This window comes from Pinus tabuliformis, chromosome X (assembly GCF_031772625.1).
Source record: "Pinus tabuliformis cultivar Carrire ecotype Pingquan chromosome X, CPIR1, whole genome shotgun sequence".
In the NCBI taxonomy this organism is placed as follows: domain Eukaryota; kingdom Viridiplantae; phylum Streptophyta; class Pinopsida; order Pinales; family Pinaceae; genus Pinus; species Pinus tabuliformis.
Window position 1 is genome coordinate 332,443,289 of NC_142308.1, and position 144,179 is coordinate 332,587,467.

The 144,179-nt window shown below is 38.7% G+C and overlaps 2 protein-coding genes across 2 annotated transcripts; one reads left to right on the forward strand and one right to left on the reverse strand.

Moving 5' to 3' along the window:
- Positions 1–5,593: 5,593 nt before the first annotated feature.
- On the forward strand, positions 5,594–6,697 carry LOC149139801 (uncharacterized). The gene has a single exon (XM_089450824.1). The coding sequence runs from the start codon at positions 5,594–5,596 to the stop codon at positions 6,695–6,697; it is 1,104 nt and encodes a 367-aa protein (XP_089306950.1).
- A 16,478-nt stretch (positions 6,698–23,175) lies between these two features.
- Positions 23,176–99,072, reverse strand: LOC149139802 (serine/threonine-protein kinase RUNKEL-like). The gene is made up of 10 exons (XM_089449246.1): positions 98,860–99,072; positions 98,642–98,731; positions 60,057–60,109; positions 59,683–59,758; positions 27,971–28,032; positions 27,807–27,885; positions 27,597–27,656; positions 25,675–27,426; positions 24,636–25,505; positions 23,176–24,525 (listed from the first exon to the last, which is right to left on the reverse strand). The coding sequence occupies exons 1-10, from the start codon at positions 98,905–98,907 to the stop codon at positions 23,383–23,385; spliced, it is 4,233 nt and encodes a 1,410-aa protein (XP_089305372.1). The 5' UTR covers positions 98,908–99,072; the 3' UTR covers positions 23,176–23,382.
- Between the last annotated feature and the right edge of the window lie 45,107 nt (positions 99,073–144,179).

The window sequence follows — 144,179 nt, forward strand, 5'->3', positions numbered from 1 at the left end:
AAGCAACATTAATCGAGTTTCTCATCTGAAAAATGCTGATATTTATGTTTCCAATATTATGTTTTTGGCATATTTTTAAAGGGAAAGTTTTAAGGATGGAAATTTACATTAAAGATTACAAATCTTGGCGAATTTTACTAATCCATAATATGCAAATTAGAAATTTGTCTACTTATGTGCCAAGTTTCAAAATGGCCCTCCGTGACAACTTTTTTGATGTGTAAACTTAGTCCGTCCATAGCAAGAATAAATAAAAGGGGAAAGAGTGAGTATCCTTGTCTCAGTCCTTTACCCGCTCCGAAAAAATGGGATGGATATCCATTTACAACTACAACGTCCCTGACATTTGTAACACATGCCATAATCCATTCTGCACCACTGGTCTGTATCCCAATCTTGTGAAGGACCATCCGGAGATATCCCCAGTCTAGGCAGTCATATGCCTTTTTAAGATCGACCTTCATAACCACTGCATTCATTTTTTTAACATGTATGGAGTGTAGACTTTCTTGTGCAATAGCCACAACATTGTGTATTTGTCTGTTCTGTAGAAAACCACACTGTTCTGGGGAAATGTTCGTGTATCGCACAGGTTTTTTGTTGATGATATACTGATCATGGCTATGATTCATAGATTTAAATGGCTCGCATTATTTCAAATATTTAACAAATTTGGTCGAGCCACAGGCCTCATTATGAATGTTCTTAAATCTACAATTTTATATGGCACATGTAATATAAGTGACATTGCATATATATAGAGAATATTTGGGGTGGGTGCAGATCCTCTAGATGTGGGCATGAAATATCTGGGATATCACATAAAGCCTTGTAAATACCGGAACATCGACTGGATGTGGTTGGTTGATCGTTTTCACAAGAAAATCCGGGGGTGGGAATTCAAGTGCCTCTCTTTGGGGGGACACATTACTCTCACTCAGTCAGTGCTCACCCAGATGGGGGTCTATTGGGCCCATCTATATCAACTTCCACAACTCATCATCAACTCATTGAACCGTATTATGGCACATTATATATGGTCTAGGGCTGCACAAAATTTTAAATACCACCTAGTCAAATTGGAACATATTTCTAGACCAAAAAAGCTGGGAGGATGGGGTGTTATAAATCTTCGGCGATTTGGATGGGCGTTACTGTTGAAGTCACTATGGCGCGGGTTATTCGGAGAGGGCATATGGAGTAAAGTGATAAGATTCAAATATCTCAAGGACAAAGACTTTGTATTCTGGATGTGCCTCGAGGATCCATCGGCTGCAATACGGGGTCGACAATATGGCTTAGCTTTAACAAGATTAAAAATATTTTTCTCCAAAATCTATGTTGGCAATTTAATACTGGGCACCAGATTTTGATTGGAGGGGACCAGATCCTTGGTATGTGCAGGAATACAAACATTTCTATTGACCTATTACATATTCTCAATTGTAGAGGTTTTTTTTTCCGGAACCAAGTCATCTGGGAATGGCTTGGCTGCATACCTATTTGGAAGAGGGCAAATGAACTGGGATTGACTGACCATTTGGCTCTTGAATGGGAACACATCTGAATCATGATGAAATCACTTGGTATTTGCAGAGATGGTTGAGGAGACCAGGTCACATGAGCTGGTAAGAAGAAGATCGGTGAGATAGAGGTCGCGACCACCTATTTCTACCTCTGCACACAAGAGCTACAACACAATGTGATAAGTTGGTTCTACAGTTTTTGGCGCACGCAATTTCCCACTAAGATCATCTTGTTCCTATGGCTGGCCTGGAATAACAAAAACCTTACCTGGGACAACCTACAAAAGAGGAAGCGACAAAGACCAGGGATCTTTTATCTATGCTGGAATGCAAGAGAAGATAACAATCATCTTTTTTTACATTGTCCATGCACGGTTCGCATATGGAGACACTTTTATGTTAATATGGGCTTTCCATATCTACATCATGTTAGTATTTCTGACTGTTTAAATTGGTGGAGCTCACAACGGTCCACATGGAGGATGATCCCACTGGCTATTTTCTGGGAAATATGGAAGTGGTGCAACCAAATAATTTTTGAAAATGTCAAAGTAAAAGAAGATAAGGTTCTGGCTCGCATTACCCAATGGATCAACGTTGATAGTGATAATAACAATGTGCCCAAGGAGAACACTATTATGGGGGCTGGTCCATGCACTGCATCCCCCCGCGGGGTTTTTTGATGAGGCATCTCAAGGAGGAATGTGTGGATGTGGTTTTTGGATCAAGTTTTCAGAAATACAAGAGTATTGGGTACATTGGAGTGCGGGAAGAGGCATGGACATGAAAGCTAAAGCCATGGCTATATGGGGCTTACTGTTTTTCGCAAATTACATGGACATACCTCACATGCACTTTTTTGGGATTTCCATACCATTATTGATCATATACTGGGAAAAAACTAGATTCTACAGAGCACTCTTCAAGGTTGGCTAGGTCTGATTGAAAAGCAATGGGCCACTTTTCAAGATTCCACTATACAACATATTGGACGGGACCATAACCATAATGCAGATCAAATGTCCAAAAAGGGTCCACTCCGGACAGAATGTACATCGAGATAAAGATGGATTCACTCACCATAGATGTTGGATGCCTCCTCATACCAGGGTAGTGATCATATCTTACAGGCTCAAAACAAAGATGGATGCTGCCAGTTAAGATAAGTATTCATCTATATGTTTTCTTTTTACATTTCCTTTTTTGTATATGACACATATAAATGGAGGTATATAGTGCTTCAGTACATGTAGATAAGTTGGATACTCTCTATTTTTTGTTTACACATTAGTGCCATTGATGAATACAAATTGTATGATGATAATGGAGTTTTTTGCTTGTATGCTAAATATAGATGATGGATACACACAAAAGGTGGCCACAGATGCCCAATATTCTGAATTATGTACTGTTTTTATATAATATAAAACAGATGTTTTTTTCTTGCTGAAAATATATATATATATATATATATATATATGCAAACTATAAAATGCTTGGTGATATTTTAGTAAAAATATTCAAATTTTTAATGATTTTATATAATCTCTATAAAATTTTGGCAATTTTTACGGTAAAATATTTTTTTTCTTATAAAATTTGGGCAAATCATTTGTAGGAAAAAATTGGAATTGAAGAATTTTCTTTTTGGAAAAAGCATGGAAAATTAGGCCATTTGCGCATATTAACCCCCTAAAATTTTCCAAAACTTGTACAAAAAAAATCCATCCCAGAATGACATTATTCTTGTTTGACACTAACACAAAATTAATGTATGGGATTTATAAAGCTACATCACCGGGTGGCAATGAGGTAGAACAAAATTCCTTCTGAGGATCCAACTGGTCATTTCCTGCTCAGTAAATACTTTTTTGTCCTCCTCTCTTTCACCTAATTTGTGAATCAAGTGCACATGTTGAGAACCATTTGCTTCATATTAGGCTCCATCATTACTTTTGAGTACTTTCCTTTATGGAAGTAGAAGTGTTGTCATTCCATGAAGCTGTAAGCATAGTCAACTGGGTTATGATATGAAATTCCGAATTCTTGCGACAAATTGAGTACATAGTATTTCTTGCAACAAATTGAGAAAATAAATCACATGGCTTGGATTTTGGTTGTTATGCGTTTTTAAATGGCAAATCTATTTGAGTGCATCTAATTATACTCGTTTAATTTTTTGTGTACATTGATCTCCTCGGGAATGCTAGAGCTCCAAGATCGAATGTGCAAATTGTAGGAATTTACAGGGTAAGTTCCTAAGAAAGAACACCAAAAGGACACCGCTCACAACTAGATCACAGATCAATACACCAGTATTTTTGACGTGGTTAAAACCCTCAAAGAGGGAAACAGTCCACGCCCTGCACCAACGTGGCTACTACAGGCAATTTATTAATCAAAGAATGAAAATTTACATAAGCTTCTCTCATGCACGGATTACCCGAACAATGACCCTCCATGCGCTTTAAATAGAACTCATGGACCAATCGGGTGTCAAGCCACGGATCAAGTGTCGGTAATACCGAGGAGAGAGTGAACCGTCGGATTGTAAGTTACAAAATGTACAACGGTAAAGAAACACACTTTACCTAACTCTATACTAGACCAAGTTGAACTTAACTATTTCCTATGTGTTGGAATATCCTAACATCCCCCCTTAAGAACAACTTGGGATAGGATTGAAGGATTTACAAATATGACACAATAGGAGAAGGAAGGAGGCACTAGAGCCTATCCCCCCTTAGTGACAACTTCCTGAACTCCAAGCATATATCGAAGTTTAGTGAACTTCGCCTCTGTGAGAGCCTTTGTGAAGATGTCTGCAACCTGATCATCTGTTGAACAATATTGCACTTCAAGAACATGGTCATGAATGAGCTTTCTGATGAAGTGCATGTGTAGTTCAATGTGTTTGCTGCGCTGATGCTGGACTGGATCTTTGCATAGCTGAATGGCACTTTGATTATCACACCAAAGTGTAGTCGGATGCTGCTGCTGAAAGCCAAACTCTGACAGGATCTGACGAAGCCACAAGGCTTCCTTACTAGCTTCTACGGCACCACGATACTCTGCTTCTGCTGATGAAAGAGAAATGGCAGCTTGTTTCTTACAAGCCCATGTAATAGGTCCTGAACCAAGAGTGAACACATAACCGGCAGTAGACTTCCGATCATTAGGGTCACCAGCCCAATCAGAATCAGTGAAACCAACCAATAGAGGAGCTGCTTCGGCACTGTAATGAATCCCAAACTGAACTGTACCTCGAACATAACGAAGTATTCTTTTGGCTGCTTTCCAATGACTTTCACGGGGGTTTTGCATAAAACGAGCAACAAGGCCAACAACAAAGGAAAGGTCAGGACGAGTATGGGTTAAATACAAGAGTTTTCCTACAAGTTGACGGTATAAGGTAGCATCAACTTCAGGAGAAGTACAAGAGACTGAAAGTTTGACTCCAGACTGAAAGGGAGAAGGGGCTGGCTTACAGTCTTCCATGTGAAAATGACGAAGAATATCACAAGCATACTTGGACTGGGAAAGGGAAATACCCTCCTTGGATTGCAAGACTTGAAGACCGAGAAAATAGTGTAAGTGTCCTAAGTCTATCATTTCAAATTTCTTTTTAAGGCTGGACTTCACATGGTTTATAAGGTTGGGATCACTACCAGTAAGAATAAGATCATCAACATAAAGAACAAGGATGATAAGAGAGTTGCCCACTTTCTTGGTGTAGACAGTATTGTCAGAATAACACCTAGAAAAGCCAGATTCTAAAAGAAAGCTATCCATTTTGGCATACCAAGCCCGAGGAGCTTGCTTGAGACCATAAAGAGATTTCTTAAGTCGACATACAAGGCTGGAGTCTGTTTGGATGAAGCCAATGGGTTGTTCCATATAGATTTCTTCATGCAAGTCCCCATGCAAGAAGGCAGATTTAATGTCCATCTGATGGACTTCCCATTTTAAAGAGGCAGTAAGGGAAAGAACAAGGCGGATAGAGTTCATTTTGGCAACAGGGGAAGGTATCTATAGCATTATTTAGGAGAATGTTCCCTTCTTGGTTTATGGTTGCCACTGAGGCAAATGGCCAGTCAGGAGGCCTAGCGGTCCTGTGGGATCCCGCTTGGATAAAGGCAAAGGCCTTCAGATGCTGTGCGGGAATTTTAATTTCGGCCTCTGTCAGGGGTCATGCCTTAGTCATCAACATTCTTAATGTCTACACTCCTTATAAGAATAGACTCTCCTTTTGGGAAGGGTTGTTTGCCTCGGAAATTCTTGATATTGACTCGCTGATGATAGCAGGAGATTTAAATGTGACTCTAAGCTCTGATGAATGCTGGGGTAAATGCAGGTCAAAAGACCCTCTAGCAGACAGGCTCAGGAAGGAATTTTTGAACAGGAACCTGGTGGATATTGTGCCCAATAAAATGAAGCCTACTTGGGATAACAGCAGGACTGGGCAGGCTTATATAGCCAAGAGGATTGATCGTTTCATTATTCATGCAAGCATCATTGGAAAACTGGGAATGCCAGTTTCGTCTATAGGAAGCGACTTCACTTCCGACCATAGACCTATTTACCTCGAATGGCGTGGTAAGGATTACAGGCTCGGCTATTCATTTAAATTCAACAGAATCCATTTAGAAGATCTATCATTTAATGAAGTCATCTCAAACAAATGGAAGGAATTACTGGATTCTGAAATGGCTCCTTTCATGACATTTCGGGAAAAGATTGCAAGCTTGAGGACTGTGGCAAAGGACTGGCAAATTAGAAAGAAAAGGAAGGATAAACAAGAACTGAATGACATCCAAAAGGAGTTGGATACCCTATTAAATACAGCAAATCCGAATAGTCTGTCTATTGGCCTCAAAGGCCTAATAAGAAATTTGGAGAAAAGAAAACAATTGCTTTTGCTAAAGGAGGAGTTTACATGGAGGCTTAAGAGCAGAGCCATCTGGCTCAAGGAGGGAGATAGGAACACGAGATTTTTTCACAATTTTGCAAATGCTAGAAGAGAGAAAAATTCTATTTGGAGGATCAGAAATGATAAGGGAGCCTTTCTCTACTCTCAGCACGATATCTCGATAGAAGCAACGAGATTTTTTCAAAATCAATACAGAAGAAACGAGGTTAACATCCAAGATACTCTCTGGGAATCGAACTAGTTCCGGAAATGTTTGATGAGGCAGCAAATGAAAGTTTCCTTAAGCCGATTTCTGAAGAGGAACTTCTAAGTGTTATTAAAGCTTTCAAAAGGGATAAAAGTCCTGGGCCGAATGGATGGCCCATCGAATTTTTCTCTCACTTCTGTGACCTTTTTAAAGAGGATCTGCTGCGGATGGTGGAGGCTTCCTGGATGACAGGAAGTTTTCATAGTGCTATTTATTCTACTCTGATAGCTCTAATTCCTAAAAAGGCAAGGTCAGACTCATTTCAAGATTTTAGGCCTATATCGCTCTGCAATATCATGTTTAAAATTATTTCAAAAATCATAGCTGAGAGGCTGAAGCCCACCTTGAATTCCTTCATCTCAAGGGACCAACATGCGTTCTTAAAAGGCCGTATCATTTTGGATGCAGTAGCCATGACTCAGGAAAGTTTGTTCTCAATGATGTCAAACAAAATGGATGCAGCTATTCTTAAGATAGATCTGCAAAAAGCCTACGATTGCGTAGACTGGGGCTTCTTAAGAATTCTGTTGGCAAAAATTGGGCTGAAATCACAAGGCATCAACTAGGTAATGTCTTGTGTCGAGAATGTCAGATATTAAGTTATCATAAATGGAATTCCCTCGTCTTTCTTCTTAGCGGAGGGAGGTCTTCGACAAGGTTGTCCCCTCTCCCCTCTGCTTTTTATCCTGGTAATGAACTCTCTCAGCCTACAAATTAACAAGGCTGTTGAGGAAAAGAGATGTCGCCCGGTCAAGATATGCAAGAACATTTCCTTATCTCACAACCTCTTCGTTGATGATGTCCTCATTTTCGCTATGCTCTGTAGAGCTTCCTGGTCTTGCCTAAACGAAATCCTTGAAAATTTTCAGAAAGCAACTGGTCTGGTTATTAATAAGGCTAAATCTTCTTTGTTTCACACTAACACAAACATGGAAATCATTTTATGGATCTCTGAGTTGATGGGCATTGCTCTGATTTCCATCAAGGAAGGGATTAAATATTTGAGATTCAACTTAAAGGCTAAGGGAAATTCCAAAGGGGACTGGCAATGGTTATTGGACAGATTCTATAGAAAGATATCAGGCTGGGAGTTTAAGTTTCTTTCTTTAGCTGGCAGGTTCATTTTAGTGCAGGCAGTCCTATCTCAACTGGCAGTCTATTGGGCTCATATATTCTTTCTCCCTGCTAGTATCATTGACAAAATGACCAGCCTTGTAGCCAATTTCCTCTGGGGAGGCCAATCAATTCAGAGCAAGATTCACTTAGTTAAGATGGCTTCAATTTCAAAACCTAGGAAGGCTGGTGGTTGGGGCCTTTTAGACATGCGCTCTTTCGGAAATGCGCTCCTTTGTAAGTCTCTTTACAGAGGCATTTTTGGAGATGGACCATGGAGCAAGGTTATAAGGATGAAATACTTGAAAGGCAGGAACCTAGAATACTGGTACAGAAGAAGATCCATTGGTGTAAGAAAGGGTTCGACAATTTGGCTAAGTCTCAGGAAAGTTCACCTTTTCTTCTTGGAAAATCTAAGATGGAACCTATTCTCGGGATCCAGCATGCTAATTGGCTTTGACTCTATTTTAAATGGACAGGATTTCTCTTTTCCTCCTCCGTTGGTATGCTTCCTTCATAGAACGGGATGCTTTTCTTGGGACAAATTGATCAAATCATGGTCAGACTCTATCCCAGTATGGAAGGATGGGGAGGACCTGAACCTGCCGCAAACGCTGCTCCCACTCTGGATCTCTGTAAAAGAGCGGCTTAACAGTCTGGGGATTTTTCGATCGGGATCCAGGGATCTTTTGATCTGGTCTCTTCCAAAAGCTAAACTGCCAGTGCGTGTAAAGGATATTTATGCAACAATGATCTTTGTCCATGCTCCAAGTTCTGGTCTGCTTTTCCCTCCTTGCCTCTGGAAGGCAGGATGTCCTCTTAAAATGATTATTTTTTCATGGTTGGTATTCAGAAACAGGAATCTAACATGGGAAGTCCTCCAAAGGAAAAACTGGCAGGGCCCAAGCAGATGTGTCATGTGCCATAACGCAGAGGAATCGAACCTGCATATGTTTTTCCAATGTGCCTCGTCTCTCCATATCTGGTATGATCTATCTTTGTCTTTTGGTTTTCATTACCTTATCTTTCCTTCTGTACAGGATGGTTTTAAATGGTGGAGCGAGCAAAGTCTATCCTGGAGATCTTTGTTTATCATAACCTGTTGGTTTTTGTGGAAATGGAGAAACGCTCAAATCTTTCAAGAATCAAAGGAGCCTCTCAATTCAATCCTACAGCGCATTATGGCATGCTACGACTCTTTTCAACGGGGCGATGTACAGTCAAAAAAAGTTTGTAAAAAGATGCAGGATATCTATCCCTTTCAGGCTCCTGCTGCTTTCTTTGATGGAGCTGAACGAAACAATAGCTGCGGTTGCGGAGTCTTCATTGTAATAGATGACAACCTACAATATTCACTATCTTGGCATGGGGGATACGGCTCTAACACTATGGCCGAGGCTCGGGCACTCTCAAGGTTGCTCGCCTTTTGTGTCTTTTTAGGCATCCAGTTTATTTCAATCTTTGGTGACTCGAAATCGCTCATTGATCATGTAAATGGAATGGGCCTCATTAACAGTCCTCACCTCCTTGGATGGCTAAGCTGAATCATGTTTTTTCGGAGCTCAATGAACCAGATATCTTTTCAGCATATCCCCCGTTCCAGGAACGTCCAGGCTGATCTCCTCTCTAAGGATGGTCTTGGCATGCCGCCAGGTCTATGCTCTTTATCAGTCATGCATGATGGAATCTCCTTTCTTATTCAGGATTTCAGTATCAACGGAATGTGACTCCTCTCCATAGTAAGGCAAGCGAGTTCTCTGAGCTTCAGTTCTATACGAATGTGACTTATCAAGTTTTCCTTAGTGTCTTTTTACTTCTGCTGCTGAATGTACTGAATCTAATCTGTTAAGAAGATATGGGTAAGGTTTTGCTTCAGGGTTCCGTGAATTGGATAAATCTGTTCCACTATATAGTATCTGGTTTTGGGCATCTCATAGCCCCCAAAAAATGTAATGTATTGCAGATCTTTATATTTCCTTAATATAAATCGATGATGTTTTTTTTCTCTGAAAAAATGGTTATTTAATTTAGCAAACAAATGTTATTTAATGGGCAAAATAATAGATGGACAGATGTCAAATGGAGATGAAAGAGGTACATAATATCTAGTCTGACCAATTTAAAAAAGGGACACTTTCAGTGTAAATATATATATATATATATATATATATATATATATATATATATATTTTTTAAATACAAATATTAAAAATGGAGTTCTTTCATTTACTTAGTTATTTGTTTTTGAATTGATAACAAATTTAATTTATTATTAATACTTTTTAACTGATTTATTATTGATATTAGACGAAATAGCCTTTCATGTAATACAATTTCAAGGAAAATTGTGCTTTTTTGCTGTTGTTTAAAATATATTTTTGAATGCATAAATGGATTTAACACCCTCAAAAACCTTTGGGGCACTCAAATTCTATAAATTAAACAAACTAAACTCAAATTTTATAAAATCTTTGTTGGAAAAAAATGGATAAGAACAAGCGTTACAAAGGTAGGGTAGTCCCTCCCATAACACTTGAAATTATGCTTTCAGAAAAATTGCAAATTGATATATGAAATTGGAAAATTAATTGCCTACTAAGGGCAAACACTTCATAAATTTTGGTATGCTTTCACAAAAATTGCAAATTGATATATGAAATTGGAAAATTAATTACCTACTAAGGGCAAAGACTTGCATAAATTTTTATGTTACTTATTAAAGTGTTGAAGAAAACAAGAATAATGGCCGGCATTAACAACCCTTGGTAAGTGTATTTATTTACATCTTGTTCCTATTCATTTTATATGCAAATACTTGCTTAAATTAAGGTGGGTAGTAATTGATGGTAAATATGTTATTTTTTTGTGGTTTTTTATGAAGCTTAACAATGAAAAATCTAAAAGTATCTAAAAATGGTGGCATAAATATTGCAACTCCATGGAAAAATTATCCACATGTCATTATGTTGTGCAAAGGTTGTGATAACAATCATTACATAATAAGACTTGAACCAATCATATTGCAAATAAGATGGATCTAGGTTGGTTCAATTTACTCTTTTAAATACGCTATATTCCACATGAATAACATGGCTTCTCAATACTATGGGTCATTTTTATTTTTAATATTATTTTATTTTTATAAGTTTTTATTTCTTATTTTTTTGGATTTAAAAGGTTTACATTACATTAAATTATTTATTTATTAATTTTTATGTAATTTGACTTAGTCAAAATGTTAAACATTATGTTACGTCTCTACTAGACTAGAGAGGGCCTTTAGGCACAATTGGTAAAAAATAATAAAATTCAATCCATAATGTTAAACTATGGAAAAACTGCAAAAAAAAATAGTCAAAAACAAAGTAATACCGAGTCAAAGGAAAATCCAAATGTGTAATACCATGCTTGGGCAAGTATAATAAGAATTTTGTATAAATTAGAGGGATAATTTTATGTATAGTGGAACAATGTTTTTAGGGATTTTACCTAATTCTTAATAGAATAAAAAATTCAAAAAGTTGATGAGAGTTTTAGAATAATAAAGACATTCATTTATTTTGTCATCAAATTTCTTTGAATCACTAATCAAGTAATCATAGCCATCCATTCCTAGTAAGACAATTTTTTCTTTTATCATCAAATTTCTTTGAATTACTAATCAAGTAGCCATAGTCATCAATTCCTAGTAAGACAAATTTTGACTTGAATATATTGGTTTAAAGGCAATTGTAATCTAGATGTACAAATTGCAACCCAAGCACAAAATTTTTGTTTAGAATACAAAATTCTCATCTCTCATACACATACAAATATATCTGAATTATGGCTAATCAAAAAAGTAAATTGTTCAATATAACTTATATATGACAAGAATGGGGATTTATTTTGAGCCTTCACAGAATTTCTAAACTTACATATTCTTAGAGTTTGGGTATATCAACAAATATTCACGTTGAAGCATATTCTCTGTTGAAGCATATGCTCTATTGCAAGGCGTAAAGATCACAATAGGTAATTGGCATCCAAATATTGTGTGATAGGTTATTAAAACATCATTTGACACTTGATCTTATATACCAATCCAAGCAATATTTTTAACCTCATTATTGGAATGGATAAACGAAAAAGTTAAATTTAAAAAATACAAGTATTTCCATGTTTTACGAGAGCACAATGCCCTTGAAAATAATTGTGCCAATGAAGCCATGCTATTAGAAATAAGATAAATCATGGTTAATGGCAACCTTAGCCACCAACCAATGGTTAATGGCAACCTTAGCCACCAACCAATTACATGAAGGATAGGGCACATCACTTCCATCTAATTACACACAGCACAATAAAAGGACTAGTCATCATTCAATGGAATGTCTAATTTGAAGTGATTGTCTCACTCGACTCACATGAAGCAACATTCATTTTAACTACCATTGAATCCATGGGAGGTTTACTTTAGCGTCATTGTAGGATAATGGTAGGAAAGATGATTATTTGAAGTGAAGTTACAAAAGGGCAAGCTCAATCTTCGATGTAGTAAGATTGGCCCCTTGAATTGATTAAGATGCTTGGTCTTAATTCTACTCTTGAGCATTTATAAGTTGATCCAACTATTATTCTCCTTTTCAGTGCAAACAAACAATTGGTGTACTAAGGTTTCATTCTAGGTCTTTGTTTCCAGCAGGGTTGTAATTTGATTTTTTAAATGCCTCTAAATTTTGCAATGCTATATTTCTTTATTGAACACTTTTTATTCAGTTTCTGGTTTTGGTTTCAACTAGGTAGGGCTATTATGGTTCCAAAAGGCTTGATTCTCCCTTGTTTTGCACAAGGTGTCTTCATTGGTGTCTCTGGATGAGGGATTTCTCTTTCCCCTTATTATCAACATGGCTCCTAGAGTTCAAGCTCTAAGTTCCCTCCTATTGAATTCTTGGTCTTAGAAATTTTTGTAGCAAAGTGGAACTATGTTATGAGAGTTCCAATTTCGCAATTGATCATGCACAATATTTCTCTTTCCCCTTATTATCAAATTGAGTCCTAGAGTTCAAGTTCTAAGTTTCCTCTAATTGAATTATTGGTCTTAGATATTTTTATAACAAAGCGGAACTATGTTATGAGAGTTCCAATTTCGCAAATGGCCTTGCACAATATTTGTCATCAGATGGATGATAGAGAATTGCCAAAAATCAATTGGGCATTGAGAAGCCATACTGATAGTGTTAATTTTAGGCAACAATGGTATGTTCTATGCTTTAGAGCAATTTTACTTCAATTTCTTTATTAGCCCAATATCAATATCCAGTGTCGCAATCACATCAACATGATAGTAAAATGTAGATAGAACATAAACATAAATAGTAGAAGACAAGCCAAGACAAGAGGACCCATTATGTGGCACCAACGAGGGACAAACCCTTGATCAAGTTTTCTTTAGTCTTCAATGATTCAGCAGAGAAAGAGATAGTAAAATTTACAAATTTGATAATTTATAACAGCAGCAAAAGAACCCTAACCAGAAAAGTCGTCGTTGGTCAACAGGGAAGATTTGACCCTCAACAAATCGATCAACTTCAGTGAACTTCGGCATCCAAACAACAAGATAATTAGCCCTCAAAACAGTATGAAGTCAACCCAGTCAAAATCTGGTCAAACAATCAACTGCGATCAACCCTAGTTGCAGTCAAGGCTAGTCAAAGTCAACGGATTGCCTCGATTTTGTGCCCAAAAATGTGGCCTGCTGGGACAGAGTTCCTCCACCAAAAATCACAGTCAAAGATGGTCAATGAAGCCCAAAAAGAGCCTCTGAAATTCGGTCAAACTTGGTCAACGCTGAAACAGAAAATTTGCCCTTCTTTCCTTGCACATGTGGAGAGAAATGTTGCCCAGAAGTGCGTACCCAATCAGATAAGGAGAGAGAGAGAGATGTGTGAAGTGTGAATGTGTCCAAATGAGGATGAGGCATCATGTATTTATAGCAAACGTTGAGGATGAATAGACGTGATTGTTGGGCTTCTGAGCCTACATGAGTTTGATGGCCGACCTTGACAATTTGTCCATAATCAAAATAAATTCATAACTTCATTTGTACATGTCAGAATCAGATGATCTCTAGATCAATCCTACACCTCTCACAGAGAGGAATCCAAGAAAAATATCAATTGTCATAAATAAGATGACCCATGTGGAGTTTGGCCCTAGTTTTCAATTTTAACACTCCCTCTCAACTAGGGAGAACTCCATCTGCTAATCCATCTACCAATCTATACTATCTCTGCCATCAATGCACTGCTTTGTTGAACTATGAAGAAGAAGAAGTAATCGAGAATGTATCATACCATTCCCTACTGACCTGAAGTCAGTCCCAATCAAAAGAGAGTGTCTCATACCACTCTTAGTTAACGGAAGTCAGTTCCAATCAGAAGAGACTCATACCACTCTTATAGACCTGATGTCAGTTCCCATTGATCCTAGATCAATATCATTCATCCTAGCATAAGGAGCGTGGTAGTACATGATGCGTCCATTGGTAGTACTATGGTCCCTATCCTCATTTCCCTACTCATTGGCCAGATGAGAGGTGCTTCCCATGAGTCCCACACTGCATGGGTAGGATGTCTCAGCAGGAGAAGGATGAACCACTCATCCTGCCTACATGTTGCCAAGGGGTATCGCAGGGGAAGGCTGAACCACTCACCCTGTACACATCAAACCACTAGGGGCAAGGTTGAACCACTCACCTTATGGTTACTCACCGCTCCAAGAAGTACCCCAAGACCCTCGAAGCTCCCAGCGCTCAATGTACATCTCATACAGAACCCTCATAAGAGGGTCTCTCCACGACTCCAAGTCATTCTCGAAAGGCCAAGAACTTGACCTTCCCCGGGGGCTTTGTCAGAATATTGGCGACCTGCTCATCAGTCCCAATGTGATGGAGCCTTAATGCTCCTCGTTGTACCATGTCCCGGATAAAGTGGTACCTGATATCTATATGCCTGGAGAGATCATGAAACACGAGATTCTTTGATAATCAGATCCCACTCTGGCTGTCGGAGAGGATCACGGTGGTATCCAGCACATGTCCAAACAACTAACTAAAGAGCTTCTGCAACTAGACAACTTCACAAGAGGCCATACTAGCATCTATGTATTCGACCTCAGCAATGCTCAAGGCAACTAATTTTTGCTTCCTGCTCATTAAGGATATCGAAGCAGAACCCAAAGAAAAACAACATCCATAAGTGCTCTTGCGATCCACCACACTGCCAGCCCAATCAGCATCAGTATAACCAAGCAGCCTCACATTTCCGGCAGTGTATCTCAGTCCATGAGTGATTGTGCCCCGAAAATATCTCATAAGATTCTTGGCAACATCCAATGTATATGATGAGGCTCAACCATGTATTGGCTCAATGTGCTAACTGCAAAACATATGTCTGGGCGAGAGTTCACCAAGAACATCAGTGCTCCTATGAACTGACAATACTTAGAAGCGTTTCCCAATTCAAGTCCAGCAGCACTACCACATAACCTCTTAAAGTTAAGTTCCATCGGAGTAGTCACAAGCTTGCAGTCCACCATCCCAAATCTTTCCAATATCTTCACCACATATTTCCTTGAGAGAGGAAAATTTCGCCTGCCTTTTGCCAAACCTCCAACCCTAGGAAATAGTGCATCGGTCCTAGGTCCATCTCAAATTCAAAAGCCAACTCCCTCTTACATTTGTGAATGAGAGGGCCTTCACTTATCAGAAAGAGGTCGTCCACATAAAGTACCAAAATGAGAGGTTTATCATTTTCAACCTTAAAGTAAAGGTTCAGATCGGCTTCACTTCTAGTGAATCTCAACTTCATCAGATAGTTATCGGTCCTATCATACCAAAACCGGGGTGCTTGCTTCAATCCATATAGAGCTTTCTTCAACCCGCATACATGAGATTCCTGGTCATGAACCTCAAGCCCCTCGGTTTGTTCCACATAGAATTCCTCTTTCATCGAACCATGCAAGAAAGCAGTGTTGACATCCATCTCATGTAGGTTCCATCCTTGCGAGGCAGCAAGGGCTATGATCAAGCGGATGGTGGTGTATTGGGCAACAGGTGCAAATATCTCATCGTAATCTACACCTTCCTTTTGAGAGAAGCCTCGAGCAACAAAGTGAGTCTTGAACTTTTTTGCAGTTCCATCAGCGCCATACTTGATTTTGTAGAGCCACTTAGAGGTGACAACCGATTTGTCCTAGGGTTTAGGGACCACATCCCAGACATCATTATTCATAATTGACTTTTATTATTCATTCATAGCATCCTTCCATACTTGATGCTTCACGACTTCTTCGAATGATGAAGGCTCATTTTGAATGAGAGTGCTCATGGCGGTCAAATATCCTTGATACATGTTCAGCTTCTTGCTTTCACAGAAAGTCCCCCTTTGTGCAATGTATCTCTCAACATCTTCGAGAGTCTCCCTAAGCCATGAGGGTCCCCTTTTAGAGAAGGAGGGTTCATGAGGAGGAGGATCAATAGGATCCATACGTTCATCAAACATCAAGCATCGTTTCGTCCTCTTTTTCACCATGATTTCCTGTGTCAGCTTCTTTGTCCTTCCTTAGGATAGGAAGGTTGTTGATCTTCCTAAGGGCCATATCTTCATCGAAGGTGACATCGTGACTTATCTCAACTTCCTTTTGACTAGCCACATAAATTCTATATCCCTTAGAAATTTCACTATAGCCCACAAAGATTCATTTTTTCCCAGATGCACCCAATTTGCTTCTTTTCTCTTTCGGCACATGAAAATATACAAGACTTCCAAAAATTCTAAAATGAGAGACATCGGGTTTCTTACCAATGAACATTTCTTCGGGAGTCTTGGAGTCCAATGCTTGATAAGGGCATCGGTTTTGAACATACACGACGTATTTGCAGCTTCAGCCCATAGAAACTTCGGAAGGCCTTGATTATGAAGCATGGCATGAACAGCTTCTACAATAGAGCGATTCTTTCTTTCAACCACACCATTCTGCTCAGGAGTGTATGGTGTTGTTATAGTCTCCCTCTTAATGCTAACTTCTTTGCAATAATCTTGGAATTCATTGGATTCGTATGCGTTCCCATTATCACTCCTCAATATCTTGATTTTCTTCTCGGGTTGGTTTTCGATAAGGCTTTGAAGTGTCAAAACCAAGTGAACACTTCATCCTTCTTCTTCAAGAAGTAGATCCAGTCTTATGAGAATAATCATCCATAAAGGTAAGATAATATAAGTATGCTCCCAAAGATTTTACGAACATCATACTAGATATGTCGAAGTGGATCAATTGCAATATATTTGTGGTCTTGCTATTACTTGAGGGGAATGGTCCCCTTGTAAGTTTCTTTCGACACATCTCGGACATACACCTTCATGCTCTACTTTGAACTCGAGCATACTTGTCACCATTTGTCTCACATCGGGTAGGGCCTTATAATGAAGATGGACAAACCTTTGGTGCCATAGTTCAGATTGTAGAGATGTGTCGCCAAACATGGCTCCCAATGGACTTCCTCCAACTTGATACAAAGTGTCAACCCTAAAACCAAGAGTAAAAGCATCTTTAAAATTTCTTTTCCAAACACGTACCTTTCCATCGATGAATGCCACCTTGAATCCTTTGTCCTCCTTCGCTGAAATGGACCCCAGGTTCTTTTTGAGATCAGGTACATATAGTACTTCTTGCAAATGAATAGTGTTACCTTAATTCAATTTAAGGGTAACATTCCCTACTCCCTTCATGGGATAGGTGGCATTGTCTCCAAGGATGATCTACAAGTTTGTCTCCATTTCTATCAAATTAGAGAGGGTTTCCTTATATCCGGTGAAATGCCTTGAGGCACCACTATCAATTAGCCAATTTCCCAAAGTGTCTGGGGGAGAGGTAGTGGAGAGTGCTGATATAGGATAGTACTCTTTTTGCTTATTGTTAACATTGGATTCTTCATGCTTTGAGTTCCTTGATTTCTTGGAGGGTCGACCATTTCCTTGATGTCTTGCATTCCTTTTTCCTTTGCCATTGGACCTGCCATTCCTTTGATTGTTGTTGTTGAAGTTGCCCCTAGAGTTGTTATGATAGTCATCATCTCGAGTTGTGTCCCTTCTATTAGGACAATCCCTTGGATAGTGCCCAAACTTAATGCAAACAAAGCATCTTCCCTTTCTTCCATTTTTGAATCTCGGTCTTCCTTGACTTTGCTTCTTTGAACCTGCATTGTTCTTCCTCTTAGCATGAGCGAAGAATGCAGTGGGGTTGCTTCTATTAGAAGGCATTTGTTGCTTCACCATTCTTGTTTCTTCTTGAATGTATTTCAACATCAATTCTTCATAGCTTGAAATTTGATCATTGTTGAGTATAGTGGTTCTAAATGTATACCACTCAGGTGGGAGTCCTACAAGGGTGGCGAGAGTAAACTCCCTGTCAGGAATGACTTCTCCAAACGAAAGTAGATCATTCTTGATCTCAGTAATCTTCAAGAAATAGGATTGAATGTCCTCGTCCTTACCCTTCTTAATATCCTTCAACTTATTTTTAAGATATAGAATTTGATTAGCATTACTAACCTTGAACATGTCAACCAACCTGTCGTAGATCTCCTTGGAAGTCTTCAATTCAAAGATGTAGGCCACCAGATGCTTGTCAATGGAATCCCTCATGATCTTTTTTGCTTTGACTTCAGCCCTATTGTACTTGGTCTTTGCAGCGACCGATGCATTTGAAGGAGGTTTAGGGATTTTACCCTGCACATAATCCATCACTTATTTTCCTTCCAAGGTCAAATCAATATACATCTTCCATCCATGACAGTCAGATTTATCATGGAGCTTGTCTTCAGCCGGGAAGTAAGATGAGGAACCCATTGAGTCTTTTGTCCTTGTCCATCTGTCTTTGATGATTGCTCTTTCACTCTTGCTTGGGCTTTGTCTTCACCTCAACTCTGATACCATGTTACTTTTAGGCAACAATGGTATGTTCTATGCTTTAGAGCAATTTTACTTCAATTTCTTTATTAGCCCAATATCAATATCCAGTTTAGCAATCACATCAACATGATAGTAAAATACAGATAAAGCATAAACATAAACAGTAGAAGATAAGAGGACACAAGATGTGGCACCAGCAAAGGACAAACCCCAATATGGGGAAACCCTTGATCAATTATTCTTTAGTCTTCAATAGTTTCAGCAAAGATAGAGATAATACAATTTACAAATCTGATAATTTATAACAACAATAAAGCCCTAACTAGAAAAGTCAACGCTGGTCAACAGGGCACATTTGACCCTCAACAAATCCATCAATTCCAATTGCGAGGCCACAAGGAAAGACAAAAATATTCTCTAACTAGATGGAGTGGTCAACAAACATGCTTTTTATTAAGATTGTATGTTTTTTAAAGCAGTTAGTTTTTAGGCCTTTTTTCTACTGCAAGCAATGATTATTGGCTTTGTTTAACTATAGCTATAGGATAGTAATTTGTTCTAATCTAAAATATTATTTAAAACTTCCTAAAATAGACTTGATGTATATTTGTTGTGACCCTCGCTACAACGTTTTACTTAATATAAACATCTTGTATTTGTGGTTTTTTTAAAATGAATTGTTAAAAATTATATCCAACTCAAACAAAAACAAATTAATTGCATTCCAATAAGATTATTAAATTAAGAAAAACATATTTATCATATTGTAATTATAAACAATTCAAAATATTAAAAATTTGAAATCCATATGAATGAAGGTGGAAATCACTTAACCTTCAAAAGATATTGAAAATTGAGAAAGCCATTTCTAGTGTATATATATATATATATATATTCTAACTTATAGACTAAATAGTCTTTTTCACCAGAATCCGACAATATAATTTCAACGTAGAATGTGTTTTTGTTGTTGTTTAAAATACATTTTTGAATGCATAAATAGATACAAAACCCTAAAAAACCTCTAGGAGTTTCGAATTCAACATATTAAACAGCTTAAACTAATTTCTTTTAAATAGATTTTGATTAAACTTAACCAGAAAAAATGTCGTGAAACAAGTCATTTCATCTATAAAAAGAAGTTAATTAATCATTTTTTTGTAAAGTTTTGGATCACTAAAGCAAAACCTCCCAAGAATAAATCTCTTAGAGTATAATTCAAACTTCTTTTAGATTTAAAAATCTTACCAAACATGAAAGTCATTTAAGTGGCTCTTATGCAACATTTGTAGATTAGGCACAATTTAGGCATTCCCCAATCTTTGCAACATTATTTAAGGTAAGGGATTCACTTTCCCTTAAAATCATGGCAACACCCAATGCTCGTGCTTTTGCTATTTATCATGCCTTTTTCTCAAAGACCTTTTCTTTTTCACAACAAGTAGTGAAGATGGTTTTAATGAATTCTTATGTTGCATAGGAACCTATCTCCCTTAAAAAAAACCATGTACCCTATGTTCCTTTGTTTCAGGGACTTGAGGACCATTTGAAGACATTCCCAAACGGCAAGGGGCTTCACTAGGACTCAAAGACTTGTTAGCCATCCCCGAGACATTTTTAGCAAATTTCAAGGACATTCCAAATAAATTTGAGGAATTTTCTAGAAAATTTTCAAGGATTTCTTGTACAAATTTTAGAAATATTCCAAACAATATATACTTTGAATTTCGACAATTATGGACATTGATGATTAAACAATATGACCATTTTTCTCATCAATTATTTTTGTATTGCATTGAATCTAAATCTATTGTACAAGTTACAAATCAAATCATTGGTTTTCTACAATGGATTTCAATTTAGATTTCTGGTGATTAAACATTGTATTTTCAGGGACAACATTACAACAAAAACAACCTCCATGTTAAAAAAACATGAAGTGCAACATTTAAACGAGTTGATCCTTGTGGTGGTTATTGCTCTTGTTCTTCATTTTTTGGATCATCTCAACATTTACATATTGTACATGGGTTTCCATGACAAGGTTACTTGGGAGTGGAAGCGAAAACGAGGAGCGAGAGCAACATTTTCAAAAGCTCCCAATTTGGGAGCAATTCCAAGAGCATTTTTTATACAATATATATATTTTTATATTTTTAATATTTTGATGCATATATGTTAACAAAAGCATGTAGAATGATGAATTAGATAAAAAAACATAAATTGAATCATATAACAACAATCATCTAAAAGTTATAATCTTCATCAACCATGTCCACAAGTTAGTAACATAGTAACATACAACATATTAAGTCTCGTGATTCATCAATCTTAAAGTTTCAAGCTTTCAAAATTCAATATATAACATTTATCATCATTGATCACCAAAGTTGTACTTGTAAGCTAAGTGTAATCATTACAACAAATAATATCTAACATGAAATGAAATGAAATAACTTTCAACTTTCATGAAGCATCATATTCATAATTCATTATTAATGAGTTATAATTGCCAACTTCAAACTTCAAACTTAAATCGTCATATATTGTTTACAAAAAATATCATAATAAATATGAAAGAGTCAATAGTTATAAAAACTACTAGAAACTAGAAAAGACAAGTAAACCTATTATCTATTGCTAATGCTTGGGCCTCTTGAGTCTTGCACCACGAGAAATGTCTAATTTTTTAGTCTTGTTGGAAAATCAGGATCTTTGTCATTAATATCCAGAGGTATCTTTGTCATTACCTCTAGATATGTATAGGGTTCTTTGTCATTAATATCACCCTCTAAGCGTTAACATAAGATAGAAAAAGCATAGCATGTCAAGTTAAGATTTTGTTTGAGTGATGCGTACATTTTTAGGAAGGTTGTGATAAAGGAGTTTGACAATCAATGTCACTAATATCAAGGTACATAGAGGGATTGGTGCTCTTGATTAAATACAAGTTCCATACCCTAAAACATGACAAAATCCAATGAAAACATTGCAATCTCCCCAATCCTGAAAAATTGCTAAGTCGGCTGGATTTTAAATGAAATCTAAAATTCTACTTTCTCCATATGAAATCCAATGAGGTCGGAACCACTCTCAAACATCCTTAGCCATTTCATAGTAATGTTACAAATTTAAGTAAATGGATGAAAATGAAAATTAAAGAGAATGTCACTTTTACCTTAAGAGTTTAATATTACCATGAATCGCATATCAATACTAGAGTCATAGGTTTGATCATCAGGCTGCCCCACTCAAAACTTATTTGTTTCTTTGAAAAAAAATGCATTTGGAATATTATTGCAAAAAAAGACTAAACACTCCCGAAAAAGCAAGGAGCATTTTTTTTTTAGGGTGTGCAGATTGGGAGCCGGAACAAGAGCGAGAGGGGGGCCCCCATGTAACCATGTTCCAAGAGTCATTTCAGTCCAATGCTTCCACCATCCCAACCTCAAACATTGTGAAAGCAATCAAATAGTAATAATTTGAATTAGTTACTAGATGTTTTAATAAATTCTTAATCAATCACCCTTATCTACAATAAGAATATCATCTCTTTAAAGAACTTTAATAGTGGTTTTCAACACAGCTATAAGGTTATACACTGAGAAGAGAATGCCCTTTCCCTTTTAACATAATCATCATTAACAGTAAATTTGAGGATGAAAACGTGCAACAGAGACGGTTCTCTACATTATTGCAAATTAAAAATCTTTAAAAGTTTTCTTAAAGCTACACTGTATATTGGTCATATATAGCGGGTAATAATGAAGTGTCACTTGGCCAATTTTTAAATTACTCAAATTTCAGAATGGGCAAATGTAACAGCTGTGCATAATCCAAATGTAACATAACTTATTATCCCTACAAAATGAGGCAGGTAAAAATGTTTATAATAAAATCTAATATTTATATATATCCTCTGAAAACTTTGGGGTGCCTCTAGCCGTCCAGGGAACGGTACCCCCGTCCGGAAAGCCAATGCAACATAGGTGAATTCCAATTGAAGGGACCAGATTTTTCAGGTTCGCAGCCCCATTCTGGAAATTATGGGGAGCAGCGCATAGGCATAATGACGTCAAATACTGCATTTAAAGTAGCCTCGGCAACTCAAAGGTCCTCAAGATTCCAATCAGTTTTACATTTGTCATCTAAAAACGAAGTATTATTAATTCAATTTCAAGACTTCCGTGCGTGCCATTAATATATATTTCCTGTATGACCTCTTAGTTTACCATAATTATCGTATAGCGGTCAATGCTATCCAAAATAACTTAGCGATACAACTTATTACTTTCTTAATATAAATTGACCCATTAATCTAACTAAGATAGCTAACTACTTTCTAGATGCGTAGCGTATACTTGTTCCATTATTCTAACCAATATTTAAAATAAGGCTGCAAAATCTCAACACAGTATAGACTCGGTGAGTGCCAGACAAGCACAAGCTGATTTGCATACAGAAGCCTTTTATGACTTCAATTTCTAGAATTTAGGAAGAATATTCAATGGTACAGAAAGAAAGCCAACGCCTAAGTTGATAAGAATCCAAAACTAGTACAGGACCCCATACCTTCTAATGTATCTTTTTCATATACTATACATCCCTTTGATGTTATGTCCCGTGATGCAGTAACTGTAATTCCAAGACCACATCCAAAGCAGCCTCTGCAACTTTTGGGTTGCTTGAATTGCCAAGGTTAGATACAATGGCCTCAATTCTTGCTATTTCTGAAATTGCAACTGATGGCATTGCTGAATTTAATTGAGCAGAGCGCTGCTCTTTACATGAAACATATAAGGCATACAGAAGGCTCCGCTGCAATTGAGCAGAAACCGATGGGTTTTGCCGGAGAGAAAGCAACTCTAAAACCCTTCCAAGCAATGAAAGATTTGAGAACAAATTCATGGCTGCTTCTTTTGATGCTGCATTAGTAAAAAGAATTAAACACTCTGCAGCTAAGTTTGCAATTTGACATTCATGATATCCACATAGCTCCAAAAATACACTAATATAACTTCCAAAGTCTGTAATATCTCTACTGGCTTCCCCCGGATCATTCATATTGCCTAGTTTCATAATATCATTGCTATGTATTCCTGCCAGACCACCAAGTTTTTCTTTTCCACTGCTGCGTAGTAGGAAAAACCGACATAAAGATAAGGTTGGTTCCAAAAAGTCTTCCATCTCTCTGGCATGTACAAACTCAAGTAAAGCACCAATTCTCTTCACCACTTTCAACTCTGAAAGGATCCGAGTCTCCACTTCAGGAGCAGATGCCAAAAGAACACAAAGCCTGATATTATTAACATTTGCATTAGACAGGTCTTCATGAAGAAATTCAAAGAACTGTGACACCAGTTTAAGTTGAAGAATGTCTGTGATCCTGAGGCATTTCAAATCCAGAAGCATAACCAGGAGCTTCTGAGCATACATAGGAATTGGATCCTCATCCTCAATAAGTGTAGGATATAGAGGCAAAAAGTATTTTTCAGAAATTGATTTCAGATCCTTGGCTCTTGTGTCATTCTGATTTGATGGAGAATCAGATATATTTTCTAGAAACACAACAAGTACATCAAACAAAATTTTCAGACATAAGAAGCGTGCATCTCCATCTGTATTGTTTTTGTATAATATGGAAAGGCTCGGAAGAACTTGACTGATAAATATATCAGCAAATTCAAGCAGAATTGTTGACTCTTGCCCAACCAATTCAAGTATGCGGAGAAGAGTTGAAAGAAAATCATCTCTGCCCTGTATCATTAGAAATGTAAATTAAGAAGGTTAAATGAGACAAACATAACAATTTAATTGCAAACAGAACTTGCCAGTTTGGAAAAGGACAAACTTTTCTTATATTCTACCTGGAAGTATGCAGTCTCCAAAAGTTTCATAAATAGTGCAAGTTGCTGCAACACTTGACCACTGACAATCCTCTGCTTGAAGACTGGACTGTTAAAAAGATGGAACACAACAGGGAAAAGATGGATATTGCTTCTGGACTGAGCCCGACCTGAGTGTGGGGTAGCGGGCACTGAGCGCTTGCCACTAGACAGCTGCTGAATATCAGTGCTAATGCTATCCAGTATCCCTGGCACAACACCAACCACTGTCTGTACAAGAGCTTCCATACATTGTTGCACATACAAGTCCTTTTCCTTGGTCAATCTTTCCATCGCAGGTAGCACTTTTGCATTGCAAAGAGAAGGTAACCACCTACGATTAGTTTTACAAAGAAGAGCTGCACATACAAATGCTTTGCCACGAAGCACTTCAGCGGCCTGTTCCAACAGTGACACAAGACTGGGAACAAGAGTCTTTTCTTCTAGAAGAGAAAGAATATGCTTTCCCATATTGCTGATCATATTGCTCCCAAGCAGAGCCATATTAATAAGATTTATATTGATTTGTTGCTCCTTTTGATTTCCCTTGCCTATGCCAGCCACAAGTTCCTTAAATGTCAACTTATCCAGAACCAACTGAATATACGGAGGACTAAACCGTACAAGACGTACCAGACAAGAACCAGCTGTTAAACGTAGACTTTCGTGTTTCCCTGGGGCTTTGAATATGTAACATAGGTTACCAATCACTTCATTGCTAGCAAAGCGTACAGCCCAATCACCACCTTGGCTAGCAATATTTTCAATTGTTTTCAATGCATATAGCTGAGTTGCATCATCCTCACCTTTACGTAAAATAGATGATATCAAGCCAATCAATGCACTGGGAACCTGTCACAGGTACGCAGTGTCTAAATAATGTTTGAAGCTAGTACATCTGAATTTAGAACTTAAAAAACACGTGCAGTTAATTCAATCAGGCCAAGAATTCCATCAAGCAAAACTGCATCAGCAAGTCTATCAGAATATTTAAACATCCTAAAAGGTTTAAGCATCTAACCTGCCAGGTAGATGAAGATGCCCGCCCATCTTTTGCTGGACTTTCCTGACCAACAGCAGCTCTTGGAGAATTCTCACTTTGAGTGGAGATGTAGAACAGAAGTTCACCTAGTGCTGCCATGGCAAATCTTCTCACCTTTTCCTGCTTATCTCGAAGACCATCAGTTAGCACTGATATTATTCCAGTACTCGCCACTTCGTCTTCAATAAGAGTTGCATGTCGAATCAACAAACCCATCACACAAACAAGCTGAACACGCAAAGCAGAAACTTTTGATATCCTCAGCATCTTAACAAGCATTGGCATTACTGGACCATTGATTAAAATATTGGCTGCGTCAACATTGCTGCTTAGGGTCTCCAGGTATCTCAGGGCATTCTGCTTTTCACCGAGAGTTGTGTTGCCATTGACACTGGTAACGATACGACTAATAAATGCTTCTATCTGATCTGATGAGAGTTTCAAGAAGTCAGAAGCAGAGAGAGCATCAAATGGAAGCATGCGTACATCAAGAACATGTTCAATAGCCTTATCACTTTTCCTGCTGAGCATGATTGGTCTAACAGACAAATCAGACGGGTGCCAAAGAGCCTGTGAAAGATTCACATATACTTTGGAAGGATCTGCACTAGCCGGAGATACAGAGACCCCTTTACCCATCTCATCGGCAAAATCTGCAGGACGTTGAGCTCTTCTTTGAAGACCAACGTAAGGAGGCGTTGCTGCAACTTCCCGTTGTTGCAAGTTTGTGCATTCTTCAACAGCTTTTGAAGAGTCAGATTCATTGCCATCACTATCCTGTAAGAGGTTGGGTGACACCATATTGGCATGATTTTCTTCTTGTTCATGTCTATCTGGCAATACATTAGCTGATCGGGCTCGTGTTGGTGTCTTACCTTCAGAAACAGGGGTCACAGAAACTGAGTTTTCAGACACATCACTCTCTTCGTGTGCATCAGTTTCAGCATTTTCAGCAAAATCTAATTCCAGGTCATTATTCTCTATTTTGACATCAGTATCATTTCCACAGTCTTTTGTTAAAGGCTTCCTGTAATTTTCACCCTCATTCTCCCTCTGTAGGTTAGTTTTAACTATCTTTGATAGCCTAAGCAAATTTACTCCTGCATTTATTTTGGCAGAAGACTCTTTCAGCGGTGGTCCTTTAGTGACCCCAGTTGAGCCTTTTATGTGGTGATTTTGATTATTTTCCAAATTTAGGGTGCCTTTAGTAGGAGTTGAGAATCCTTTTGCTGGGCACGTTTCATTTTCATTTTGCTTTTGAGCTCCATGTAAACCAGGTTTGGTGTTTTTCACACCTTGAGCTCTATCAGAGAGAGTGTTTTCTGCATTTCTTTGACACCTTTCAGGGGGAACAGACTTTGAATACAACTGGAGTAGATTATTAAAAGCTGGTTGTTGAGGTAACGGTAATGCTTTGACTGTTGATTTCCAGAAAACATGCTCTCGTAGCTCAGGCCAGTGCATTCTCTCAGCTGGATCCTTCACCAGTAAACGATTCACCAAGTCAAGAAACTCTTTGCTTGCATTACTTCGTAGTGGTGGTGTTGAATCGGATATTATAGATTTCACAAGCTGAGTGAACTCATTAGCAACAAATGGTGGTCTTCCAGCATAGCATTCATACAAGACACAACCAAGTGCCCAAAGGTCTGATGCAAAAGAATGTACACCTCCTTCCTGAAACAGTTCGGGGGCCATGTAACAAGGTGTACCTCGTTTCGCTTGTGGCAACTGCACAAACAACAAAAATGTGTCAATATGAACTTTAGAGAAAAGCATCTATTGTGTAATATACCATAAGGGCTGATTGGAAAGGATTATTTTGTTTCTATTATAGCGTCCCTGTTCTCTTTTATGGAAAGTTACAAAGCAATACAATAAGATGGACCATTGAAGCTGACCTGAGAAATGGAACTTTTTGAAATATCACTAAGTCGTCTTGCCAATCCAAAATCACAAAGCTAAAACATGCACAGCATCATGCATGCATTGCAAACCAGATTATGTTAATTAGACCTGGGAATCAAAAAGATATAATCTTCTATAAACTGAAAATATGAATGAACACTGATGTAGTTTCAAAAAGAAAATAACAAGTGCAAGGGAATTGCCTTAAGACGTCCATTTTCATCGAGTAAAATATTGGAGGGCTTCAGATCACAGTATATCACACCCTTTGAATGCAAAAACCTGAATACCAGTAAAAATCAACATCAGTAATTTCAGTAAGAATCTGCCAAAAGGTTATGTTGGATGCAAGGTTGTTGTACATTACTGCAAAGCATGTACGAGGTCACGTGCAAAATCATGTATAGACTCCTCTGGAAGTTGGCTATCCTGCATTGCATAAGGTGTAAAACCACGTTATTCTGACTTAAAACCAAACAAAACACTACTACTCTCAACATACGAGTTTATTTTTCAAATCTTCTGTTTCATAGTTAGGAGAGTTGCAATGTAAAATTAGGCAGAATCTTGTCTTTTTGGCTATTTTACTATAACTTAAGCGAGTCCGTCAAAAGCTTGGTCAAACTTGTTAAGTTTGAGACATTATTCAATGGAAAGAATGGATTCTGTAGATACAATCTATCAGATCTAAATGAAAGTCTTGAAATTCAATTGCCTTCTCTGAAAATTAAAATGGGAAACCATGTCAGTGCCTCACACTCTTTCTCAAGTTACTATATTCATTGTCAGAAATAGTAAGTAGAGAAGACAACCACCCCCAACACAACATATCAAGTGTCCAGTAATACCAAAAACTATAAGATAAAGTACATGGATACTCTCACAAGTGTAAAGAAAAAGATCAGTATAGAACAAAAGATACATCAGTGTACCCAGGTCAGATAAGAGACAATGCAAGTTCATATATTTTGATGATGACCAAAGAGTTATACAATCCATATTTAAAAATTCCATTGAAGGGATCAAAACAGGAAAATTGCTTTATGGGTTATCGAACTTCCACAAATATCTAGGTGATAGAGTTTGGCCTTGTTTAAGGTATATTGTTTAATTCAAAAGCAGTAATCTTCTCTAATAAATAATAGAGAATTCTGTGGTTCTGTGGCTTTGTATCTGTAATATATAAACACACAACTCCTCTACTTGTCCAACACTGCTCTGTTTATTTATCAAAGGTTTCTGAGGAAGGAGAATTTTGTGGTTCTGTCGCTTTGTTTGGACTGTAAAGGATTACTCTGTGACAGCGTAGGTTTGTGAAGGCAGTGATGGTCTGCCAGCAGCAAAACAGCCCTGCCACCCAACTCCACGGCATGTGGCTATCCTGAGCAAGGTTTCCTGTAGCAGAGAGCTCATTTGAGGGATAGAATTCTGGCCGTGGAATCCCCCAAGACCCTGATCTGAGGCAGCGACTCGTCTCTAAGGGCATAGTCAGGGGCAGCTTGTGGCAGCCAAGTGAAGCCGGGGCTGGAAAAGGCAGTCTGAGCAAGTAGCATCCATTCTAGGACAGCAACTAAGGCCCATTAGGACTCTCTGATGACATCAGGGCAGCAAGACAGCAAATTTGTGGAGGCAAAGTGAGCAGTAACGGGATAGAACTTGTAAGCTGGTCAATTGTGTTGCTGATAGGGTAATTAGTGTTGTTACTGTTACTAAATTACTGAGTGCTGTACAGCAGACTCTGCTAGTGTAACAGCCCTAGAAGTGAATCTGTGGAAATTGTAACTTGATGTGTACTGTTGGTATTGTTGAAAATCATCTACTTGTTTGCATTGTTGTGTTTTCAATGTCATCTCTGTCAAATTGAAAAAGGATACTGTGATACTGGAACAAAATTTGTCATATGTTCTTTAACCCCAAGGGTAAATTCTCCTAAAGGATATTACAGTCTTTCAAAGATCTTCAAACAAAAAGTTTTATAAAGACTACTACATAATGGTTCAAGCAGATGACTTAGTCAATTGCACAACACATAAATTGAATTTCAGCTAGATCAAAATCTATGAAGAAGCACTATAATCAACCACTGATGCCACCAATATTTATTTACATGGCAGCTTGTTGAGGTTGATCAATTTATCAAAACAAGTAACAACTAACGAAAACTCCATACCTGGCTTTCATCTATTAAGAAAAGCTACTCCACCAATTTATATACTATATAAGTACTATTAATGACTGCGATGTGTTTTTACATGATCTATTAGAAGTGTGTTCCTTTTTCCGATCTCTATTCTCTTTTGAATTGGCACCTTGACTACAACTTGTCCAAAGGATTGTTTAAGAATCTTGAATCAACTCAAGACTAGTATTCAAAAGAATGAAATTTGTTTGTTTAAAAAACTATTATTCAAATCAATAACATGCATAATTGTAGCACAAGGATTTCACATCTTAGTCCTCACATATACTTACCCACAAGGTCATTTATCGTCTTTCTTGCTTTGTCCTTTGGCCTTTGATCACCAATTTTGGTTCACTTTGACCCTTTGAAGCACTCATTTGGGGTATTTCCTTACACTATAGGTTCAGTTTGGGACACAAACCCTTGACTGGGGTCATAGTTGTTCAGAATGCTTCATTACAAGTCCACAATGACCCAACCCTATTTGGGTTTGCTATTTGTGGGATCAAATGAGTCAAACATTCCTAAACATTTCATGGTCTCAAGGTGCACTTCCTAGCAATAACATGAATGTCTTGCAACTGGCAAAACAAAGAACATGTATTACAGAAACCCACAATAATTAGTCAAACACTACACAATTTGAATTTTTTGTACAATCTTCCCTCTTTAACAACTAGTATGTTGTTCACATATTCCCTGAGGTCATTCCTTTTTCCATTTATACCATTCAATTCATGTTTGGAAAGCATCTTTGATTTCCTTTCCACCTTTCATGAGCTTCCAAGTGCACCCTCAGATTGGTGTCATATCTTGATCTAGCTTCCCAATTCTCTTACCAAGCTCTTGGTTCGCTTGTACTTGTCTGCTCCAACACCTCTCTGGTTGTTAGTTTGGCTACAACCTTATTGACTTGTTGATTTATCCTAGGGTATCCTTGGGATCTTGGTCCTCTTATATGTTGGACAATTCAACCATACAACCTCATGATAGGTTCCAACACAGCTAGAGAAACAGAGGCATCAAACCTTTTTGAGGGCACTTAGATCTCCATTTAGTACGTATTGTCATATCATTATATATGGGTGATCTAGTGTTTTAGTATGTATTGTCATATCATTATATATTGTATTGGATATCTATGCAAGTTTGTTTTGTAGAAGGATTGAGTTGCAAGTATAGGATTGTATAGAAGGGAGAACACTCTCTTAAAGCCTTATCACAACTCCCATCTTTAGCACAAGAAGCTTCAACACCTACAACAACACTTGAATGAGTGAGTTTCTTTCATTTCCTCTCTCCATCATTTCCAACGCTTAGATTAATTAGCTCACCAAGGGAGATTTGAAATTAATTAGATTTATTTTGCTAATTACTTGTTGGGAACCCTAATTGAAGTACCCTAATTAGCTTACTGTCCTAGATAACTACTTGATATTGGAACTCCAATTGATCTAATGGCCTTCCTCTTTTCTTCTCTTCCCCACCCCTCTATGATGTATTGGTTTGGCCTACAATAAAGTGGCAACTTCACGCACACGTTTCTCTTTGTTGGCAATACTTGCAATAGGGTGGTTCCCTATACCTACTCATGCTACAATCACAAATATAAAACAATAAAATAAATAAATTGTATTTGTCCAACATGACGTCAAAAATGAGCTAACCATCTTTCATTCAAACTCAACCAAACAGGTTACATAAAATTTCATAATAAAGAGTACTATATTTAGAATGCCAAACTTCAAAGTAACCCATGTACAGTGTGTTGGTTGCTAAATTTGCTTGCTTTTCACCTGCCTTGTTACCCGTTTTTCCTTCACCTATTTCATGTCCTTAAAAGGTTAATTTGTATCTCAAGCACGAAGGTATATCTATTTGTCATATCTTTGTGAATTATTAATCAATGAAGTGTAGTCTTAGGGGAACGTTGCGTATGCAACTTGCTAACCTATGTTTCTTTGCAAATTTGTAAGGATGATGATCAGCATACTACAATTCAGTGTATGGTTATCGATGAGCTGGCAGCGCTATCTTAAGATGCTGGCTGTAACAATGATTCCACCCAAGCGAGTTTGTTGGACCAATACATTTGCTATCTTCGTATTTTGTTTATGTCTCGATGATCATTGTATATTTGGAGGCAGACAGTTGCCGTAATCTCTGGAAATTGTTGATACTATATTTGTAACATTGAATGTATAAGTAAGGTTACGAGGCTGGAAAAGCAAGCCACTGCTAAAGAGAGAGATACGAGAGTTTTGAGCATGTAACAACAGACTTCTGTACTTTTATTTTGATTAATGCAAATCCTGATCTTCTGAGTATTTATTAGTCTTTGATCTTTTACCACAACCCTGATCAAGGAGTTGGGCCCACTCTCCTGACCAGGTGTTGTTGGATTAGTGGTGTGCGTAGATTTATCTTCTGTTATGTTTATTTCTTTATCGTTGTAATGGTTTATTAAGTTGTGTTGCTGTGAATCTTAACTTGTTGTTACTCTGATTGTTGTTATTGTTATTGCTTGTTGTTACACGTTGTTATGTTGTTGATTGAATTCTCAATGCTAGGTAGGGAAACTGTGGCCTGCATAGACCTTGCATGGTAGCCTTGAAATAACTAGACGAGCCCCGAGTTGACAATTAATGTGGGAAAAGGGTGAATCAAGGATCGGGCCATAGTGATCTGGATAAAGATATCTTAAAGATAATCTTTCTTCGAGCACTAAGGGAACAATCTTTGGAACTCTTAAATGTGGTAGGAAGGGAAGATATCTCAAAGGAAGAATTTGACACCATACGTGAGTTGTGCATCAAATGTTCGCGTGGAGCTGTGAGCCATAAGCAAGGAGTACGAACTCTCAAGACATCCAACAGTGGGGTTACAAAAATAGCAATTGGAAACTTGTTGGATAATTTAAGGATTGATATTCTAAGCACTTTGTCCTCATAGCTAGATGTTCTTCAGGCAAAACAGAAACAGATGGAAGCCGAGAAGGCAATGGCTATTTTCTGCCCTCAATGCAGGAAGAAGCATCTGCTTGAAGGAATGTCCACTCAACACTATTGAAACTTGTGCGATATGTGAGCAGAGTCATTCTACTAGCATGTGTCCATCTCTTCCTGGGCTAAAGGCAATTTCCAAGGAGCAAATGAAGAGGCAGATCAGTTGTACTCCACGGGATCGAAGAAGCCATGGCAACCACGGCCACAGAACATGAACCAAGGTATGCTTCAAGACCCTTCTCAGTATTTTAATAATTTGAATTTTGGGCCTTAGTTTGTACCTTTTCACCTTCATGGCCGCAATACTATCAGTATCCAATGCCATGGCAATCATGGTCCCCCCAACCTAGTCCAACCCCTTCATGGTCCCAGAGTTGGCATGGAGTTGCTCTTCCTTCAAGACAGTTCTCCCAGCCTATGTCACAATAGCAGCTACAGCTTCCCTTTAATGCCTCCACCAGTAATCCTCCTCTTCGTCTATAACTACTTGTTCAATCCAACCTAAACTCGAACAATAGGGGGGCTCAACAAGTTGAGACACTCAACCTTCCTGCATATAGCATTGCCACCGCGGAATGTAATGAACTAAATCTTTGGTCCAGTCACGTCGTAAATACTCAGACTTCACCGAAAATTGTTGAACATACTAAAGATGAAGCCTTAGAACCAGAACTTAAGAATTTCGCTAGAACAACTCACGGTTATCCACCACAAGTTCCCATGGGACAACAACCCCCTTCTCAAACAACTCGAGGATGTCAAACTGGTCCACCTTATCCTGAGAGACTATCCTTGAGCAAACAAATTCCTCATCCTGAATTTGACTTTTTAGGGGAATTGCAAAACTTATTTGTCAAAATATCGTTACTTCAGGCTATGAAGGATGTACCGATTTATGCCAAAACGATCAAAGAATTTTGTTCTAAGAAACCTGGAAGAAAATCAAAAGATCCACTCACTATCCATGTCATGGGGAAATTATCATATATAATGTTGGGAAAGCCTACACCTGTTAAATATGGGGATCCAGGGAACCTGATTCTTACAGTACAGATTAATGGAGTTGATATCCCAAATGTGCTGGTAGACCTAGGAGCTGCAATTAACGTTGTAACTTTCACAACTATACTTACCTTAAGCGTGCTTGATCTTAAACCAACTCCTACAGTCTTAGAAATTGCAGACCGATCCATTGTACGGTTGGTAGGGAAGTTGGAAGATGTGACCATATTTGTAGATTTGGGGCAATACCTTATCGATCGCCTGGTGATGCATCGATCTCCTGGTGATGCATACCAAATTTCCAGTCGAGGGACATCCTTTGATTTTAGGAAGACCTTGGCTTGTGATCGCAGACGCTTATATTGGGTGTCGATTGAGAAATATGGTAATATCCAACGGGGAAATCACAAAGAATCTTATCCTTTATCCCCCTGCAGAACTGAGTTCATCAGTTAAACTAGGATTTACCTTAATGCAAAAATCTCCACCTACGGAGGAGCCTGAACTTGAAAATGAAGATATTAGATCAATTCTTACCATCAGTGAAGCCCTATGTTTTAAAGATGAAACGGAAGATCATGTTATTAACACATTTATCAGTAATCCCAACTTCGTTTCTTATTCAACCCATCAGTTATTAGAATCTGTTATGAGTTGCACCATTCAAGAAACCATTGAACCAAAAACCGAAGTTGAAAACATTCCTGTTATTGCACCCCATAATAGCATTCCTGTAGAAATCGATCCAGGGAAAATGTTGAATGTTAATCCTAACCTTTCACCTTCCCAGTCTGAACAGTTGTTGAAAGTCCTTCGGGATCAGAAGGAAGCCTTTTCCTGGGAATATACAGATATGAAAGGAATCCTTGTTGATCTATGTACCCATCACATATACATAAAAGAAGAATGTCGACCTATTAGAAAACCATAGAGAAGGATGAATCCTGCCTTGAAGAACATTGTCAAAGAAGAACTACAGAAGCTACTAGATGTTGGGTTTATTTATCCAATCTCGGACAGTCAATGGGTATCCCCATTGGTCATTGTTCCAAAGAAAAATGGCAAGTGGCAGATCTGTGTTGATTACAGGGAATTGAATAAAGCAACTCAAAAATACCACTTTCCCTTACCCTTTATTGACCAGGTCCTTGATACATTAGCCAGGAAGAAGTTCTTCTCCTTTCTAGACGAATTTAGTGGATATAACCAAATCCAGATAGCTCCTGAGGATCAGGATAAAACTACTTTTACTTGCCCTTGGGGAACCTTCGCATACCGAGTCCTTCCATTTGGCCTCTGTAATGCGCCCGCTACCTTTCAACGGGCAATACTGGGAATTTTTTCTGATCTGGTTAATGACAGCGTTGATATCTACATGGATGACTTCACCCCATATGGGGATTCTTTCGAAGAAGGTCTGGAAAACTTGGAGAAAGTTGTTAAACAATGCAAACAGACACATGTTTCTCTTAGTACAATAAAATGCCACATGATGATGGAAGAAGGAATAGTTTTGGGACACTTGCTTTCAGCTGCAGGAATACGGGTTGATCCTGCCAAGGTAGAGGTAATCTTAAATTTTCCTACACCAAAGACACCAACGGCGGTATGTAGCTTTATTGGTTATGCTGGCTATTATAGACGTTTTATAGAAAAATTCTAAGATATCATTTCTACTTTTCCAATTATTACCTAAAAATGTAGAATTTGTGTGGACAGATGCGTGTGAAGCAACTTCCTTGGAAATCAAAGAACTAGTTTGTAAAGCTCTGATATTACGTGGTCCTGACTGGAAGCTCCCATTTCATATCTCCACAGATGCTTCTCATACAGCAGTAGGGGCAGTCTTGGGACAACAGGAGGACAAGAAACCGTATGCGATTTACTATGTCAGCAAGAACCTAACTCCTGTTGAACTGAACTATACGATAACTGAAAAAGGAGTTTTTGGCTATTATCTATGCTATTAATAAATTTCGGCATTATATTACAGGGTATCCCACTTTCGTGCACATTGATCATTCAGCCATCAAGTATCTGATGAATAAACTGATAACTCCTAGTCGAATTACAAGATGGTTATTGTTGATACAAGAATTTGATATTACCATTGTAGATAAAATAGGAAAAGTTAATGCAGTAGCAGATTTCCTGTCTAGGCTGAATAGTAATGATGAAGATACACCTATAGAGGATAGTTTTTCAGATGAACATCTTTTTGCATTTCTACTCACACTCTGCAGTACGCAGATATTGCTAACTATCTTGCCAAAGGAAAAGTACCACATCATTTGCCATACAAAGAGCAGTGAATCATCCATCACAACGTTCATTACTCGTGGATAAAAGGATACTTCTTCTATACAAGACTTGATCAGCAAATCCGACGTTGTGTTGGTGAGGATGACAACTATGACGTTCTGAAAGCTAACCACGATGGCCCTTGTGGGGGCCATTCTGCGGACAAGTGGACAGGTCATAAGGTGTTGCAGATGGGGTACTATTGGCCCTTTATTTTTCATGATGCAAGGAAATATGTTCAAGGGTGTAACAGTTGCCAATAGATCGGTCAGCCTAGTCGGTTGGATGAGATGTCGTTATAGCCTCAATTAGTTCTTGAGCCCTTTGAGAAATGGGCTATCGATTTCGTTGGGTCATTCAATCCTCCTTCACATCAGAAAGTTCACATTCTGGTCTGCACAGACTACGTGACAAAGTGGGTAGAAGCCAAAGTTGTCGCAAAAGCCACAGAACAAGTTGTCTCAGACTTTTTATTTGAAGAAATTTTCGCTCAATACAGAGCTCCTAGAGAGATAGTTTCAAATGCAGGGGCGCAATTCACATCACATCTAATAGCAGCGCTCATGAAGAAGTATGGAAACAAACACATAGTGACATCTACATATCATCCTCAGGCGAATGGTTAAGTCGAGAGCACAAATAAGTTACTGGAGAATACCCTCACAAAGACTGTAGCAAACCATCGCTGAAATTGGGCTGAAAAACTTCTTGAAGCACTTTGGGCGTATAGAACAACATGGAAGAATACAACAAGATTTTCACCATATGAGCTTGTCTATGGGAAATCCCCTTTGTTTCTGGTGGAATTCGAAATTAAGACGCTCAAGACAGCTCTTGAAGTAGATTTGGATCTTTGAGCGGCCCAAAAACACCAACTAGAATAGCTAAATGAGTTAGATGAAATTTGTTTGATAGCTATCCATAATACTATTGAAATCCAATAGCAGTGAACCAAGTGGCACGACAAATTCATCAAGAAAAAGGTGTTTCAAAAGGGTGGTTGGGCATTACTCTATGACTAAGATTCAAGGACTGTAAGGGGAAGCTCTGCTCTAGATGGATAGGACCATATGAAGTTGACACATTGTTTGATAATAGGACTGTTAAACTTGTAACAATCGATGAGGAACATACTCCTTTGCTTGTAAATGGACATCGCCTAAGATTGTATCATCGTCCAACCTCTAGGGACTCCTTTATCAAGCATTTCTTTGATAACTTTGGTTTTGAAATTGTTTGTGCAGAGAACTCTTCCTCTGCACCTCTTATCTAACGAATAAAAAAAACAATAATAATAACACAATAAAAGATAAAATAAAATATATATATATATAATAAAATGTTGTTACTACTCTATTAGTACTTATTTTCTTGCAAGTGTTGCTCCTCCATTGGTGTTGACACTTCATCAATGTTGTTATTTCACTCGTGATGTTACTCCATTGGTGTTGTTACTCTATCGGTGTTGTTACTTCGTCGATGTTTTTACTTTACAGGTGCTATTACTCCACTGGTGTTGTTACTCCGTCAATGTTGTTACTTCGCCAGTGTTGTTACTCTGCCAATGTTGTTACTCCGTCGGTGTTGTTACTCCACCAATGTTGTTACTCCAATGTTACTGTGCTGGTGTTGTTACTCCTTCAGTGTTGTTACTCCGCCAATGTTGTTACTCCACCCATGTTGATACTCTGCCAAGGTAAGTCGTCAGGTATTTCCCTGACTGACTTTGTGGATTTGATTGGTATTTCACTTATGACATGACCAAACACGACCGAGGACGGTCATCCCTTAGTTGGGGGGAGGTATCGCACTTAATGTTAAAGATATTGTATTTAATAGCAATAATGTCAGACCATCATTGCTATTAAACCTCGCTCCAACTCGTACATCCCACGATCATTACCACTGTGATCTATATCAATTTGTGATCCCCATCATACCCTGCACATTTATCCACGCACATTGGAACTTGAATCATGTACGACAACATTAATTTGCAATATTTTCCAATGTGTTGGATTAATTACCATAATCATCACGAATTTACCATTGATTTTTCCATAACCTTTGTCCATATTTCCCTATCATTGTATTCCTTGTTACCACAATCCCTGTCACCGCAACTTTACCGGCTAACACCCCCTCAACAATTTTGTTGCTACTTCGAGTGCTACTATAGAGCAACTGGCGGAATGGGTGGTCAAGCTGTTAGGCATGAGCCGGAAGATACAATGTAGGTCCGGCATCAACCGGATATATGGCAGGTTTTTCGGGATCTCGAATGGCACACCTACTTTGAGAGGTTGCAAGGGTTTGACGAAGGCGTTACAGTCGAGTTTGCATTGAATTTGGAAGGGAATTATTCCAGAGTCTGTGGGCTGGACATTCTTGTAACAGAAGAGATTATCTCGACTGTTAGCAGATTGCCGCAAGGAGGGAAGAAATGGTTTGCCCGGAGAACGCCCTTGCCAGAATTTCTGGAATTGTTCTTGCAGGTAGGAGAAACTGTGGTTCAAAGGGGGAGAGGATATGATCGAAGATCTTTGCCGCATCCATGGGCCGAGGTTGCATACTTTGTCATGCGATACATCACTTGTGAAGGTCAGCTTTCCACTCTGTTTAAATATCATTTTAAGCTTCTTGCATGTCTTCGGTTCCGTCAAGTGCATTCTCTAGATATGCCATTTTTCCTTTGGAACAATCTTCAGTTAATGGCACAGTCTATATGTCGGTCGCGCCAACCATTGGTAGTCCTCACAAACCATGGGCTTGTCAAGCTGCTGGTGGTGCATGCCTTGTCACAGACCCCCGTGACTTGGCCACAATTCATTGAATTAGCGAAAGAAGAGCTTGCGGCTATGATGCTAGCAAGGGTCGAGGAAGAATTGTTGGCAGAGGAAGAATCTGCGATCGATGCTGTTACACAAGAATCAGCGTCAACCGCTGGACAATTGGGGGAACAGGTAACAGAGGAAGAAAAGGAAGAATTGCCGACAGATGAAGGAGCCGCAGTCGACGTTGTTACACAAGAACCAGTGTCAGCTGCCGAACAATTGGGCAAATTAGGAGAACAAACGACAAAAGAAGCAGAGGAAGGAAGGGAGGAAGAAAGGACAGAACAACCAACTGATACAGGGGATGGAGATGGAATTGGAGAAACTGAGGTAGAAGGCGTTGGAAGAATGGAAATTGAGGAGGTTACCCCTCGTTCTCCACTCCCCGCTTCCCTGCCAAAAGGGGCAAGGAAATTCCACTCTCCTACCTGCACAGTGAGAGAAAGAATCTCTCCTCCGGTATTAAAGTTTGTAGGAGCAATTACAAGAGAAAGCATCATTGTTGACACTGTAACACAAGAACCAGTGTCAACCATTGAGCCAATGGGGGAAGAAGTTATCCTTGACACTGATACACAAGAACCAGTGTCAATCGTTGAGCCAATGGAAGAAGAAGCTACCCTTGACACTGTTACACAAGAACCAGTGTCGATTGGGGAGCAAATTGAAGAAATCATTGTCAACATTGTTACACAAGAACCAGTGTCAACCGGTGAGCACATTGAAGAAATCATCGTCGACACTGTTACACAAGAACCAATGTCGATTGGTGAGCAAATTGAATAAATTGTTGTTGACATTGTTTCATTGTCACCTCCCAAGCAGTTGGAAAGAGACATGGCTGTTGGAACTGACCCCAAGGGCCAGAACCAATTCCTGAGCAAGTGGAAGGAGAAAACAGGGCAACAAAGCAGCCACAGGAAGAAAACGTTGAGGATACTACTCCTTAGGAACCTGCAGTGGCTTCGGAGCCATTTGGAGGAAATGTGGAGGTATCAGGACCTACAGAAGAAGGCACTGGAGCCGCCCCTCGAGTTGTTGAACAAATGGAAGAGATAAGGGTAAAACAGGAACCGGTTGATGAGTTCATTGACGTCAATCCGCCAAACCCAACACCAATCGCGAGACCGATGGAGTAGGTCGCTATTAAATAGGAAATTGTTGAACAATGTGCAAAGAGGAGAGCCCCCATCCAGTACAAGTATCGATTGTTGTTCAGAGAAAACATGCAATTAAAAATGGAAATTATTAAGTTGAGGAGGCAAGTATTACACTTGCGGAGATGGGCAAGAAAGCAAAAGAGGAACGTCAGTCAAGCTGTCGCGACTCCCAGAGCCGAAACAACTTCATCAGTAGTACAGTCGGAAGATAGGCCGACGACCTCAGCAGCCACACAGACTGAGTCATTCCTGCATTTGTTATTGCTTGTTATTACACATTGTTATGTTGTCGATTGAATGCTCAATGCTAGGTAGGGAAATTGTGGCCTACATAGACCTTGCATGGTAGCCTTGAAATAACTAGATGAGCCTCGGGTTGACAATTAATGTGGGAAAAAGGTGAATTCTATAATTCATATCTGAACACCAACACAGTGTCTAGTGCAACTGAATTGATGTATTTAAAAGGCTACTAATAGCCTTGTCCAAAAGCTAAGTCCCGTGGATACATGTGGATACAACAATTTTTTAGAAAATCATGATAAGATACAACTAGAATGCAACAAATACATGCATACATTCATATACCCCCAAAAAATAGCGAATGTGGAAATTTCATAATCATGTTCATGAATCAAATTTGGAAATAAATCCAAAAGTAAAATTATCATTAAGAGGCAAATTTTTAAATTCATGGGTAAACTTTTTGCTTGTCGAACATTCAACTATTGTTGTTAACCTTTGAAGGCGTCTAAGTAGTCAAACAAACCAATGGCATATAGGCATAGTCCATGTTAGTTTCATGGGTTCTAAAGCAACTTCAATAATTCACATTGGTCTCGCCTATAATAATTAATTTTAGCCCATTGAATTATAGAGCCAAAGGTTATTATAAGTTTGTATGCACATTTCTAAATTTCACAAAAAACAAATTAGTGGAGAGAACAATTTGGAATAATTGATTCATTTCTTTTTGTTTTACTATGGTGAATTGGTAACTCATTGGAGAAATCTAGACGAGGCCCAAGAGTAAACCCAACAGCCCGTAAGCCAAATATACCAGGAATTTATAACTTAGCAACAGTCGAGACTCCACGAGGGTGAGAAAGCCTACTCCTTGAGCCTTATCACAATGAGCCAAAGATGTCTTCTTGTGGGATTTGAAACCAGGTGGAGGGGATAACATTCCATTGTGCCAAACCACTCAATCATCCCACGAGGAGGCAATTCGGACTAATTGATTCATATTCCAAAGAGTTTCAACTATTTCAAGGCAATACGCCATTGACTTTTATGGGTATCAAATTTCAATTAAGCGTGGGTGACAATGCTTTTTAAGAAAGTCATGGAGCAATCTCTCCATGTGCCCCTTGGAGTTTCTTACTCAATGTCACCGATAATTAGTCTAATGTCCAACCCTTCTATTTTCAAATAGAACATTTGGTGCAATTTATATATTATAAACGGGCTAACCCAAGGATGCATTCGTGTGTTTTGGTTTACCTGGTTCCTTTTTAACATTGACAAATGTCCTTTAGGGGTGTTGAAGGTGTTGGGGTTGGCCAAACAAATTCCTCTACATTGTAAAGAATTGTCAATTTTGGTTACCTTCTATTAATTAAATGTATGACTATGGAAATCTATGTTTTGTGGATCACGGTTCTTGAAACTTAGCCCAAGTAGTCAAACAATCTAAGAAAGGTTTCCACTTCCGATGAAGTGGCGTATTTCACTAACCAATAACTTAAGGCTTCTCAATAGGAAACCAAATTTTCATTGTAAAATGGTCATTCGCCACATAATGAAATTGATAATAGAATGTTATTCTCAACTAATACAAGAAAAAGAAAATATTATAACTACTTTGAAAAATTATCAGATAAGTTGTTGCAAATATTACAACTACATCAAAACCATCATCCACAGAATCAAATATTTCCCTAGTGTTAATTGTATGCTTTGTTCTATGCTTACAACAATTACTTCAATCTCTTATTAGCCCAATTGCAATTCCACTTTAGATTCCAACAACAATCACAAAAGATTTCAATAACAATCACTTAACATTTACTTTAGATCATTATTGACGATAATTGTAGATAGAACATCATCAACAATCTGCACAAGAAGACAAGTCAAGACAATGAACACAGAGATTTAGGATAACGCCAAGGCAAAATTGGTCAACCTAGTCCAGTCAACACTGGTCAACCTACCCAAAAAACCTCAGAATTTGTGCCAGAAGATGTAGCCTACCCAAGCAGAGAATATTCCACAAAATTTGCAATCAAACAGTGCCAAAACAACCTCGATGAACACTAGTCAAAGTTAGTTGCAGAAAGTCAACGCAAAGAAAACAAAGCTGCCAAGAAACCCTTCGCACGTGTGGAAAGAAGATGTTGCCTCAGGCTGTACGAACCAATCAAAACATGAGAGAGAAGATGTGTGAGTGAGATGCCAAAATGAGGAGGCCATTTGGTGAATTTATAGTGGTAAACGTGGGGTCAAAAGACTTGTTTGTTCACCTAATGGGCCGACTTGAAGAGGGTCAAACATGTGGGGATGAGGCCGACTTGAAAATGAGGTATTTGTAAGAGTGCAAAAATTCTAATTTTCAAGGACAAGGGAGATGACATCAAGGGTGAGCCAAATGTGCAATGAGTCATCAAAGGAGGGGCTTTCAAGAGGGGGAATTAGCCCCTTGTTGCACTATTTAACACTCCCTCTCAACTAGGGATGAATTCCACCTATAAATATCAATCCACTACTATGCCATCATGTACCATCGCTGCAACTTGTCTCGTATCTATTGAAGATTGATACCATAAACCAATAAGAAAGGATTGAAAGAGGGTGGGTCACCAGACCCTGCCACCCTCGCCAAAATGATAAAGGCAAGTCCTCATGTCCAGGGGATAGAAACCCTACGAGGCTTGATCCTTAATGATCAAGTTGTTGAACATCATTCATCCTAGTCATAGGGAACACAGTAGTACCTGACACATCCATCAGTGTTACTAATTAACCCTAACCACCTTTTCCCAACTCATTGGCCAAATGAGAGGTACTTCCTAAGAATCCCAGACTGCAAGGGAATGTATGTTTGGGTATCCACAAGGGAAGGAGAACCACTCACCCTATTCTCATATAACGTACTCCATAGACGAAGGTGAACCACTCACCCTATGCTCACATGTTAGGGTAAGTACCCTACAGGTGAAGGTGAACCACTCACCCTGTGCTCATATAGCTCCAAGAAGTACCCCAGGCCCCCAGGAGCTCCCAGAGCTCAATGTCCAACTCAAGTGAGACTGTCATGGGAGGGTCTTTTGACGACTCCAAGTCTCTCTCTGAAGGCTAAGAACTTGGCCTTCCCCAAGGGCTCCGTGAGGATATTAGCAACCTGTTCATCTATCCTGATGTGTCAAAGCCGTGTTTTTCCCTATTGTACCATATCCCAAATAAAGTGGTACCTAATATCAATATGTTTGGATCGCTCATGGAACACGAGTTTCTCTGAAAGGTGAATCCCACATTGGTTATCGCAATAAATGACGATGGTATCTAGGACGTGCTCAAATAGCTCATTGAAGAGCTTTCTCAACCAAATGGCTTCACAACAGCGATACTAGCTGCAATATATTTAGTCTCAGTAGTGCTTATTAGTGCAACAGATTTCTGTTTCCGTCTCATCCATGAAATAGAAACAAATCCCAAAGAGAAACAACACCCAATGTGCTTTTTCTATCCACCACATTGCCAGCCCAGTCAACATCAGTATATCCATGTAGTCTTAGATTTCCAATAGTGTACCTCAGTCCATGGTTGATAGTACCATGAAGATATCTCAAAAGATCCTTAGCAGCAACACAATGTATATGATGAGGCTCAACCATAAATTGACTTAATGTATTAACAACAAAGCATATGTCTGGTCATGTGTTCACCAAGAACATCAATGCTCCCACAAGTTGTCTATATTCAGTAGGATTTGCCAAATTCGGACCAATAGCACTTCCACATAGTTTCTTGAAATTTAGTTCCATCGGTGTAGTTATTGACTTGCATTCCACCATGCCACATCTTTCTAACAGCTCCACAACAAATTTTCCTTGAGAAAGGAAAATTTCACCTAGCTTTTGCCAGACTTCCAAGCCTAGGAAGTAATGCATCAATCCTAGGTCCTTCATCTCAAATTCAAAAGTCAACTCCCTCCTACATTGATAAATGAGAGGGTTTGCACCAGTCATAAATATATCATCAACATACAAGACCAAAATAAGTGGCAAGTCTTTTTCAACCTTGATTTGCAACAACAGCAATGATGGATCATATAGTGGTGTACCGAGCAACTAGTGCAAATATCTCATCATAGTCAACTCCTTCATTTGAGAAAATCCACGAACCTTGCCTTTTATTTTTTAGCACTTCCATCGGCTCTATGCTTAATCTTGTAGATCCATTTTGAAGTGACCACGGACTTGTCCTTGGGTCTAAGAACCACTTCCCAAACATTGTTCTTCATGATTGACTCATATTCCTCAACCATAGCATCTTTCCATACTTGGCGCTTTACAGCTGCTTCGAAGGTGCAAGGTTCAATTTGAATAATAGTACTCATGGCAGCCAAGTATCCTTGATACCTAGTGGGCTTCTTACTTTCCCAAAATGCTCCTCTTGGAGCAACATGATTTTCATCATCTTGAAGTGTATCTTGGAGCCATAATGGTCTTTTCTTTAAGGTAGAAGGATCACAAGGAGGTGGATTAGAGGATCCATCTGTTGGAAAATCAAAGCAATTATATTGGGGTTTGATTCTCCATTCATGATATTACTTGTGAGTGTGTTGCCATCTTTTACTTTATTATCTTATCTTTCATCTAACAATTACCATATTATGTGTGTATGAAGATCACAAAAAAAGAGACACAAGATGTAGGCACTATGCTTCACCCTAGACAAAGACCAAACCTTCCCTCCACACCAAGTTAGCCTCCCAGATCTTTGACCTCCTTTCCAGCAACTTCGACTAGGCAGCAGCTTCCGGCATCAGGCAACTTTTGACATCAATGAAACTTGGAAGACTTCGATCTCCCAAACTAGGGCACGAAACAAAGAAAGAGAGGCACCAAAAGTTTGATTTTCTTCTTCTCCTTAGACGTCCACAAATTCGCACTTCGTTCAACTTCCTTAGACCCACTTCATCCTACTTTGCACTTCTCCAATTTCTCTTGAGATCTCGAACTTGCTTGAGATGAGATGCTCCAAATGACTTCGACTTGCTTCTATTAGTATGTTACCCACCACTCAGTGGATGATGTCCCCAGGAGAAAATTTTCTCCATGATAAGCCTCGGCCAGCAGTGAGCAACCCCTTACAACCTCCTACTAGCTCATTGTGCCATTTCTCTGCCACCTGAGCTAGCCATCTGGTCCCTCACCCACCTATATTGATTGTATGTTTGAAGGTGGGCCTCCTGAATCTAAAGGTATGTCTTGTCATTTGGTAATTGAGTATTGGGTTTACTTAACATGGATACTTCTAGGTATGGATTGATGGGGGGATTTGGCGGAAAGAGTGGGCTTAGTTTGTACTCTTGTCCCCTTGGTCTATTTTGGTTGTTATCCTTGGATCTTAGTCCCGTAGGATCTCCTTTATTGGCCATCTGGTTCTAGGGTGGTACTACTTGGGAAACCCTAACTTTGGGTGTGTGGTACCGCTCCTTTACCCGCACATACTACTCCCTTTCCACTCATTATACCCCCATTCATCATTTCTCCCACTTGGGTCTGCATAGGGCTAGCCTCCCTATCCCCTTTGCCCCCACCTTGGGTCAAGACTAGAATGATGCCCCGGAGGTTGAAGCAACTAAAAAAAGAAGAAAAAGCATAATTGGTCACATTTAACAAGAAATTGTACCACAAAATGCAAAAGATAGTTGGGGCAAAAATAATTAGCACGTGGCCATCACCCTAGTTCCATAGGCCCTAGATGAGCCTCCTCAATCATTCAAGAACCCATGATTGTCCCAACCACTGGAGGTCAATGAGCCACCCTACCTCAAAAGGGGTAATCACTGCTATATTATACACATCATGCTTTGTCCTTTGAGCCCTGAGCAGTTAATTTAGGAAAATTCATAAAAGGCAAAAGGCATGTAAAGAAGGGTGGAAAAATCAATGTCGGGGCACCTCATGTACCATGATTGCTCCCTCCTATACATTATATACCCAGGTGTGGGCTTGGCCTTATCTAGCTACCCCTATGCCCATTTATGTGACCCAGGGCTGCCCCTCTCATTCCCTATTCCATCTCACCTATTTGTCACTTGCAACCCCTATTAGAAGGGTGTACCTTAGACATACTATCCCCTCTAAGGACTGAAACAACCTAATAAGGTACTTGGCTAACCCCCTTTGGATTTTGGAGACACTAAAGCATGCCATAGCCCACTACAGAAGGGCATCCCATTATGAAGTACTCACTTTGTTATCCATGGTTTGTAAGCTCCTTTACTTGATTATTCCAATCACTGATTGTACTAGAAGCCTAGGGGACACATTAGATCTTATGCAAGATTGCAGGTGGTCTCCATTTGGGTTTGGCTTCCCTATATGGGATCCTGACCCTCAGAGGTCCACATTGGCACATGTAGGGTGTGCATAGAGAGCCATGGGCCTCCACAGCAACAGACAACACTCCATAGATCTTCATGGATATTTAGAGACTACTAGCGATCCCCCTTTCAGACGAGGGTGACATGATTGGTACAATATGCCTAGTAGGCCCCCACAGGAACCCCGCACTCTTGGCAAGTGTCCCAACACTTGTACGATGTCATGGCAGCATTCATTCCACCATTTGAACGATTGCAGAGGATCTACAAACATCTCTGATTCATATGGAGACCCATGAGGTCATTGATGTGCCCTCAGACCCACTAAAAGCACCATAGGTCTACTACTTGGAGAACAAGGGGCCACCTCCTTGTCCATCATATTCTGAGGAATTTATTCCTCAAAATGGCACTTCATGATGTTATTAAGCCTTTGGAGGGCCCTACTACATGCATACATCATTATTTGGCCACCTGTGAGGCTTGTTTTTACATTATGAGCTAGTATGGTGGGCATGTCACAATTAGGGGTTATTATTTGCACATTATTTTATCATTAGGGGCCCATAGGCTAATTCAAACTCCTTAGTACGCTATATATTGATGTTAGATACATTCATTTGTATCATCACTTAACTTGGGATCTCTTTAATCATAGAGAACTTTGTATTTTTTCCTTGGGGGATATTTTTAGGAGATGGATGAATTTTGACATATGGATTTGGGCTATTTATCTTGTCTTGGAGTTTTGTCTTGTGAATGAAATGTTGGTTGGATATACTCTATAACATTGTAAGTGAATTTTGTTTTTATTATTCCTGTTGTTGCATACTGCTAAAATTAAGGCTAGTTGTTGCGTGATTGAAATGTGGAATTGAGCATGTTTTAGCTAATTTAATGTATGGGCCAACGTTATATGAATGAAATGTCCTAGAGATTATTTGTGTCGATAAGCTTGCATCGTTTGCTTTGAAGTATAAATGCTTGAAGGTCACTTTTATTTCTCTCAATATTGGATAAAGTTGACTTTCTGGGCCTCCTTGATCAAGAAACCAAGTTCTTACTCATCATCATCCTTGACTCCATATCCCCATGTGAATTAGGCACTAATCCCTTAAAAGGGTGGTCATCCCCTTCAACTTTTCACCTTTTTCCCCAAGTCTAGCACCATTAGGTCACCTAGGGCATCAATTTCCCTGGAATTGATCCAAGGAAAAACTTCGATCTCGTAGAGGCTACTGCGCTAGTGGGTCCCCTCCCTCCCCTCCAAATTTGAGGCAATTCTTACGGTGGAATCTCCAAGAATCCCAAGCCCTAGCTCTAGGACCGAATTTTGCCTAAGCATCCCTAAGGCTACACTTCAATAGGATCAATTCAACCTTTTGAAGCAAGTATTCTTGTTTGGTACTTTCCCCTCACCTTGTCCAGGGTGGGAACATCATCGGTTGCTACATTCCATCCCCGAACTTGGGTTGGGTCCACTTGGCCCAATGTGGTCCCACTTCTCAATAAAAATTATTTGTCAAGGACCATTTGGGAATTTATAAGCCTATCCTTTCTCCCTCAACCCTCCAATCCTCACCCCTTATCCCTAGTGGATCAAGTCCCTTGCTTAAATAGCAAGCAAGCTCCATTCTTCACTCCATCCTTGGGAAAGGGTATTTAGGGTCACTTCTCACCTATCCACTGACATATAATTTACAAGTGATCCCTACACTACCAAGACTCCTCCCATGAGTGAAAGTTCGTTAAGAGCAGGGAGACTTAGTTGTGGCGGCAATGGGCTAAAGCCTCCACCATTGCCCTTAACCTAGCAGTTGCCCTCTTAGGAACCCCTTTAGGTCCCCTGCTGGTTTGAGTGGTAACAGGCTCCAAGTGAGGTTGAATTAGTGTCCTTAGGCTGACTTGATCTCTTCTAGGCCGACTTGATGTGGAGGATACATAAATTATATTTCACTCAATAGTAAACCTTTTTACATGATTCAAAAGCCGAGGAAAGGTCTCTTTGAATATAAAATGACTCTATAAACTCAATATTAATCCTAGGAGTCCGCAATGGGGACTTTGACTAATATAATGATGACCCAAGCATGAAACCCATGTTTTAATAAGTCATTGTTACAATAATAAAAAATATTTTTTTTTATTCTTTTGAAAAGTATATTTCCTGATGACTCAAATACATTAAATGAAGACTAAACCTAGTTACAAGTTCACAATGGCGAATTTGACTAATATAATGATGACCCAAGCATGAAACCCATGCTTTAATAAGTCATTGTTACAATCATAAAAATTATTTTCTTTATTCTTTTGACAAGTATATTTCATGATGACCCAAATACATTAAATGAAGACCAAACCTAGTTACAATTTCCAACACTCCCTCTTAACTAGGGAGGTATTCATCATATACAAATACAATGGAAGATCTCAAACTATATGAACAATGAAGAACTTTAGGCCACCGCAATGCCAATGCCATGGACTAGATTCCTGACCAGGGCAATCTATCCAAGTGGGAATAAGGTGGACTCAAGCTTTCAGCCCCTCTAGGTACCATCAAGCTTACTTGCTAACCACCAACCCAAGAAACTAGGTGTTTATCCATGGTCAGAGCTCTACAACCCACGCCACCTTCCCTATTTGGGACATAGACATCAACACAAAGTGTCGACCAGATGTCCTCCCAAGCAATGTTTCACTCGCAAAGCCTCAACAAATATCTTCCGTTTTCTTACCATTAATACCATCAGAAATGTCTACCAAACCAAACAGGTTTCTCAGATACTCAAGCTTCTTATTAGAAAGAGCCTTTGTTAGTATGTATGCTACCTGTTCATCTATCGAGACATACTTCAACTTCACAATCCCATCCTGCACCAAGTTCCTAATAAAGTGGAACTTATTGTTGATATGTTTTGTTCTAGCATGAAACACGAGATCTCCAAACATCTTGATACAACTTTGATTGTCACAATTAATCACAATAGGACCCAGAGACTTCTCGAACAAATCTGTCAAAAGCATCCTTGACCAAACAGCCGCCTTTCCTACTTCACAGGCAGGCACATATTCTGCCTCAGCACTACTTAAAGCAACTGGATTTTGCTTTCTACTCATCCATGAGTATAACAACTCCCAGACTAAAACATCCTCTAGTAGTGCTCCTTCCATCGGTCTCACTGCCATCCCAATCAGAGTCTATGAAGCCAATGAGCTTGACTTCCTTACTATCATACTTTAGGCAGTGATATATAGTGCCACGAAGATACCTCAATATATGTTTGGCAGCTATCCAGTGATCATGACGAGGCTCCAACTGAAACTGACTAAGAATGTTTACTGCAAAACATATATATGGCCTAGTATTTACCAGATACATTAGGGAACCCACCAACTATCGATAGGAGGTAGGATCCATGATACTAGAGTCAGAGTCCCTCAATTTCTTGAGATTGGTGATCATAGGAGTAGTCATCGGCTTGGAATCCATCATCTTGAATTTCTACAACAACTTGATGATGTACTTTCCTTGCCCCAAATATATCTCCCCAAGTCTCTGCCATACTTCTAGACCTAGGTAATAGTGCATAAATCCTAGATCCTTCATTTCAAATTCAACTGCCAACATCTTCTTGCATTCTTGAATTCTTCGCTCCACACCTATGATGAATAGATCATGCACATCTGGTAGAATAATGATGATCTCATCATTCACGACCTTGATGTGGAGATTCAGGGCAGCACAACTCTTCACGAACCCAATTCTATGTAGATATGCATCCATCCTTGCATACCATGCCCTAGGTGCTTGCTTCAAACCATATAGGGTCTTCTTCAATTTGCAAACATGAGAGTCCCTGCTATTAACTTCAAAGCCTTCGGGTTGTTCAATGTACACTTCCTCATCAATGGTTCCGTTCAGAAATACGGTCTCCACATCCATTTGATGGATATTCCACCCAATTGTAGTAGCCAATGAAACCAACGATCTAATGGTAATGTACCTAGTTGTGGGTGCAAAGGTTTCTTCATAATCAATGCCTTCATTTTGAGGGAAACCTCTTGCAACCAATCTTGCTTCGTACTTGTCTATACTTCCATCAACAGAATGTTTGATCTTATAGATCCATTTAGATGTGACAATCCATTTGTCACTAGGTCTAGGAACGATTTCCCAAACCCCATTCTTCGTGATGGATTAATATTCTTCCTGCATTGCTTTCTTACAAACCTCTTGATGCACAGCTTCCTTGAATGTTGATGGTTCGGCTTCAATCAATTTCATCATATATGCAGCATAACCAAAATATCTCTTCAGTCTCTTTCTTTCCCTGAAGGTTCCTTTCACAACTTCATGTCCTTCAGCATCTTCTAATGTAGCATTCAATCAATTTGGCCTTTTCCTTGTGGTTGGAATAACCACTAATTTAATAGGCTCACTTGGTCCTTCTTCGAGATCTGTAGTAGAGTTTTCATGATGAACTTCTTCTTCTTCAAATATGGGAACTTCTTTGTCGTCAAAATCAATAGGAATATCTTTTGATTTCTTGTATGCTTGATTTTCATCAAATATGACATCCCTGCTTCAATATATCTTCCTTCCTTGATGTAGATTCTATATGCTTTTGAAGAGAGACTATATCCAACAAATATTCCCTTGATACTTGTAGAATCCAACTTCTTTCGCTTGTCTTTCGGAACATGGATGTATGCTAGACTTCCAAAGATTCGGAGGTGATCCACACTCGGCTTCTTTCCTGTGAATACTTCTTCGGGTGTTGTATTATCAAGACTCTTATGAGGACTTCTATTTTGAATGTATATGGTTGTCATTGTTGCTTCTCCCCATAAGAATTTTGGTAGGTTTTGATCAAGGAGCATAGTTCGAATGCCTTCTTCAATCGACTTATTCTTCCTTTCGGCCTATCCATTTTTTCTGGGATAATAGGGAATAATGAGCTCCCTCTTAATACCTGCTTCCTTACAATATGCAATCAATTCCTTAGAAGTGTATTCGCCACCATTGTCAGACCTTAGAGTTTTTATCTTTCTTTCGGTTAAGGTTTCCACTTCGGTCCTAAACTCATTGAACTTATCAAATACCTCATCTTTTGTTTTGAGGAGCTAGAGCCATGTCTTTCTAGAATGGTCATTAATGAATGTTACATAGTAGAGATGACCTCCAAGTGATTTGTCAGACATAGGTCCACACACATCAGAATGGATGAGGTCTAATATCTCTTTAGACCTAGTTTCACTATTCGAAAATGGATTTCTTGTATGTTTTCCCAAGGAGCATCCCTTACACACACCTTCATGATCTAACTTAATATTGGGAATACCATGAACAAATTGACTAATAGTAGGGATGACCTTATAATGTAGATGACCATACCTCCTATGCCATAGCTCAATGGGCCTTATTTCCATATGAACCAAAGCTTGAGAAGGTGGTGTATTGACTCTATAAAGGCTTCCTTCACAAACTCCAATAACCCTTTACCAATGCTAGAGTCTTTTCCCCAAACCAAAACTTTTCCATCAACAAAAGCAACTATTTCCCCTTTATCTTCTAAACAAGAAATAGAAAGCAAATTCTTTTTCAAACATGGAACATATAGAATGTATTGAGGTGCAGCTTCGATCCAATATCCAACTTCAACAATGTTGATCCTAGGCCTCTAACACCATATCTTTTGTTGTCACCCAATTCCACTGCATGAGAAGATGGCTCCTTTAATAGTGTATGAGGTTGTTTACTGTCTCTTGTCATGTGTCTCGATGCTCCACTATCAATGGTCCATGCATTGTCATCATTAAGAGAACCAATAAGAACAGCCAAGAATCCTTGACTTTTGACCTTAGTGAATAAGTAGTAGATGACCTTCTTGATTTAGCTTCCAACAGCGTTGAAACCCATTCTTATATAGTTCATCAAAGAGGTAGAATCCATGCCAACAAAGTGATCTTCGACTTTTCCTGACCTTAGCTCTGATACCATGTTGGAAAACCAAAGCAATTATATTAGGGTTTGATTCTCCTTTCTTGAGAATTACTTGTAAGTGTGTTGGCTTATTTTACTTCTTTACTATCTTATCTTTCATCAAACAATTACCATATTATGTGTGTATGAAGATCACAAAAACAAGAGACATGAGATGTAGGCACTATGCCAGGGCAAAATCCCCCTCAAGGGGAAAACCTAGTCAAGAAAATTCTTCCTTTCAATAGTATTATATGAGACTCTTCACCCTAGACAAACACCAAGCCTTCCCTCCACACCAAGTCAGCCTCCCAGATCTTCAACCTCCTTTCCAGCAACTTCGACTAGGCAACAGCTTCTGGCATCAGTGAAACTTGGAAGACTTCGATCTCCCAAACTAGGGCACGAAACAGAGAGAGAGAGGCACAAAAAGTTTGATTTCCTTCTTCTCCTTAGACTTCCCCAAACTCGCACTTCCTTCAGCGTCTTTAGACCCACTTCATTCTACTTCGCACTCCTCCAGCGTCTCTTGAGATATCGAACTTTCTTGAGATGAGCTGCTCCAAATGACTTCAACTTGCTTCTATTTATATGCTCCAAGTGAGGTCGAATAAGTGTCCTTAGGCCGACTTGGTGTGGAGGATACATAAATTATATTTGACTCAATAGTAAACTTTTTTACATGATTCAAAAGCCCAAGAACGATCTCTTTGAATACTATAAACTCAATATTAATCTTAGGAGTCCACAATGGGGACCTTGACTAATATAATGATGACCCAAGCATGAAACCCATGCTTTAATAAGTCATTGTTACAATAATAAAAATTCTTTTATTTATTCTTTTGACAAGTATATTTCATGATGACTCAAATAGATTAAATGAAGACTGAACCTAGTTACAATTTTCAACACCATCGGGCCATTAACATCAGGCATAGGTTCATCCATCGGAGGTTGTTGTTTTTTAGCAGCATCATCATCCTTCCTTGTGATAGGGAGATCCTTGGCTTTTCCCAAGGCAGTGTCTTCATCAAAAGTAACATCTCTACTTACTTCCACATCCCTCTGACCAAGTGCATGAATTCAATATGCCTTTGAATCTTCTTTATATCCAACAAATACACCTTTCTTCCTAAAGGCTTCCAACTTGTTCCTTTTCTCCTTTGGTACATGAAAATATACATGACAACCAAAGATTCTAAAATGAGCAACATCAGGTTTCTTACCAGTGAAGACTTCTTCGGGTGTCTTGAAATCCAAGCTTTGATGAGGGCTCCTATTTTGAACGTACACAGCAGTGTTTGCAGCTTCTCCCCATAAAAACTTCGGTAGATCTTGATCATAAATCATGGCATGGGTGGCTTCCATAATAGTTCGATTCTTTCTCTCAGCAACTCCATTTTGTTGTGGATTATATGGAATGGTTCTCCCTCTTAATACCTGCCTCTCTGCAAAAGTCATTGAATTCATTAGATTCATACTCAGTTCCATTATCAATTCTTAATGTCTTGATCTTCTTTCCTGTATGATTCTCCACCAAGGCTTTGAAAGAACAGAACCATCTAAATACTTCATCCTTCTTCTTTAGAAAATAAATCCAAGTCTTGCAGGAGAAGTCATCCACAAATATCACATAGTATAAATATCCTCCCAATGAAGTCACGGGCAAAGGACCAACCATGTCAGAATGGACCAATTGAAGAATATCATATGTCTTGCTCTCACTAGAAGGGAATGGTCCCTTTGTATGTTTTCCAGCTGCACAACCTTGACAAACTCCTTCATGATTCATATGAAACTTGGGCATCCCTGTAACCATCTTCCTTACGCCAGGTAAGGCTTTGTAATGTAAGTGAGCAAATATTCAGTGCCATAGCTCACATTGAATAGAGGTGTCATTTGCCAAAGCTCCCAAAGGACTTCCACCAACTTGATAAAGACCATCAACCCTAAACCCAAGAGTAAAAGCATCTTTAAAGTTCTTATTCCATGTGCATACCTTTTTATCAATCAATGCTACCTTGAAACCTTTCTCTTCCATCACAGAAATAGACACCAAATTCTTTTTCAAATCAGGCACATACAAAACATCTTGAAGATGTATAGTTTGACCATAGTTCAAGTGAAGAGTAACAATTCCTATCTCTTTCACAAGGTAGGTGGCATTATCTCCAATAATAAGATTTAGATTAGTCATCCTCTCAACTAAATTTCAAAGAACCTCCTTATATACAGTGAAATGTCTTTAGGCTCCACTATCAATTAACCAATGATCCAAGGTGTCCAGAGGAGAGGCAATAAACAAAGCAAAAATGAGATAATATTCATCTTGTTTTCAACAACATTATTTTCATCATACCTGGCATTTCTTGTCCTCTTGGGAGGTCAATTATTTCCTTCTCGAGCAGCAGGAGCATTTCTTTTTCCTTTGTTGTTAGCCCTGTTGTTTCTTTCTTTGTTGTTAGACCTGTTGTTTCTTTCATTGTTGTTGTTGTTGTCCCTTGGAGGATTTTTCTTGTTAGGACATTCTCTAGCATAGTGGCCAAACTTGTTGCAATTGTAGCATCTTCCTTTGCCTTTTCCTTTGAATCCCTTCTTAGATCCTTGACCCTGCTTTCTTGAATTAGATGGACCAGCATCATTCCTCCTTTTAGCATGAGTAGAGAAGGCAATAGGTTCACTTCCATTGAAAGACTTATCTCTCTCCATCATCCTTATTTCCTCTTGAGTGCATCTAGCCAATAGTTCATCAAAACCAGGTATCTTGTCATTATTGAGAATGGTGGTGACAAATGTTTCCCATGGCCTTGAAAGACCTCCAAGAGCAATGAGGGTGAGTTCCCTGTCAGCGATAACTTCTCCAATAGATAGCAAATCATTCTTTACTTGAGTTATTCTCATGAAGTAGTCTTGTATAGACTCCCCTTTGTCCATCTTGATATCCCTTAACTTATTCTTCAGAAAGAGAATTTGATTTGCATTGTTGACTTTGAAAATACTTATCAACTTATCATACATTTCCTTGGAAGTTCCCAAATTAGAAATACAAGAGATTAAATGCTTTTGAATGGAGTCAACTGAGATTTTCTTAGCTTTGACCTTGCATTTTCTATACTTCGTTCTAGCAGCAGCAGGTGCATTTGAAGGAGGCTCCACCACTTTCCCTTGCACATAATCCAACACTTCATGTTCCTCCAAGGTCAAATCAAGGATCATCTTCCAGGCATGATAATCTAATTTGTCGTTGAGCTTATCCTCAGTCTTGAAATAAGAGGTAGCAGCCATCGAGACTTGTCCCTATAGTCCTCGTTCAACAGCAGCAAGTATTCCAACAGTGATTGCTTACATCTTCCTTGGGCTTTGTCTTCACCTTTTCTCTGATACCATGTTAATGTTATGGTATGTTCTATGCTTGCAACAGTTACTTCAATCTCTTATTAGACCAATAGCGATTCCACTTTAGATTCCAATAGCAGTCACAATAGATGTCAGTAACAATCACTTAGCATTTACTTTAGATCATTATTCACAGAAATTGTAGATAGAACATCATCAACAATATGCACAAGAAGACGAGCCAAGACAATGAACACGGAGATTTAGGCTAATGCCAGGGCAAAACCCCACAAGGGGGAAAACACAACCAATCCTTCTTATTGATTAATACTGAATGTTCAGCACAGAGATAAGATCCAATTTAGTACAATGATAGCCAAAAAAAAATTGATCCTGCCAAAGTCTGCAATTCTGCAATTGTTAACAGCAAGCAATTTGCCCTAACCCATCAAATCAACAATGGTCAAATACCAGTCAAACAGCCTCCAAAATTCTCGGTCAAGGCAGCAAGGAACTCAGCCTCTAGAACAGGTTAAATTCAACCCAAAATAGTGAAGAAAAACCAGTCAAACTCGGTCAATGTTCTGCGGTTAAAACCTGCGGTCCAGCCTATGGTCAATGCTGGTCAACCGTCAACCTGCCCAGAAAACCTCGAATTCTGTGCCAAAAGATGCAGCCTGCCCAAACAGAGAATATTCCACAAAAAACGCAGTCAAACAATGCCAAAGTCACCTTGGTCAACGCTGGTCAAAGTTAGCTGCAGAAAGTCAACGAAGAGAAAACAGAGCTGCCAAGAAACCCTTCGCACTTGTGGAGAGAAGATGGTGCCTCAGGCCGTACGAACCAATCAGAACATGAGAGAGATGTGTGAGTGAGATGCCAAAATGGGGAGGCCATTAGGTTAACTTATAGTGGTTAACTTCGGGTCAAAAGAGGTGTCTGTTCACCTAATGGGCCGACTTGAAGAGGGGCAGACATGTGAATATGAGGCCAACTTGAAAATGAGGCACTTGTAGGAGTGCAAAAATTCTGATTTTTGAGGACAAGGGAGATGCCATCAAGGGTGAGCCAAATGTGCAATGAGTCATCAAAGGAGAGGCTTTCAAGAGGAGGAACTAGCCACTAGTTGCACTCTTTAGCACCTGGACATCACCAATAAATGAAGACATAAATTTTAATCTTCAAAATTCAAAAATAAAATCTCTCTCGTGATTAAAAGGGGGTCATTTTAAGAAAGACATAAGAACACATATAATAGCCTATACGGTATTTTAGAATGGTGAAACTTATTTAACAAAAACTATCTCAAAGCAAATGCAGAAAGCTAGAAACTGAGTGTTAATATTAATCATAATGTCAGTAAGAATAGCGCTAACAAAGGAATTCTCCTTTTGGAGGAGAACTAGCTCTAACCTTGAATATTTAACTACAGAAATAATTCTACATCTTGCAATTGTCAACCATATTGATGTGAACAATTACTACCGGTTGAAGAAAAACCTTTGATGAATATGGATGTCTAGAACCAACCAACCATGAACCTTACCAATGGTATATCTGCTATGCCAAGGTTTTACAAGTCGGTAGCATGGTATCCTTTTAGGACATTTCATAAATTAGCAAGATCAAAATAAACTCGCTTTCCCCAGTGGTTAAAACCAGGCCATTGTAATGAAAGACATAAGAACACATATAGTGGGTTATTTTAGAATGATGCAATTTCAATGTAACAATCTCTATGCAATTGTAGAAACTAGACATTTGGGCTAATCATAATGTTAAGAAGATTAGCTCTAATAAAAATGTTGTCCTTTTGGAGGAACATATGCATGAACCTTGAAAACTCTAATCACAGAAATATCAGATTTGCAATTTTTTTATTAAAAAAAGTTATATCTTTAGACAAATTTTTGAAGAACCTGGAAGCTTATCACCCACTAAATTTAAGTGGACACTCACAGGCATTCCCAATTTTATACTTGCAAGTGGATAGCATGGTAGGCTTCTAGGATTGAAAAAGTAGGAAACTTCAACCATCAAAATGCACATGAAATGACAATATGCTTGTCAAAGTTAGGCTAATCAATAAATCTATTTTAGATTTATCAAAATATTTCTTACATTGGAAATGCCTCTCACCTACATTCTTGAATGTGGCACCATTAAATTAGCCACTATTTGACCTATGGAATGGTATTGGCAATCCCAACCTGTGCAGTAACTCTTCTTGAACCTCCAGTTATACTAGAAATGTCTACCATCATGCAACTTTCTATAAGCACTTGGATTAAAGGCCAAGTCTCCACTCCCTAATCAGATTGAAAAGTAGGAAACTCCAACCATCCAAATGCACAGGAAATGACAATATGCTTGTCAAAGTTAGGCTAATCAAAGAATCTATTTTAGATTTATCAAAATGTTTCTTACATTGAAAATGCCTCTCACCTACATTCTTGAATGTGGCACCATTAAATTAGCCACTATTTGACCTATGGAATGGTGTTGGCAATCCCAACCCGTGCAGCAACTCTTCTTGAACCTCCAGGTATACTAAAAACGTCTACCATCATGCAACTTTCTATAACCACTTGGATTAAAGGCCAACTCTCCACTCTCTAATCAGATTGAAAAGTAGGAAACTTCAACCATCAAAATGCACAGCAATGCATACCCTAGCTAAAAGTTCATATATTTGTGGCTTTAAATGAAAAGGTGATAATTTCTTAGTTTGCGACTAAGTCTTCCTTGCATTGCACATCTTATTGTATCATGTTATACACAAGAAATACACATACAAAAATCTAGTAATCTAAGTGACAAAGCACATACTCATATACCGCCAGACCAGAATCATCGACCACACAGGAGATCAACATGCATAAAAAAGCAGATACAAAGCAAAACCAACCTGATCAACATAAATAACCCACACTCACAATTATATTAAGCTGAAACATATCTCCCTGCTTATTAGGCACCTAAATTCTTGCAATGACTTGGGAAGCCTCCAAATAGGAAACAATGCAACTCAACCTCAAGAACAAAATCGTGAATCTGATGATGAAATATGTTGATGTGGAATTGGCATGGGTTATCTGCATAACTTCCTTAAATATTAGTCAATTGGGTTTATCTTGGGTGTCTTAGAGGAATGATTGTTATCCTCCACATCCAGGTTCAATCCCCAAAATGACATGATGAGCATTGTTGTAATGGCTTTGAGCATTGTCGTTGAGTCTGAGCAGTCCCTTGAGAACAGAAATATGTATTTTCCTCATATAGAATATAAAGATATTGCTCATGGGTTAAAAAAATTAAAAAATTAAAAAATCCTTCAATATCCAATCAAATTAATAAAGCCTTTAACCATATGCCAGAGTTTGAAGAACAAAATGCAATTACAAATAGATGTTCCAGATAAGACAAAAAAACATACTCTGAACAGATTCAAGTTTCGAGAAGATTTGTTTGTATTGACCAGTAAAATTACTCTGTAATGTGTGCTTCAAGGAATATCAATTTATTTCATCAAAAACAATTTATCAGGCAGTCGTAAGTTGCGGATCAAATAAACACAGAATCTGCAACATGAGAATATCATGAATTTATATATATGTTACTAAATTAAAGGCACCTATAGTAAGTACTTGCCTGCCGCAACAATGTCAGAAGATCTCCTCCCACACAATACTCAAGAACTAGCCATAGATGAGCGGAAGTCTCGTACCTAAAAAATACAACTGAATTAAGCATGAATATCAAACGACTACTAAACATGAACTATTCCTTCTTTTCTTGGAAACTCAGAAAAGAACTAAAAAAAGCATCCCAATAAATTATGAATCACAAAATTCAGTATCAAGGTAAAACCTCGATATTTCAATTTTCTCCTCATGGGAGACATATTGGCTAATGAAAGTTCGGAATAACAGCAAATGTTTACCTGAAGAGACTAAAAGGACAAAATATTGAAAAAGGCACATAGAAGGTGAAATCCATCAGAAGACTAATCATGTTCAACTTACCATGCATAAAACTTGAGGACATTTGGATGATCCAGAGAGTGAAGAGTCCGCACCTACATGTCAATCAAAGTTTAATGAAATCAAACTTGAAATGAAATTGATGGATAGCTATACTAGTTTACACACTGCAGCTTTGAATACACAAGATTCAGGAAACGAAAATGTTTATCAACCATGACAACTTGACTATATCATTTAGTCTTTGGTTCATCTCTATCAACAGATTTATGCCAGGCCATCTGATTTTAGTTTTTGAAAACAAATTACATCATAAAAAGGTATCTTTAGTAAGAGTGAGCTTGTATATTTCTGCACTAAACTCCAAATTTCTTTCAAGTACATTAGTGTAAAGCAGGCATTTGTCTCACTATCTCAACTACCAAATATGGGGCATTTTCTAAAAGGAAACTTATTTTTCTCAATTTATCAGCTGGGATGATTTCTACAGAAAAAAATAATGCTCGCTAATTTGATTTGAAATCCACATAGTGTTAGGCAAGCTAAATTCCTTGTGAACTTGAAAAATATTTTTGTTAATTTACTTTATTTACTTTGAGCAGATGATGCTATTACTTGTTTTAGCCTACACAAATGTTTTAAATAATTTGTTACCAGATAGTGTTCCACTCTAATGTTTCGAGCCTAGAATCCATTTGGCATTCATTAATAGTCAACTATGAAAATAACATCCAGTAAATCATTTAGTCAGGCTACGAGGCAATATCAAAATAGATTAATAAGTCAATAATGCAACACAACTCCAATAAATCAGCATAGATCCATCTTAACTCCAAACTTATCAAGTACTTAGAGGAATCAAATCCCTCAATGAGCTGGTGCAAGGCCAAAGCTAGCCACAGGGCTGCAATCCAAATCTCAGAGCACACATCAAAATAACTGGAAGCACACACAGCACATAGTAGTGATATCTTTCATTTCTCTTATCTTTGGATTTATATCAAACAATCCAGGACATAATCCTGGATGTAAAGAATAGTGACAAAAAGTATCTAGGTTATTGGGTCTTTTCCATTCTGTTGAACAATTCGGGGTTAAAAATTTTCAGGATCAATAGTAGTTCAACACAACTTCCAGTGACCACCTAGTAAAACTGGGAAATAATACAAGCATGAAATTTCACTTAAATAAATACAAGTGAAAGTCAAATTTCCTATATTCTCATAGTCATAGAAATGTCAATGAAATATCCTAGAGATTCTAGAATATAGTGAGTTAAATTTGTTCTAATCTTAGTCATACACCTCATTATCGAGATAAGGTGGTTGATAAAATTAAGGAGGCTGATTGCTAAAATTTGGGAAATTAGTAGCTATGATTCAGCAGATTAGTAATCTCTCTCAAAGCATAAATAAGACAAGATGAGGTGTGTCGCAATACATTTTTGTACACCAGGAAGAACTGATCATGAGAGATCAATTGAATAGATTCCGAGCATTGGAAAGAAGCCGAGGTAGAGAAGCAAGCCAAAGCAGGCAGATTCTCAGATGTGCAATAGGCAGATTTATCTCAAAAGTGCAGATCTGGTTTTTGTGTAAACTGTACAGCTGTTAGTTTGATACAATGTTGCAGGAACCATCCCCTCCCTCGCACCAGACCCTAAAACCTTGCAAAATCATTGCCAAAGCACCCCTGGAACCATGCTTCCAAAAAGCAAAACCACGCTGCAGGCTCGATTTGCGCAGTTCATGGAAATTTGGAACCATCACGTGCCAAACCGTGCTCCCAAGTGTTGAATCATGCATCCTGGATGCTCCCTAGACACTCCCTAGACGCTTCCTAGATGCTCCCTAATGGTAATTTAATGTAAAAGTAGCATTCTCCTTTATCTTACATTTTCATCCTTTTACTTCAATTTTTAACATTATCATAATTGTTTCAGGATGTGTGAGAGTGGTTCCAACCTCATCGGATTTCATATGGAGAAAATAGAATTTCATATCCCATTCAAAATTCAGCAGACTTAATAGTTTTTAGGATTTCACGATCAATGGCATTGCAGCATTTCATTAGGTTCTATCACGTGTGGGGTATTTGATTGGGGTTTAATCAGGAACACGAATTCCTATATGTACCCTAGTGCTGGTGGTGTTGATTTTTGAACTCCTTTGTCATGACCAGAGCAAAATGTATCATTCAATCAAATCAAAACCATTGATCAGGGATGTTAAGTTTTTTTTACCAAATTTTATGGCTTGAGTTAAGCAGTTTGATCAAAATTGGGCGGTGTTGACTTATGTCCTTAGAGAATCAAGGTAGAGACAAAGCCTAGACAAAGAAGAAAAGGATGAAGGATGATACTAGTGATGAGGATCCTAAAATAAGTGATGGTGGAACATTGTTTATCAAGGAGTGGAACATGCATCACGGTGCTACCCCACAGCTACAACATTTGGCAACATGGGTGCTTCCATAATTGGTGAACATTTCTTCTGTAGAGCAGTGTTTAGCAACTAGCTTAGTTTATTGTATTGGACCTTTTGGTCTTCATATTTCGATCTGTAGATGTCCTATTTTCTAAGCATATCTATTTGGTCATGTAATCGTTGATAGTTGCTAGATAACCTATTTTATCCAAAAGTGAATGACATACTTTCTATTATATGATTTAAAAATTTGTATGTTTGTTTGTAATTGATAGAATCTAGAGTCTAGATGGTTCATGCTTGAATAATTAATCATTAATTTACTATGGATGCAATTTCTATCTTGATTTATTTACAAATATGCATGTTTTCATATATTCTGCAACAAATTTGGCATTTTGGATGTTTTTTTAAAATGAAACACTTTGTTTCTAAGGATTTTCTAAAAATGACACTTCTGACCCTTTGCTTCTAAAAAACACGCTTGCTTCGTGTAACATTGCTTTGATAGTCAGTGAAGGTTTCCCTATAAGTTTGGAATATTTAAGTGAAAAGTTGATTTGAGGGTGTAATTATTGTTATATCATGTTTATGCTTCCATTTTTCATTTTTCGCTATACGTGTGATTGTTGCAAGTTCAAAAATATTTATTTTTGTGATTAAATAAGTTCAAATCTGATTTATTTAATTAAGAGAAACATAGAACAACGGTCATCTAGGGTTTTAAAATCTACATGGTATCAGAGCAAGGTCTCTAATTGGGATCCTCAAAGGTTTATGACAATACATCCAGATTCCACTATCAAAACCAAGGACCAATAGTTAGAGGGTTTCAATATTGTTGCTCAAAGGATTAAGCACTTTTGCAAGCAAAATTTATTACTATTTTATTTTCAGATTTACGAGTTTGTGCAACAAACTCAATGATGGCATCAACAAGCCTCAAATTTGAGGACATATTGGATGGTGCCTCCAACTTTTGCCTTGGAAAGTCAAGGTAACATTGTTATTGGAAGAAAATGATCTCTGAGACCCATGAAGGATATAATCTTTCCACAATTTATAGTTAGGAAGGTTCTCCCAAGCACATCAAGGGTAATGGAAATAGTGAGGAGTCAGCCACACGACTAGGGAAGAACGACTTGAGTAAATCAAGTGCTTCATCTGTCCTAAGTTCGATCATTTGGCATCACAATGTCTGGAGAAGGGCAAGAAGAAGCAACAACAAAAGCAAGCAGCAACTTCTACAAAAGCTCAAATGAATGATTTTGTTTTCAAGTTTGAGAAATACTTCTTAATTGTATCTTGTGTCTCCCCCAATACGATTCCAAGGAATGTTTGGTACGTGGATAGTGGAGCATCTAGGCATGCAACATCTACCCAAGAGTGATGATGCCAAATTCCTGATAGCAGTAGTTGGTACTATTACTACAAAATGTAGCCAACCTAATGCAAAGCCCCACTAGGTCAATCTAGATCTTATGGCAACAAGAGATCGACCACCACTATCACCTCGATGAACTTTCTCAAGTTGTTTAGTGGTGAATTAAATCCCACAAGGGAGGCTTCTCTATATAGATCACCTAAAGGATATCCAACAAGAAGGGTTTAAGGTGATGCAAAGTCTAATGATTGGGATAAGGTACTGGCAAAGCCAAGAAGTCTAAGATACGCTTTACTAGGGTTCAAGTACTCTATTCTTAGACCTCTTAAATAGATTAATGAACTATTATAAGTTAGGGTTTGAGAGATCTTAAATGATATGGCTTGCAATGTCATATAACAGCTAGAATAAATAGCCTTCCAATGATGGATCAATAAAAGAACAAGGCTATCAATTAGGCATGCAAGGCTTAGGGTATGCCAGTGAGTTTGTATGGCAGAAATAGTAATAAAAAATGATGTCAACCCTAATTGTAGGGTTATATTATGCAATTAATGCTAGATTTTTAATTTTTCAAGTTATTAAATGCAATCCCTATTAAAAGGGCAATAACGCATCAAGTAAAATTACTGTATAGCACAATTTCATGAAAAACCCTAACCCTAACCCTGGATACCTACAAATTAGAGAGAGTGAGAAAATATGTATAAATAAAAATTGATTAACACCTACTAGACTAGTGCCTTGATCTCATTGAGCAATAGAAGTTTTTAGGGCAAATTCTATGAAAACGGCCTTGATGAAGAGGGTGAGAGAGCAAGAGTCTCTTCTTACAAACCCTAATGACTTCCTTAAATGAAAGCTTTTAAGTTCAAGAAATGCACATACCATAGTTCTCTTGAAGGATTCAAGGAAAACACTTTTGCATACCATGAAAAATTAAGATATCAAGATAAATATTGCAATTTTTAATAAGGCACATATAGAAACCCCAATTCATAAGACAACATGCAAAAATGGAAGATAAACATTAAACTTACAAACATTCCACAAGAATCTCTTCAATCAATCCCAAATAAGTCTCCTCATGCAAAATTCCTCCTCAAAAGACAATTCATTCCATAAAGCTACATTGAGTCCAAGGAGAAAAGACAACAATAGCTAGTGTGTACTTTCATAGAAGGAGAAGTGTGATGAATGATGGATAAGTGAGTGAGACTCCCCTCTATTTATATGAGGGCAACCAAATCTCACTTCACAAATTTTACAAGCAAAAGCCCTAAAACAAGTTTACTTGGGCATTCGATTAGGCCAAAGGTCACAAGTGAACCTTGACATAGCTTTAAACCATAACAAAATGCCAAAAAAAACAACACTTGTGGGAAAAAGTGATCTCCACCCTAACGTCATCCACATGTAGATATGATTCGTCCTTTGAAATACCAGTGAATAGATCCCATGATCCCGTCATATGTCGAGAAGCACAACTATCCATAAACCAAGCACCCTTGGCTGCAATGCCAAAAAAACAAGATACCAACGAGAACTCCTTCTCAAACATGGTGGCAAACTTACTAACATGTGTGTTTGCCAAGGTTGCAACTTGTTGTACCTTTCCCTTTCCTTTATTTTTATTCAGACAATGACCTACATAATGGCCAATCTTGTGACACGTGTTGACCACTCCGTGTCAACTACCTTATAGCAATACACATTTTCGCAAAGGAATTTCATCATGCTCGAGCATTCAAATCATATTGGATTCATCAGTCGACAATTTGTCAAAGTTGTAAATCCATTCTACAAGTTTATAATGTAAATGATCTTAGTAAGATCATAATGTATGTAACAACCTAGGTAAGACTATTATTTTGATGACAATTTTCATCCTAGGAGGTTTTTCGTCTCACCAACTCATCTATGTTTTTAAACACAAATGATTGGCAAAGTTTTCCCCTCCAGCCTCACCCCAAAGCTAGAGTGGATTTTGTCGTCAAGATTTTAGGTAAGTCCTAGTGTTCTAGTCGAATCTTCTGTAAAGTGATTTGGGAATAATTTTCGCTAATTAGCTAAATTATTTTATTGCAAATCACTTGGTCTACTAGATCAAATTTGAGTCGCAGAATTGGGTAAATAATAGAGGGTTTATAACGAGCGGGTGTACCCCCTTAATGGGTTAAATGTAGTTATCTTATGTAAATGATATTTTAGCTGTGATGCTAAAATATTAGAGGGTTGGAAAAAAATAACTAATCCCCTCATGTGTTAATTAATTAAATTTTTTTGCAAAAATAAATTAAAAATCCTAAGCCAGAAATTTAATTAATTTGAGTCAAAATTAAGTCTTAGGAAAAATAAATTCTCCAAATAAAAAAATTTGTGGGTTCTAGAGAAATTAATTTTTGGAGGTCCCCCCACCAAGGGAATATTGAAAATTTCAAGAAATGTTGGACCCTTGGGCCTTAGTGGTAAAATCAAAGTCAATTTTTTGAGGAAATTAATTCAAAATAATTAATTTTGAATTAATTAAAAATCAATAAGATGAAAAATTTTATTTTGAATTAATTAAAAATCAATAAAATGAAAATCTAAATTTCCCCAAAAAATAAATAATTTCCACAATGATGATTAAAAGATAATAAAATCTTTATTAACAATCGAGATTACTTTGACAAGGATCAAGCCAACTAACCTTTGGAGAATTTATCTATAAGTTAGAAGTCATTTGTCTCACAAAGGATCTGATTATTGAATCGTGTACTAGCTTTTGAAGCTCTCTTGCAATCTTTTTCTAGAATAGTAACAATGCAAAGTCTTTGGGTTTTATTGATGCCAGTGTTCCTCTCCAATATTTTATGGTAACATTGTTTTTAATATTCTGTTAATCTTATTTTATAAGTTGTTAGTTAATATCTCTTGTGGAATAATCTATTGCACAGGTATCTTGCATAGGTTGTTGGCTTTAAAGTAGCATTATAATTTAATTTGATTAGTAGGTATCTCTAATCTTTGAAGATTTAATCACTATTTTATATCTTTACTAATTTAACAGCTTAAATCTTAAGTGTGCAGAAAACAATCGTATTCATAAATTGAGTATTTGGGTAAATCCTCCATTGGACCAACCGACTCCCGAGACATAAGATCTAAAGAGCCCTCCTCACTAAAATCCTAAGATTATCTAACAATTTTTTTCTTGCAAGGATTTTATGGGCTAGTACCTAAATTAAGAATTTTATTTATCTTTAATAAATTGTGCTAAATAATTAGATCTGGTTAGAAAAAGCATAAATTTACAAAATTGATAGCAGAGTCAGCCTCATACTCTTCAAATCTAATAGATCTGTAATTTATTTGTATAGATTTGACATTTGTATAATATAATCCCAAATTTCTAACATCTAGGTTTGGGTTCTTAATTTAATTTTTGTATATATGTGGGATCTATGGTTTCATTTTTTTTGTGTGCAAGCACAGATCTGAAGTTTGTCAAGGAGATCTCTTGGTTTTGAGGCAGATCTAGGCCCTGGAGGGCGAGATCTCGCCTCAAACTTTTGCGCGCTTGGGTCATTCATTTAAAGTTTTGGATCTGGGGTTTTTCACATAAAATTCGAGAGGGATTGAAGACAACATATCTCAATTCAGAATGAGAATTTTTGGGTAAAAATATTTCAAAATAGAAATTAAATTAAACAAAATATATATATATATATATATATATATATATTTGTTTGTTTGGGCTTGGGACAACCCTTAGCTCCCTTGGCGTAGTCCCTCATCTCTACTCATCTCCTTAAACCCTTCCTCGACACCTCCTCCTATCGCGATCTCCTCGGCTCAACCTTGGTCGTAGCCTCTATTCCCTATTGTCGTTGGCTCTTTTCCTTGCTGACAGCCTTGTCTACGGCATCTTTCCTCCATTCCTCTCTTTTCGCTGCCCAACAGCCTTCCTCTACCTTCCATTGTCACCCCTCCACCCCGCATCCCCTTTCCTTACCCTTTTGCGGCCCTAACCCTCATCCCTTTTCCTTCTCATCCCAACCTCTGGTTCACAACTTCTTCTCAGCCTTTGGTGGCTCTATTTGTTGCCCCTTCTGGCTATCGCTACCCTTACCATATCCCTGCCTGCATTAAATTCGTGGCTGCCACCCTCTGCCCTGTGTTACCCTCCTCGGCACCCCTCCGCTTGGCTACAAGCCCTTCTCTGCCTGTCGTGAAGCCCTCTGCCTGCGACATCCCATTTACCTTGCCTCACTGCTCAGCTCTCCCTTGCCAGCGACCTCCTCCATTCCATCTCCTCTCACCTAGCTACCCGCAGCCCTCACTCAATCCCTCACTGCCTCTTGTAGCCTCTCCTCTCAGCCTCACCATAAGCCTTACCTTCTCCTCTCTTCCATGATATCCCTCTTGCCCACATTTTCTTCATCATTTAGCCGTCTTCCTTCACGCTGCAAAATTCCAAAAAAAATCCGGAGTTAAAGAGGATTTTGTTATCTGAAATTGAGATCAAAATGGGCTATGGGTAAGTATTGTATCTTCAAATTGCTCAACACTAGAAGAACAGTGGGGGCAGGAAGCTTCAAGGGCTAGTTCATCTTCTAAACTCTTACTCTTTTACTAAATAGAAATCGAATACATCAAATACAATCACCGAGGATAAAAGGTTTGCAAATTTGAGTTCTCTCTCCTAAATTTTCTGAAGACTGATCACGAAAATTGATTTCATCATAAGTGAAAAGTTTAATAGGCATTTGGTTAATTAGGCATCTGTTTGGCATTTCAAGTTCACTGTTATTTGTATATTGTCTTAAATTTCTGAATTTGAAACGCTAAAACAAAATTTAATTGATAGTTGTCCTTATTTTAATCACTAGTAGAATTGAAAGATAATCTTGAGATTGATATTTAGAAAATTTAATGTTTGTTGTCCCATTTTTGGTATTGATTTCAGAATCTGAAGTTCCAAATGTACAAGGGTTCTTGGTTTAATATCTTCAGTTTTAGAAGTGCTTAGCATCGTATATTTTCAGATTGGCTTTCCTTGTTCATTGAAAAGTCTAAGGGTAATTGTCTTGAGTTTTGTTCTCTTTGAGCTAAAGTGACATTGAAAATAATTTGAATAATCCAAGGATAGTTGATTAGCTTATGATCTAATTACGTGTTGGGCATCTCTAAATAATTTGCTTTGAGTTTTCAAGCTATTGTTCTGGGTCTTTTTCATATTGAATTTGGAATAAATTGCAGATTTGCAACAACTTGAATACTTTGTGAAGTTTCATTTTCAATCATTGCTTGTTGAAGTGGGCATTTATATTTGTAAGTGAAATTGAAGCCCTAACATATAACTCGGAAAAAATTGTAATATAAACATTCCTATCTCTATCCTATCATCTTCGCCAATCATTATACCTTGCATTTCTGCATTCTAGGTTAGTATTGCATTTTAAAATGTACTTCCAAACTTAAGCTTGGTTAAAAGAAAGATAGGAACACTTTTGTGTCTTCTCTTGAGAAGTCTAGCTTTTTTAGTGTCTAAAATGATGACGTTGCAGTTGTCAAAGCCCCAACCTCTACAGCGCCAAAGGCACCAGGTACGTTAGATTTCAAGGGGAAGGATCATTAATCACACCCTCGTGTGTTGCACCTTGACTTCTCTCTGCCATTCGCTATAAAGTTTAGGCTCAATACAGACAAATATCAAAAGACATACTTAGAATAGGGATTTAAATAAAATTAACCAAGACTCCTGCATTTCACTTAAATCGTAGGAATTGCATTTCATATACGATAGTTACTCATTAAAGCAGCAGTTGCCCATCCTGTACTTGGTCCTAAATTTACTAAGCAAGAGAGTTGACTCCATAAGGCACTGGTTTCAAACATCTAAATATAATCGAATCCTTTTAAATCTTGCTAGATCTAAACAAGTACTTGGTTGCTCAACTGTGTCTCCTGGATTGGTTGGTTCCCAACTAGTCTTTCTTCCATCCATTTCCGTAGGGTCTACCCCCCTTAGTCTGATGTTAGGAGACAACTTAAACGGAGAGATTGGGGATCAAGGTGACAGCCCCCGATCTAAGTCATTGTCGTGCGGTGCCTAGACATTTTGTGCGACAACAACACACAAAGCATTTCACCTTACTCATGTCTTTCTTCTTCCTAGCCTGCAAGGTAGTCTCTCCTCCTGGATTCTTCTTGGACTTCCCTTTGCCCTTCCTTGCCTGACTAGCAAGGTCAAGGTTATAATCATCACCCTTTTGCTAACCTCCATACAAAGATTTCTCTCAAATCTCCTCTTGGCTGAAATCATCCCAGAGTTTCCCCCAGTTTGGAGGGTTTTCTCATGCCACAATGCCTTTGACAAAGGGAGCCCATGGCTTTGTGAAACTATTTAAGACCATCCTCACCAACTCTTGCTTTATCACAACCTCTCCAACTGCAGCCAACTCATCGCAAGCATGTGTTACTTTGGTGAGATAAGAAGTTATTGTATCTAATCTGGTCATTTTGGTGCCCTTGAGTTTTTTCTCCCTCGACACCATTTTCCTATTTTGGTTTTCGCTCTAGTATAGTTTTGTGAGAGCCTCCAACATCTCCCTGGCAGTCTTCTTTCCAAATAAATGATGGATCACATGATCCTTCACCACATCCGAAATAGTCCTCCTGGCTTTCACATCCTTTTAATTATTGGTGGGCAATTATGCAACAATGATAGGAGGGACAAGTTTATGTTCAACAAACACCAAATATCATTCTCCATCAATACCAATGTTATCATCTCCTTCCAAGGACTATAGTTGGATGCAACCAATGTTCAAATCTTAACCCAATTGCAACCATCCTTCAAAATCAAATACTCAACCAAAGAAAATTTTACTGCTAGAAATTAATATGTTATAACCTTATGTGAAAAATTTAATCTCCTACTTCTCTCATTGTTTTATTTACTTTGATATCATGTTAATATCTTGAATACCAAATCTTATTTATATTCCAAGCAATTTTTATAACCCAATAAAATATTTGACCTAGTAAATTATTTTCTGAAATTACTGAATATAATTCATTGGTAATTTTTACTCAAAATTTGATAGCAAAAGCACAAGTAGGAAATCAATCACACATAACAAAAAATATAAACCCTCTAATTTATCCTTCACGTTAATTTCTCATAATAAATAAGGGCTCCCTTATAGGGAAATTGGCCCACAAATAAATACAAATTTTTTTACAATAAATGGAACCTAGAAAACTCAACTCCCTAAATACCTCAAACTGCACTTTTACATGGTTCATTTTTCACACACACGACCTTCCTTTCTCCTAGCCATCAGATGTGCAACTTGCATACTACTCTATTCACACATGCGACCTGAACTCAACCTTGTTGTCACACGTGCAACCTTCCTACACAAATCCTCAGCTCATGCGACTCTCTTGGAACTAGATCTCACTCCCACGTGCTAGAAACACTAAGAGGGGGGTGAATCAATATTTCACTTCAATCAATTGATTTTAACTTCACAGAACATTGATTGTCATCAGCATTATATTAAAACATAAGTTAGCATCACATCACATGAACAAATAACAACACCATTCATCAAAGCACAACATCCAAAACAGTAGACTAGTAGTTTTTCAAACTACTAAACTCTTCTTAACATAGGTCTTCAAATTTGCATCAATAGAAAGGTCCAACTTCCAAGATTTTCAACATCAGCTAAAGGAGGCTTAAACCCCCTGGTTTACAAACTCCAACCTAAAGGAAGCTCCAACTCCCGGAGTTACCAGCTCTAACTGGAAGGACGCTCCAACACCCTAATTTACCAACTCCAACTAGAAGTACACTCCAACGTCCTAGTTTTATAAGCTTTGATTGAAAGGATCCTTCAACACCATGCACAAGCTCCAACCTAAAGGAGCCTCCAATCTCCTACCTTGCACCACCCTGCCACCCTTCTTAACAATTCACCACAGTGGACCATTTTTCACAATTTTCAAACTAGATCCACCTCTGTAACAATATAACTTCTGCAACTAAAACCCTAGCTCAACAATCAACAACATTCTTAGTTAAATGATACACTTTCATTGTCATACCCTGGCAGCATCAATATGTTCTCAAAAATACATTAGTTTATGAACTCAAATCAACAACCATTAAAACAACCCTGAACCTTCTGCTCATAATTAGCCACAAACCCTTACTACAACTCAAGCAAAAACCTTAATAGCAACATATTACAAATCTGATCATTATTATTGCAGCATATATCAATCAACCAACCAATCTAATCTGAATCTATTGCTCAAGCAATGCTCAATTTTCAACAACTCATACTCACATGCATGGCATTCAACAAAAATCATCAAGCCAAACCCTAGCTCTAGCAGACAACGTTCATATTCTCTCTAAACAAAGATCAAAACCTAACTGGACATTCCAATAGCTTTCAACACTATCATCAATGAGAGAACCCTAGCATCTCTGCTCTGCTTAGCAGCGTAAAACTCAGTCAAGTGCACTACTACAACAGCTCTACTCAAGTTACATCATGAGTCAATGTACAACTTTAAAACTTGCTCAATACTTCAATTAGCTTTCAATCACTTGAGCTATCACACCTCACAAAGGTTGGTTATTGCTTGATCATATACCTTTGTCCTTTGCAATATATTGTCAATGCAACAAACTTTTGGAAACCATAGACAGTCCTTAAATAAATCCTTGAAATTATGCTTATACTTCATTCCTTGATGATGCTATGATGCTTTGTCTTAGGTCTTATTAATTTAGCTGAGTTTTGTGCCACTGCGTGAGGCCTAAGGAAAGTGCTAATCTGAGCCTCAAGCATGCCGAGGATGGCCTCAAGAATATTGTCAAATTACTCCTCAAATTAAGGTACCTAACACAAAGTTTTCTGCTCAGATATACAAGCCCCACTGTCATCCTCTTAGCAGCAATGTAACAAGTCACATCAACCATAAACTAACACACTTGTAACCTTTCACTGCTCAACCAATTTGGCCTCAATTAGCAGCACAATATTCTAGACAAGACAACACATTCTTTGCTCAGTCAACCACTCTGTTAGTCTACAGTGTTTTAACAATACCCATCCTTGGAGACGATGGAAAATTGTTTCACAAATGCTTCAGGACTGAAGAAAAATGTCACAAGCCATTCAGAAATTAACCACCAGATATATAAAGAATTAGTGTAGTATTAAGCCTCAAAACCCAGAAAAGAAAAGCCTTTAAAATAACCTTGAAAACTTCAGAAAAGAGAGTAAGAACCAAGATTAGCTTCAGAGAGAAGGGCCGAAGTCTAAACCTTAGGAGGCTTAATATGCTGCAGAGATTAACCACAAAAAATACAAGAAACCGCTTCAAATTAGAACCTTGTGTTAATTAGTCCTTAATCGATACGAAAATGCCACAATGATTGAGATGAAGACCTAAAATGGTTCAACTCCAGCTATTGAAATGGTACCATGAATCAGCCTCGAGACAATACAAAGGATGCCACTCAGGGCCGAATAAATTTGCTCAGATATAGTGTGGATTAGGGGAAGCTTTTCCTTTCATAAATCACTGCAAGAGATGCCCAAGTATGTGCCTGAAAAGAAGCTCAGATCCTACTTCAAAATCCACCTAAAACAACTCAAACAAGTACATTGAAATGACTTCAAAAGGACTGTGCCAAAAGTTGCAAAGAACTCAACCAAAAGATCAGATCCGCTTGAAGATCTGAAATGATGCGCCTCCCAAACCAAATTCCCAGAACTCGACCTCATAATGCTTCGAGCTTTTCTTCAACTAATCATGACAATGCTAGTCTGCAGAAACCTCAAATAATATGTGTGAGTTACTCACTTGTCCATGGAGGGTAGAGATGGCCCTTGTATTTGTAGAGGCTGAAGGGCATCCTAGAGGTGCAGGTCGACCAGCTTAAGGTGGGAAGTCGACCTTAAGTTTCAAATTCAAATTTAAATTCTTGGAGCCAAAAGTAAATTTATTTTTGGAGGTTGACTTCAATTCAATTTTTCATGATTTATCCTTGATAAAATCCCTCTCTTTTTTTAACTTTGACTAGGATAGTCCCTTTTAATTTTAATTTCCTTGTATAATATAAAATTGCTTGTAGCACCTCCTTTGGGGTTCCTTGACCAACAAATGGGGTTTCAACTTCAAGAAGCCATATCTCCTCAACTAAGAGGACCCACATGACATGCCACTTATCATTGGAATCGACACAACGAGGAGAATCAAACGATGATGATTATGGGAGCCAATTCACTAGTCTTCATCCTCAAATTTTTCAACAAGTGTGGGGCATCTAGGGCTTTTCATCCTCTCTTCCAAGGCTTCTTGTCATTTGGAGCTTCCAATCAATGCAAACTAGACGAATATTAAAAGAGTGTTCAAGGACCAACATTGGCATCAATGACAACACCATTCAACACAATGTATGGCCTTCTACAAATCTAGTGCTTAGTAACTCGTACGACCTTGACCTCCACTAAATTCCCTTCTCCAAAATTTTCAGCTACAAACTTTTACTCTTCAACCTTGATTCTCTCACTCTTCACTTGAGAAAATCTCTCTCTCAAATCTACAAATCACTTGCAATTGTATTATGTCTTCCTCCTTCCCTTAGGTTGTCTTTATAATTCTTCATTGAGCTAGATCTCAAACCCTAATCTCCAAAGTGATAGATGGCTAGGATCAAATCCTAACCCACTTGAGATCAATGATTGAGATTAGATCTAGATCACTAAAGTGAATAATTCACTTTTCCTTAGAAAACCTTAGCCCAATATCCAACATTAATCAATTAATTAATCAATGTGCTTTTCCTAAGTTAGACTTAGGAAAAAGATCATAATACACTCACTCAACATAAGCAAGCTCCTAGGAAGGTCTTGGACTACTCCTACATCTTTGACACTTATCCTATGCAAAAGTATCTGTCTACTATGACAATCATCAACACATAAGGGCTCTTGCCTTCCAGATCCGTTTTCAACCCATCTTGAGATATCACAAACCTCCAATTACATTGATTATTCCTTCATGAAATAAAACTTTTTGTAAATTTGTAAACAACTTCTCCCACTTCCAATGTTGTAGCACTTGCTTCAAATGCGTCATGTGCTCTTACTTTTGTCTTGCCAAAAAATAGTACATCATCCAAATATATAACCACAAACTTGCTCATGTAAGGTTTCAAAATTTAAATGCTTCATTCATCAAACTCATGAAAGTTTTGAGTGCATCCATAAACCCAAGTACATGACCAACCTTTCATATAATACTTCATCTGGCTTAAACATAATCTTCCACTCATAACACTCAAATTCATATTTGTTAATATCCACTCTTCAAATCAATCATTGTGAAGTACTTCGCTCCACTCAAATACTTCATCCAATCATGGCGATGTGATATTTAATGGGGATCTTATCGATGGCCCTTGAATCACTGCACATCCTCCACTCCACTTGTTTCTTCAATGCCAGTACAACAAGTACTATAGAAGGACTCAAACTCTCTTATCAATCCTCAATCTAATAACTCTTGAACTTATCAATTAATCTCTTCCCTTTCAACCTCAATCAACCTATAAGATACCTTACTTGGCAAAATCAAAACTAGGATCAAATCTATTTGATGGGAAATACTTCTCATAAGCAGTGATCCCTTCAAAAGTTCATCAAAAATGACTTCCTTAAACTCTAACAACATTTCTTTGACCTCTATTGGAATCCCTCTCTTCTCTAATACTAATTTGGGATTCTTTTAGACCAAATTAGACCATGATTCTTTTAGCCAAATTGCAAATCAGCATTTTTCCTTCTACTCTTTCAAAAACTCTCTTATTGTATGGAACATTACTCTATTATCGCTACCACAGTTATTGTTGGTGTTCCCTTTTCCTTCTTTCACGGGAAGCAACCTAACCCTTCCCAACAAAAAGGTGACAAGCATCCATAGGCACAAGATCACATACAACTTGATCATGATATTTCCCAAGGTAGAAATTTACCAAACACAACTCAAATAGAATAACATGGTGTCCCTTCTATAACAAAAAAACTCTATATGCATTCGAGTGTGGGTGCATTTCAAATACAGCGCCTAAATTATCTCAATAGACATGAGGTTTCCACCGACCACCACCATCAACAATGAGCAAACAATACTTACCTCCAATTTTGAATTTCGTTTAGAAAATTGCTTCCCACTACTTTAACTCTTTCTCCTCAAGTCGTCACTCCAACTTCAACAACACTCTCCAGTACATGAGGATTTCACCATGCTCTTGCCACAATTCGTCAATGTGGTCTACAACAATAAAATTAATGGTTGAACTCTCCACAGCTTGAGCTATGTGAGTTCTTCATTGTTGCCTTGTGTTGGTATTCAAATTCTACAAACACTCATACGTCAAAAACTCTTACACTTTCCACTCAAAGCATGCTCTATTGAATCCTCCTTGACTTCCTCTAGGAATTCCTCAACCTTAGGGCTTCATACTCACGGCGATTATTTATTCCCAAAAATTTATTAATTAACCAAATAAATTATGAATTACCGAAAAATAAAATCACTAGTATTTTAACCTCTAGAAAATATATGCAACGGAAATAAAATAAAATAAAATAAAACAAAAAGATTAATCATACATTACAACAAATAAATTCCCACAATTCTCCATCATTCATTAATCTAGAAAATCAAGGTTTTTGACCCACAAATAATTACAAGGAAAAATACAATTGTTGGAACATGTAACTCGGCCCCCATTGGATGAATTCAGCCCAAGGAATTCAACCTCTTAAAAATCAACCTCTAAAGGAATTCAACCTAAAGAAATTTTCCCCAATCAATCTGTTGGCCAATTGACCCTGAGCCTTTCCCTATGAACTACCCCTATGCCTCAAGATATTCATCCTCCAGTAAATCAGATTCTACAATTAAATCAACCTCTCTCTCTCTTCAACAACTCAACCCTGCAATACCTAGCAACTCAACCTCATGGATATGCCCTAGAATCCTCTTGTAGTCTTACTCTACTGCACTTCAGTCTACTAAGCCACTCGCACTAGAGAAAATCGTTTTCTCTTGTTGTGTCTCCTCTCTTGTGTCTTCACCTCTTTCTTGGGCTTTTCTTTTTATACTCTTCATTAAGCCCAAATATCTAACCCTAATCTCCCTTCTAGAAGATCTGGAAATCAATGGTTGAGATCATTTCTAAGTCACTTAAATAATTAAATTATTTGTCCTTAGAAAATGACCTGATGGTCCAAAATAATTAATTGACTTTTATTATTGTACTTTTCCTAAGTTAGACTTAGGAAAGAAGACATAAATCACTTACTCCACCAAGCAAGCACCTAAAGAGGCAATAAATCATCTTCCACATGCTAAGACACCAAGCCTATGCAAAAGACCTTCTAAAGCTACTATAAGCTTCAACACTCCCTCCTAGCAAGGAAGGAATTCTCCACCACCCCCAACTTATCTCGATTCTTCACAAACTTCCCTTTCACTAGAGGCTTAGTGAGAATATCTGCCACCTGCTCCTCTGTGGAAATGTACTACAACCTCACAACAACTCTCTTGACCTTGTCTCTAATGAAATGATATCTAATCTCCATATGCTTGGACTTGTCACAAAGCACCAGATTCTCAGAGTTTAATGCAACTATGATTATTACAGTGAATCATCATTGGCCCCATCTTAAGATCAAGTAGACCTGCAAGCACCTTGTGAAGCCATATTGCCTCACAACTCGCCATACTCATTGCCATGTATTATGCCTCTATTGAACTAAGTGCCATTGATTGTTACTTACTGTTGTACCACGACATCATGGTTGATCCCAAGTTAAAACAACATCCAAATGTGGATTCGCATTCCACAACACACCCAACCCGATCAAAATCTATGTAAGCCTACAACTCCACTCCACCAACTCAAACATATCTCAATCCAAAGTCCATTGTACCTCGCAAGTACCTTAGCACATGCATCACTGCGCTTTGATGAACCTGTCTTAGCTCCATCAAGAACTAGTTGAGTGTGTTCACAACAAAACAGATATCAAACCATAAACATTAAGGACCCTATCAACTACCTATACAATGTGGGATCCACCAACTTTCCTTCAGAAGCACTTAGCTTCTTCAGATTAGTGATCATCGATGTAGACATAGGCTTGTAATCCTCCATCATTGACCTCCTCAACATCTCAACTGCATACTTGCCCTGCCCAAGGAAAATCTCTCCTAGTTGTTGCCACACCTGCAATCTCAAAAAGTAGTGTATCAAGCCAATGTCCTTCATCTCGAACTCTGTGTTCAAATTTGATTACAAGTTGAATTTTTGATCATGATAACTACTTGTGATTGACATGTATGTTTACTTTTAGCTTCTACTTCATTAATTTATGTCATCAAGCAATTATACATTCACTTCAAGAATAGATCATAGTGCACAAGAGACACCAAAAATTAGGCTAGCAGCCAAGGCAAAACCCAACAATCCTTTCCTTATATAATCTGTCAACAAGAGACATATCCAAGTTATAACCAACCATACCAAAAGATCAATTTCCTAAGTGCCAAGTCAGCCCTCCATATGTCTGTCCATAGTATTGTTCATAAGACTACCTATAAATATGTTCTTTGGATGCCATATATCATTGAAATAAAAACTCACAGAAGAATGTGTCTCAAAAACTTGCATGACCATAGAAGAAGGTAGCCTCAAGAAGCTTGCTTAATCACAAAAATATATAGCTCACATAACTACATAAATACATCCTCAGAAAACTCACATTCCATAAAGGAATAGTGCCACAAATAGCTCACATTCTTTATGGATGTAGTGCCACAAAGAGCTCGCATATTTCAAAGATATAGTGCCACAGATAGCTCACATTCTTTAGGGATGTAGTGCCACAGAGAGCTCGCATATTTCAAATATGTAGTGCCACAGATAGCTCACATTCTAGAGTAGTATAGTGCCTCAAATAGCTCTGATTGCCCCAAAAGAATAGCTCTAAATTTTACAGAAGAATAACTCTAAATTCCCCTTCCATAGATGAGATTCAAGTTGGTTGCCAAATGGAGTATTAATGCAAATATTTTCTTTCTTTTAAATGTCCAAATGGGACATCATAAAATAATTTTTCTTTTGAATCAAATAAATTATTTTTGACTCCTTACAAAATCATAATTATGAAGACTGAATCTAGTACAATTTCAACACTTTGAAGCAATATCCTCTTTGCACATCCCTATGAGCTTCTCCGATCTTGTCAAGAAGAGATCCACATAAAGTACTGAGATGAGCGACTAACCCTCAACAAGTACATAGTACAAGTTAGAGTCTGCCTCACTCTTGGTGAAGCCCAAACCAAGAAGTTATCCATCAATCCTGGTGTACCATGCACACAAAGCCTACTTCATCCCATAAAGGGCCTTCTTCTATTTGCATACATGAGATTTTCTCCCATGCACCTCAAACCCCTAAGGCTGCTCGATATAGAGCTCCTCCTCAATTACACTATAAGGAAAGCAATCTTCACATCCATCTGATATATCATCCACCCCATCTCTAAAGCAATGGACATAACTGCTATAATGGATGCATATCTAGCAACAGGTGCGAACATCTCCTCATAATCCACTCTCTCTTATTAGGAGAACCCTCTCGCCAAGAACTTTGCTTTGTACTTCTCGACAATGTCATTAGTTGCATGTTTGATCTTAAAGATCCATTAAGAAGTGATCACAAACTTTCGCTTCAGTCTCAGCACTATGTCCCATACATCATTCCGCATGATGGAGCTATACTCCACCTGGCAACCCTCCAAACCTACTCATATGCAACCTCCTCAAAAGTGGAAGGCTCAAACTCACTGAAGTTTCTCGATAAGCCCAAATAATTAGAAAATCTCATCGATGGTCTACTATGCATGAAAGTGCTACTAGGAGCCTCCACGTGCTCCTTAGCATCGCTTAAGGTCTACTCAGTGCATCTCGACCTCCTCCTGTTAGAGCTCAAAAGAATATCTCGCTCCTCCATATCTACAAGTTGTGTCCTTGTTGTTGGTGTTGCTAGTCCCTAATCAACCTTAAGAGCCTCTCACTCCCGATCCTGTACCCCTACTGCCTCTCTCTCCTGAGACCTCTTAAAGGTCCTCCCCTCATCAAATCTAACATCTCGACTGATTATTACTTTCCTCTATCCTAGAATGTAGACTCAATAAGCCTTTGAGACCTCACAGTAGTCCACAAATACAGCCCTTTTTTACAGGAGCTCCAGTTCAGTCCTCTTCTCCGTGGGAATGTGGACATATACAAGACTATCGAAGATGCGCAAATGGCTCACATCCGATTTCACTCCTGTAAACATCTCCTCAGGAGTCATGTCCTCCAATATCTTGCGAGGACTCCTATTTTGCACATAAATAGTTGTATTGCAGGCTTCTACCCAAAAAAACATAGACAATTCCAAGTCATGAATCATTGCCCTCGTTGCCTCCATTAGGGTTGTAAGGTACCACCAGCTCCTTTTTAATCCCTATTGCCCTACAAAAATCCTAGAACTCATTGGATGTATACACAACCCCATTATTCTATCTAAACACCTTAATCTTCTTCCCAATCTATTCTCCACAAGAGCTTTGAACACTTGAAATCGATCAAAAACTTCACCCTTGGTCTTCAAAAAGTAGATCCAAGTCTTCCTTGAAAAATCATTTCTGAATGTCACAAAGTACAAAGACCCTATGATCAACTCTACAGACATAAGACCACAAATGTCTAAGTACACCAAGTCTAACACTCCCTTAGACCTAGTCTCGTCGTGAGGAAACAAAACCTTGGCCTGCTTGCTAAGTGCACACCCTTTAAACAATCCATCATGTTGCACCCTTACCTATGGAAAACCTAAAACCATTTTATGTAACATAGCAAGAGCCCTATACTGTAGGTGTCCCATCCTCTTATGTTAGATATCACTCTAGTCGTCACTCTCATGTACGAGAGCCTTCACCGACTGTCCTCTCAACAAATAGAGATTTTTCTCCCTTCTTCCAATTACTCGCATCTTGCTAGGATCATTTCCTTTTGGCCCAATAGCCACTTCACCTCTCGTGAAGCTAACTTTTGTCCTCTGTCATCTATGGCTAAAACAAAAAGGAGATTCTTCTCCAAACTCAGTGTTGATTTTTAATGTACCTTGGAAAAGAGGTTTCCCATGGGTTAGTATCTACCTAGGGAAAAGTGTCCAAAATAATTCTTTTCCTAAGCATGACTTTATAAAGTGAAAGCGACTTTATATGTGGTAAAGTCAATGTTAAATTATAAAGTGAAAAGTGACTTTAGACATGAAGTACAATGTGGGTACTTTATTTAATGGGTGAGTTCAAAAAAAAAGTGAGAATTAAATGCACATTTATTCTTATCCCTCGATCTAAATGAATCTGAGCCATTAGATCTTAGGGTTGCCCAAAAGTCATTTAGGAAAACAAAAGGGGGAAAAGAAAAGAGAGACTGCATTCATTCTTCATGAACAAATTGGAGAAAGGAAGCTGAGAGCTAGAAAAAAGATCTGAAGGAAAAATTTGTTGCAACGAGCTAAAGGAGTGATTTCTGGACAACGATGGGCATGGAAATTAAAGCATAGAAGACAACAAAAGGTACAGTACGAACATCATTGAATGTTGTGAGTTGCACGTCGTTCGAGAGAAGTTTTTGAAAAAAAATCTATACAATGGTACGGAAATCCGTACAATCTGTACAGAGTCCGTACAGTACAATCTATACAGTCGTATTCGTACATTGGTACAAAAATGCATATAGTTCATACAAAGTCTGTACAGTACAGTCGTATCTATACAGTGGTACAGAAATATGTACAGTCCATACGGAGTCCGTACAGTACAATATGTATAGTGGTAACCGTACAGTACATATTTTCAGCTTCAAGTGGGCACGGAAATCGAGGCAAAGTGGGTACGATTTTCAAGGAGTTTTGGGCTGAAAAAATAAGTTGTATTTTGTTGTTTTGTTTTGTCTGCAAATGTATTTTTCCTAAACTTGAAAGATAAATAAATTCGAAGAGCTCTCTAACAGGTTTTCCCAGGAGAAGATTGACGGGTTTTGCCTGTGTCTTAAGTTGACCAAAAATCTGTGTATTTTTATGTGTCGCTGGTCTGGTTATGTCCATATTTATTTTCAGCACGTGTTAACAGTCCCATGTGTTTTAATCTGAAAATTTCATTTCCAGAATTCTATATGTTGAATGTATGTTTATGGGAAAGGGCATTTAACTGAATGGGAGTGATAAGGTGAAATTAAAATGGGTTGGGATTGCAGAAAACTTTTTTTTGGTCATCAAAGTTCAACATGGTATCAGAGCTACACGCTGAAAATTGCAGTTTGAACAGCAGAGGGTAGTTTGGGACAGCAAACAGTGGTTTGAACAACAAACTGAATTTTTGGACAGCAAACTGATATTTGGGACAACAAAGGTGAAATTTCATACAAACTAAACTTTTGGGATAGCAAGGTGCGCTGGAAAGTTCATTTCTCCATTTTCTTGGTTTTGTAAATTTTGGACAGCAGTCATGGCCATGTTCTTAAGGATAGAGGACAGACTGGATGGGATATCCAACTATGTCGTTTGGAAGGACAAAATTCAGATAGTGTTTGAGGAGGCAACAGTTTGGGACATAGTGCGACAAGTGTTTGTACCTCCTACTGTTGCAGATGAACTTGTTGAATTCACAAAAAATAATGTAAAGGCAAAAAGGATTTCGATGGACAAACTGAAGGATCATGTGGTTCCTCAGGTGAGAGGAAACACATATGCATATTGGATGTGGACAGCTCTAACCACTCTCTATCAAAGTACCAATGAGAGTAGGAAGATGGTACTCAAAGAACAATTGAAGAACATGAGGATGACAAAGGCTAAAAGTGTAGTTCATTATCTTGGCAGGGTCAAACAAGTACGTGATTATTTGACTGTTATTGGTGAGGCAGTTGCACCCACAGAGTTAGTCAAGAAAGTTGTAGCGGGACTTCCTAAGTCTTGGGAGATATTTGGAGATGTTGTTACCTCTAGGGAGAATCTTCCCAATTGAAACAGATTCTGGGATGATTGTGTGCAGCATGAGATACAAAAGACTGGCAGTGGTTGGGTGAAGATAGCACATGAGGAGGATGTAGCCTTGACAGCCAGGGGGAAGAACAAAGGGAACGCCAAGAAAGGGGCCTCATCAAATGGGGCTATGGTAAAGGAGAAGAAGAAGAAGAAACATATGGATATGTCCAAAGTCAAATGTTGGGCATGTCAAAAGATGGGACACTATGTTGCTATGTGTCCTGAGCAGAAAAACAAGGGGAAGAAGGGTATTGCAGCTTCAGCAAAAGTGGAGCAGTTTGCTTCACAGTTTGACCAGGACTTTGCATTTATTACTTCTACATCTAGTAGGAGTACATCATCCAACGTGTGGAACATAGACAGCAAGGCTTCCCGCCATATGACAGGTGCACGGGAGTTCTTTTCAGAGCTTGCAAAGAGGGCACTTGATATTGAGATTGTACTAGGAGATGACAGCACTGTGAGAGTTGTTGGTGTGGGGACTGTGACATTTGAGAGGGAGTCTTTGCCTCCTTTGAAAGTCATGGATGTTTTGTATGTTCTAGGGATGAAGAAGAACTTGATTTCAGTGTCTGCTATGGAGGAGAAGGGGTTTGACATCACTTTCTCAAGAGGGAAAGTATTGATGCATCCCAAGGGAGCTTCCATCACTTCGGCCAAAGTGATTGGAGTCCACTCTAGCAAACTATACAGGGTCAGTTTTCAGTCGACAGGAGCATTGGTGAGTAGCACATCTAGTAGCACTCACACTAATACCACCAGCAATAGAGACTTGTGCGAGTTATGGCACCGGAGGATGGCGCATATGCATCATGAAGCTTTGAGAGTACTGAGGGAGATCACTACTGGAGTTCCTGATTTCAGTGTCGAGCATTATGAGGTCTGCAGAGGATGTGCTTTGGGCAAGTACACCAAGTTACCATTCCCAGGGAGCAACAACAGATTTACAGGTATACTAGACTTGATTCATATTGATGTGAGTGGTCGTATGTCTTATGTGTCTTTGGGTGGTTATGAGTATTATGTTATATTCATTAATGACTACTCTAGGAGGACTTGGATATATTTCCTGAAGACCAAGGGTGAGGTCTTCAATCGCATTAGAGAGTTCAAAGCTCTTGTGGAAAAGCAGACAAGTAGGAAGATTCGAGTCTTGAGGTCAAACAATGGTGGTGAGTACATCGATGGTGGGTTTTCTGACTTCTGTGCACAGGAGGGCGTTAGGAGGGAGTTCACAGTTCCTTATAACCCCCAGCAAAATAGAGTGTCTGAAATGAAGAACAAAGCTATTGTTGCGGTTGTTAGAGCGATGATTCATGATCAGGGGTTGCCTTTGTTTTTGTGGGCTGAGGCTTGTAATACTGTTGTTTATCTTCAGAACAGAAGTCCTCACAGAGTATTGGGGAATATGACTTCGGAGGAGGCTTTCACTGGAGAGAAGCCTCATGTGGGACATCTTCGTATCTTTGGATGTCTCACATATTCTTATATCCCCAAGGAGCAAAGGACGAAGTTGGAACCCATGGCAGAGAAGGGTATCTTTATGGGTTACAGCGAGACTTTGAAGGCCTGTCGGATCTTCATTCCATCTAAACGGAGAGTGGTGATTAGGAGGGATGTGAAGTTCGTGGAGGAGAGGGCCTATCAGAGATCACGAGATTATGATGAGAGAGAGTCAAATACTTCTTCTCAGCAAGGAGGTCAGGTACAGGGAGAAAGACCTCAGGGTTCTAGATCGACTGGTACAAGAGGTACTTCAGTGTTAGTGACATCTGGGGCACCAGTTGCGTGTTCAGCGAGCACTTCTTTAGGGAGTCCACTGGTACAGAGTTCGCATGGCACTTCAGCTGACACAGGCACAGGTGCTAGTACAAGTTCTTCGAGGATAAGTGCTGGTACAAGCACACCAAGGTCAGTTGGCAGACCTTCAGGTTCACCAAACTGGGGGACAGAGGATGAGGTTCCCTATGGGAAAGCTTCTTCAAGGAAGAGGAGGCCCAAGTGGCTTCAAGACACCTTGAAGGAAGCAGAGTCTGTTGGTCCTCCGAAGAGGGTGAACAGGGAGAGTGTGCCACCTGAGCGGTTTTGCAGTTATGTAGCCAAGGCTACCAGCATTGTTGACTTTGAGCCTACTAGCTATAAGGAGGCTGCCAACCAGGAGGTATGGAGAGAAGCTATGGTGGAGGAATATGCCTCTATCATTAAGAACAATGTCTGGGAAGTGGTGCCTAGCCCTGAGGGCAAGTCAATTGTGACTTCCAAGTGGCTCTACAAGATCAAGCATGTTGCGGATGGCAGCATTGAGAAGTTCAAGGCGAGGTTTGTGGCTAGAGGGTTCTCACAAATAGAGGGAGTTGACTGTTATGAGACGTTCACTCCCGTAGCTCGGTACACTTCTATCCGGTCCCTTATTTCTATTGTTGTAGAAATGGCTTGGCAGATCCATCAGATGGATGTGAAGACTGAATTTCTGAACAGAGTTATAGGGGAGGAGGTGTATGTTGAGCAGCCACAGGGCTTTGAGGTACTTGGGCGGGAGACCCATGTATGCTGGTTGAGGCGAGCACTCTACGAACTTAAGCAAGCTTTGAGAGCTTGGTATTTGAAGATTGATACTTACTTGCAACAGATGGGTTTCACGAAGAGTGATGCAGATCCGAACCTATACTACATTGTTGTAGGGGATGAACTACTCATTCTTGTGTTATATGTTGATGACTTGTTCATTACTAGGGCAGAGAGACTGATTAGTGGTTGCGAGGAGGATCTTGCTATGGAATTTGAGATGAAGGACATTGGGTTGATGCATTACTTTTTGGGGCTTGAGGTGTGGCGGGAGGAGGGGCATATATTTTTGGGGCAAGGGCAGTATGTTATGGATGTGTTGAGCAGATTTCACATGGCAGACTGTAGACCCATGTCTACACCTATGATCACCAACTGGAAGAAGCTTCATGCTTCAGATTCTAGTTTGGTGGATCCCACATTGTATAGGCAGCTTATTGGATCCTTGATGTATTTGGTCAACACTAGGCCAGATATATGCATTGTAGTGAACACACTTATCCAGTTCATGGTTGAGCCCAAGAAGGTGCACTGGGTAGTTGCAAAGCACATTCTTCGCTACGTGCAGGGGACTGTTGATTATGGTCTGGACTATAGGCAGGGAGATGGAGTGAGGTTGGCAGGTTACACAAATTCAAATTGGGCAAGTTGTGCTTCTGACAAGAAAAGCACTTCAGGGTGTTGCTTCAGATTGGGTTCGGTAGTTGTGTCGTGGTTCAATCGAAAGCAAAAGTCAGTTGCTTTGAGCTCTTCTGAGGCTGAGTATATGGTTGCTAGTCAAGTTGGTTATGAGGCCATTTGGCTTCGCAAATTGTTGTATGGCCTATTTGATCAGGAGTTGAGACCAATGGTTATTCACTGTGATAATTAGAGTTGCATTAAACTCACGGAGAATCCAATGTTTCATGACAAGTCAAAACACATTGACATCAGATATCATTTCATCAGGGACTATGTTCAGAAGGGGGCAGTGAAGCTGGAGTATATATCAACAGATGAGCAAGTGGTCGATGTTCTCACGAAGTCCTTGCCAAGAGGCAAGCATGTCCATTTTAGGGACAAAATGGGCGGGGTGAGAAATGCTTTCCTCGATAAGAGGGAGTGTTGATTTTTAATGTACCTTGAACAAGTGGTTTCCCATGGGTTAGCCTCTACCTAGGGAAAAGTGTCCAAAATAATTATTTCCCTAAGTGTGACTTTATAAAGTGAAAAGTGACTTTAGAAATAAAGTATGTTAAAGTTTCTCATTTCCCACCCCGGTTTTCAGTTTCACCTTATTTCTCCAAAATAGTTAAATGCCCTTTTCCATATCCATACATTTAACAACTGAAAAATAAATTTTGTTGAAAACACAATTCTGGAAATTTTACAGAATGCTGGAAAATGCAGAAATATAAAAATCAGCACATACAAACAGCGATTTAACTCATTTAAACACAGTGATTTTTTGTCAAGGTGACCCTGGAAAAACCCCCTACAACTCTTGGGGAAAACCAGTTCGAGAGCTCTTTCTTATTTCTGGAAAATGCTTTTTACAGTGAGAAATATTCAGCAAAAAATCAACAAGCAAATTTTACAACTTATCTCGTTTTCTATGCCTCACAGCCAACTGGAAAAACTGCAAACAGCAAAACTGAATAGCAATAAATGTTGTACGGCCTCCTCGTTTTTTGTGCCAAATTTCAGCGTGAAATGTTGTTGTACGGCTTGTCTGGAAACTGTTGTATGGACTGCTGAAAACTGTTGTATGGCCTGCTGTAAAACGTTGTACGACCTGCTCCAAAAACGCTGAATTGCCTTTCTAGAAAATCGTGCCAAAATCCTGCCTTTCACTGTGTGCTAACTCAGTGGTATGGACTTGCTGGAATGCTGCCTTGGAATGTGTGCCAAGCTGTTGCCTCCTTCTCCTCCCTGTCCAAAAATCTCCCTTGCTCTCTTGCTCTCCTTCTCTCAATCTACTCATGAAAAAATGAAATGACCTTTTCCTCCTTTTCCTCCCTTAATCTAACCCTAGGGGACTTTTGGATAATCCCTAAATCCAATGGCTGAAATAGATTGAGATCTAAGGCTGAGATTAAATGCTCATTTAAATCTCACTTTCTATTTTTTAGTTCACCCCACTTTAGTCATTTATTTCCAAAGTCACTTTTCATTTCTAATTTTTCATTGACTTTAATAAAGTCATTTTAAAATTAGACTTTAGTAACTTTATCACTTAAAGTCACTTTTAGATTAGATTTGACTTTATAAAAATTATAAAGTCACTTTAGGAGAAAAATTAAATTCTTTTGGACACTTTTCCCTAGGCCAAAGATCAAAGCCTTAGGGAACCACTTGTCCTCCGATACCAAATTTCAACAAAGTACAATGTTTGTACTTTATTTAATGGGTGAGTTAAAAAAATAAAGTGAGAACTAAATGCACGTTTATTCTCATCCCTTGATCTAAATGAATCTGAGCCATTGGACCTTAAGGTTGCCCAAAAGTCATATAGGGAAACAAAAGGGGGAAAAGAAAAGAGAGATTGCATTCATTCTTCATGAGCAGATTGGAGAAAGGAGGCTAAGAGCTAGATAAAAGTTCTGAAGGAGAAATTTGTTGCAGCAAGCTGAAAGAGTGATTTCTGGACCAAGCTGGGCATGGAAATCAAGGCATAGAAAACATCAGAAGGTACAGTACGAACAACATTGAATGTTGTGAGCTGCACACCGTTCAAGAGAAGTTTTTGAAAAAAAAATATGTACAGTCTGCACAGCAATATGAAAATCTATACAGTCCGTACTAAGTACGTATAGTACAATCTGTATAGTCGTATCCTACAATACATATTTTCATCTTCAAGAAGGCACAGAAATTGAGGCAAAGTGGGCACAATTTTCAAGGATTTTTGCGCTGAAGAGATAAGTTGTATTTTGTTGTTTTGTTTTTTCTACAAATGCATTTTTCCTGAACTTAAAAGATAAATAAATTTGAAGAGCTCTCTAACAGGTTTTCCCCGGAGAAGATTAAAGGGTTTTGCCTGGGTCTAAGTTGACCAAAAATCTATGTATTTTATGTGTGTTGCTGGTCTAGGTATGTCCATATTTATTTTCAGCGTGTGTTCACAGTCCCATGCGTTTTAATCTGAAAATTTCATTTCCAAAATTCTATATGTTGAATGTATGTTTATGGGAAAGGGCGTTTAATTGAATGGGAGTGATAAGGTGAAATTAAAACCGAGTTGGGAGTGCAAGAAACTTTTTTTGGTCATAAAATTTCAACACTCAGTACAAACAACACTTTGTTCACCTCCATGATACCACCTAAGTCCATTTGAAACTAATGTTGTCAATTCCTTCTACTGCATACTTGGCATTATCACAAAGTTGTACATGTATATCCCTAGGTTCCTAGATCATGCTAGTCAAAATGTCTCAAGATCCCAACATTTGACAAGATGCTCCACTGTCAATAAACCAGACACTTCTCCTCCATCTATTCAATGGTTGTCGTGGATGCTTTCCCTTACCCTTCTTGTTTAGACATTGACTGAAAACATGCCCAAACTTGTGACATGCAAAGCACTTGACTTTGCTCATGTCCTTCTCTTTTTTATTCTATGAGGTTCCACCTTCACTCTAGTTTTTTTTTGGCCTTCCCTTTGCCCATTTTTGATTGTGTAGCAAGATCAAGCTCATCTTCTCCTCACTATTCCTTCATTGTCCTTTGGTCAATGAGTTCTCCCAAATCTCCTTCTGGATAGAGTCATCCCACAACCGACCCCAATCAGGGAGTTGTTGCCTAGCAAGGATCCCATCCACAAAGGTGGTCCAATGCTTAATGTAACCCATCAGAGCTAACTTCACCGACTCTAAATCAATCACAGTTTCTCCAACAGTTGCAAGTTCATCACAAGCTTAATGGATCCTCGTGAGGTAAGATGTTATAGTCTCTAATCTTTTCATCCTAATGCTATTTAACTTCTTTGGTAGCACCATTTTCATTTTTCGTTTGTCCTCTGATAAAGACCAATTAGGGCTACCCACATCTAATGTCCCATGTCCTTTCCTAATATGTGAGGAATTATATGATCCCTCACACCATCCAAGATTATACACCTCGCTTTCATATCAATGAGATTATGCTCTGTTACTAGGTTTGGATCTAAAAGAACCATAATGTCTGTGTTCACAAGATCCCACAAACCACTCATTTTTAGAATCATAGTAATCCATTCTTTCCAAGGACTAAAGTTAATGGCCCCATCCAACCTATCTTCATATCACAAACTACTCAATGATGCCATCTTCACAAATTGACCTTGGTCACAAAATCCTAGCTGCAAAAATTTAAAAAATAATTTTGCTATCGTAAAAGAAGAAACTCGTTGTTGCAAACCCTAGTGATCTTGGATCTCTCTCTCAAAGTTATCTAGAAAGCTTTGATACCATGTTAAATCTCCTAATACCAGCCCGGATTTATTTTCTCACGAGAATTATTTATTCTTAACAATTTATTTAATTAACTAAATAAATTTTGAATTACTGAAAAATAAAATCATTAGTATTTTAGCCTCTAGTAATTATATGCAACAAAGAAACAAAAAAAAATCAGAGAGATCAATCACACATTGCAACAAATAAATACCCACAACAATTCTCCATCATTCATTAATCTAGAAAATCAAGGTTTTCGACCCCACAGAGAATTACAAGGAAAAATACAATTGTTGGAACCTATAACTTGGCCCCCACTGAATGAGTCCACAATAATTAATTGACTTTAATTATTGTACTTATCCTAAGTTAGACTTAGGAAAGAAGACATAAATCATTTACTCCACCAAGCAAGCACCTAAAGGGTCAATAAATCATCTTCCACGTACTAAGACACCAAGCCTATGCAAAAGGCCTTTTGGAGCTGCTATAAGCTTCAACAATACTTTCCCTTAAACTATTAGCCATAATTACTTATGTTGGCCTCTTCCACTTTGCTCCCACCAGTTTATCCTCTTCCAAACATGTTTCTAGGTGTACCTATTGTTATTTTGCCTCGAGAACTCTGTTATTTTCTCAACATCTCTTCAACCTGCAAGGCAAACTAGTATGCCTCAACAATAGACCAAATTCTCTCCATGCACCATGCTAAGCTCATCTTGGAGAGCATATAAAAGGCCACTAAAGCATCTATCAACAACCTCATCACCCTCATCACTTTGTCTAAATCTCATTGGCAATTAATAGAATACCTCAATGTATTCATTCATGGTGAACTCCTTCTCTCCCAAGTTGTGCATCTCCCTAAACAAATTAAAAGAGTAGTCAACAATAGACCAAATTCTCTCCATGCACCATGCTAAGCTCATTTTGGAGAGTATATAAAAGGCCACTAAAGCATCTAGCAACAACCTCATCACCCTCATCACTTTGTCCAAATTTCATTGGCAATTAACAGAATACCTCAATGTATTCCTTCATGGTGAACTCCTTCTCTCCCAAGTTGTGCATCTTCCTAAACAAATTAAAAGAGTAGTCCATTAACAAAAATTCCCCCTCAACTTGGAAATCATCCTATCCCAAGCCCTAATTTTCTCCTTACCCTTCCTCTACCTATACAATTGCAAATTATCCCAACGTAAAAATGCATTGCCATTCAACTTGGTGCATGCAAGTTTCACTCTCTTAGGGTCTTTGTTTTGCTAGAATTAAAAGAAAACATGCATTTCCCCAATCAACCAATAAGTTATTTTGGGTTCAAATGTCATGAGTATGTAGGAATTTCCATGTTTAATCTAACTCTCAAATTTGTCAATGCCCTTATAAGCCTCTCCTCTGAAGCTTGGCTTCTTTAGCTTCTTGTGGAACTTCTAGTTCCACTCATCATAACTCACATCACAAAGTTCAACTATAGCTCCTTTGCTCTAGGTTGATGCCATCGCATCCATCCTAGTAGACATAGCCCTCAACATCTCAAAAATTCATTTGCAACACCTCTTTGTTGTCCTCAGCTCGAAATTGGTATTCTTTTATGTGCCATCTCATTGTATGCTTGTGCAACTTTTCCCCTCATAGTTCTACCTAACAATTCTCCATTGCACTGTAATAGGTTTACCAAGATGGCGAAATTGCTTCTCCAACATGGATTTCTTCTTTGTTTTGGTTCCTATCAAAGATTTGTTTCATTTTTGTTATTCCCCTTCTTATCTCTAGGAGTGTGATCCTATCAAAATGCCAACATTATTTTCCTTTATCACTCTAAGCACACCAACCATCACCTTCATAATTAATTGCATTCTCCCATGCATTTAAATACTTATCGCACATCAAGCTCCATAATCATTATACCCAAACCCCCCACATAATTCACCATACATCCTTAATTACAGAGGAGTGGATCAAACAACTCTCACATTCTGACAAGGTTCCTTTGTACCTCCTAACCTTAACTCCTCCCAAACATTGTAAACAATGATGATGAGAGAGGATAAACAATTGAGATTTATCCTTCTCTTTCCTACTTATGCATCCTACTAAAATGAAATGAGGATGTTTCTCTCCTCTTTCCTACTTGTGCATCCTATTGCCATGAACTGAGAAGGATCTCATAAGGTTCAAGAGGTCTCACTAAGGTGAAGGACAATGTTCTTGCATCAAGTAAAAATACTTTTAACAATGCAAAAACTTATGGAAAGGTTTTCACCTCAAGATATTTGATCCCTCTTAGTATTTGAATTATTTGAGGTTTCAATGGATCTAGGTTGATTATTGTTAAAATATATTCTTTACACGTGAAAAGCTAACATCGTATCAATGTTGTACTCACTCACTTGTGACAATTCTTATCAAAATCAACCAGTCCAAACCAATTCACCTAAGATGCAAAATACAAAGAAATCGATACAAGTTTCCAAAAGGGAAATGCAACCCATCAAGCTAACATTACATCAATGTTGCACACACTCACCTGTAACAATAGTTATTAAAATTAGTAGTCCAAACCAATTCACCTAAGATGCACAGTAAGAGGAAATAGATATGTGTTTCCAAAAAAGAAAATGCAACCCCTCAAATACTTGGAAATGAGGAACAGACACACACAAATAGAGAGAGAGAAAGAGAGAGTGATATTTTATAAATAGCACATTATAATGAAACTTTGAAGCTTTTTAAAAACACATTGTGATTAAATGAGAAAAAGCATTTAAATGATAAGCAATGTTCTACCCTCACTTATATTGGGATCCTTATCAATGGTATCACCCTTTCCCTCTTGTATGACCTTTCCCTTTGCCTTGATGCTCCAAGGACTTTTGTCAACACCATCTAATTTTGATGAAAACTACCTAATCCAAGCTCTAAAATATGATTAAAAAAGCTTAGCATGCATAATCAATGATTTTGGCTTGGGCGAAGGGTACATTTTTGCGAAAACAATGAGATAGGAGTTCAACAACATCAACATCAAGGTACATAAGGGCTTGATGCTCTTGATTAAATGACAATTCCATGCCCTCATACATGATAGAATCCAATGAAAATATTTTAATCCTACCATTCCTAAAATCTCAAAACCTACTACTACTAAATTTTGAATGAGATGTGAAATTGCACTTTCTCCATATGAAGATTGATGAGGTTGGTGTTGAATTTTGGTAGTTGTGGTCGGTATTCTTTAATTGCATTAGCTCTCATAAGAAAATGAAAATGAAAATACAAATATAAATTTGAATTCAAGTCATGTCCAAATAAAAGAGGGAAACGTTAAATTTTAAAATTCAAAATTTTGCCTCCAAATGTAAGGTCGGCTCCAATTGGTTAAGTCAGCTTAGCACTAAGAGATGTGCCCCTTGGGCACCTTAGATCACTATAAAAGAGTCTCTCGACCTCCTTCATTATACACCAATTCGGGTCATCACAAGAAGCATCTAATCTTTTGCTCACACATGCGAAGAAGTCTAGGAAGAAGCCAAGTTTTTGTGAGGAAGAAATTCTTTTGTGGCAGCGAAATTTCTGGGCAACAAACCAAGGTTTCTGGGCAATAGCAAGAGGTTATAATTAGGCCTATGTCTGGACAGCAATGTTATCAAAACCAGACCAATCATTGAATCGATGGACCCACCGGACCGGGAACTGGTCAAAATCAAACAAAAACAGGTAAAAAAACCAAACCAAAAACACATAAAATATTCAAATTTTAAAGAAAACCACATATATTCATGTGCATCGATATGAATCGAAACCATTTATACACAAATAAGCAAAAGTTCTCATTTATGGAGGATGTAAGGGTGCACATAACCAAAATAACACCGAGTCCAATCCATATTGGAACTGAAAATGCATCCAAAAACAAGACCTACATGGCCTCTAGCATCCAAAAAAGTCATGCTACAACGAATACCTACACATCATCAAAATCTTTGCCTATATAGGGATCTTTGTCATCAATATCACACTCTAAGCATTGAAGTAAGATAATAATAAAAAAAGTGTTTAGCATGTCAATTCAAGATTTTGTTTGAGTGGTGGGTACATTTTTAGTAGGATCATGATAGAGGACCTCAAAAAACAACGCCACTAACATTAAGGTATATAAATGGATTGGTGCTCTTGATTAAATGCAAGTTCAATACCTTCGTACATGACAAAATCCAATAGAAACATTGCAATCCCCCCAATCCTGAAATCTTGAAAAATCATTAAGTTTGTTGGATTTTGAGTGAGATCTAAAATTCTACAATCTCCATATGAAATTTAATGAGGTCAAAACCACTCTCAAACATCTTGAGTCATTTCATGGAAATGTTAAAAAATTAAGTAAATGGATGAAAATGAAAAATAAGGGAGAATGCAAAAGAATCCCCACTTGCTATGTTCAATGTAGCTTTGCTAAATCAGTATCGAACTGGCCAGTTCGGTGAAAATGGTCGGTTTGGTACTAAATTAGCCAAAAGAAATTCAAGTCACCGATATGAACCGGTTTTTGCCTCAAAATAGTCGAACCAGTCGATTCAAACTGGTACGGTCCAGTCCTAATAACATTGTTGGGCGGTTTACCACAGGTTGTATAAGGCTATTTTAGAACAATTTCACCAAATTTGACTTGTGTTAGTTGTTGGTCTTGTTTGACCTAATTTCACTAGAAAATCAAATTGTATCTCTTGTTGAATTAAACAATTTCTCCTAAGAAAAGGTTGTTGAGTTTTTCCCTAGGTAGGGTTTGCCCAAGATAAAATTTTGTGTCTCGTGTTTAGTTGTCTCTTCATGATCCTACTGACATTATTATTTTATTGTTGAGATTTTCTATGTATAATTGCTTAATGATGAATGTGACACAAGAAGGATTGATTAAGAAATCAATGGAACGTAATTACTTGAGTAAAAAATCATTGGAAAATCAACAATTCAAACCACTCTAAAACATCCTAAAATAATTAATTGTAATGTTAAAAATTTATATAAAAGTTGGCATTTCTTTTTGCTTTAACATTACCATTAATTGCTAGCATTTTTGGTCAATCCTAGTAAAAGCCAAGTCATCAAAATAGACAGACTTATTGATGGAAATGCATTGTACAAACATTGATATGACCTAAAAATGTGTTTCTGGAATGTAGGACAATTCACCAACCAAAAACATGTTTCAATATGATACCACATGTTCTTTTACAAAAACAAGTTTGGTATGACCCTATACTAAACATTTCCATACAAAAACAAGTTTGGTACAACCTTGTACTAAACATTTCCTACAACATAACAATTTGTTAGTTTTCTAATACCCAACTGCTAATTTAATAAGTATTCTGAAATGAAAGAATTGAAAATTGAACCGTCAAATTCACTTACTAAATATGTTGAGTATTCTAACATCATAATAGCGGCAGAAGAAACAAATCCTTGAAGACACAAGCACACAATAGAACAATACACTAGAAATTTACCCAAGAAACCCCATCTGGGGAAAGCCTGTCAACTTGTGTGTTTTTATTATTTTGCTTAGCAAAATTCTTCAAATAATGATTACAAATATGAGTGAAAATTTCCCTTCAAACCATCAACCCTCAACAGAGCTAGTTTGCGCACTCCTTCCTTACTCGACCTTCCTGCATGTGCACTGTACAGACTCGTACAAGCTAGTTTGACCCTTTTGTGCAGGCTAATTCAACCCTAGAGGAGATGTACTCTGGCTAAAGGAATACAATAAGGATATTCAACCTCCCTTCTTGCCACAATGTGTTGATCTGGAAAACCCCTCTTTTGTTAAACTAAACGCACAAATCATCTAGTGCATACAAAGACATGTATGTGCCCTTTTCCTCCTTATAAAGTCGGTTGAGGCCCACAAACTCCATGAATGGCTAAGATTAAATCTCAATGGATGACTGAGATCGATTCACTTTTCGACTATGCAAAAAATAAATTTTCCTAAGTCAAAATAATAAGAAAAAGTAAATTGCGCCTTAGCTTCACTTGTGTGTCCCTCTGCCAAATTTAATGCACCTCTAAACTTAGCAAAACCCTTCCTTCTCTAACTCCAATTAATACAATTCACCTTTTGTTAGGTTTAAATTGTGCTAACAAGCCAATTCGATCCTAGACCCACAAGTTTAGGATGGAACCAACTAGTTTGGATGACCCACATTTGATTAAGCCAACCCATGAGCCATGTAGGCAAAAAAGAAATGTCATCTTTTAGTCAATCAAATCTTCATCCCATTTTTTCAACCAATTTCAATCTAATCTATGTCTAGCCCTAAATCAATTCTAATTCCAATTATAATAACTTTGCTTGTGACACATCTCCCCACACTTGACCATAGAATAAACCTTTCAACACAATTATTCTTTGAAGGAAGCAAACAACACAATTGGATAGAATAATCTTTCCTTCATTAACAAAAAATGAAAATATAGAACAAGTGCATGCACAACCTTCAATTATAGCTATTCCACATCAACATCGCTAATCCTCTAAGCACACTTACTTTCAAAAGACTTCAATTAAAAAGCATTTCCCACCTCATCTCACATGTAGACAATATCTAATACTCAAAATGTATAACCAACTCATGCTACAATATAATAATTATCAACACTTATAACATTAGGCAATTGTCCATGACAAATTATCCAATAAGAAATGCCTCTCAAACTGAAAGAAACCAATTAGTGGAACCCTGTATTCTCGATTAACATGAAATGACGATGTATTAGATAATGCCACTCCATTATTTAAACATGTCATAATACACTTGAATATTGAAGCTTGTCCTCCCTCTTCTCAGCTACTGAAAATAATTTATTGTCAAAATCAACTACACTCTCAAAAAATAATGTGATTTGAGTCATGCTATGCAATTGAAATCTCATCTTGTATCATATGCACTTCCTTTATGCCAAGTCCATTCTCTTGTTCAATTGCTTCATTATTTATAAGCTCAAGCCAATGCCACTATTAACTTAGCAATCGTCTTTTTGCCGATGACTATAAGGTTTGGACATGGAATGTTTGTGCGTCTGGACTCCGAGTAAATAAGAATTTCAGTTTCCCCTTTCACTTGCTCCTTGTGATCGGGAACCATCACATGACCATTATCTCTTCATTTGACTCCTTGCTTGAGCTCAGCGTTTGATTGCACTCTCTTGGGTGAATAAATTTGCATATCTTTGACAAGTGCAATAGACAGAGCCACGTAAGATCAATCTGTTCTCCTGCTTCATCTTCCCTGCACTAGGTAGATTTCCCAGTTTTACCAAGATTCAGCAAAACTCACCATTTTCATTCAGCTTTCCATGCTCTTGTTTGCATTGGGCCACACTCAGCTTTACTCGATCAACCCTTGCCATGATATGGCAACTTTCAGTCATACTCGTCAAAACTTGCGAGTTCTGTCAAATTCACCCTCCAAAGAGGCGGCACAATGCAGAACCAGCCCCAATGCCTTTATTTCTAATATTCCATGCTATGTAGCATGCAAATTCTGTTTTAAGTTTGTGATTTATGTGATGTCAATGAAAACTATCTAGAATCAATCTACGATGCTGCTGCTTAACGTCTCCTGGAAATAATTACGACTCTTCATGCAATTAAATTTACCATCTCACTGATACTATTAACCTTCGGCAAAGATCACCAGCATTTTATTTGGTTTCGTTCTGCGAGTTTTTGCACATTCACTGATTGCACCATGAAAAAAAATACTTATTTACAATTCACAAACCACACTGCTCCCAGCCTTGCCAATGGGTAATGGCTCAACGGTGAAGAGAGTGGCCGGTTAGGCCACCTACCAATTTTAATTGGAATATGAACAAGAGGTTGGGCGAGGTACAAACCTTGACAGATGTTGACGAATGAGTACCCCTGTTATGACAACTTCAACGTATGAAAGTGCTTACAATCACTGATTTAGGCTTTGAGAGACATCCTTCCCATGAAAGCAGGCCAAGGTACAAACCTTAAGGGATGTTGACAAAAGAGTACACCTGTTATGATAACTTAAATGTATGGAAGTGCTTACAAATACTGAGTCAAGCTTTGAGAGCATCCTTTCTATGAAAGCATGCCACCTGTGTCTAGTGTATTCGGGCTAAACGTAATGCTTCTCCAGTTTAAAGAAAGTATATTTAAAAATAAAATAAAATAAAAAGGAACTAGACATAGATAGATGGATACTTCTCCCAATTTTGACACTGTAGAATATGCAATTCACGTTCACTCCCCCAACTGCTATGTATCCATGATATAGAATGCACTTTTAAAAAATTAGACCGCCAGTGCCAACAAAAAACGGTAATAAACATGGCCAAACTAAAATCTAAATAACCCATTTGACACAAAACCGATCCCTATCCAAAGGAGGCCACTAGCTCAAAACCTACTAACCAGCCATCTTACCCAATTTAAACACAAAATGGGCTTCAATGGGGATCCTGGGCCCTGATTCATGCTGCAAATCTGGGTCAGTAATCTAAAGCATCCTGGTTAAATTGCACATACCATGTTCGAGTCCGGCATTGCTCTTAAATTAATATGAATTTAGTAACAGGGGCAAGAATAGGGGCAAATGTGAGACACTTACTTCCTGGAGCACCTTGTTCTTCTGGGACTTGTCCACGCTCTTGATGGCATAATACTCGATTGTTTTCTTCTTTCTCCCTTTATACACGGTCTGAAGCAAAACAGATAACCCGAAATTGGTACCGGCGAAATACAGAGGTCAGACATGGATCTGAGATCGAAGATAGAAACCTGGAAAACAAAACAGAAAAAAGAAAGAAAATGTAATGAAATACATACCGAGTATTTGCCCCGTCCGATGGCCTCATAGATGTGGTACTGATTCATATCAAATGCTTGAAATCTGCCTACCAATAAACTGTACAATGCGATCAATTGGTAGTAGCGATCGAGGAGAAGTGAAGATGAGGGAAATGGCGAGGGTTTGCAGCATCCACAGCACCCACAGCGTTCAAGGATTTTGACAGAAATATGAATGGGAAGTACTGTGGATTCCTTCAACTTTGAATGGGGAGAGGGGCGGGAGAATCGATATAGATATAAATATAAATATATATTTATATTTATAAATATGGGGTCAAGCGTACGGTGTTTATGTATTTCGGTTTATTTCAAATTTTGTCATTTTATACTCTTGACTTTTTAGAGGCAGAGGGACCACCCTGTCATAGCTATCTCCCGCCTACTTTCGAATATTGTTTGAGGTAGACCATAAAAATGATTTATTTAGTTTTTTTTATGGAATATGTTATAATATCAAATGTTGTTGGTTAAACTGTTAAATTGTGTTGGATTTGTAAACACGTAAGATTGATGTATTAATGATTTAAGATTAACTTTTAATAAGCATGAAACGTCATATTGTAAGTTTTGTTTTCTTTGAGTGGTTGGATAGGAATAATTTTTATTTTATTTTTTATATATTTGTCGGTAAGTTAAAAGTTTGTTTTTTTATTAATTGACAAAATTATATTAGCGAAGGGTTTGTCTAGAAGTTGGGAGCATTTATTGTGAAGCTTCACAGAGAAAGGGCCGAATACATCAAGAAGATGAAGAAGCAATCTGTCCCATAGGCTATCTCTAGCCTCGTGGACGTTAAAATAACTTCTTTCTTTCTTCTTTCTATAGTGGTTACATTTTCTCACAAATTTGTTAGTCTTACTCTTATTAAATTTATTAGTAAATAAAAATATACCTAGAATTGTCACAAGATTTATGAACATCTTTAATAGCCAAATTTTGATAGAATAGAGAAACCAAAAAGTATTGAGAATCAGTATGCAACCAATAACCATTAATTGCCTAAAGAGTGGACTAGAACAGGATTGTGAGGACTGGAACTAGGAGGCGAAGGGCTTTTGGGTCATTGTGAACATGCTTCTCGATGTGAGTAATTCTCCCCTCAAAACGGTCCAAATGTTCTTGAATTCTACTTTGGCTTCTTTGAATGCCACCTAGTCAATTTTGCATATCCATTGATTGTGTTGTATATCATTCAGAAAGATAATAATTGTGTTGTTATATTCATGGCAATCCTCACTGAGACGCTTTAGAAGATTAGTTACCTACCCAAATTGACTATCCAAAGTTACTAGTGAAGGGGCTTACGCCACACTACCCAAATTATCAAGGGGGTCAAATGCTTCACTAAGGTTGCATCAGCGCGCCCCTAACGGCCCGACTGCCCATTGGTCCCCCATCCCCTTTAACCCAACCACGTGACATGACATGGTGAACTTACTTGAAAACCACCAGATTAAGAAACCCAACAAATCCCATACCACTGCTTCCGCAACATGACCCACTTAGTCTCGACACCCCCGAGAGTAGGGTCGAGCCACCAAGTATGGAAAACCCTCACACAAACTACGTTTCTCAACCACCGATCCTTAATAGTCAATGTTGCACTAAAAATAAAATAAATCCCCAAAGCAAACAAATAGAGCCAAGATAAGAGCTTGTCTTGGCCACCGTGGGGAATACCACCATACAGAGACAGGAAAACCACTTACAATACACCCTAACACAAAAGAAACCAGACAAGTGAATGTAGCTACAATCACTTGCCCCAATTAATTCCAACCTTCCCATGGAAAATACCAACAAGACCTTCAAAACTCCAAGGTTCTACAGACAACAGGGGCCACAAATAGCAAAGTCAATGGAGAACTTAGCATCACCAGTAGGGAGAAAGAACCTTACCATGATAACCAAGCGAGATTCCAACTGAGCTTTCTGCATGCACCAAACCAATGTTTGGGACGCCTCTTTAACTCACCTCAAAGTCACGTATCCCATGAAGATGTCAAGGTCCCAAATTCAGCTACAGTTCGTGCACGCCTTATTCCGAGTCTTTCCACCAAAGGCTAAAATTCCAATCCTCTTGTCCTCGTCCAACGCCTCTAAACAACTCACAGTCACCTAAACGAGCTCCTTCCTTGGAGTTGTAGAGGATTCCCTCGATGTTGTTGCACCCAAAACACCTATACAAACTCTACCAAATTCAAACCACCACCTTCTAGAGCTATCATCCACCAACTTCACCATCACACACGCGATAAATAAATTGTTTGTTGATTTGCATGTAGGTGAGGTGCCACGCCACCCCTACTCTTCGTTCAAAGGGTCGGTGCATAGGAATAATTTATTTTAAAAAAATAACATATCAAAATATTAAATGATGAGAAAAAATATATATTTGTATTGAAGTATATTAGATATCGTGTAGCCTAATTAAGAAAGAAAATGGGTTTTTTTGGAAATTCTTCTTGATCAATTTTATCTTAATATTGATTGAGATTTTTTAGAATCATAAGTTTAAGTTGTTTAATCTACAAAGTTTAAGTGCTTTGAGGGTTTTTTAAGGTGTTGAATCCATTTATACATTCAAAAGTACATTTTAAATCACAAGAAATCACAATCTTGGTAAAAATTATATTGTCAGATTCCACACAAATAAGTCTTTTCATCTATTAATTAGACCGTCTATTAAATATTGATGCAAATAAGTCATTTCATATATTAGTTAGACAACGTCTATTAAATATTGAAGGAGATTAAACAAAATTGAGTCACATTTTTTTATAATTAAAAGTATTCAGTTGAGATAAAACTATATTGATTTATTTAATTTTTATATTTTTTTATATTAATATAGTCTAATATTCATTTTTATTATTATGGATTAACTTTATGTCTTATGTTCTATTATTATACCATGCAAATCATATTAAGTTCCATGTCATGTTTCAAATCTACATAAGGATAAATTTTTTTGTTAAATTCATTAAACTAAAAACAAGTTGAAGAATATGAAGTTTAGGATTATTTTAAAATGGTGTGAGGTGGGGTTACAAGCATATGTTCCATATATTCAACTAAGAGATGTCTATCTAAAAAAGACAATAAGGGGTACAATGCAACAAATCTATGTGGACCTCTACAATCTTTCATATTGAGTGGGTTGGAACAGGATTGTGAGGACCGGAACTAGGAGGCGAAGGGCTTTTGGGTCGCTGTGAACATGCTTCTCGATGTGAGTAATTTTCCCCTCAAAATGGTCCAAATGTTCTTGAATTATACCTTGGCTTCTTTGAATGCTAACCAGTCGATCTCGTAGATCCCTTTGGTTGTGTTGTATATCATTCAGAAAAATCGATGATTGTGTTACTATCTTCATGGCGATCTTAATTGAGACACTCCAAAAGATTAGTTACCTGTCCAAGTTGACTATCCAAAGTTACCCTTGAATGGGCTTACACCACACTACCCAAAGTATCGAGGGGGTCAAATGCTTCACCCAGGTCACCGTCAGCTGGACCCTAACAGCCTGACTGCCCATCAGCCCCCTCATCCCCTCTAACCTGACCACGGTGGGACAACATGGTGGACTTACCTGAAAACCACCAGATCAAGAAATCCCAAACCCCACTGGCAAAAGGTCTAACACACCCCCACTTCTACAGCACGACCCACTTAGTCTTGACACCCCCAGGAGTACGGTCAAGCCCCCAAGTATGGAAAACCCTCACAAAAATTGCGCTTCTTAACTACTGATCCTTAACTGTTGGTGTTACATTGAAAATAAAATAATTCCCCCAAAGCAAACAAACAAAGCCAATATAAGAGCCTAGTTTGGCCACCGTGAGGAATACCACCATATAGAAACAAGAAAACCACTTACAAGACACCTTGATGCAAAAGAAACCAGACAAGTGAAATGTAGCTATAATTACTAGCCCCAATTGATTCCAACCTTCCCACAGAAAATACCAATAGGACCTTCAAAACTCCAAGGTTCTACAGACAACAAGGGCCATAAATAGCAAACTCAATGGAAAACTTAGCATCACCAATAAGGAGAAATAACCTTACCATGATAACAAAGAGAGATTCTAATTGAGCTTTCTGCATGGACCAAACCAAGGTTTGGGATGCCTCTTTAACTCACCTCGGAATCATGTATCCCCTAAATATGTCAGGGTCCCAAATTTTGCTATAGTTCGCGCACACCTTAGTCTAGGTCTTGCCACAAGAGGCTAAAAAGCAAACCTTGTTATCCTTGTCCAACTCCTCTAAACAACTTGCAGTCATTGAAACTAGCTCCTTCCTTGGAGTTGCAGAGGAGTCCCTCGATGTTGTTGCACCCAAAACCCCCATACAAACTCTATTGAATTCAAAACACCACCTTCTGGAGTTATAATCCACCAACTTCACCATCACACATGTGATAAATAAATCATTTGCCAAGTTGCATGTAGGAGGTGCCACGCCACCCCCTACTCTTCGTCCTAGGGGCCAGCACGGGGGTGTCACTTAATGAACCTCTGACATATCACGTGCGTTCATGGCATACTAAAAATTACCCCTAATTGACTAGATATTGGAAAATACCTCTAAAATTCACATTATTTAACACCCTACCAATACGAACCCAATACACCTTCCCAATTTAAAAGGCCCCTACTTTCACTAGATATTGTAGGTATCCATTTTTTCATTAACATTGTTTGTACCCCTTTGTATTTTTTCATTAACTTTGAGATCCATTTTTTATACCTACCAATATAAAAACCCTTTACCCCCTATATATCCCCCAATATATTATGTCATTTTTTCCTCAATATATATCCCCCAATATGAACCCACGTGATATGGTATTACTCTTCGTCCTAGGGGCCAGCACGGGGGTGTCACTTAATGAACCTCTGATATATGACGTGCGTTCGTGGCATACTAAAAAATACCCCTAATTTGACTACATATTGGAAAATACCTCTAAAATTCACATTATTTAACACCCTACCAATACGAACCCAATACACCTTCCCAATTTAAAAGGCCCCTACTTTGACTAGATATTGTAGGTATCCATTTTTTCATTAACATTGTTTATACCCCTTTATATTTTTTCATTAACTTTGAGATCCATTTTTTATACCTGCCAATATAAAAACCCTTTATCCCCTATATATCCCCCAATATATTATGTCATTTTTTCCTCAATATATATCCCCCAATATGAACCCACGTGATATGGTATTGCTCTCCCATTGAAGCCCCTGTTGGGGCCAGTGCATAGGAATAATTTATTTCAAAAATAACAAATCATAATATTAAATGATGGGAGGGGTGCTGGGCGGGGGAGGGATTTCACTTAATCGCAATGGAATAACGGAAGTAGCCTAGGAAGGAAATCCAACAACCAAGCAGAGATGTATGGACTCCTACAAAGTCTATGCATTGCTAAAGGTAAAGGTGTGGAAGATATTATTGTTTTATGAGATTCATTACTTACGATTCAGTATCTCAATAGTGAGAATAGTCTGAAAGATAACTCCCTTGCCTTAGAGCTCCAAAGGATTAGAAGATTGGTTGCATTACTCCAAAAAGTTATATCATATTCTCAAAATCAACAATGAGGAAGTTTGATCTAGGTGGATAATGGTGGCCACCCTCCTATTCCACCTATACCTCCAATCGGTTTCACATGTTTCCTTGATTATAGTGACATTTACTATTTTTAGCAAGTCTTTTCGGGTCTTGAACTTCCAGAATTGTTTTGACCCCCTAAACGACGTTTGTTTGAGGTCCGTAGCAAGCCCATAAACGTAGGTAAGGGCTTGCCGCAAATCCTGTAGTACTCAAAGAGGTCTTTCCAACAAGGTATTGTATATGCCAAACAGATATCATATGACCAACTTACGACCCCAGGAAGTTGGTTGCCCAACTAACCCCAACGGGGCCCACAAACTCTTGGTGTTCCATCTCCTAGGGTTAGGGTTTTGGTTATTTAGGGTTTTCCCTTGTTGTTCAATAATAAAAAGGCCCTTGAGCCTCATTGTAACACAGTTTAGAGGCATGTAGTCGCCACATCTCTTCTCATAGATAAGATACCATCACCCGAGCTAGTTTATTTATATTTTGTATGTAAGCATATTTTAGTTCTTTGATATTAATGAAATGAAGTTTTATTTCTACTGCATCTCTGTGTTTATGTTTATATTTGTATTCTATTGCTCTGGATTAGTGGTATCAAAGCGATCTGCTATTTCTCTGTTTTTCTTTGTATGTCCCCAACGAGGTCAAGGTATAAGGAGTTAGGGCTTGAACTATTTAAACATTTGTAAGACCAGCCTCGCAAACCTCAACGACCTCCCATGGCGAAAGAAAAGAAAAACGAAGGAGCAAGAGATCCTTTCAAAATGTTGCTCGAAGAATCCCTCGAGCGACAAAGGAACGCGATGATGGAAAACTTTTTCCAGATCCTTCTGTGGCTACCCACATGCGACGCATCTTCATCCAACAGCCACTCTAGAGGCACCACTTCCCTTAAGGTACAATTCAACTTTGACATCCCCATATTTGAAGGCCAGATAAATGCAAATGTTGTAGATAAATGGTTAAATTTGTTAGAAGGATACTTTTTCGTTCATGATTTTTCCAATCGGAAAAATATTACTTTTTCACTCCTCAAAGTCACCCCTCACGTCAAGGACTAGTGTGAAACCTACTGTGAGAAGAGGGATGCGAGGGAACCCTCACTATTTTCAGCCGTACCCACTTGGAATTCTTTCTGAGAAGCCATCAAGGAGCAGTATTACCCTGACGACAGCTATGAAGATAACTACATAAAGTGGACCACGCTACGACAAAGAAGGGACCAAGATGTGCCAAAGGTCATGAATATTTTTCATACCCTTTGCACAAAGTTGGGTATCAAGGATTTTGAGAGGCATTTGGTACTCAAGTACCGTGACTATCTACACAAGTATATCCAGGACGAGATGGAGTTCCTGGACATCTCCTCGCTCGGCGTCGCCTATTGATACATTGTCAAGATGAAGCAGAAATTTAAATAGAAGAAGCGAGACTTTGGATATTGAATCTGAACCAAGGGAAAGGCACCTCCAAACCACATAACAAAGGATAAAGCCAAGGTAGGGCGACCCAGGACAACCTGCCAAAGTCACAAGCAAAGAACAACACCACGACGACAAAGAAGGACACGGAAAATGGTGTGAGTTTCATAAGAGACCCACTCACAACACGAGTGAGTGTCAAACCAAGTAGTCATTGGTGACTGAGTTGAAGGCTTCTGAATCAGATGCATGTTTTGACTATGAGTCAGAACCCAACAAGGGAAGGAGATTGTTAACACAGAGCCTAGTGCCATCGTTGCCACCACCAAGACCTAGAAGATTGAGCCCGAAGATCCAGAGGAGCGGGAGTGCCTCTTCCACTCACAAATGTGGGTGAAGGGCTCTCCGCTGCAATTCATTATCGACAAAGGGAGCCAAAAGAACCTCATTTCAGCAGAGGTTGTGAAGCAGTTGGGCTTATTGATAACACCACACCCACATATGTACACCATCAGGTGGCTTCACCAAGGATGAGTTATCCACGTCAGCCAGGAAGGTCACCTTCCCTATAGCATCAAGCCCTTCATAGCTGAGGTATTGTGTGATGTTTCTCCTCTTGAAGTTTGTGATGTCTTATTAGGCCAACCATACTTGCGGAAGCGTCATGTTGTGTATGAGGCTAGGCCTCGCACTGTTATTATTACTTTGGGCAATAAGTTATACAGGATATCGAAGGTACCACCGCCTACCACCGTCTATTGGATCTTTGCGAAGAACTGTAATAAGATCATTACCCAAACCAGGAGATTTATCTTCTTTATGATTTACCCTCATGGAAAGAAGAATATTGTGGCCACATCCACGACCTCCAAACATGGCTCCTCCACATGGCAACAACAGATGGACAAGGTCGTAGAGGAGTACAGGGACATATTCACATCACCCATAAGGGTACCCCTACGTTGTCAGATCAAGCACTCCATTGACCTAACCATGAGTGCACCGATACCCAATAGGCCGTTCTATCGATGCACTATTATGAGAACGATGAAATCAAGAGGAAAATTTAGTAGTTGTTGCAGAAAGGGCACATCAGGCTAAGTTCATCACCTTTCAGGAGTATGATCGTGTTGGTATAGAAGAAGAACGGGACCTAGAGACTCTATATTGACTATTGGGCCTGAATAAGACCACTGTCTAGAATAGGTATCCAATCCCATAGATTGATGACCTTTTGGACTAGCTCAAGGGGGGGAATATTTTAGCAAGGTTGACTTGAAGTCTGGTTATCACCAAGTACCAAACGAACCCTCTTATGAAGATTGCCTTCAAATCCAAGGAGGGCCTTTTCAAATGGTTGGTCATGCCTTTCGGGTTGACGAATGCCCTTGCAACCTTCATGGGGCTGATGGACGACATCTTACGGCCCTTCACTGACTCATTCGTGGTAGTGTATTTGGATGACATCTTGCTCTTTAGCTAGAGTTGGGAAGAGCACCTCCACCATATTCGACATGTATTCCAAACCCTACAACAACACAAATTATGTGCCAGTTTGGATCAATGCACTTTTGGTATGACCAAGTTTCAATATCTAGGGTACATTATTAATGATCGGGTTGTGCAGGTGGACCCAACCAAGATACAAGTTATTCGGGTTTAGCCAACGCCAACCACTCTGATAGAGCTCTGCAGCTTTCTGGGTCCTGCGAATTTCTACCACAAGTTTATGTTGGGGTTCTCTCATACCACTTAGCCTTTGAGTCAAGTCACCAAGGGTGGAGCAAAAGCAAAGTTATTTTGGTCTGAATCCCAACAGAACGCATTTGTCGAGTTGAAGCATCGCCTCTGCTCTGTACTAGTGCTCACATTACCAAACCTGCAACAACCATTTGAGATTGGGACATATGCCTCTGTCTATGTTATTGGTGCAATTCTTTCTCAGCAGGGGCATCCAGTGGCATATCACAATGAGACACTTTCAAACACAATCTGAAAGCATCCCACCTATGACAAAGAGATGTATTCCATTGTGCAGACTTGTCGACAATGGAAGCATTACATTATAGGGAAGGAAGCAGTCTCCACACAAACCACCGACCCTTGAAGTTCATACAAACACGAGGAAAGTTTAAGAACAATCACCATCATAAATGGTCCACATACCTGCAACAATTTCATTTGAACATTAAGTACAAGAATGGCAGCACCAATAATGTTGCAAATTGCCTCAGCCAACTATTGGTCATGGCACTGACCACTGTGCTCAACTCTTGTGGACCTGATATTTTGGGGTGGCCACATCTTTACGAGAGCGATCCAGAATTTGGAAACACATACAAAATGCTCCTAGAAGGCAAGCAAGTTCCTAATTTTCACCTCCAAGGTGCACTATTATGCCACATGGGACACCTTTGTGTTCCTTCAACTGAGCAGGCCTAGATGATTTGGGAGGCGCACTACAGTTAGTTCATTGGACATTTCGGAGTAGAGAAAATAGTGGTAGTGTTGCAGAAGTATTTTTATTGGCCGAACCTTTGACATGATCTTGGGAAGTACATCAGATTATGCACTACCTGCACCAATGCCAAACCGACCATCAAAAAATAAGTCTTATATTCTCATTTGCCTACCCCTAGTCAACCTTGGGAATCCATCTCCATGGATTACATGTCGGACCTTCCTTCTACTAAGCATGGCAACGACTACGTTTTCATGGTTGTCGACAAGTTCTCTAAGATGGCCATTCTCGCGACCTGCAAGAAGAGTGTCACAACAAAAGCCATTGTTAAGCTCTTCTTTGCACAAGTGTGGGTACACTTTGGGATCCCATAGTCCATTATCTCTGATTGGGACAATAGGTTCCTAAGTACATTTTGGTCAAGCCTCTGGTCGATGTTGGATACCAAAGTCATAAGTCCACGATCTTCCACCCCCAAACTGATGAGCAAATAGAGGTTGTCAACAGGATGATCATTCATATTTTGTGCATGTACAACTTGAAGCATCCATGCACATGGGATGAAAGCCTCCTAATGATCTCTCCATAACTCAACTGACCACAAACCCTTTCTGGTGGGGTTAGGATTCTAGGCACTATGTCCCATTGATGTGGCCATACCATTTGCAGCTACTAAAACAAGATTCGACTCATGTCTAGGCTGAAGATGACAGGGTTAACAGCTTCATTGAGCGCATTTAGCACATTTGCTAGTAGTTCCATGACATATTGGACAAAGTCAATGCTAAGTACAAATAATGTCATGATCATCATCAGGTGCCACAAAGGTTCCTGTTGGGCGACAAAGTTTAGTTACATTTGCAGAAGGAGCACCTCATCAGGCCCCATTGCAAACTTTTCCCTCTCTAATATGGGTTGTACACCATCACAAAGGTTGTAAGGGACAATGGTTTCGAGCTCAACATTCTACCGTTCGTTGGCCTGCACCCGATATTCAAGGTGGCCCAGTTGCATCCATATTTTCCCTCATTGTTGGACACATACGACGTTGTTGAGCCACTGACACCAACATATCTCAACCCAAGTTGCATCGAACAGGCCACAATTAACATGATTATGGACACAAAAATCAAGAAAACACGCTAACAGAGAATCCAACTATATCGAGTTGTCAAAGCAGGCCAACTCCTTCACCAGGGACCAAGTTCAACAGAAATTCCCTCACCTTCTGGAGGCTTCGCATGCAATGGGGGCCATCGCTTCCTAAGGGGGGAGAACTAATCTAGGTGGATATTTGTGGCCACCCACCTATTCCACATAGACCTCCAATCAGTTTCATCTATTTCCTTTATTACAGCAACATTTACTATTTTAGCAATTTTTATGGGTCCTGAACTTTTAGAGCAGTTTTGACCCCCTAAACGGCATTTTTTTGAGGTCCACAGCAGGACCACAAACATATAAAGGGGCTTGCCACAAATCCTATAGTACTTAGAGAGATCTTTCCAATGAGTATGCGCCAAATGGAGATTATATGACCAACTTACGACCCTGGGAAGTTGGTTGCCCAACTAACCCCAATGAGGCCCACAAACTATTTGTGTTCCATCTCCTGGGGTTAGGGTTTTGATTTTTTATGGTTTTCCCTTGTTGTTGAATAATATAAAGGCCTTTGAGCCTCATTGTAACATAGTTCAAAGACATGTAGTCTCCATACCTCTTCTCAAAGATAAGCTACCATTGCCCGAGCTAGTTTATTTCCATTATGTATGTAAGCATATTTAAGTTATTTGATATTAACGAAATGAAGTTTTATTTCTCCTTTATTTCCGTGTTTATGTTTATATATGTATTATGTTATCTCCCTATGTAAGTCAAGATCAAAGTTGATCTGCAAGCTAATAAGGTGCACTCCTTGGAAGAGGCCATGTTAGAAATTAATGACTTTAATAGACTTTATCCAATCCCCTAATTGCTATATGGTCCCAAGAGTTTGGTTGTCCCCTAGGCCCTCCCCTTATTTGAATATGGTTTCCCTCATAATAATTCATAATCTGTTTCCCTTCCCTCATATTCCCTCCTCCCTACGTCGCTTTGTCCCTTTTAATCTTTGTAATCATTTTAAAAGCTCTATGGTTTGGTTTTATGTAAACGGGTTCTTCTCCCATTACGTGTCATATATTATGAACCGTCGCCATGCATTGGCAATGTTCTTCACCTCACATGCTTGGAATTACTACATATATCTTCCCCAGCCTTGGAATCGCCCTCTTCTCAGAATAATGATGGTTATCTTCGAAATAAGTACTGGAAATTTAATGACATTATGATGAAAATTGTGTGGATTGACAAGGGAAGTAATGTTAAATTTGGATTGTGTCATGCTCTAGCTCCATTCATGCCTGTGTGCACATCTTTGTTTACTCCATCTCCTCATGGTTCTGTGAATTTGGTTTTGGTTCGGTCTTTGGTTTCAATTGTGGTGTTAAGGTAGCCAAATTTCTGACAACTCTGGAAAGAGCTCCGCTTCGGGTTTTAGTTGTTCCTTCTCTCCAGGGACGAGTTCGTGGGTTCAACACTTCAAATTGTGGGAATTATGGAGGTCAGGGTTCACTAGTTCCGAAGCCACTCCAACATTGCCTGGGTTCCCTTTCCCTGTCGACCTCAGTCTGACTCAGGCTCTAATTCAAGAAGGTATCTCTTTGTTTTTCGTTTTCAATTCAATTCACGACAATCAACTCAGATTAGATGGTAATTCCAAAATTTTAGGCTTGCTTCTTGGGGCTTTAGGCTGCAATTTGAATTAATTAAGAAAAAATCAGGTTTTGTTAGTCCTCGCCCCAACAACTCAATGGTCTTACTTCCTTGGAGCTATGTGCATGTCTTCGGTTCAAAGGTGGTGTTGTAATTTCTTGTTCCCTACTCCTCAACTGATCCTAGTCTCCTCTACAAAGACATCACAAAATGCATATGATGTTTGTAATAACATTTGGGTTTGGGTCTCATACAAGTTAAGATCTAGGAAGGTCGAATTAGAGCCTCCCTATTCTCAATTTCTTCTAGTTGGCCCTGAAGTATTCGTAAGGAATCCCAGGTCACTCCCTTTTGCTATCCATCTGTGACAAAGACTTCATCAACATTCTCTCATGAATTCAGATTCTAATTTGGAGGATTCCCCAGCAGCAAGCCCCTTCTCTCATTGTCTATCTGTTGATGAGGCCCTCCATAGGGCAGACTATGATCTACTATGATCTACAAGTGAAATTTTGTCAAATGTATCACACTCAGATCAAACATTTGCCAATAACTTATCAATGTGTTTCGCTCCTCAGCCGACCCTAGTCTCCTCCATAGAAACATCATAAAATTCACATGGTCTATGTAATCACATTTGGGTTTGGGTCTCATACAAATTAAGATCTAGGAAGGTCAAATTGGAGTCCCCCTATTCTCAATTTCTTATGGTTGGCCCTGAAGTCTTCGTGGGGAATCTTTGGTCGCTCCCTTTTGCTATATGTCTGCGATGAAGCCTTGATCAACGTTCTCTCATGAATTCAACATCTAATTTGGAGGATTCCTCAATAGCAAGCCCCTACTCTCATTGTTTGTCTGCCCATGAAGCCCTCCATTGGGCAGACTATGATCTGCAAGTGAGATTTTGTTAAATGTATCACACTCAAATGGAAGATACTAAGCACTCTAGTTTTAGATTTCTTGCTTGACAAATGAAATAGATGCGCTTTAGAATATAATCATGGATCTCAAACTAAGCAGTGATGCACCTACAGGTCCATACCAACACTCGGAGGAGCCAGGCAAGCGAGATATTGATATCAACAGGCCAACAACGAAGAATGATTAAACTGGATGAATGTTGCTACATGTGTCTTTGGTCCCCTTTTGTAAATTTAAAAATCGGATGTAAGTGGGTCTATTGTTAGTCATTTGGGGTCTTACTATGTAATGGGTTTGTGATCTTTTTAATCTCTCGTTAGTTCTAAAAATGTTGATGTAACCCATGTGTATTTGTAACGACCTGACACAAACTTAATAACAAAATACTCATTTTTGTGTAAAATAAATATTAAATGACGGGAAGAAATATAGATTTGTATTGAAATATATTAGATATTGTGAAGTCTAATTAATAAGGAAAATGGTTTTTTTTACATTCTTCTTAATCAATTTTATCCAAAAATTGATTGAGATTTTTTAGAATCATAAGTTTAAGTTGTTTAATTTGCAAAGTTTGAGTGCCTTGGGGGTTTTTTAAGGTGTTGAATCCATTTGTACATTCAAAAGGACATTTTAAATAACAAGAAATCACAATCTTGGCAAAAATTGTATTTTCGGATTCTAGCCAAATAAGCCATTTTGTCTATTAGTTAGACTGCGCCTATTAAATATTGATGGAGATTAAAATAAAATTGAGGCACAATTTTTTTATACTTAAAAGTATTAAGTTGAGATAAAACTATATTGGTTTATTTAATTTTTATATTCTTTTTCATTATTATAATCTATTTCTTATATTCATTTTTATTCTTATGGTTTAACTTTGTGTCTTATGTTCTATTATTATACCATGCAAATCATATCAAGTTCCATGTCATGTTTCAAATCTACACAAGGATAAAAATATTTTCTCAATTCATTAAACTAAAAACAATTTGAACAATATCAAGTTTAGGATTATTTTTAAAATGGTGTGAGGTGGGGTTATAAGTGTATGTTCCAAATATTCAACTAAGAGACATATGTCTAAAAAATACAATAAGGGGAACAATGCAACGAATCTATGTGGACCTCTATAATCTTTCATATTGAGATAAATTTTAGCAAGTATACTTTAGCGCACCCTTCATGTCCTAGTTGAACACATGCATGACTTCATAAAACATATTCTTACAAACATTTTTTCATGATCTAAACAATGAGCCCTATCTCTCCACACCCTTCTTCATGCATTTCGATTCAACCCTCTTATTGCAAGGTTCAAACACCAACACACACATCGTAAACTAATGTCCCTTTCTCAACAATAAGTCTCCACAATGGCAATTTTTCCCAATAGGATATATGTAGATCTAATCTAGTTTGGCATTATACTAAGGCTGCACTATTGCCTTTCAAAGTAGTCGAGGTCACTCAAATCTATATCATATAAAACCTTAAGTGGATCCAGGATTGAAAGGAAATTGAGGCTTATCACATTCTTTTTTGATGTTGTGAACTAAGAAGCAAATTATGTCAAGGTTCTAGAATGATCTTACATTGAAAATAGTCTCATATTTTGAGAATCATTTGAATAGGATATAGTCAATAAATTAATTGTCCTTGTGTTGATCTAATCTCTTGTGGAGTGGTCTCAACAAATGAGTAATACATTGAGCGAATCTATCATCCGCCGAGTTGGGGATCTCCAACTCAGAGTTTGAAGGGTTGATGGACTTCTCACTACTTGCAATAAGTTCATTGCCCAATGAAACTATCAAAATGGAATTATATCTCCAAAATGATGTCGAGCAAATCTATCTTCGATAGAGAGGGGCCATCCAACTCAAATTCCATTAATAAGTTTCTCAAGGCTCCCTTTATAGTGGGAAAAATTGCTTATGTACCAAAAAGTGATGTGTATTTTCATCGTAAGTTATTAATGGCAAGGACGGAATTCTAACATCTAAAGTTTGACTAATTGAATCTCCCTCTTTTACACAAAGGTGTGATTCCTTTGTATATTTCCTTTCTTCTTATGTTTTTAGGTTTTTATCAAGATAAATAATACATAAAATGAACTGGGACTACAACTCAAGGGAAAACCCTCTAGGCTAACCTTGGAAAGTTTATGTGATCATCTAGATTTAAAGATTAACGTAGTCATAAACACACACATAGTGATGGAAAAAAAGAATAATAATTTTCAAAGGTATGTGATGAGCTTGACGTGTAATATCCAAACTCAAATGGATTTTGTATAAGATCAACTTCAACTAAAACTAGAAAAAGTGTGAGGAAAATTAAACCAACAAATGTAAAAGAAAAAAAAGATTGAGAATGAGATGTCAAAATTGGAGCTAGACTTAAAAGAAGACAAAAGTAAATCTTCTAACTCTAATCATACCACCTTTATTGACCTCAAAATTAAGGAACTTAGGGAATCAATTTGCTCCTCACCAAACTCAAGTTCAAACATTGACCTCCAACCAACCATGGAGGAGATGATTAAGATTCTCAAACTTGAGCATGAATGTAATGAGAAAGCTCTAAACCTTATTATGGTTGGGTTAGGTAAGACAACTATTGAAGATGTAACCAAGTCATAGAATAATCTATAAAACAATATTAGAATTTTGAAGGCAAAAATTAATCAAAATACCAAAGGTAAGAGTGTAATAGACCCAACTCCCTTAGTGTTATTAAGGAGACGGGGTCTTCAAATTTTGTTGTCTTACACATAATTCTAAAGTTAACCATGATTTTATGATTGCATTTTTCCATCAAGAGCTTTCCAACAACTATACTTTTGTTAAAATTTGAGTTACAAGCGCAAATTTATGGCCCTTTGAAGACATTTATGGTTTCCTCTCTCCTTACCACATCATCAAACTATAGATTCCACATGTCAGGTGACATGGAAATAAGTCACGTGGCATATTTGTGTTAAATACTAAGATGGAGGGTGAATCAATATTTATAGTTCTTCGTTATATTTAATGCCTTCACTTTTCAGTATTATAAAATTGGTAGACAATGATAAACCACAAAGAATCATATGAACACATATAATACAAGAGATTTAACGTGAAACCCATATGGAAGAAAACCACAAAATAATTTCTTCTTTAATAATGATTGCAGGCACCAACCTATGGTTGCAAGGTTTGCAAGCACCCGCTTGCAGGAGACACATATCCCCTTTCAAATTCGTAGGATCCAACTTGTTGGAGACACCAATCCCCAATGTTTTGCAAACACCCACCTAAAGGGATCTCCAATTCCCTTTCAGATCTATGGTTTGTATATTGTTTGTTGTTGACTCAGCCAACTCTTTGATCTGAAATCTTTACAACAATCTGCTCAATAACTATTCAACCTCTCACTACACTTTGACTTCTATTCACTATAATATTATATGTTCTTTGTTCTACACTTCGTTTTATGCTCACTACAATTTGATCTACTCTCGTTTATGCACTTTCTCTGCCCCTCAACATTCACACCAACTGTCACAGTCACTCTCACTTATTGTCTTATTCAACAAACAACTTTCTATCCTTGTAATCACACTTGTTACCACTTTGCTTTATTGTTACATTTGTTACCGCACAATCATTTTTTGCCACTCTGCTTTATTGTTATACAATCATTTTGTGCCACTTTGCTTCATTGTTATACAATCATTGGTTGCAACTATGTTTTGTTGTTACATAGTCATTTGTTGCAACTCTATTTTATTGTTATACTATCATTTGTTCCAACTCTATTTTGTTGTCACATAGTCATTTGCTGCAACTTTGTTTTGTTGTTATACGATCATTTTTGACAGCTTTTTTGTTGTTGTTATATATTCATTTGCTACAACTATGTTTTGTTGTTGTATAATCACTCATTGTAACTCTATTTTTTATGTTACAAATTTGTTTCCACTCTTACATTATTTTGCTAACACCTTCACTTCAACAACCCCACCACTCAATTTACATGACCATCTATTTATATTTTCTTTTAGCTCAAAATTAAATCAATCCATGGTTTACATACATGGTATGGACATTGAGGCCAGCAACAAGGTAAAGGTTAATTTCCCACTTTCGCACGAGTACTATGAAAAGGTTGAAGTTAACACTATTGAACATAAGCAAAGACAACGACTATAACTCCACCCCAGTGTTGCAACCTGACTGCAACTCCGTGTTGCAACTCCATTCTCTAAGCCTGGCATAGTTGTTGCAATTTCATCTACAATCGTTGTCATTGCAAATCCGACACTACCATTTAGGATGAAGATTATGCTACAACATGTCCTGGACCTACTGAAGTTATTGTATCTCTTGGACTCCCATTTCATTTTTGTGATTATTGGATTTTCTCATGCTGCAACTCCAACCCCTATCTTTGTTACTGCAACTTTGGCACTACCATTTGTGATGATGATTATGTTGCGATATACTTGGACATACTGAAGTTGTTGCAACTCTCGAACTTCCATTTCATTGTTGTAATTCCTAGATTTACTCATGTTACAATTCTTGTTGCTGCAACTCTATTGTTGCAGCTCCAAACCATTCTTGTTGGCACTGTAGTCAACACTTTAGTTGTCCAACCAGGAATCACTCTTTTGGGACAACAAGGATCTTATCTTCAAACAAACCAAAAGGGATATTATTTTCTCACATGTCCTATGGGATAACAAGAATATTATCTTCAGAAAAACTAGACAAATATCTATTATTTAGAGCAAGTTGTACATCGTCATGTTGGAGCTCATCACACACATATATTGGTCTTCATTTATCTGCCTTAAACTCTAATAACACACGATCAAGCATTGACTTACATTAATGACCATAATTCTATTGACATCAATGACATCTCCCCCTTTAACATTGTAATTCCTTTGACATCAATGACAACACCCATTCAAAATCCCCCCCTTTGGCATTGATGGCAACACCACCAAATAGTTAAGTCATTGATGCACTTTAGCCAAGAACCCCCCTATTTACTAGTTGACTCTAATTCTCCTTGTTTTCTTATATCTCATCCTTTGACATAAATTGCAAAGGGCTACATGGCTACTATTACATTGGGATAAGTGCTCCCTCTATCATCTGGACTCCCCTTGTCAAGGATGTGTCCCTACATGGTCTTGAGTGAATGTTTGATGTGCTCATATAAGTTATTGTTGTGTGTATGATTGTTATGGATTTTTATGGGTCCTTGACTATTTGGGATTATTGAATATTCTTCCTATTAAAGGGACAATGATATTTCCATGAATGTTTTATCAGTAGATCTGATAGCATTGTATGGGATCCATTATGTGGAAAGATACGTTGTTGTTGTGTTGAATTTACAAGTGGTATTAGCCATGGTTTTGGCTTTATTCTATGCCAATAACTTCTTTGAGTGAATTTTATCTATGGAAATGTCTGAAACGTTAATGTGGAATGAAGGTTTCATTCATGTGAATGTTAGCATTTTGAGTAACACTAGGCTTCATGGAAGTCGGGCCTAATTCCATTGAAATCTCGTAGAGTTTCTATGATGAAATGTTACAGGAATCAAACTTGTATCTAGGACTAGATTGAACTTTGGCAAAGTTTACATCCAACCGAAATGTGTTCAAGGCTAGCGCATAAGTTTGGGGCTCCTGACATCTCGACCATTTATGCTTGTTCACTTTGTGGAAGTTCCATATTTAGATATCGCCTAGATAACTTATGGAGAAATGAATGAAATAATGTCTTCTAGGAGGGGCCCATTTGGGTCTCCATGGGTGTAAAGTCGAATGCGATAGTAAGCCAAAATTTGCAGAGATGTCCAAGTGGGACTCGTTGGTGATTAATTAACATGAGTTCAAATTGCCTTACGAAGTGGTGGATGTATCTAAGAATCTGGGGCATCCATGGTTGACGACAAGGCGCAGAGGCATATAACCCCATATGCGGGCCAAGTCCAACTATATTTGTGAGATATGATAATTTGGGAGTCTAGGGGTCTAGGGAGTTTGCCATAGTTGCAAAAGTCATATAAGTCTGGATATCACTTAGAACTGAATGACAAAGGAATCCTTCACAATGCACGAAGAAGTGGGGTTATGTGGGACCAGTTGTCTAGGCTGAGATGGTAGATGCCACATAGGTTGGTCAAGGCTATGTGGATGCCACTTTGGATTTCAGAGGACGTAGACATGTAATGTGGCATAACTGCCAATGTGGCATGTTGTCAATGTGACACATGGAAGTTGGAAAGGGTGCTTTTGGATGTTGACTCAACTGATTCGACCTGACACGTGGTAGTGGTTCTGTGGTGCCACGTGGCTTGGGGATGCTACATTACGTTGCCATGGAGTCTATGTGGCTAGGGGTAATGTCACCGTGGAGCTCAACTCCCCAAAGTTGTTTTGTAGTGTTTCTAGTAAGGTTGGTGTAGGGGTGCAGTCAACAAAAGGTGCGAGACAGGAATAAGCTCGTCACTTGTTGCCAAACTTTCTCGCAGCGCCATAGAGGTGTGATATAGATCACTACCTAAATGTGGGCACAACGACACCATTGATAGAGGGTGCTAAATGGGGAACTTCCAATTGTTTAACATGAATATTTATGTCATGTCAAGGGTGTTTGGAATGGAGCATGTCTAAGAGATATGATGCCTTGGCACGAAAGCAATGTGGTGTGGTGATGTAGTGAATGTCACGCTAAACCACGGGTGATGTGGCATAGCCACGAAGGCACTTAAGTCGCCACATAGTAGTACTTGCTGATGTGGCAAGGGTTAAGGTACCAAATTTTAAATCAACATAACTTTCAATCCCAGAGTTGGATTGGGGAAAAATTTATATCACCAAAAAGTTGTTGACAAGCTAAATGTGATGGTGTTATTTGAAGTGAGTTTCAAAAAAATTGGGTGAGAAGGAATTTTGTAACCCCATGTTGATAATGAGATCATGGAGATTGGGTTAGTTAAAAGTTACGCCTCCCTTCAGCCAAAAAAAATTCCATGGGGGTGGGAGGGAGTGTTACAGAGTAGTATCAGAGCGAAGGTTCTACACTCAACCTTGGAGATAATATTTAGAGTTTTGATATAGACTATCAGTGTGCTCGAGTTCAACACTCAGACTAAATGGGCTTAGGAGGATAAGTTTAAGACCTTTGTTACAATGTGGAACTCCACACTCGCTGTTATTTAAAGGATGATTGTTTGTTATGTGCAAATGTGTGTTGACTGTAGAATTCAACCAATGATTGTGTTTTATATCCATGTGTTGATGTCATAATTGTGAAAGGACAGGAATGTCATATTCTGGTATGTTAGTGGTTTTCTGTTTGGTATATTGAATTGTAGATGTAATGGCTACTAGTCTTGGTAAAAAGGATAAATTCAAACTTAGTGATGATAGGAATATAAACTTGTTGATATGCACTTTTGATTCTTAGAATATGTGGATGACATGAGTTCTAAATGCGTGAACAACAACAAATCAATGTACATCAAGCTAGCATGTATAGCGTTGGCATTCCAATGTAACAAGTCAATTTGTTTATGTTGATATAACTAACAATTGGGTGTGTGTGACAACACATAAGAAAATCTAACTGTGGAAATAAATAAAAGGATGGGAAACAATATGATACCACATAGCATGGAACAAGTCCATTATAAGCAAGAAAGGGAAAGTTCTCTTAATAGAGTAGCAACCTGCAAGAGCTTGAAAGTCGAGTTGAAGAGTTGTAAGGCAAAGAATGAAAGGTTCATTAGAAGGAAAAAATAATAGGCAAGGTTGAACACAATACTGCTAAAACACATGTCGTACATGCAAGAGTTGTTGCAACATTCATCAACCTATGGGGACATAGAGGAAAGTCACGACGACAAGGCCATAAATGAACATTATAAGGCTAGAGAGAAAACAAAAGTTAGTTTCATGTTGACACTATGGAGAGGCACATTTGAAGAAACATTACCCTAACATACAATGAAAGAAGAAGAACAGTTCATGTAAATTCCAGGAATAGAAAGAGAGGAAGGAACATCCCCTCAAGATCTCTAAAAATGTTGAAAAAGTTTATTCATGAACTATTTAGAGGGATGTTGGAAATTTGAGGCTTCTATAAACCTTGGGAAGGAATTTGACTAAAATTTTGTACATATATTAGTGATGAACAAACTAAACACTAGAACTCAAGGGATTGAGTTTGTTGGCACTTAATGAATGATGGGGATGTTTTACATGAATCTATTATCATTGCTGGCTTCATATTTTCCTTGTTGTTTTCTTTGTTGACTTTGAGCATGGTCATCCTGCTTTATATTTTTGTCATGTGTTTATATTATGGTTTTTCTTTATTTTCGTTCTTTCTTAATGCCTTTTGTGGTTTGGTCTTGGTGGTCTATTGGGTGTGGGAAAGGAAAGAAAGGAGCTTTGAAAAAAGAGTTGAATAAAACCTGACTGGAAGTGCAAGACCATGATTAAACCCTATACATGTTGCGATGGGATACAAATGAAAATGCCTTTAGGAAGTTTTCATTGAAAACTATGAATAATTGAGTTGATGAATTTATGACTAATGTAAGATAATTTCAAGCACTGTCGAGTATTGCGACAACAAGAATATCATCAACTAGTTGAACCCATCAAAAGGATTCAGTTGAAAGAGTTGGTAGTGACATCCAAGAGAATGAGGCAACAATAATCCTAGGTAAAAGGAGTAAAGGAAAGGATAGGGTAAGAATTCCTTCAGTTGAATTTGAAAACTATTATTTCAAATTAATGCATGCTTTGCATGGATAGCAGGAAGAGGTATGGTGAAGGCAGAAGGCCTCTAGTGTGAAATATTGCAATAACTTTTGCAATGCATGACTGAGTGAAATGAAGAACTGAAATACTAATGAATTTAGAGATATGAATTTCTTGGTTCTAACTCAATAATCTATTAGAGTTAATGTTTAATTGCATTATGAAATGCGTGGAATAAATGTGATGCCCATGTACAATGCAATAATAATGTCATTTCAATGTATTTGAATTTAGTTGGAGTGATAGAATTATCACAAGTCTAATAATTTGGAAATCAACTCAGGCTATTATGAATTTATGCAAGAGGATATGGTACATGTATGTTAACATTGACGAGTGTTGATTGATTAAAAGATTAGGTTGCAGGCAAAAGTGTTGGAATGGTGTACGAGATCAAAGGCATCATGACTAATCAACAATACCTGCAATGGAGCCCAATGACATAACTACATATCCCATGCATGTGAGATCAAGCTCTTGGGTGAAGCAAGGATTAGGCAATTAATTTTCTAGTTTGATTTTTTTGAATATATCTCGTGACAAATTAATATGTTGCGGAACATGTGAAATAATGGAGTTGGGAGGTCAAGAAGAAGATCGTTGTAACGACATTGCAACTTGTGGCACTTTGCTTATCTCATGGGAGCAATTCATAATCATGACTTTGACTATAAGACTCCATGAGTAGTGCAATGGTGCATGCAAAACATGTACTTGGCCATAAGACTCCATGCACATGTCATTAGAGCATGCCAAGAGGGTACTAGGCCATAATAATCTAATGACTACCCCCCGTGGGAAAACCTTGGGATAAGTAAACTATTTGGAATGGGGGTTTTCTGGGCCTAGAGATGTGATTCTATGGTAGTTGTGATGATGTTTGCCTGAGTGACGTGTGTTATGGAGTTGTGATGATGTTTTTTGGGTGGCAGATGCTATGGAGGTGTGATGATATTCTTGTCGACATATTCCTACCTTAATGGTAGATGATATTCCCATGTTGATGTAATCACAAGGGAGCTTGTTTGAAGCTGCACAAAAGGACTATGTGGAGGAGTATATCTGCAGGTGGAGACACAATGTGCTCTGGATTCCTATAATGCTTAGTAGGTGGAGACAGTATGTACTTCGGATTCCTATGAGATTGATTTAAAGACAAAGCTCGATGGAGATTGAGTGGGGAATTTGACTCATCAATGCTTAATAGGTGGAGACGTGCTCTGGATTCTTGTAATGATTCGTAGGATTGCATGGAGATCGCTCGATAAATATGGAGATAAAAATTGTGTGGACCTATGGAGTGTATACACCACTAAATGAGTGCAAGATCAAGGAAGCAAAGAGTAACCATAGAGATAAGTATCAATTTCCAAATTGAAGAAATGCTTTGTTTAAGTTGTGATTTAAAATTTGTATGTTTAACTTCGAAAATAATTATGCCAATGAAGTTATGTTTGAATTGATTTAAAATTCATGAAACTCATAAGACTCTATGCTCGTGATGTAGAAGAACTACTGAACTATCTAACACAAATACATGAGGCTGACTATAAGGCAAACAACATAAACTCAAAAAGACTTTAGGAATTAGCCCATTGCAGTGACATTGGAACCCTGTGATATGTATTAATATCCATGAGGTATGCCATGACACATGTGGTGTGTTTTTAAAGAAAGGCAAGGGTATGGCTTAGTTGAGAAAAAATTTCCTATGCAAGGAAGCCTTACCAGGGAACGGACTTCCCGAGGGACTAAGGAAACAAAGAAGGTGATGTGTGAACTTGGAAGGTGAGTGGCTACACAAAAGTGGAAAACGAATCACCCGAGGGATTGAAGAAGAAAATAAGGGGATGTTGGAACATGGAAAGTAAATTGGTTTTTAAAGAATCATGTGCATACTCATTGGGATCAGAGATTTAACGGGTGTGTCATGAGAAACAATGAGACGAATTTGTTACCTGAAGGAGCATTGAGCACAGTGGACGACATGACTATAAATTGGAGGCGGGACGTGCTATGGAATCAAGCGATCAAGCAAGACAAGGTGCAAGGGAAGCATTGTGAACCGAATGAAACCACTTGGGAAAGAGATGATTAGATGAGGAAAATGTAGCCATTTTTGTTTACTATGTAAATGAATGTAAAAATATTTGTGTGTATATAATCTCTTTGTTGAGTTTTGTGTTCACATATATAACACTATTGAATTTTGTTTTCATGTATATAACACTATTGAATTTTGTGTTCAGGTATAAAATATTGAGGATGATGTTCCTCTAAGGGAGTGGGGTCTATGACAACCCTTTTGCTACCTCTCTTGTAAATGTCACGATGAGTTGTAATTCATGTAAATATTGTGGAAATGTAAACACAATGACTGGGCTAAGAGGAGTGGACAAAATTTTAGAGGTCTGAGGAGGAGTTGCTTGGGAATTTGTTAAACTCAAGTTGTTCATTTAATATGCCACTAGTTCTTTGATTGGATTTAATAACCCACACAACAGGTAGGGAGGTTGAGTATGGGTTTTTTGAATGGACAAGCTCGTACCACCTCTACCCTCAGGGTGTGTGTTGGGTGGTCAACACATAAGAGGGAGATGTGGGTTAGTGAAAGAAAGTGGACCAATGGGAAAGAGATAACAAACAGAAAAGAGAAGGGGGTATGTTTGGGAGAGGATATGATATGAGTTAGTTAGATAATGATAGACAATGGGGAAAAGACTCTCGGGTAAGAGAGAGTCAAATGAACACTGCATACAAGCATGAGAAGTGTGTTGAGTATGTAAATGTGCCATGGATAGGCATATGGTATTTGCGAGAGAACTCGTGATAGATAGCACAAGCGATCAACATTTGCACAAGAATGGGAGCACACAAATGAGCATGGGGTGAAGAGAAGACCAAAGAAGAGCAGGTAGGGACCCAACGTAGTCTGGATACCCACAGGGTTTAGTGGGTGGAACTATTGTGTGCTTTGGATACTTGCATATCAGAGTGGTAACTCTTTTATTGGATCCCGCAAGGTTAACTAGAAAAAATATTGTTTGTGTTGGATCCCTGTTAAGCAGGTGGAGACACCATGACTCTGGAGGATGTGTGAACTGGTTGATTGGAATTTTTGTGAATTCCCTTGAGCACTTAAGTCCTCAGACACTAAATCTAGCTCAGAGGTGGTTAGCTACAAGAAAGATTGCAATGCAACTAGTCTATGGTTAGGTGGAGAGTGGAAGTCCCTCTCCTAATTTATAGTCATTAAAAGTATTAGATAAGTATATATTCACCTGTATATAGATATGTTACACTGTGAATGGTGAATGATATTGTTTTGTGTTATAACAATGTATGTATCAATATTTATTTTAAAGTAATCTGTCATTCTTCTATTTCTATAATGAGATGGTTATGTGAAAGGTTCTTGTGATTGTGAGGGACTTATAGATCCCTGTGGTTGTTGGTATGTTCTAGGGTTGTAGATTTATTTCCATGGTCTTATATGAATTCTTCATGTGCTCAGATAAGTTATTGGTGTGTGTGTGATTTCTATTGTTTGGCATGTTATGGATTTCCATTGTTTGGCATGTTATGGATTTCCATTGTTTAGCATGTTATGGATTTTAAGGGTCCTTTACTGTTTGGGAGCATTGGTTGTCCTCCCTTGTAATGGGATAATGATATTGCCATATATTTTTATCAGCAGATCTGATAGCATTGTCTCGGATCCATTGTGTGGCAAGATATGATGTTGTTGTGTTGAAGTTACAAGTGGTATTAGCCATGGTTTTGGCTTGTTTCTATGTCTGTTAGTAGGCATGTCAATAGCTTCCTTGAGTGCATTTTGTCTATGGAAATGTTTGAAATGTTAACGTGGAATGAGGGTTTCATTCATGTGAATGTTAGTGTTCTAAGTATCACTAGGCTTCAAGGAAATGAGGCTTAATTCCCTAGAAATATCTTAGAGTTTCTAAGTATGAAATTTTAAAGGAATTAGATTTGTATCAGGGTCCGAATTGAACCCTGGCAGAGTTTGCATTCAGGCCACATGTGTTAAAGGCTAGCGAATAAGTCTAGGGGTCTAGACATCTAGGCTATTTGTGCATGTTCACTTTTGTGGAAGTCTCGGGTTTGGATATCGCCCAAATAAATTATGGAGAAACAAGTGAAATAACATCATCCTGGGTGGGGCCCATTTGGGTCTCCGTGGGTGTAAAGTTGGATGCGATAACAAGCCAAACTTTGTAGAGATATCTAGGGTGGGGTCCATTGGCAATTAATTGATGAGAAGCTACATTGCCTTGTGAAGTGGTGGATGTATCCGGGAATCTAGGGCATATGTGGTTGAGGGCAAGGTGCAAAGGCATATAGCCCTAGATGTGGGGCATGTCTGGTTGTATTTGTGAGATATCATAATTCGAGAGTCGGGGGGTCTAGGGAGTTTTCCATAGTGAAAAACTCATGTACGCCCAAATATCACTTAGAACCAAGTGACAAAAGAATTCTTTGCAACGCACGAAGAAGTGGGGTTCCATAGGTCTTACTATCTAGGCTGAGGTGGTAGATGCCATGTAGGTCAGGTGAGGTTACATGGATGGAATCTTGGATTTCTAAGGATGTGAAAATGTGACATGGTAGAGTTGTTTACATGCCACATTATTAGTGTGAGACGTGGCGGCTAGAAAGGGTGCTTTTCGATATTGATTCAATTGATTTCACCTACCACGTGGTAGTGGTTTTGTGGTGTGCCACGTGGATTGGGGATGCTATGTGGACTTGATACAGAGTCTTAGTGGCTAGGGGCCACGTGACCATGAAGCTGAGCTCCCAATAGGTGTTTTGTAGTGTTTCAGGTGTTTTGGCACATGGGTGTGGTGGAAAGAAGGCACTGGATGTGAATATGTCTGTCATTTGTTGCCAAACTTTCTCGTTGCATCGCGGAGGTGTGATATAGATCACTTCCCGAATGTGGGCACAGTGGCATTGTTGATAGAAGGTGATAGGCAAGGAACTTCCTTGGTGTTTAACGTGAATATTTATGTTGCGTCACAGGGTTTTGGAATGGAACATGCTTAAGAGATATGGCATATTGGAATGAAAGTGCTATGACATGGTGACATAGTGAATTCCATGCTAGACCACGGGCGATGTGGCATAGCCACATAGACACTTGGGTTTCTACGTGACAATACTTGTTGATGTGGCAAGGGTTAATAAGGCAATTTTTAAATGGGAATAACTTTCAATCAAAAAGTCAAATTGGGAAAATTTTATATTGCCAAAAAGCTCTTGATGAGATGGTGTTATCCGAAGTGAGTTCTGCACGCTTTGGGTAGGAAGGAATTTTGTAACCCCATCTTCATAATGAGACCATGGATATTAGGTTAGTTAAAAGTAACACCTCCCATCGACTAGGAAAACTCCAAGGGGGTGGGAGGGAGAATCACACTATCTAACATAGATTTCTTCTTTAAGATCTCGATTAAGAAAGGTTGATTTAACATCCATCTGATACACTTTAAAGTTTTCATGACATGCAAGAGCCAAAATAATTCTAATTGCCTCAAGTCTAGCAACTGGACCAAAAGTCTCCTCGAAGTCCACAAATTCCACTCGAGCATATCCTTTGTAGACTAGTCTTACTTTGTTTTTTATGACTTGACCATCCTCATTCAGTTTATTCTTGAAAACTCACTTGGTACTAATCACATTATTATCCTTTAGTCTTGGAACCAACTTCTAAGTTTGATTCTTCTCAATTTGATCTAATTCCTCATCCATGGCCTTGATCTAATGTTGACATTATCTAGCTTGATCAAAATCTTTAGGTTCTTTTGTGGATAACAAGGAAAAATTGGCATGGCTAGAAGAGCCTATAAATTTCCTTCTTGCCTGAAATCCTACTTCTTTATTTCCTAAAATTTGACTTTCAAGATGATGTTTTTGTACATACCTTGATGCAATTTTAGCAAGTTGTGAATAAACTTTGTTGTCTTCTTCTTCATGGTTGTCGAGCTCTCCTTGTTCATTTTCTTCTTCATCTTTAGGCTGATAGCTAAATGAAACATTTTGCGGTGGTTGTTATTCTTTATGTATTGATGCCTCATAATTCCTCACATCAACGCATTCAATGATCTTACATAGTCTTTTATTGCAGCAATTGTATCCTTCGCTTTTGAAATAATAGATAAGCAATATTCCTTCGCTTGCTTTTAATTCAAACTTTCCAATATTATCTTCATTCTTATTAATTTAACATTTACTCCAAAAAAATCGAAATGCTTTATGGAAGTTGGTTTGCCATACTATAACTCATTGAGGGATTTATTACTCTTTGTTCTTAAATTTGGCTTATTTAGAATACTGATTATTGTTTGGACAATTTCTCCCTAAAAGGTATGTGACACTTTTGCTCCATCAAGCATTTCCTTGGCTATTTATTGGATTGTACTATTCATCCTCCAACAACACTATTTTGTTTTGGAGTCCTTGCAACTGAGAAGTACCTCTTTATCCATGCTTCCCATATAAATCATATAATCCATCTAAGGTAAATTCTCCTTCTTGGTCCAACCTCAAGCATTTTATATTCAATTTCATCTCATTTTCTACTTGTGTCATAAATATTTTAAATTTCTCAAATGCTTAAAACTTTTCTTTAAGTAAACCAACCCAGGTCATCTTTGTAAAATCATTAATGAAGACCACAAACTAGCTCTCACCTCATGGAGACCGTTTTCTAGTGTGACCACAAAGATCAATATGAATGAGTTCTAGAGGTCTTGTGGAATGCTCCCTTGCTTTGAACTATACTCAAGTTTGCTTCCCAAATTGGCATGACTTACAAATGTTGTTATGTGGTTTTGAGATCTAGGGAAAATTTCTCAATGCCTCTCCTTTGATGAGTTCTACTAAATGATCAAAGTTTATGTGTCCTAACCACTTATGTGATAACCAACTTTTATCTTCCTTTGCCATATGACAACTTTCTTGGCTACCTTTAGCCACATAGACATTGATTGGAGTCCTAACTACTCATTATAGTTTTTCATGCACCTTCCTCCTTTACCACACAACAATATGACCCAAATATAACTTTATGTCCTTGGTCACACATGTGAATAACACTTAAATATTATTCTTATGACCGTCTACATATAACACATTTTGAGCCTTGATATTTTCCTTTTATAGAAAATTTCACCGGAGAGACAATAAAAAACACTGCAATAAATATTAATCACAACCATCAAGAATACAAATACTAACATGAACACAATTTTTACCTTGGGAAAACTCCAACAGCCTAACTGAATTCCATTTGATCCCTTGGCCAAAACCCTAGTCAAACCAACCAAGTAGGCCTTCATTGCCCACATTCCTAACAATGTTTTTAGAACCGAACCGATGATCAAACATGAAAACCCTCTAAACCGGGAACTGGTAAAAAAATCAGACCAAAAGACTAGTCAACCTATTGTCGTTGCTACAACACCCTCCAAATTTTTGCGCTACATCCAAATTTCGCAGCCTACTTTGACCTCACATGTTGTCATCGCAAGTATTAATAGTTATCACATGTTTTTTCTCTAAGTGTTATTGTATCATTTACAAGAAAATAAAATTGTCTCCTTTTAACATTTTAAGTGTCTCAAATTGCTCAAAAGCTAGTTTTGGTTTGTTTCAGGGTTTAAACTTTGTGTAAATGAGTTGGTCTTATCATGTGAGTATGTATCACACACATTTCCAAAGTTTCAAGCACTATCGCACAAGTGTCATCACTGTCGTTGTGAAGTATATATGTAGTGCTGCACTTGGACTAAGCTGTCACAATGTTGTTGCAATGAGGAAATTATTATTGCTCACGTGTCCCGGGTGTTCCATGTTGTGTCACCAAGTGATCGAAGTGTGTGATCATGTTTAATCCTTTGTTTAACTTCATCTCGCTGATCCACCACTTAGTCAAAACTGGGAAAACTCCTCGATTGGGCCATTCAACCTCATTCAACCCTTCTAAATTGCGCAGTCTCAGTCTTCAAGCAACAACCTTGACCCTTGGCACTGTGCAATGCACAGTCCCTGCCTCCCATAATTGCGCACTCCACAATCTTAGTGCTCAAGCCCAGACCCTAAGCCCCAACGCTATGCAATCTTTATCTCTAGCTCAACCTCAAATGCGCATTGCGCAATCTTAGCCCTCAAGCCTCAACCTTGAGCTCCTAAACTATATTTTCCTTCCAGTACTTCACAATGGGAAAACTTAGTGCTCAAGCCCTCAATTTAGCCCCTTGAACCCCATAACTGTGGAGTTTTCAAACCAAGTCCAACCTGAACTACGCACTATGTAGTCTCAAGGCTCAGTCCTAACCATTGACTACCTGAGTTGTACAATTGCGCAGTTCTTAAGCCTCTCTCTCAGCCTTCCACCCAATTCCATCTCAGTTAATGGATCATCATACACCATCTTAGACTTGGGGTTTATCAAACTGATCTCTTCTTGTTATGAGTGGATTGCAGTCGTAGGCATTCTATCATGTTATGATAGGATAATGACGAGGGAGATGCAGAAGGAGACCATGCTGGAAGACAGCTGTGTAGCTGCAAGTACAAATTGATCAATCAAGAGGAAGTAAAGGGACATTAAATTGTGACAACAACTTAAGATTCAAATAACATTAAAGATTCCTCATCCCTAAGGTATATGGAGGTGGAAGAATAGATCATGCTCTATCTTCAAAGGAGACAAAAAGCAAGCAACATCAAGGAATGGCTTGATAGTGTCATGTCATGAGTCATCACGTGCCACATCATTTTGTGGATTATGTAAATTCTTATTCAAAAATGTATTGTAATGTGGAAGTCTGTAACAACCCTGGTGAAAATTTGTTAGGGTCCCACCCTAACCCCCTTATTTATGTCATGGGATCACGTCATAGTCAAGAGTCAATAAAGCCCATATTAATATTTGTAAGTGGTTAACCCGCAATTAATGACGGGACCACAGTTAGTTGCAAATGGGCGGTAGTATTAGATAGATGGTAAATGGGCGGTAGTATTAGATAGATGGTATTAATAAAACCCACGATATTGGCTCGTGGTATTGCATGTATGAGTCATATATAAAGGATAGAGACTCCCTGCGAGGAGCATCATGTCTTGTTTTGTAATCGAGCTCTGCTCTATTGGAGGTTGCCCCCTCGAAGAGGCCTGTGAACATTTCTCTCTGAATAATAAAATCATTGTTATTTTGTGTTCTGGGTATATTTTCTTCGCATATTCTGTGTTCTCGGTATCTTTTCTTCGCTTGGGTATTGTTTTGCAGGTTAAGAGCATAACAAGTGGTATCATAGCACTTTCCAGGGCTCGGTGGGATCTCCAAATTTTAGCAATTTTTTTTTTGGCTAGAGACGTGTTCCGGCGTCTTTAAACCACGGGATCTGTCGTTAAGCGCATAAATCTGCGGATTTGGGGAGGCATGCACGCAGGAAATACAAGAGGTGGTCACGTCTGTTGGACTCCCTTGTAACCCCTGTGGGTACCCCTTCGAGTAGTAGCGCATTAGACAGAACCGCGCACAGACTGTCTTCCACGTACCCTCTGGGTATATAGGAAGCCCCACAGCTCCCTTGAAACCTCGCCATAGATAAACCTTCGGCCGTCTTGTGGCTACAATACACCGAGAACAGCACTCAGAGAGATTACTCGCCCGTATGATAGGGTAGTCGGGTTGTACGGCTAAGGGTACGGTCGATCCTCCTTAGTTAGAGCCCTGAAACTTTGGGCCGAGTACTACTGTCAGACCCTTGTGTATATTGCGATCTGTAGCACCTGACACTCCCCAAGACCATAGTTCCCTTTCTATCGGGGGATCACACATCATCTATTCCAGATCAGCAGCAGCAGTTGTTCCACCATTCAGATCTCTCAGATCCACCAGATCGGATATTCCAGATCAGCAGCAGCAGTTGTTCCACCATTCAGATCTCTCAGATCCACCAGATCGGATATTCCAGATCAGCAGCAGCAGTTGTTCCACCATTCAGATCTCTCAGATCCACCAGATCGGAGTAGTTGTGAAGGGTTCCTGTACCTGGATATAATTTTCGCAGGACTTTTGGCGGCATTGACATTTTGAGGATTTGACGACTGCAGTATTGATTAGGAAGGAGTAAAACTCCGTTAGGAGTTTTCCAAAAAAAAAAAAAAGGTCTGAGATCTTCCGGGGCGCTTATTGGTGACCTAGCCCATCAGTATCAGGACGACGAGCTGAGCAAGGTGGTACCATTCAATTTCTTAGAAAAAAATTTTAGGCGGTCCCAATTTTTCATCAGGTTGGTGTATGGTCGAAACTCGCGCTCAAGCGATGGCCAATGAAAGGATCGACAAAATTGAAAACTATGTCAACTCCCTCCAAACTGTGGTGAACAAGATCGAACTTAACCTTCAAGGAATGAGTGACCACATAGAACTTGAGCTTAAAGGAATGAGTAACCAGATACAGGAGGCATTCTCAAAGGGCAAGAAGCCAGCCCACGAGGAGGCGTGTAATGGCCATGAATACCATGAGGGTGAGTCTAGCCACTCTCCTCATGTTTGGCACTCCCATCCACCACCCAGTCAGCGACCTCCCAAGTTGGATATGCAGAAATTTGACGGTTCTCACACGTCCGCATGGCTAGCACAAATGGAGCAGTACTTCCAATTGAATCATATCACAGACGAGGGGACTAAGCTTATGGTTGGCACCATGTACTTGGACAATGAATGATGGCAATGGAAGGAATGGCATCAGTGTTGCAATGGACATTTTCAGAATTGGGCCCAATTTGCCAAAACTCTTGGCAGTCGCTTTGAACAGGAAGACTCTTTTTTGGGGCGTCTCACTAAGCTCCGACAGACGGGTATAGTGGAGGAATATATTACTGCTTTTGAAGCCTTAGCCTTCCGCACTAAGGGTCTCACAGATGAGTTCTACATGGAATGCTTTATCAGCGGTCTTAAAGAAGCCATCAAAGCTCAGGTTCTACTCCACCACCCTCCCACATGGACAGAGGCTTGCCAGGTAGCCCGTAAGGTGGAAAATGCATTAACAACCCAATCCAGCCGCCCCAACTTCCCCGCTAAAGGTCGTCCCTCACAGGCTCCCAATATGACTCAGACACTTAAGATTCAAAAGGTGTCACCTGCGGAAATGGCCGAAAGAAGGAAGCAAGGACTATGTTACTACTGTGATGAAAAATATTCCCCGGGTCATAAATACAAAGAGCACAAGTTTTTTCAAATAGATGCCACTGACTACAGCTCCACAGAGGAAGATCCACCACTTGAGGAACCGGAGGCGATAGAAGAAGATAACCAACAGGAGATTGTATCTGATGAACCAATTATTTCGCTGAATGCATTGGCAGGAATTTCTTCCCCTCAAACTCTCAAAACCAGGGGTTTTCTTAAACATCGCCCAGTAGTAGTCTTGATTGATAGTGGAAGTACCCATAATTTCATCCACCAAAAGATCGCTGAAGCAGCACATTGCTTCGTCCGGGCAGTTTCTAACTTCCAAGTCCAGATTGCAGATGGGGGCACAATGAAATGTGAAGGTCGCTGTGAAAATGTCAAAATTCAAATGGGGGATTATCAATTGAAAACCCACATGTTTGCAATACACATGGGGGGTTGCGACATTGTCCTCGGCGCGGAATGGCTCTGCACTCTTGGGCCAATCACAATGGATTTCCAGGAGTTATATATGAGTTTTAAGCAGAACAACTCCACACATACCCTCCGTGGACTACAGGCGGGAGCCCCCTCTATCATCAGCTCGCATAGGATGGAAAAATTGTTAAAAAAGGGCCATCATGGAGTGGTAGCTCAATTTAATGCCATCCAGGTAGTCGACACCATGCCCCCGCCAATTCATCCTGAGATGCAACAGATTTTAAATAAACATCGGACTGTCTTTGACAAGCCTCAGGAGCTTCCACCCTCACGAGGGGAACATGATCATAGCATCACATTGGTTCCAGGGGCCCAACCCCCAAATGTGAGGCCATACAGATATCCGTTCACCCAAAAGAATGAAATAGAAAAAATCATCAAGGAATTGTTGGAAGCAGGTGTCATTCGTCCCAGCATTAGTCCTTATTCATCTCCAGTGGTCATGGTCCTCAAGAAAGATGGGGAGTGGCGGATGTGTCCAGACTTCAGGGCCCTCAATAAGTTAACAGTCAAAGATAAATTTCCCATCCCAGTGGTTGACGATTTGTTGGACGAACTCAATGGGGCTCAATTATTCACTAAGTTGGATCTTCGCTCAGGCTACCACCAAATTCGCATGAAGGAAGTCGACATTCCCAAGACAACTTTCAGAACTCATGAAGGCCATTATGAGTTCCTGGTCATGCCATTTGGTCTCTGTAATGCCCCCTCTACTTTTCAGAGCCTTATGAATCACCTCCTCAAACCATATCTCAGAAAATTTGTCCTTGTCTTCTTCGATGACATCCTCATCTATAGTGGCACGTGGGCGGCACATCTTCAGCATGTAGATCTACTCTTGCAACTGCTCCGCACGCATAAATTATTTGTCAAGATGTCTAAGTGTTCGTTTGGCATGGAAGAAGTTGAGTATTTGGGCCACATTGTGGGGCGTGAAGGTGTCAAGGTGGACCCAAAAAAGATCCAGGCAATGCAAGAATGGCCTCAACCTAAGACCTTGAAAAGCTTGAGAGGATTTTTGGGTCTCACAGGCTATTATCGTAAATTTGTCCGCAACTATGGCCGCATAGTGAAGCCCCTAACGCAACTCCTAAAGAAAAATTCCTTCTTCTGGAACGAAGAAGCACAACAGGCATTTACCGCTCTCAAAACCGCCATGTGTTCCACTCCTGTCTTAGCACTACCGGACTTCACCAAATCATTTGTCATTGAATCTGATGCTTCGGGAACAGGTATTGGAGCAGTCTTAATGCAGGAAGGGCGACCATTGGCCTTCACCAGCCAACAACTAAGTGGGAAGAATCTGGGCCAATCTACCTACGAGAAGGAAATGATGGCCATCTTACATGCAGTCGAAACCTGGCGACCTTACTTGTTGGGGCGACGTTTCCAAATCCGCACAGATCATCACAGTCTTAAATATTTTTTGGAGCAACGCCTATCTTCCCCACAACAAAACAAATGGTTAGCCAAAATGATGGGATATGATTATGAGATCATTTACAAGAAAGGGAAAGACAACAGGGTAGCAGATGCATTGTCGCGCCAATTTGAGGAGGAAAGTACTCTGCTCGCAATTTCACTCCCCATTCCAGACTGGATTGAAGAGGCTCGCAGGGAATGGTTTTCACATCCCGGGCTCTCTCAACTCATTTCTCAATTGCAGGTAGATCCTAATTCCAGCAAGGGCTACTCGTGGCAGAATGATATTCTTCGCTACAAGGACAAAGTAGTAATCTCACCAACATCCACCCTCAAAAGTCGCATTTTAGCAGAATTGCACTCATCTCCCATTGCAGGACATTCGGGCTTTCAGAAGACATATGCTCGCACCAGAAGATCATTTTTTTGGGCCGGCATGAAACAGGACATCCTTACTTTCGTAGCAGAATGTGACGTCTGTCAACGCCACAAAGGGGAAACCGTCCACACACCAGGCACATTACAACCATTGCCCATTCCGGCGTCAATTTGGACGGAGGTCTCCATGGATTTCATTACAGGTCTTCCAAAGTCTGGGAACAAGTCAGTCATCATGGTGGTTGTGGACCGACTGTCGAAGTATTCTCATTTCTGCGCCCTACCCTAACCATTCACACCCACTTTGGTTGCTCAAACTTTCGTGGATCAGATCTTCAAATTGCATGGCATGCCCACTTCTATTGTGTCCGACCGCGACCCAATCTTCACCAGTAATTTTTGGCAGGAGCTCTTCAGAATACAAGGCACTCAACTCAAACTCAGTACTTCATATCATCCGCAAACAGATGGTCAAATCGAAGCAGTCAACAAATGTCTATAAACCTACCTTAGGTGTTTCACTTCATAAAAACAACACCTTTGGGTACAGTGGTTACCTCTAGCGGAATGGTGGTATAACACCAACTATCATGCCACTACCAAAATGACTCCCTATGAAGCAGTCTATGGACAACTTCCGCCTTCCCCTACTTCTTATCTCACGGGGTGCTCCAAAGTACAAGTCGTGGATCAACTCCTACAACACCGCGCAACCATGCTTGCCCATCTGCGCGAGAATCTTCATCAAGCTCAGAACCGTATGAAGCAACAGGCTGACCAACATTGCTCAGAGCGCCAATTTCAAGAAGGGGATCAGGTCTTTTTGAGGCTGCAACCATATAAGCAAACATCACTCAAAGACAAGGGTTGTCAAAATCTCTCTCCAAAATTCTACAGACCATACCAAGTACTTCAACGCATTGGCAAAGTGGCTTACAAGTTGGCTTTGCCACCTACAGCAAAAATCCACCCAGTTTTCCATGTATCGTGCCTCAAGAAAGTGATTGGGAACAATTGCCGAGTTCAAACTAGTCTACCTGAATTGGACGAAGAAGGGTCAATCTGGCTTCAACCTGAACAGGTTCTAGACACACGAGAGAAGCACCTGCGCGGCCGCATGCTTAAGGAGGTCCTCGTCAAATGGAAAGACACCTCTCCGCAAGATGCAACTTGGGAACCAGCCACTATTCTTCAGCAATTTCCGCAGCTTCAGCCTTGAGGACAAGGCTAGTCTTAAGGGGGAGGGCATGTTAGGGTCCCACCCTAACCCCCTTATTTATGTCATGGGATCACGTCATAGTCAAGAGTCAATAAAGCCCATATTAATATTTGTAAGTGGCTAACCCGCAATTAATGACGGGACCACAGTTAGTTGCAAATGGGCGGTAGTATTAGATAGATGGTAAATGGGCGGTAGTATTAGATAGATGGTATTAATAAAACCCACGATATTGGCTCGTGGTATTGCATGTATGAGTCATATATAAAGGATAGAGACTCCCTGCGAGGAGCATCGTGTCTTGTTTTGTAATCGAGCTCTGCTCTATTGGAGGTTGCCCCCTCGAAGAGGCCTGTGAACATTTCTCTCTGAATAATAAAATCATTGCTATTCTGTGTTCTGGGTATATTTTCTTCGCATATTCTGTGTTCTCGGTATCTTTTCTTCGCTTGGGTATTGTTTTGCAGGTTAAGAGCATAACAAAATTCCATGTAATAAAAATTAATAAAGGCAAAATAATAACCACACTTGATGGGACACTTATTCCAAGTTGAAAGTTGGGCACAAGCATAGTGATGGGGATCACTTGTGATAGATTAATGGCCCAGGAAATTGGCAAAGGCAATGGCTAAGCCTTTGGAAAGGCAAACTGGCATTTTTGGCACATTTATTTATGAAAATAATGGAAATTAGGAGAAAAGGGAGGTGAAAGGTCACAAGTTGCATGTGAGGAGGAAATTGAAGAAAACAGAGGCCCCATTCATAAAAATGCTTATGAGGATTAGTTGGTAACCTTTTGTCAGTTCAGTTTTGGAGCGCTCTCATTATTCTCTCTCTCTCTCTCATACTCTTGGATACTTAGAGTTTTCTTGGAGCACTCTTGGACGGTGTGGCATACTTGGATTCTTGGAGCAAGAAGGCAAAGGAAGAGTAGAAAAGCGCAAGAGGACATTGGGATTAACATCTGTAACGGGATTTGCTTGCAGGTACCGAGTTGCATGAATGTTTTCCTCGCTAGTTTTGGGATTCATGGCATATGCATGTGGGTTTTTGGTCACGATCTGTCACTGGTATGGAGAATTGCCTCGATTGACAGTGGATTGCCTAACCTTACCATTTCTTGGATAGCCATGGAGATTGTGGGTTTATTTCATTGTTCTGTTTTGGTTTGGTTCTCAAGTTTCTCTAACTTGGGTTGAGTTATTAGTTCCTAGAAGCCCTAGTTGGACAAACGGTCTGGAAGCCCAATAACAACATGGGTTGAGTTACTAGTCCTGGAAGCCTTGGTTGGACAAATGCTTTGGAAGCCCTTGGTGGGTTGAGTTACTAGTCTTGGAAGCCTTGGTTGGAACAAATGCTCCAGAAGCCTTGGAAGGCTTGGATAGAGACCAATCTGATGATGGTTTTATGATGCCCAATTGTGAGGTGGAATCACTGTTTGATGGGAGAGGTGGATGGCCTCTAGAAGCTGTTGGTACCATTCCTTGACCTCCTTTTTCCTCTTGAAACACATCGTTTGCCTACCTTTTTCCTTCATACATCTCTTAGACCCCTTGAAATTGATTAGTTAACAGTATTATAGTTGTTAAATGCATTAGAATTGATTTATGAGTTTTATGTTAAAGAATTAGGGATTTTTGATAAAAAGACTACAGGAAGTTGCAACATCCTGTAATTGGTTTATTGTTTGACATATGGCATGACAGCTAAGCTAGAGCAAAGGGTAGGGATGAAAAATAGAATGTACAAGCATGGACGAACACCTATCCTCCAGCAGAACCAACACTCCTGAATGCGCGGTCAATGATGGTCAAAGCACAGCATGTTGGCGACAAAAGCAGCAACAACATAGGGTTCTAAACCGATTTAGTTTTGTTCCTTTTTGGAATCGGTTCAGAATGGAAACAACTTAAAAACTATGCCATAGCAAAAGCGGCAACAGCCGCATAATGAATGTACATTCATTCCGAAATGTAAACATTGTAAAACATATGTAAACACAGTTATGTGTTGTTAGTTAAGGGTTATCATTGTATCGTTTTGAAAACAGAGCTTTTGAACTTAATACCAAAAACACGGTTGCAGTCACGATTTCATTGTTGCGTTGATTCTATAGTTGCTTGAGCACAGTCCAGTATACCTTTGAAACGCGGACGGGCCCTGCGTGGAACAGGTATACTGTCATTTCATTTCATTTGCAACTTCTGAATATTCAATAGTATGCACAGTGATTAGAGTTTGGTTTATGCTTTCATAGATTTAATTAGAAATTGGTATGAGTAATGTTTATGATGGTAGCTTGAAGGATTCATCACTGAGATCGTTGAATTGTATCCTGTAAGGGATTTGATCTTTTCGTTACTTTTAAAAGCATCTTCATGAACCCTGTTTCTCATATATTTGAATTTTTAGTGTGCTTATGATTTTAGTATGTTTCAATCTTTCACGAATGATAAACATTGAATGCTGAGTGTTCACTGAACAGGGGTTTTATGCACAACATCCTCGTAAGGGGATTGAAATGTTGGTTTAAGTAATACACAGTGTTTTTAAAACAGGTAGATGAATTGAGTGACCTAAGTGTCCAGGCGATAGGGAGCATACCTCAACCTTCCGTAAGGAAGTTCTGTAACCTACCATCACGAACACTTAGTTAGGAATCCTTTATGTCTATAGATTGTAGACGCATGCCTCGAAGTTTACTGACCTTGGTCGATAATAAATATAGCCTAATCTAGCACCCTAGATAGGACACTACAAAACCCCTGGATGGTTTTGGATTGATGTGTTCTATGAGATCCCACATTCATGCTTGTAATATGGCACAAGGGTGAATGGATGAAGAGAGATTTGGCTCAGCCATTCTATGGGCGGGTGGAACGTGGAAGTCCCATCCCAGGTTTGGATTTTTCATCATCAATATGAGGTTATTTCTCCTTGTATATCTATGAGTATTATAATGGTTTACATGTGGATGATATGGCTTTGATTTCATTGGTGTTTCTATTGTTATTATGTTGGTTATATATATGTTTTATGACAGTAGCTATGTATGGATCTCATAATGTTTTTACTTGTAAATGAATGAACAATATATATATGACCTAATGAATGAAACGACAGTCAATGTGTTGAGGCATCAATGTGTTTTATCGATTCTCAGTTAAGTATGAGACTCCTAAGCTCAGATATGTTATTTGCACCTGTAGATTACATATTGTTGATATGTTTGACAAAATGCTTGTCATGGTTAGTAGGGGTCCAATAAAGGTATTGGTCAAGTAATTTCTTTTTCATTGTCATTTCCCTATTATCTTACTGTTCTGAACATGTCATTCTATTATAGGTAGTGACCTAGCCTATGAGCCTGAAAAGTGGCTCAAATGCCGGGGGCACTGGCACAACATTGTGCAAAAAAGACCCTGGACACTAGCATGTAGGCATGTGAGAGCATCGAGAGGTCCCTAGACGTTGGCATGCCCATAGCATGAGAGCATCCAAAGGTAAAGTGGTCCAAAATCTCAGTGGGACCCAAGGGCCAGTTGGCAGAAAGATTGTATTGGTTCATGAGGGTCCTAATGCTCATGATGAATGTATGTATGGTGTGTTTCCGTCGCTTCCACTTCCTTAACATGACTTAGGAGGTCGAATAGTATCATAGTGGCCTCTCGTCGCATGTTTACCCCGCCTGGCCAGTTGCTTGGGTAGATGTGGGAGGAGGGTGTTATAGAGTGGTATCAGAGCATGGTTCACCCCTCAGACTGGATGGGTTGTGTGTTGGTCATGCATGCATGTTAGTTTCATGTGTGTCTCTTACACTTGCATTCCATGTGCTTGTTGCATTTGCATAATGTTGATCATGGTTGTAGTGATGTCGCCATGTGGAAGTTGATGTTGTTATTGTGGGATGCATGGTTACATAATGTTATATGCCACTTACATGTATCATTATTGTATGTTTGGTTACATTCTTGTATGTTTGGTTGCATTATTGTATGTTTGGTTGCATTATTGTATGTTTGGTTGCATGTATCATTCTTGTAGGTTTGGTTTCAAGTATCGTTCATTCATGCTTGATCATATGTGTTTATGCATGTGTGTGGTTGGTTACGTGTTTCTTATGCATGTTCATGTTTGCATGTGGTAAGGTGTACAATGATGTAATTGTTGTCGTCATGCATGAGGTCGTGGTATGCATTGTTGATAAGGTCATGAGTTGATGACTGGACCCTAGCTAGAATGATGGTTGTATGGTTATATGCTTATGTGTTATGTTTCTATATGCTATCATGATTATGTTATACATTTATCATGTTGATTTGTTGATCTTGCAGACAAAGTATCCTCCCCGAGCTATACTAAGGTATGGTGGTTTATTGTGATTTGGTTTAGATGACATGATATACCTTGCAAGAAGAAATATCAAATGGCTAGCAAAATGGTAGACTACAAAGACTCTCCCTATGAATCAAATGAGTTGTATGGTGTTGGGAACTCTTCGATTTGGAAGATACATTACAAATCTTAAAGAAATAAGGAGTTGTAAGGCACATAATGAGAGAATCATGTAGGGATATGAGAAACAAGCATAGGTAAATGCAGTGATACTTCAGATTTTGTCATATTTACAGCAACAGGGACCACATCAGATTAGCTATGACAAGGAGGACATAACTAATGGGGCATATCGTAGTAGGTCCGAGGGTGGTCACAGGTCAGATAGAGATGACATGGCCAGAGATGGCAGATTGTTGGACACTCCGGATAGGAGAAGGGATAAACACATGTACTATTATAGCTTTGATCCCGTTAGGAACTATGAGCATCATCGTTATCACCCTTACAGGAGGAGTAATAGGGGATACTTATCAGATCAGTTTAAGAGAGCAAAGGCACCTACTTTTGATGGGGAGATGAAGAAAACACAAGATGCAGAGGCATGGTTTCTTGGCACGAGGAAGTTCTTCAAGTTGCATGACTATTCAGAGAACATGAAAGCTAGAGTAGCTAAATCAGTCTCAAAGGTAAATAAGACATTTGGTGGGAAGACATGAAGAATGTCAAACGCATTCATGACGAAGGCTTTAATTGGAGTGAGTTTGAGGTACTATTCAAGAAGAAGTATTTGTCAGAGAGATACTTTGATGATTGGGAAAAAGAATTTTCTGAGCTAAAGATGGATCCATGATAGATGAGGAGTACACTAGCAGGTCCTTGGAGCTATTAAGGTATGTGCCTTACCTCATAGAGGAGAAGGCCATGATTCATAGGTTCATTAGTGGATTTCCATTTGCATTCAAAGACAGGATTGAGCTCGTTGAGCCCAGATCATTGGAGGAGACCATTCGAAAGTTAACTCATTGATATGAGCAATCAAAGCGCAAGTCTGAGATTAAGCCAGATAGGAAAGGTACTGCAAGGAATAAAGGAAAATGGGACAAGAAATGAGAAAGACCTCCGACTGTAGATAATAAGGAGAATGTTCCACAATCTAAGAAGTTCAATGCATCAGATAGAGGACAGGGACATTGATCTGAGGAGCAAAACAAGGGTGCAAGGTGGAAGCCTATGGAGTGTTGGACTCGTGGAAAAGATCATCGCAGGAGAGATTGTTTGTAGAATCAGGGTGGGAGGCCTCAGATATATAGTGCCCAGTATGCATAGATTGTTGTGGATGTTGGTTAGAGTGTTCCTCGTATTTATGCAACATTGGATAACAAAAATGTATTGTAATGTGGAAGTCTGTAACAACCCTAGTGAAAATTCCATGTAATAAAAATTAATAAAGGCAAAATAATAACCACACTTGATGGGACACTTATTCCAAGTTGAATGTTGGGCACAAGCATAGTGATGGGGATCACTTGTGATAGAATAATGGCCAAGGAAATTGGCAGAGACAATGGCTAAGCCTTTGGAAAGGCAAAATGGCATTTTTGGCACATTTATTTATGAAAAATAATGGAAATTAGGAGAAAAGGGAGGTGAAAGGTCACAAGTTGCATGTGAGGAATTGAAGAAAACAGAGGCCCCATTCATAAAAAGGCTTATGAGGATTAGTTGGTAACCTTTTGTGAGTACAGTTTTGGAGCTCTCGCATTATTCTCTCTCTCTCTCTCATACTCTTGGATACTTAGAGTTTGCTTGGAGCACTCTTGGAGGGTGTGGCATACTTGGATTATTGGAGCAATAAGGCAAAGGAAGAGTAGGAAAGCGCAAGAGGACATTGGGATTAACAACTGTAACGAGATTTGCTTGCAGGTACCGAGTTGCGCGTATGTTTTCCTCACTAGTTTTGGCATGCATGGCATATGCATGTGGGTTTTTGGTCATGATCTGTCACTGGCATGGAGGATTGCCTCGATTAACAGTGGATTGCCTAACCTTACTATTTCTTGGATAGCCGTGGAGATTGTGGGTTTATTTCATTGTATTGTTTTGGTTTGGTTCTCATGTTTCTCTAACTTGGGTTGAGTTATTAATTCCTAGAAGCCCTAGTTGGACAAACGATCTGGAAGCCCAGTAACAACATGGGTTGAGTTACTAGTCTTGGAAGCCTTGGTTGGAACAAATGCTCCAGAAGCCCTGGAAGGCTTGGATAGAGACCAATCTGATGATGGTTTTGTGATGCCCAACTGTGAGGTGGAATCACTGTTTGATGGGTTGAGGTAGATGGCCTCTAGAAGCCCTAGATGGTTTTGGATTGATGTGTTGTATGAGATCCCACATTCATGCTTGTAATATGGCACAAGGGTGAATGGCTGGAGAGAGATTTGGCTCAGCCATTCTATGGCCGAGTGGAACGTGGAAGTACCATCTCGGGTTTGGATTTTTCATCATCAATATGAGGTTATTTCTCCTTGTATATCTATGAGTATTATAATGGTTTACATGTGGATGATATGGCTTTGATTTCATTGGTGTTTCTATTGTTATTATGTTGGTTATATATATGTTTTATGACAGTAGCTATGTATGGATCTCATCATGTTTTTACTTGTAAATGAATGAACAATATATTTATGAGCTAATGAATGAAATGAGAGTCAATGTTGTTGAGGCATCAATGTCTTTTAGCGATTCTCAGTTAAGTATGAGACCCCTATGCTCGTATGTTATTTGCACCTGTAGATTACATATTCTTGATATGTTTGATGAAATGCTTGTCATGGTTAGTAGGGGTCCAATCGAGGTAATGGTCAAGTAATTTCTTTTTCATTGTCATTTCCCTTTTGTCTTACTGTTCTGAATATGTCATTTTATTATAGGCAGTGACCTAGCCTATGGGCCTTAAAAGTGGCTCAAATCCCTGGGACACTGGCACAACATTGTGCAAAAAAGTCCAAGGACGCTGGCTTGTAGGCATGTGAGAGCATCTAGTGGTCCCTAGACGTTGGCATGCCCATAGCATGAGAGTGTCCTAAAGTCAAGTGGTCTAAAATCTCAGTGGGACCCAAGGGCTGGTTGGCAAAAAGGCTGTATTGGTTCATGAGGGTCCTAATGCTCATGATGAATGTATGTATGGTGTGTTTCCATGGGTTCCACTTCCTTAACGTGACTTAGGAGGTCGAATCGTATCATAATGGCCTCTCGTCGCATGTTTACCCCCGCTGGCTAGTTGCTCTGGTAGATGTGGGAGGATGGTGTTATAGAGTGGTATCAGAGCATGGTTCACCCCTCAGACTGGATGGGTTGTGTGTTGGTCATGCATGCATATCAGTTTCATGTGTGTCTCTTACACTTGCTTTCCATGTGCTTGTTGCATTTGCATAATGTTGATCATGGTTGCAGTGATGTCGCCATGTGGAAGTTGATGTTGTTATTGTGGGATGCATGGTTACATAATGTTATATGCTGCTTACATGTATCATTATTGTATGTTTGGTTACATTCTTGTATGTTTGGTTGCATTATTGTATGCTTGGTTGCATGTATCATTCTTGTAGGTTTGGTTTCAAGTATCGTTCGTTCATGCTTGATCATATGTGTTTATGCATGTGTGTGGTTGGTTACGTGTTTCTTATGCATGTTCATGTTTGCATGTGGTAAGGTGTACAATGATGTAATGGTTGTCGTCATGCATGAGGTCATGGTATGCATTGTTGATAAGGTCATGCGTTGATGACTGGACCATAGCTAGAATGATGGTTGTATGGTTATATACTTATGTGTTATGTTTCCATATGCTATCATGATTATGTTATACATTTATCATGCTGATTTGTTGATCTTGCAAACAAAGTGTCATCCCCATACTTCAGAGTTTTTCATATTTGCAGCAACAGGGACCACATCGGATCAGTTATGACAAGGAGGACATAACTAATGGGGCATATCGTAGTAGGTCCCAGGGTGGTCACAGGTCATATAGAGATGACACAGCTAGAGATTGCAGATTGTTGGACACTCCGGATAGGAGGAGGGATAAACACACGTACTATTATAGCTTTGATCCAGTTAGGCACTATGATTGTCATCGTTATCACCCTTATAGGAGGAGTAACAATGGATACTTATCAGATGAGTTTAAGA

Coding starts and splice junctions, on each gene's coding strand:
- LOC149139801 (XM_089450824.1), top strand. CDS start 5,594: ATGGTTGCCACTGAGGCAAATGGCCAGTCAGGAGGCCTAGCGGTCCTG.
- LOC149139802 (XM_089449246.1), bottom strand. CDS start 98,907: ATGAATCAGTACCACATCTATGAGGCCATCGGACGGGGCAAATACTCG. Junction 27,427..27,596: donor CAAAAAGTTCCATTTCTCAG/GTCAGCTTCAAT, acceptor TTGTTTGTGCAG/TTGCCACAAGCGAAACGAGG. Junction 25,506..25,674: donor CATCTTCATCTACCTGGCAG/GTTAGATGCTTA, acceptor TACCTGTGACAG/GTTCCCAGTGCATTGATTGG.